General features: G+C 46.3%; 1 protein-coding gene across 1 annotated transcript; it reads left to right on the top strand.

The window, feature by feature from the left end:
* The first annotated feature begins 17,911 nt into the window (after positions 1 to 17,911).
* On the top strand, positions 17,912 to 96,275 carry ak7b (adenylate kinase 7b). The gene is made up of 18 exons (XM_070879613.1): positions 17,912 to 18,189; positions 19,946 to 20,125; positions 24,401 to 24,509; positions 34,829 to 34,923; positions 37,644 to 37,754; positions 39,745 to 39,828; positions 41,531 to 41,619; positions 42,515 to 42,605; positions 45,450 to 45,524; positions 61,784 to 61,933; positions 63,087 to 63,215; positions 64,763 to 64,892; positions 79,518 to 79,646; positions 82,641 to 82,709; positions 83,741 to 83,938; positions 93,231 to 93,451; positions 94,836 to 94,994; positions 95,975 to 96,275. The coding sequence occupies exons 1-18, from the start codon at positions 18,091 to 18,093 to the stop codon at positions 96,011 to 96,013; spliced, it is 2,157 nt and encodes a 718-aa protein (XP_070735714.1). The 5' UTR covers positions 17,912 to 18,090; the 3' UTR covers positions 96,014 to 96,275.
* Positions 96,276 to 116,123: the final 19,848 nt, after the last annotated feature.

Genomic DNA, 116,123 nt, shown 5'->3' on the forward strand with positions numbered 1-116,123 from the left:
TGACTCTCCCACTGTGTGGGGCTTCGCCGGGGCAGAAGGGCTAAGATTAGTAACTTGAAGTGCCGGCTACGTGGACTGAACCCAAGTTCGACAACAACTCCGTTTCTCAGCATGTTGCCATTTTGATTACAGACCCTGATCTTCAAATCTGCACTGGCACAAACCCGTCTTCCACATTTTCTCCCGGATTGCCAACAGTAGTTGTCGATTGCGGGAGACTCCTGGACATTCTGGGAAGGCTGGCAAGTGGCAACTGAGAATGGGGCAAAGTGGAGCGAGCACTCAGCTTTACTTTGGAGAAGTTTGAGCTTTGATGCCCAATTTACGCTCCACAAGTTGAATCAAAGGAAGATCATCATCATCATAGGCAGTCCCTCGGAATTGAGGAAGACTTGCTTCCACTCTTAACATGAGTCTTTAGGTGGCTGAACAGTCCAATAAGAGAACCACAGTCTCTGTCGCAGGTGGGACAGACAGTCGTTGAGTGAAGGGGTGGGTGGCACAGATTTGCCGCACGCTCTTTCCGCTGCCTGAGCTTGATTTCTGCATTCTCTTGGCGACGAGACTCGAGACTCGAGGTGCTCAGCGCCCTCCCGGATGCACTTCCTCCACTTAGGGCGATCTTTGACCAGGGACTCCCAGGTGTCGGTGGGGATGTTGCACTTTATAAGGGAGGCTTTGAGGGTGTCCTTGTAACGTTTCTGCTACCCACCTTTGGCTCATTTGCCGTGAAGGAGTTCCGAGTAGAGTGCTTGCTTTGGGAGTCTCGTATCTGGCATGCGAACTGTGTGGCCTGCCCAGCGGAGCTGATCAAGTGTGATCAGTGCTGGGGGTGTTGGCCTGGTCAAGGACGCTAACGTTTTTGCGTCTGTCACCCCAGGGTATTTGTAGGATCTTGCGGAGACATCGTTGGTGGTATTTCTCCAGCGACTTGAGGTGTCTACTGTACATGGTCCATGTTTCTGAGCCATACAGGAGGGCGGCTATTACTACAGCTCTGCAGACCATGAGCTTGGTAGCAGTTTTGAGGGCCTGGTTTTCCTCAGGCGGCCGAAGGCGGTACTGGTGCACTGGAGGCGGGGTTGGATCTCATCGTCAATGCCTGCTCTTGTTGCTGTGATCCTTACCAACGGATCCATCACAGACCCAATCCACGTCAAGCAGGGCTGCGTCATCGGCCCAACCCTCTTGGTCTTCCTCGCTGCCATGCTCCACCACACAGTCAACAAGCTCCCCGCTGGAGTGGGACTAAATTACAGAACCAGTGGGAACCTGTTCAACCTTCACCATCTCCAGGCCAGGTCCAAGACCACCCCAACCTCTGTCGTCGAGCTACAGTACGTGGATGACGCCTGCGTCTGCGCACATACAGAGGCTGAACTCCAGGACATAGTCGACGTATTTACTGAGGCATACGAAAGCATAGGACTTACGCTAAACATCAGTAAGACAAAGGTCCTCCACCAGTCTGTCCTCACCGCACAGCACTGCCCCCCCCAGTCATCAAGATCCACAGTGCTGTCCTCGACAACGTGGACCGCTTCCCAAAGGAAGATAACAGGGCTATGGATAGACGGCAGGATTAGTTCGGGATTGATCCAGCTCTGCTACACCCTTTGGTTCCATCATTACAACAGTGACTACACTTCCAAGTTTCCTACAATACAACAGTGACTAAACTTGGCACCCCATCCACTACCTTAAATATTCACTCTCTCCACCACCGGTGCACCATGGCTGCACTGTGTACCCACTACAACATGCATTGCAGCAACTCGCTGTCATATCTTCAGAAAGCACACAACCTGTAAGATGGCTGCAGGTTGTGGAATCTTCTGACCTACTGGTCAGACCCAGAACTTAAAGAAGGGTAACTTTGAAGGTATGAGGCGTGAATTGGCTAGGATAGATTGGCGAATGATACTTAGGGGGTTGACTGTGGATGGGCAATGGCAGACATTTAGAGACCGCATGGATGAACTACAACAATTGTACATTCCTGTCTGGCGTAAAAATAGAAAAGGGAAGGTGGCTCAACCGTGGCTATCTAGGGAAATCAGGGATAGTATTAAAGCCAAGGAAGTGGCATACAAATTGGCCAGAAATAGCAGCGAACCTGGGGACTGAGAGAAATTTAGAACTCAGCAGAGGAGGACAAAGGGTTTGATTAGGGCAGGGAAAATGGAGTACGAGAAGAAGCTTGCAGGGAACATTAAGGCGGATTGCAAAAGTTTCTATAGGTATGTAAAGAGAAAAAGGTTGGTGAAGATAAACGTAGGTCCCCTGCAGTCAGAATCAGGGGAAGTCATAACGGGGAACAAAGAAATGGCAGACCAATTGAACAAGTACTTTGGTTCGGTATTCACTAAGGAGGATACAAACAACCTTCCGGATATAAAAGGGGTCAGAGGGTCTAGTAAGGAGGGGGAACTGAGGGAAATCTTTATTAGTCGGGAAATTGTGTTGGGGAAATTGATGGGATTGAAGGCCGATAAATCCCCAGGGCCTGATGGACTGCATCCTAGAGTACTTAAGGAGGTGGCCTTGGAAATAGCGGATGCATTGACAGTCATTTTCCAACATTCATTGACTCTGGATCAGTTCCTATGGAGTGGAGGGTAGCCAATGTAACCCCACTTTTTAAAAAAGGAGGGAGAGAGAAAACAGGGAATTATAGACCGGTCAGCCTGACCTCAGTAGTGGGTAAAATGATGGAATCAATTATTAAGGATGTCATAGCAGTGCATCTGGAAAATGGTGACATGATAGGTCCAAGTCAGCATGGATTTGTGAAAGGGAAATCATGCTTGACAAATCTTCTGGAATTTTTTGAGGATGTTTCCAGTAAAGTGGACAAAGGAGAACCAGTTGATGTGGTATATTTGGACTTTCAGAAGGCTTTCGACAAGGTCCCACACAAGAGATTAATGTGCAAAGTTAAAGCACATGGGATTGGGGGTAGTGTGCTGACGTGGATTGAGAACTGGTTGTCAGACAGGAAGCAAAGAGTAGGAGTAAACGGGTACTTTTCAGAATGGCAGGCAGTGACTAGTGGAGTGCCGCAAGGTTCTGTGCTGGGGCCCCAGCTGTTTACATTGTACATTAATGATTTAGACGAGGGGATTAAATGCAGTATCTCCAAATTTGCGGATGATACTAAGTTGGGTGGCAGTGTGAGCTGCGAGGAGGATGCTATTAGGCTGCAGAGTGACTTGGATAGGTTAGGTGAGTGGGCAAATGCATGGCAGATGAAGTATAATGTGGATAAATGTGAGGTTATCCACTTTGGTGGTAAAAACAGAGAGACAGACTATTATCTGAATGGTGACAGATTAGGAAAAGGGAAGGTGCAACGAGACCTGGGTGTCATGGTACATCAGTCATTGAAGTTTAGCATGCAGGTACAGCAGGCGGTTAAGAAAGCAAATGGCATGTTGGCCTTCATAGCGAGGGGATTTGAATACAGGGGCAGGGAGGTGTTGCTACAGTTGTACAGGGCCTTGGTGAGGCCACACCTGGAGTATTGTGTACAGTTTTGGTCTCCTAACTTGAGGAAGGACATTCTTGCTATTGAGGGAGTGCAGCGAAGGTTCACCAGACTGATTCCCGGGATGGCGGGACTGACCTATCAAGAAAGATTGGATCAACTGGGCTTGTATTCATTGGAGTTCAGAAGAATGAGAGGGGACCTCATAGAAACGTTTAAAATTCTGACGGGTTTAGACAGGTTAGATGCAGAAAGAATGTTCCCAATGTTGGGGAAGTCCAGAACCAGGGGTCACAGTCTGAGGATAAGGGGTAAGCCATTTAGGACCGAGATGAGGAGAAACTTCTTCACCCAGAGAGTGGTGAACCTGTGGAATTCTCTACCACAGAAAGTAGTTGAGGCCAATTCACTAAATATATTCAAAAGGGAGTTAGATGAAGTCCTTACTACTCGGGGGATCAAGGGTTATGGCGAGAAAGCAGGAAGGGGGTACTGAAGTTTCATGTTCAGCCATGAACTCATTGAATGGCGGTGCAGGCTAGAAGGGCTGAATGGCCTGCTCCTGCACCTATTTTCTATGTTTCTATGTATTTTCTATGACCTGCTCTTTAACAGCACTAGCTGTAGTAACACAGGCGTCCACAGTGTGGAGCTACAGACATTACACTTCTCCCTCCTTAATGAAGAAGTTATTATAATAATCATCATACATAACTTGCATGGGTATACATAACAAAGGATACGGACTTATTTTGCCATATTTGCAAATCAAGCTTAACCATTTTTCTGTTTCAAAGAGGATACTTTTGGCTCTCGAACAGAACCTTGCAAACATGGTGTTGAATTTAAACTCATTCGAGGCTGATCCTGAGGGAAGTTTTCCTCCAAGGGATGCCCTTGATTTCCATTTGAAAACTCTCTAACTTCAGACTGATTGTTTTCCTGATTCGGACTCGGACTTAAATTCTGACTTTCTCTTGGATTTATTTCCAGTACATTGGATGTAGGATATGCTACTGGTATATCAAAACTATCTGATGAGTCAGAACTAATTGAATCACTCCCACTCTCAATTACTTCCATGTCTGTGGGTAAAAGCTGATCAATGTGAACAAACCTAACCTGTCCATTATCAAATATCTTGACTAAATATGTGCGAGGACCACATACCTTCACCACTTTACCCATTTATGGTAATGGTTCTTCACTCTCACCACCTGATTTAATTTCACACTTCTCTCTTTTACTCTACCTCTATCATGGTTCTCTTTCTGTCTTAATTGTGTCTCTTCTACGGGCTGTGCCAAGTTTGGTTTTAACAATGAAAATCTGGTTCGTGGCTGTCGTTTGAGAAACAACTGTGCTGGTGTTCTGCCAGTAGTTGTGTGAGGAGTATTATGATAAGTTATTAGAAAATTAGCCAATTTGTGGTCCAATGTCAACTGTCGTTTCTTTGGATTTAGATCCAATATTTGTTTGATGAGGACACATTTTACAATTTGTACAGTGTGCTCTGCTGCACCATTCGAAGCTGGGTGGTACGGTGGAACCTTGGAATGTTTCATAGAAACATAGAAACATAGAAAATAGGTGCAGGAGTAGGCCATTCGGCCCTTCTAGCCTGCACCGCCATTCAATGAGTTCATGGCTGAACATTCAACTTCAGTACCCCATTCCTGCTTTCACGCCATACCCCTTGATCCCCCGAGTAGTAAGGACATCATCTAACTCCCTTTTGAATATATTTAGTGAATTGGCCTCAACTACTTTCTGTGGTAGAGAATTCCACAGGTTCACCACTCTCTGGGTGAAGAAGTTCCTCCGCATCTCGGTCCTAAATGGCTTACCCCTTATCCTTAGACTGTGACCTCTGGTTCTGGACTTCCCCAACATTGGGAACATTCTTCCTGCATCTAACCTGTCTAACCCCGTCAGAATTTTAAACGTTTCTATGAGGTCCCCTCTCATTCTTCTGAACTCCAGTGAATACAAGCCCAGTTGATCCAGTCTTTCTTGATAGGTCAGTCCCGCCATCCCGGGAATCAGTCTGGTGAACCTTCGCTGCACTCCCTCAATAGCAAGAATGTCCTTCCTCAGGTTAGGAGACCAAAACTGTACACAATACTCCAGGTGTGGCCTCACCAATGCCCTGTACAACTGTAGCAACACCTACCTGCCCCTGTACTCAAATCCCCTTGCTATGAAGGCCAACATGCCATTTGCTTTCTTAACCGCCTGCTGCACCTGCATGCCAACCTTCAATGACTGATGTACCATGACACCCAGGTCTCTTTGCACCTCCCCTTTTCCTAATCTGTCACCATTCAGATAATAGTCTGTCTCTCTGTTTTTACCACCAAAGTGGATAACCTCACATTTATCCACATTATACTTCATCTGCCATGCATTTGCCCACTCACCTAACCTATCCAAGTCGCTCTGCAGCCTCACAGCATCCTCCTCGCAGCTCACACTGCCACCCAACTTAGTGTCATCCGCAAATTTGGAGATACTACATTTAATCCCCTAATCTAAATCATTAATGTACAGTGTAAACAGCTGGGGCCCCAGCACAGAACCTTGCGGTACCCCACTAGTCACTGCCTGCCATTCTGAAAAGTACCCATTTACTCCTACTCTTTGCTTCCTGTCTGACAACCAGTTCTCAATCCATGTCAGCACACTACCCCCAATCCCATGTGCTCTAACTTTGCACATCAATCTCTTGTGTGGGACCTTGTCGAACGCCTTCTGAAAGTCCAAATATACCACATCAACTGGTTCTCCCTTATCCACTCTACTGGAAACATCCTCAAAAAATTCCAGAAGATTTGTCAAGCATGATTTCCCTTTCACAAATCCATGCTGACTTGGACCTATCATATCACCTCTTTCCAAATGCACTGCTATGACATCCTTAATAATTGATTCCATCATTTTACCCACTACCGATGTCAGGCTGACCGGTCTATAATTCCCTGTTTTCTCTCTCCCTCCTTTTTTAAAAAGTGGGGTTACATTGGCTACCCTCCACTCCATAGGAACTGATCCAGAGTCAATGGAATGTTGGAAAATGACTGTCAACGCATCCACTATTTCCAAGGCCACCTCCTTAAGTACTCTGGGATGCAGTCCATCAGGCCCTGGGGATTTATCGGCCTTCAATCCCATCAATTTCCCCAACACAATTTCCCGGCTAATAAAGATTTCCCTCGGTTCCCCCTCCTTACTAGACCCCCCGACCCCTTTTATAACCGGAAGGTTGTTCGTGTCCTCCTTCGTGAATACCGAACCAAAGTACTTGTTCAATTGGTCCGCCATTTCTTTGTTCCCCGTTATGACTTCCCCTGATTCTGACTGCAGGGGACCTACGTTTGTCTTTACTAACCTTTTTCTCTTTACATATCTATAGAAACTTTTGCAATCCGTCTTAATGTTCCCTGCAAGCTTCTTCTCATACTCCATTTTCCCTGCCCTAATCAAACCCTTTGTCCTCCTCTGCTGAGTTCTAAATTTCTCCCAGTCCCCAGGTTCGCTGCTATTTCTGGCCAATTTGTATGCCACTTCCTTGGCTTTAATACTATCCCTGATTTCCCTTGATAGCCACGGTTGAGCCACCTTCCCTCTTTTATTTTTATGCCAGACAGGAATGTACAATTGTTGTAGTTCATCCATGCGGTCTCTAAATGTCTGCCATTGCCCATCCACAGTCAACGCCTTAAGTATCATTCGCCAATCCATCCCAGCCAATTCACGCCTCATACCTTCAAAGTTAGCCTTCTTTAAGTTCTGGACCATGGTCTCTGAATTAACTGTTTCATTCTCCATCCCAATGCAGAATTCCACCATATTATGGTCACTCTTCCCCAAGGGGCCTCGCACAACGAGATTGCTAATTAATCCTCTCTCATTACATAACACCCAGTCTAAGATGGCCTCCCCCCTAGTTGGTTCCTCGACATATTGGTCTAAAAAACCATCCCTTATGCACTCCAGAAAATCCTCCTCCACCGTATTGCTTCCAGTTTGGTTAGCCCAATCTATGTGCATATTAAAGTCACCCATTATAACTTCTGCACCTTTATTGCACGCACCCCTAATTTCATGTTTGATGCCCTCCCCAACATCACTACTACTGTTTGGAGGTCTGTACACAACTCCCACTAACGTTTTTTGCCCTTTGGTGTTCTGCAGCTCTACCCATATAGATTCCACATCATCCAAGCTAATGTCCTTCCTAACTATTGCCTTAATCTCCTCCTTAACCAGCAATGCTACCCCACCTCCTTTTCCTTTTATTCTATCCTTCCTGAATGTTGAAAATCCCTGGATGTTGAGTTCCCAGCCCTGATCATCCTGGAGCCACGTCTCCGTAATCCCAATCACATCATATTTGTTAACATCTATTTGCACAGTTAATTCATCCACCTTATTGCGGATACTCCTTGCATTAAGACACAAAGCCTTTAGGCTTGTTTTTTTAACACCCTCTGTCCTTTTAGAATTTTGCTGTACAGTGGCCCTTTTTGTTCTTTGCCTTGGGTTTCTCTGCCCTCCACTTTTCCTCATCTCCTTTCTGTCTTTTGTTTTTGCCTCCTTTTTGTTTCCCTCTATCTCCCTGCATTGGTTCCCATCCCCCTGCCATATTAGTTTAACTCCTCCCCAACAGCACTAGCAAACACTCCCCCGAGGACATTGGTTCCGATTCTGCCCAGGTGCAGACCGTCCAGTTTGTACTGGTCCCACCTCCCCCAGAACCGGTTCCAATGCCTCAGGAATTTGAATCCCTCCCTGCTGCACCATTGCTCAAGCCACGTATTCATCTGAGCTATCCTGCGATTCCTACTCTGACTAGCACGTGGCACTGGTAGCAATCCCGAGATTACTACTTTTGAGGTCCTACTTTTTAATTTAGCTCCTAGCTCCTTAAATTCATTTCGTAGGAACTCATCCCTTTTTTTACCTATGTCATTGGCACCAACGTGCACCACGACAACTGGCTGTTCTCCCTCCCTTTTTAGAATGTCCTGCACCCGCTCCGAGACATCCTTGACCCTTGCACCAGGGAGGCAACATACCATCCTGGAGTCTCGGTTGCGGCCGCAGAAACGCCTATCTATTCCCCTTACAATTGAATCCCCTATCACTATCGCTCGCCCACTCTTTTTCCTGCCCTCCTGTGCAACAGAGCCAGCCACGGTGCCATGAACTTGGCTGCTGCTGCCCGCTCCTGATGAGTCATCCCCCTCAACAGCACTCAAAGCAGTGTATCTGTTTTGCAGTGGGACGACCACAGGGGACCCCTGCACTACCTTCCTTGCACTACTCTTCCTGCTGGTCTTCCATTCCCTCGCTGGCTATGGACCCTTCTCCTGCGGTAAGACCAACTCGCTACACGTGATACTCACGTCATTCTCAGCATCGTGGATGCTCCAGAGTGAATCCACCTTCAGCTCCAACTCCGCAACGCGGACCGTCAGTAGCCGGAGGTGGACACACCTCCCGCACATGTAGTCGTCAGGGACACTGGTATTGTCCCCGTGTTCCCACATGGTACAGGAGGAGCATATCACATGACCGAGCTGTCCTGCCATGACTTAACCCTTAGATACACTTAAATTGCCGACAACAATGTTAAAAGTTACTGACTAATAAAGAAAAAGAAAAACTACTCACCAATCAGCAGCCAATCACTTACCACGTTGGCTGTGATGTCACCTTTTGATTTCTTTCTACTTCTTTTTTGACTTCTCTCAGCTGGAGCTGCACAAGTACGCCTCTCTCGACTCCCGCCTCTCTCGACGCTCCCCGGACTGCTGAGCCTTTTATAGGCCGCTGCCTCTCTCGACTCCCGCCTCTCTCGACGCTCCCCGGACTGCTGAGCCTTTTATAGGCCGCTGCCTCTCTCGACTCCCGCCTCTCTCGACTCTCCCGGACTGCTGAGCCTTTCATAGGCCGCTGCCTCTCTCGACTCCCGCCTCTCTCGACGCTCCCCGGACTGCTGAGCCTTTTATAGGCCGCTGCCTCTCTCGACTCCCGCCTCTCTCGACGCTCCCCGCACTGCTGAGCCTTTTATAGGCCGCTGCCTCTCTCGACTCCCGCCTCTCTCGACGCTCCCCGGACTGCTGAGCCTTTTATAGGCCGCTGCCTCTCTCGACTCCCGCCGCACTGCTGAGCCTTTTATAGGCCGCTGCCTCTCTCGACTCCCGCCTCTCTCTCACAGGACAGGAGAGTGGAGAGCACCAGCTCCAACTGTCACAGGACGGGACATTTTTGCTCGTGAACTGTGCAAATTCTTCTGAAATTGTGGTCCTCATCCGAAACAATTTCTTCTGGGAAGCCAAATGAACAAAATAATGTCTAATGTTTTACTGAAAATACCTCAACCCACTTCGAATGGCTATCAATCACAATGAACAATTGTTGTCCTTCTAACCCAGCAAAATCTACATGTAACCTTTGCCACACCCTGGAAGGCCATTTCCATGGCTGTAGTGATACTGATGGTGATTGCTTGCTTACCGATTGACTTGTTATACACTGACTTACGATGTACTCTATATCTTTATGGATGATACTGTGGATGATCAATGGCAGACATTTAGAGACCGCATGGATGAACTACAACAATTGTACATTCCTGTCTGTCGTAAAAATAAAAAAGGGAAGGTGGCTCAACCGTGGCTATCAAGGGAAATCAGGGATAGTATTAAAGCCAAGAAAGTGGCATAAAAATTGACCAGAAATAGCAGTGAACCCGGAGACTGGGAGAAATTTAGAACTCAGCAGAGGAGGACAAAGGGTTTGATTAGGGCAGGGAAAATGGAGTACGAGAAGAAGCTTGCAGGGAACATTAAGACAGATTGCAAAAGTTTCTATAGATATGTAAAGAGAAAAAGGTTAGTAAAAACAAACGTAGGTCCCCTGCAGTCAGAATCAGGGGAAGTCATAATGGGGAACAAAGAAATGGCGGACCAATTAAACAAGTACTTTGGTTCGGTATTCACTAAGGAGGACATTAACAACCTTCCGGATATAAGAGGGGTCAGAGGGTCTAGTAAGGAGGAGGAACTGAGGGAAATCCTTATTAGTCGGGAAATTGTGTTGGGGAAATTGATGGGATTGAAGGCCGATAAATGCCGAGGGCCTGATGGACAGCATCCCAGAGTACTTAAGGAGGTGGTCTTGGAAATAGCGGATGCATTGACAGTCATTTTCCAACATTCCATTGACTCTGGATCAGTTTCTATCGAGTGGAGGGTAGCCAATGTAACCCCACTTTTTAAAAAAGGAGGGAGAGAGAAAACAGGGAATTATAGACCGGTCAGCCTGACATCGGTAGTGGGTAAGATGATGGAATCAATTATTAAGGATGTCATAGCAGCGCATTTGGAAAGAGGTGACATGATAGGTCCAAGTCAGCATGGATTTGTGAAATCATGCTTGACAAATCTTCTAGAATTTTTTGAGGATGTTTCCAGTAGAGTGGACAAGGGAGAACGAGTTGATGTGGTATATTTGGACTTTCAGAGAGCTTTCAACAAGGTCCCACACAAGAGATTAATGTGCAAAATTAAAGCACATGGGATTGGGGGTAGTGTGCTGACATGGATTGAGAGCTGGTTGTCAGACAGGAAGCAAAGAGTAGGAGTAAATGGGTACTTTTCAGAATGGCGGGCGGTGACTAGTGGGGTACTGCAGGGTTCTGTGCTGGGGCCCCAGCTGTTTACACTGTACATTAATGATTTAGACGAGGGGATTAAATGTAGTATCTCCAAATTTGCGGATGACACTAAGTTGGGTGGCAGTGTGAGCTGCAAGGAGGATGCTATGAGGCTGCAGAGCGACTTGGATAGGTTAGGTGAGTGGGCAAATGCATGGCAGATGAAGTATAATGTGGATAAATGTGAGGTTATCCACTTTGGTGGTAAAAACAGAGAGACAGACTATTATCTGAATGGTGACAGATTAGGAAAAGGGAAGGTGCAACGAGACCTGGGTGTCATGGTACATCAGTCATTGAAGTTTAGCATGCAGGTACAGCAGGCGGTTAAGAAAGCAAATGGCATGTTGGCCTTCATAGCGAGGGGATTTGAGTACAGGGTCAGAGAGGTGTTGCTACAGTTGTACAGGGCATTGGTGAGGCCACACCTGGAGTATTGTGTAAAGTTTTTGGGCTCCTAACCTGAGGAAGGACATTCTTGCTATTGAGGGAGTGCAGCGAAGGTTCACCAGACTGATTCCCGGGATGGCGGGACTGACCTATCAAGAAAGACTGGATCAACTGGGCTTGTATTCACTGGAGTTCAGAAGAATGAGAGGGGACCTCATAGAAACATTTAAAATTCTGATGGGTTTAGACAGGTTAGATGCAGGAAGAATGTTCCCAATGTTGGGGAAGTCCAGAACGAGGGGTCACAGTCTAAGGCTAAGGGGTAAGCCATTTAGGACCGAGATGAGGAGAAATTTCTTCACCCAGAGAGTGGTGAACCTGTGGAATTCTCTACCACAGAAAGTTGTTGAGGCCAATTCACTAAATATATTCAAAAAGGAGTTAGATGTAGTCCTTACTACTAAGGGGATCAAGGGGTATGGTGAGAAAGCAGGAATGGAGTACTGAAGTTGCATGTTCAGCCATGAACTCATTGAATGGCAGTGCAGGCTAGAAGGGCCGAATGGCCTGCTCCTGCACCTATTTTCGATGTTTCTATGTTTATCAAGACCTGGCCACCATAAGTAACTGTGTGCAAAACTCTTGGTCAAGCACATTCCCAGGTGCTGGTCATGGAGGTCTCCTAATAATTTGGACCTGAATTTATTTGGTATAACCACTCTTGCACCTCACATGATACAATCTTTATCGACTGATAATTCATTCCTACGAATGAAGAATAGATGAATATCTGTCTCTTATCTGGTTTGGCAATCCGTTTGCAATAGAATCATGCACCTTTGACATAACTGGGTCACGTTTGGTTGCTTTACCAATCTCTTCAGCTGTGACTGGCAGTTCATCAATGTATGAAAAATAGAACACCTCTTCCCTATCGGGTGTAACTTGTGATGGGGAAGGCAATCTAGACATAGTATCAGCATTACTATGATCAGCTGATCGTCTGTATTCAATTCAGTGGCTCAACCGTGGCTAACAAGGATGGTGTTAAATCCAAGGAAGAGGCATATAAATTGGCCAGAAAAAGCAGCAAACCTGAGGACTGGGAGAATTTTATAATTCAGCAGAGGGGGACAAAGGGTTTAATTAGGAGGGGGAAAATAGAGTATGAGAGGAAGCTTGCTGGGAATATAAAAACTGACTGCAAAAGCTTCGATAGATATGTGAAGAGAAAAAGATTAGTGAAGACAAACATAGGTCCCTTGCAGTCAGATTCAGGTGAATTTATAATGGGGAACAAAGAAATGGCAGACCAGTTGAACAAATACTTTGGTTCTGTCTTCATGAAGGAAGACACAAATAACCTTCCAGAAATACTAGGGACCAAGTGTCTCGTGAGAAGGAGGAACTGAAGGAAATCCTTATTAGGTGGGAAATTGTGTTCGGGAAATTGATGGGATTGAAGGCCGATAAATCCCCGGGGCCTGATAGTCTGCATCCCAGAGTACTTAAGGAAGTAGCTCTAGAAATAGTGGATGCATTGGTGATCATTTTCCAACAGTCTTATCGACTCTGGATCAGTTCCTATGGACTGGCGGGTACCTAATGTAACACCACTTTTTAAGAAAGGAGGGAGAGAAAACGGGTAATTATAGACTGGTTAGCCTGACATCAGTAGTGGGGAAAATGTTGGAATCAATTATTAAAGATAAAATAGCAGTGCATTTGGAAAGCAGTGACAGGATCGGTCAAAGTCAGCATGGATTTATGAAAGGGAAATCATGCTTGACAAATCTTCTGGAATTTTTTGAGGATGTAACTGTTAGAGTGGACAAGGGAGAACCAGTGGATGTGGTGTATTTAGACTTTCAAAAGGCTTTTGACAAGGTCCTACACAAGAGATTGGTGTGCAAAATTAAAGCACATGGTATTGGGGGTAATGTACCGACGTGGATAGAGAACTGGTTGGCAAACAGGAAGCAGAGAGTCGGGATAAACGGGTCCTTTTCAGAATGGCTGGCAGTGAGTAGTGGGGTGCCACAGGGCTCAGTGCTGGGACCCCAGCTATTTACAATATACATTAATTATTTAGATGAAGGAATTAAGTGTAATATCTCCAAGTTTGCAGATGACACTAAGCTGGGTGGCGGTGTGAGCTGTGATGAGGACGCTAAGAGGCTGCAGGGTGATTTGGATAGGTTAGGTGAGTGGGCAAACGCATGGCAGATGCAGTATAATGTGGATAAATGTGAGGTTATCCACTTTGGTGGCAAAAACACGAAGGCAGAATATTATCTGAATGGCGGCAGATTAGGAAAAGAGGAGGTGCAACAAGACCCTGGTGTCATGGTACATCAGTCATTGCAGGTACAGCAGGCGGTGAAGAAGGCAAATGGTATGTTAGCCTTCATAGCTAGGGGATTTGAGTATAGGAGCAGGAAGGTCTTATTGCAGTTGTACAGGGCCTTGGTGAGGCCTCACCTGGAATATTGTGTTCAGTTTTGGTCTCCTAATCTGAGGAAGGACGTTCTTGCTATTGAGAGAGTGCAGCGAAGGTTCACCAGACTGATTCCCGGGATAGCAGGACTGACATATAAGGAGAGACTGGATCGACTGGGCCTGTATTCACTGGAGTTTAGAAGGATGAGAGGGGATTTCATAGAAACATATAAAATTCTGACGGGACTGGACAGGTTAGATGCAGGAAGAATGTTCCCAATGTTGGGGAAGTCCAGAACCAGAGGACATAGTCTAAGGATAAGGGGTAGGCCATTTAGGACTGAGATTAGGAGAAACTTCATCACTGAGAGAGTTGTTAACCTGTGGAATTCCCTACTGCAGAGACTTGTTGATGCCAGTTCATTGGATATATTCAAGAGAGTGTTAGATATGGCCCTTACGACTAAAGTGATCAAGGAGTATGGAGAGAAAGCAGGAAAGGGGTACTGAGATGAATGATCAGCCATGATCTTATTGAATGGCGGTGCAGACTCGAAGGACTGAATGGCCTACTCCTGCACCTATTTTCTATGTTTCTATGTTTTCTAATATCATAGGTATATGCTGACAAAATCAAAGCCCATCTCTGCATTCGGGCTGCAGCTAATGTTGGAACTGGGGACTTTGGATGGAGGATTGCTGTCAGGGGCTTATGGTCCGTAACGAGAGTAAACTTACGACCATACAAGTATTTGTGGAACTTCTTGACCCCAAAAATTAATGCCAAAGCTTCCCTTTCGATTTGCGCATAATTACACTCACTGGCACTGAGAGTGCATGAAGCAAAAGCAATTGGTCTCTCCTCCCCACTACGTAATACATGAGAGATTACTGCCCCAACTCCATACGGAGAGGCATCGCATGCTAGCTTGATCTCCTGAGATACGTCATAGTGAACTAACATGGTGCTCTCTATCAATTCGCTTTTACACTCCTTGAATGCTGTATCGCATTCTTCTGACCACCTCTAATTGACCTGTTTTTTCAATAGTTCATTTAGTGGATGTAATACTGTAGCCAAATTTGGTAGGAACTTCCCATAATAGTTCAAAAGACCCAAAAATGATCGACGTTCAGTGACATTCTTGGGAGTGGGTGCATTTCTGATTGCATCCAGTTTTTCCTTGGTTGGATGTAAACCATCTTTGTCTACTCTAAGTATGCCACTGAGTTTTGAAATAACTCACACTTGCGAGCAGACACTCGTACTCTGTGCTTCTCTAGCCGTTTGAGTACTTCATTCAATTTTATTATGAATTTGCCTATTTGGTGCTGAAATTAGTATGTCATCTAAATAACATACTACCCCTTCAATACCTTGCAAAATCTGGTTCATTACCCTTGGAAGACACTCCAAATGGTAGCCTATTAAATTGATATAGGCCTAGATGAGTATTTATAGTCAAACATGACTTGGACTCTCCTCATCTAGTTCAAGCTGTAAGTCGGCATTCATAAGATCCAACTTTGAGAAAATCTGACCCTCTTTCAATGTTGTGAATAAATCTGCTATATTTGGCAATGTATTGGGGACGTTACCCTCTAGAACCTGGTTTACGGTTACTTTATAATCACCACACAATCTTACCTTACTATCTGACTTAGGTACAACAACAATGGGTGTAGCCCAATTACATCGACCTATCTTAAAATTAATGTTCTCAGTCTCTAGTCTTTTGAATTCTTGCTCAACTTTCTCCTTGAATGCATAAGGTACGGACTGTGGCTTGCAGTAAACTGATCTAGCGTCCTTCTGTACCCTAACACTTGCCTTGAAGCCTTGGATCAGACTGCCCGTTTCGCAGAACACCTTCGGATAATTTTTGATGACATCATCCTTTGACGCAAATCTCATTTCAATACGAAAAATCTCACTCCAATCCAGCTTCAGTGATCCCAACCAATTTCTTCCTAGTAAGGCAGGCTTGTCTCTTGCCACTACTATTAGAGGCAAGCTCTGAACATGATCCTTGTATTTCACCGGTACGGTAATACGACCTACCACCGGAATGTTCTCTCCCGAGTAGCCTCGCAGCTCTATCTTGGCTATCTCCAATGGGAAATCCCGCAATTTGTCAAGGTATAGCGACTCCTGTACTACACTCACGGATGCAACCGTGTCGATTTCCATGGGTATCTTGAATCCTGCAACATCTATGTGGATTATAATACTTTTCGAATCGCCGTCCGTTAACCTCATGCTCCTGATGATGTTTAACTCTAACATCCCCTCGTCCTGTTGTTGTTCTTCCATGCTATGTAGTCTCTGGGTATTTCTACTCATAGCTTTGAAAACTGATTTACCCTTCAGTTGGCATGCTTTTGCAAGATGCCCAGTTTTCCTACAGACGAAACACCTTGCCTTCACATATGGATAACTTTGAGCAATGTGTTGTCCCATGCACCGATAGGAGGACGTCAATGCTCTGTTCCCATTTCCAGTTTCTGAGACTTTGGGGCCCCACCGCCTTTTACTTTGAACCTGCAGGCGATTCACCTCGGTTGTCTGATGACTCAAATTAGTATGAAATTCTTGGTAATATTGGTCGGCCATGCTCAGCGACCTAGCTGTCTGACAATCTAAATCAAAAGTCAAGTTAGGCATCGTCAATAACTTTATTAAACAGCACTAGCTGCAGTAACACAGGCATTCACAGTGTGGTGCTACAGACATTACACTCGCCAAGGCTTCTTTGACAACACCTCCTGAACCCATGACCTCTGCCATCTAGGGCAGCAGGCGCATGGGAATATCATCACCTCCAAGTTCCCTCTCCAAGTCACACACCATCCTGACTTGGAAACATATCGCTGTTCCTTCATCGTCGCTAGGTCAAAATCCTGGAACTCCCTTCTTAACAGCACTGTTGGGAGTACCTTCACCACACCGATTGCAGCTCACCACCACCTTCTCAAGGGTAATTAGGGATGGGCAATAAATCATCATCATCATAGGCAGTCCCTTGAAACAAGGATGACTTGCTTCCATGCCAAAAAGGGATGAGTTCACAGGTGTTTCAATGAAGGACCTAATATTCCAGATCCCGAACTACATCGTGAAGGGTGGAAGATTCCTGTGCTTGAATTTTTTTTAATGTGTGGTGACCGTTGCACACCAGCCACCACACGGGCTTGACAGAGCTAGGTCTTGGTCCAGTGGCAAGGATTACTCAAGAATAACTGGAGACCAGCTCTGCTGCACAGACCGAGCGCCCACATATTGCAGTGTGAGCAGGCCCGTGCTGCCCCTGGTCCCTCGCCTCTTCTGGATCCCAGATTCACGCCTCTCCTGGGCCCCGATCACTTCCCTCTATGGACTCTTGCCGCTCCTTCGCCCTTCCTGCTGTGCCTGCCCGTATTGCAATCAGCGACCTGGCTTTGTAGCCGTCGCCCTCCTGAAGCAGCACGCGCTGTTCCCTGCAGTGGTATGCCGCCGCACGCTGCTCCCTCCAAGGCCTTGCTGGCCTTGCCAACGACGCCCAGATCCCAGGAATACATTTTTTTAAACTCCCAAGTTTCCTACATTACAACAGTGACGACACTTCAAAAAAAACTTAATTGTTTGTAAAGTGTTTTGGGATGTTCTGAGGTTACGAAAGGCGCTATATAAATGTAAGTGTTTTTTCATTATGGGAGGCTGAGAATGCTTCCAGCAGCACTAGCCCTGCAGGGTGAATGATTGACACTTTGCTGTGGGCCCTGGGCTGCAGAGCAGGGACTACAACTCCCACAACACACTGCGCCACGCCGTGGCCAACTGCATGCCCTCATTTCCCTTCGGTACAAGCTTCACGACCAGCCCCGGAGGGAACACATTCCCCGGGAACCCGCTGCCAGGCACCCCCGCCACATTCTGCACGGCGAGCGGCCGGCTGTGTGGGCCTGGCCCGAGCGTCAGCTTTAGCCGGCCTGCTCACTGCCTGACCGGCCCGCCGAAGGACCCTCCCTAGCAACGCGTGCGGCGGCGGCGTATCCAAGGAGCCGGGCGGCGATGGCGGATGAAGAGCATATGGTGACGCCGGAGAAGATCCGCAGCAAGCGGATCTTCTTCAACCACTTAGACTCGTTCGTGGGGACTCACGCAGGGAGAGTTAGTGAAGTCTGCAACTGGTTACTGAGTGGCTGTGTGTGTGTGAGCAAATGAGCATGTGTGTAAGTGTGCGTGTGTGTTCATGTATGTGTATGCAAGTGTTTATGTAAGTGTTCATGTATGTGTATATGTGTTCATGTGTATGTGTTTGTAAGTGTTCATATGTGTAAGTGTTCATGTAAGTGTTCATGTATATGTTTATGTACAAGTGTTTATGTATGCAATTATTCTTGTATGTATGTAAGTGTTCATGTATGTGAGTGAACACTTCTACACACATACACACCTGAACACATAGCTATGCATGGTATCTGCAGAAAAGTATGCCTGTTTCTTACTTACTGATCAGGCTTGTCTATCACACTTATTCTGTACACGAGTGTGGTTCTCTGCGCAGGTAGGAGCTTCAATGTACTTCAAAATAATTGAGTTTTATCTTAGGGCAGTGGTGGCAACACAGTTGGAATTAGTTTGAGAAACATTTGGATGCTATGTTGTGCAGTTTGTTGTGTCTTTCTGAATGGATGAACTAAAATGGGACGAATGGTATTCCTTATCTGTACCTATCTTGTGATTTGTGAACTTCATCTTCATGTATTACAGTGCTCTTCCACCATTTTGCGAACTTGTTCCTATATTTTTATGAATGAGAACACTGGAAACACATTTAAAAAATGGTCGTATATATTTGTACTGCCAAAATGGCCAACATGCTCCACTCTTTGTTTCTGATTGGTCCCCTTGGAGGATAAGCCACACCCTGAAGTTTCACAGGAATGTGTCACTGGAACCACCCAGCCCAAGGTCTCACTGACTTTGCAAATTGTAACTCGATCCACTTTGACTTCCTGAAGTGACAGAGGACAGAGCTCCCCAGAAGACAGCAAGGGCCAGCCAAAGTGCCTTACCCCAGTCCAAGTTCATCCCTCCCCCAGCCAAAGTACCTTACCCCAGTCCAAGCGCATGCCTCCCCCAACCGAAGTGCCTTACCCCAGTCCTACATCCCTCCCGCAGCCAAAGTGCCTTACCCCAGTCCAGGTGCATGCCTCCCCCAGCCGAAGTGCCTTACCCCAGTCCTACATCCCTTCCCCAGCCAAAGTGCCTTACCCCAGTCCAAGTGCATGCCTCCCCCATCTGAAGTTCAGTATGGGCAGGGGGTGTGGGGCTGGACAGACAACTGTCTGTCAAAAAAAGTGCAGTACAAATAGTTAGTCCCTTAAAAAATTGGCTGATAAACAGGACTGATGTTCAGACAATAGGGACTGATTTCAGCTTGACCTGATCACATCATGAAAGGAACAGATTAAACTCCCAACACATTTTTCCAGGCATATAAGTAGAAGGAACACAGTTCGGGATGATGACTTCGTAGTCCAGGAGCATGACTTAATCAAAGCAAGGAGTGAAACTTTCAACTTCGAAGGGGATGTAAAGTTGGTGGTATCAAATCAGCCGAAAATCAGGCTGGGTGTATAACGGGCGGACAACCTGACTAGTTTTATTCCCCTGCTGAAATTAAAAGTTTCATCCAAGGCGTCTCATCGGCAGCGGTTAAATCAGAGTACGGAAAATTCACTTTTCCATCATGAAACACCTATCAAACTGACCTCTTCTAAGATTGCCACTGCTGAAAGTTATTAACACTATTGGAAAACTGTACAAAAAAGCCTTAATTTCTTTGTAATATGATGCAGATTGCACCCAGAAGATTTTGATTTGTAACTCAAAGAGTTAAATTCTGATACTTAATTTCCAGTACCTATCTAATAGTATGGTTGGAGCATCGCTGGAGGAACCGGTAGATGCTGAAGAACAAAATGAGGAAGAGGCTGAAACAGAGAAAAGTATGACACCGACCAAAGGGACGTACCAGGTGGTGGGAACACTGAGCAAACCTGATGCCAAGGAACCTGATTTTGCTTTTGAAATCTTCTCTGTATGTTCTCAAATTTACTTTTTGAAGCTAAGATTTAAGATCATTTTAAAATTTACTAACAGGACTGATGTCTCACTATAGGATTGCAGGTTTTTTTTATTGTTAGTTTGATGGGCAAAGGTAAATCTTTAAGTTCGTGGAGCTGGATTTTATGGGTGATTTTTCCGTTTTCGGGGTGGAAGTGGAGGCGGTGCGGCCGGGAATAGTTTGCGCTTTAATAAGGAAGTTTGGGCACCTTGGCCCTGTGCCAGGTCGCGCAGCACTAAGGGAGGCGTTGTACAAAGTTTGTGGCACAAGGATGGGAAACTCGCAAACTAAAGTGCCTGGGCCGTGTGCACTCCCAAGAGAGGCCTGAAGAGGGGTAGGGGGTGGGGTGGAAAAAACCTTCCATGTGTATTCCCAAGAGAAGACTTGAGCGGGGGCGGGGGTTGTGTAAAAAAACATTTTATTAAAAAAAACCCACAAAAACATTGCCCACGCCACCACAACACAAATTGCGGGAAAAAAAATTAAAAGAACAAGTACTCGCACTTACCTTTACCGCACTTTACCCTCCTCACCGCCGCCGGCATGGCCAACTGCTCTGGTTTCCCAGGCGGTCATTGCGAGGCGCAATTCGAGACGTACGGGTCGGGTTCGAGTCAAAACTCGGACGGTGTCGCAACAAGAAACGTTGTACACCCGGAGCAGCTGAGCGCCGTCACAAAACCAGACCCGAGGATCGCGACTGGACGCAAGAGACCTCGACGCCCCATTTCACGCTGCTCCAGGGCGAAACCCGGAGCGCAAAGGACCGGAAAATCCAGCCCATGGTTCCTTACCCTGTCATTAACTGCTTAGCACAAAGCAAAACTGAGTGTTAAAGCAACTCATGTCAACACACAAACTGTCACAAGAAAAACAAAAATGACTGCATCTGTACAGCAGGCCAATCAGAATCTGAAAGAGATCGATAGTGTAAGGTTTCAAGTGTAACCTTCATCAGAACTGCCACAGTCTTAACGTTAACTGGAAGAACTTCAGAGTTGGAAAACAACATGCTGGAAATACGCAGTAGGTCAGGCAGCAGTTCTGACGAAAGGGGATCGACCTGACATGTTAACTCTGTTTCTCGCTCCACAGATGCTGCTTGACCTGCTGAGTATTTCCATCATTTTCTGTTGTTATTTCAGATTTAGGGTATAACATTGTGAGGGGTCTAGGTAGAGTGAATAGGAAGGACCTATTTCCCTCAGCAGAGGGGTCAATAACCAGGGAGCGTAGATTTACAGTAATTGGTAGAAGGATTAGAGGGGAGCTGAGGAGAACTTTTTTCACCCAGAGGATGATGGGGGTCTGGAACTCACTGCCTGAAAGTGTGATAGAGACATAAAACCTCATCGTATTTAAAAAGTGCTTGGATACGCACTTGAAGTGTTGTAACGTACAAGGCTACGGACCAAGAGCTAGAAAGTGGGATTAGGCTGGATAGCTCTTTTTCAGCTAGCACAGACACAATGGGCCAAATGGCCTCCTTCTGTACCATAAATGATTCTATGATTTCCAGCATCCACAGTATTTTGCTTTTGTATTAACTTCAGAGTTTAGCTGTCTTCCCCCATTATCGGACTGGATTTCCCCCAGTAGGTGTCATTCACATTCTGCTGTTTTCCTTTCCATTTTGGAAACCTGCAGACACATTCTCTTGTCTTTCTTGTCTGTGGCTTGCCTGCTTTACATGCTGCTGTTCTCCCCTTCCCTGTTTGTTTTCTTAGAGCTGTCCTGATATGGCCTCATCAATTGAATGAGGGGTTTCACCAGCCTGATTTTTCCAATGGCCTCCTCATTGGCCTCGCTACCTCTACCCAATATTCTTCTCAATCTTCCTCACAGCAATGCTCCACCTCGCACTGAACAAGCTCTCCGCTGGAGTGGAACTAAACTACAGAACCAATGGGAACCTGTTCAACCTATGTCACCTCCAGGCCAGATCCAAGAACGTCCCATCCTCTGTCGTCGAGCTACAGTACACGGGCGCGATTGCGTCTGCGCACATTCAGAGTCCGAACTTCAAGTCATAGTCAACACCTTCGCTGAGGCGTACGAAAGCATGGGCCTTACACTAAACAACCGTAAGACAAAGGTCCTCCACCAACCTGACCCCGCCACATAACACTGCCCCCCAGTCATCAAGGTCCACGGCGTGGCCCTGGACAACGTGGACCATTTTCCATATCTCGGGAGCCTATTATCAACAAGGGCAGACATCGACGATGAGATTCAACATTGCCTCAGTGCGCCAATGCAGCCTTCGGCCGCCTGAGGAAAGAAGTGTTTGAAGATCAGGCCCTCAAATCTGCCACCAAGCTCATGGTCTACAGGGCTGTTGTGATACCTGCCCTCCTGTATAGCTCAAAGACGTGGACCATATACAGTAGACACTTCAAATCGCTGGAGAAATACCACCAACAATGTCTCCGCAAGATCCTGCAAATCCCCTGGGAGGACAGACGCACCAATGTCAGTATCCTCGACCAGGCTAACATCCCCAGCATTGAGGCACTGACCACACTTGACCAGCTCTGCTGGGCAGGCCACATTGTTTGCATGCCTGACACAAGACTCCCAAAGCAAGCGCTCTACTCGGAACTCCTACACCGCAAGCGAGCCCAAGTTGGGCAGAGGAAATGTTTCAAGGACACCCTAAAAGCCTCCTTGATAAAATGCAACATCCCCACCGACCACCTGGGAGTCCCTAGCCGCTCTAAGTGGAGGAAGTACATCCGGGAGGGCGCTGAGCACCTCGAGTCTCATTGCCGAGAACATGCAGAAACCAAGCGCAGGCAGCGGAAGGAGCGTGCGGCAAACCAGTCCCACCCACCCTTTCCTTCAACGACTGTCTGTCCCACCTGTGACTGAGACTGTAATTCACGTATTGGACTGTACAGTCACCAGAGAACTCACTTTTAGAGTGGAAGGATTTCGAGGGACTGCCTATGTTGATGATGACCCAATATTAACTCCAATTCATCCAAAACTCTGCTACTTGGATCCTATTCCGTAGACTGTCTGCTCACCTTTCACTCCTATCCTTGCCAACATCTCTTAACATGTCTTCAGAATCTTCATCTTCTATAAATGTCTGCTTGCATCCTTTGCTCTTCCAACTCTGGTCTACTGTGTGTTCCTTCTTCCCCTGCTGTACCATTGGCAGCAGAACCTTTTACCTCTCACCCTCTGGAAGTCTACCAACTGTGAGAGACCTTGCTTCATCTGTCCCCACTTTTAAAAGCCTCCTTAAAACCTACCTCCTCCACAATACCTTTAACTACCTCTCTTAATTCCCCTCCTACTCCTACTTCTTTCGGATGTTTGATCCAAAACTTTGGTGTCTTGGGATATTATACTACTTTAAAGGCACTATATAAATATACCTTGTTGTTGATTGTCCCAGTTTCTGATGCCTTAACCTGCCTTTCTCTTTTAGATACCGATCAAGCTGCGTGCATTGCCTTCAACCACCAGCTTTATCTCAGATTTCTCGTCTTTGCAGTTTTCCTTTTATCACTCAAATTGTCAAATTCGCTGTTCCCATTAGATAATGAGATTTTTGAATTTTGCTACTGGAGCAACGATGAAGTAAGATCATTAAATTTAATAGGTTGAATCTCCCCTGATAGATAGCTGATACCAATTGGGGTGTCAGTTGGCATGCTACAACTGGCCTTCGTGTCCCTGAGCTAGGGAGGGGAAAACCAGCCAGGGGTCCCGATCCTGATTACTATTCTAGTGACCCTGGCTGGAAAGTCTGCCTGTGTTGACACTGAGCGAGGGTAGGACTGAGCTCAACTACGAATCCCTCCCCACAGTCTGGGGATACACCATCTATCACGCACCAAGAATAGCCACTTGGGCGTGGTACTGGAGGGGTTCAGCAAGATCTGAGCAGAAGAGGCGAGAAAATTGAGTTGAATTGAAAGTCAGTAATATAGCGAGCCAATGTGCATATGTCTAAAGATCCGAAAAAGAACACAGTAGCTTTAAATCTCCATTGGAACAGTTTGATGTGCTCAAAGTATGGCAAAAGTAAACTGCAAACGTATGTACCCAAGAAAGTGGCTGTTCTCTTTAGACATAAATTATAAACAGGGATTTGAAAGTTGCCAGCTTATACATTTTGTAGCAAATATCTTTTTTAAAGGTGAAATTATGTTCGTAGCAGGGAATTATTTCACTGGATTTCATGCAGGCATCTGGATAAAGGTAGTTTTCTTTATTTTTCACATCTTATTTCAGTTTGATTCACGTGAGCAGCTATTGGAATATCTTATGGACTGCGACATCATCATCTATAACATCACAGAAACAACTGAGCAAGTTGATGAAGCCACTTGGGCTGTTTCAGGTTCTAATTTACCATTTTATTTTTCTGCTTTTCCTTTTGCTTCTTTAACAATAATTACGTATCACCTGCTTAATTTCTTTGACCATGTTTGTTTCACAAGTTGATCAACATTTCCATCATGAACAAAAAAAATCCTTGCCTTAATTACGTGTCAGAGAAGCTGCAAAGATTTGATTTGTTAAAGAAGTGGTGTGCTGAATGTCATTAAAACTGTAACGGGCGGGCTTGTACTTTCGTCAGCTAATATAGAGCGGAGATCCCTCTGAGTTTTCCTCTCCATAGAAAACTGAGACACACAAGTGGACAATCGTAATGCGGAGATATGCAACTTATCTCTTGTCCATGGGATTTAAGCTGCGGGGTCGCTGATAAAAATACGCATTACAGCGGTGTTTATGTTAAAGTGTAAGTAATGGCATCGATATAGTACATCATCTTCGGCACCAGCTTCACTTTCTTGTGGTTTGTATGGATGTCTATCCCCTTATCCCCTGGGGTAACTTGCATTCCTCTTGAAATAGCATTGATAGCAGAAGGAATACCCTGCACTTAGTCCTTTAATTTTTTTTTAACATAGGAAATGAAAACAAAATAATTTTAATTGGGCAATTTTTTTATTGGTATAACGGTGTTATTGCCCATTGTGGAATGTAAGAAACAGTTCTATCATTAACAGACTGTTGGTAAGTGCAGGGAAACATCTTCAACAGTTTTATTACTGGAATATTAATCCTAACCTACTGAAAAAACACCAACAACACAAATTTATAAAAATAAAAGTGTAACCACTCTATCTGTGCTCTCTCTCTTCATTTTACATAGGATTACATCAGATATACGGCACAGAAACAGGCCATTCAGCCCAACCAGTCCATGCCGGCGTTTATGTTCCACTCGAGCCTCCTCCCATCTTTCCTCATCTAACTCTTATCAGCATTACCCTCTATTCCCTTCTCCTTCATATGCTTGTCCAGCATATGCATCTGTACTATTTGCTTCAACCACTCCCTGTGGCAGCAAGTTCCAAATTGTCACCACTCTTTTGAATTTTCTATTTGATTTCGTGGCGACTATCTTATATTGTTGGCCTCTAGTTATGCTCTTCCCCACAAGTGGAAACATTATCTCTGTATCTGTCATGTATCTCACACTACTGTATATAACTGTATCTTACCGTGCTATACATGACTGTAACTAGATATGACCTGTAACCACAAGCATACTTTACCACCAGGGGTGCACTTACAGGAGACACTGCATACCTGTTCCACACAGGTATATAAAGACAGGTCTCAGGCAAGGGTGGGACTCGAGAGCTATGAAATAAAGGTGCAGGTCCAGAGTGACCTTGACTTCAGCATGTGCCTCGTGTAAGTCTGTACTGCAGGGTCAGGACTTTACAGTGGCGACGAGTTACGGGATCACAGAATCCACAGAATGGCTACCATTGGCTCAGATGAGAAATACAATGCTGGGGACAATTGGGAGGACTTTATAGAAAGGCTCCAGCAAAGCTTTGTAACCAAAGACTGGTTGGGCGACGATAAGGCAGACAAGAGAAGAGCCTATCTCTTTACCAGCTGTGGCTCGAAAACATACGCCTTAATGAAGGACCTGCTGGCACCCAAGAAACCAGCAAGCAAGTTGTTTGAGGAGTTGAGCACACTGGTGAGAGACCACCTGAAGCCAGCGAGCAGCCGACACATGGCCAGACACAGGTTCTTTGTGGCGGAACTTCGGAGGCTGGCTAGTTTATGTGAGTTCTCCGATGAACTAAGGAAAGAAGTACTGAGAGACTTTTTTATTGAAGGAATAGGCCACGCAGGCATATTCCAAAAGCTCATAGAGACCAAGAACTTGACCCTAGAGGCAGCAGCACTGGTCGCACAGACATTCTTGGCAGGAGAAGTAGAAACATGGTTGATCTATACTGCGGGTACGACAACTAACGAAACATCAGAACAAGGGGTTCACAGCGTGAAACAAGCCGATACCCCCACACACAGACAAAGGCAGGAGAGCAGGTCTTCAACAGCAGGCAGTGGCGCCAGAAGCCACCAAGGGCCACATGAACGGCCGTTCACACCTCATCAACCCACAATGCGAGCAATCAACTACAGACTGAGAGAAGCTCAAGAGAGATCAGCCAGATGCAGCTCATCCTTCAGAAACAATGGAAGCGGTCTGTGCTGGAGATGTGGGGGAAGACACTCAACAAGGGGTGTCGATTTCAGCATGCTGTTTGCAGAAACTGCAACTATACAGGGCATCTGGCTCACATGTGCAGAAAAACAGCAGCTCGGCTGGTATACGAATCGGAAGGGTCGGAAAGCGGACCAGAAGACGGTGGGGACAGTGCCCGGGACGCCGAGGTACAGCGGGTCAACACAATAAATGTCCACTGTTCTTACAACAAGATGCCTCCAATAATGATGAGGGTCCTACTCAACGGGATACCCGTCAACATGGAACTGGACACGGGAGCTCGTCAATCTCTCATGAGCGTCCAACAATTTGAACAGCTGTGGCCGCACAAAAGCAACAGACCAAAACTCACAAGGATTGACACCAAACTAAGGACCTATACCAAAGAAATCGTCCCAGTCCTTGGCAGCGCCATGCTCTCAGTCACACACAAAGGGATGGTGAACCGACTTCCCCTGTGGATTGTCCCCGGAGATCTCCCAGCACTGTTGGGGAGAAACTGGCTGGCAAAACTAAATTGGAAATGGGATGATGTTCACACCATGTTGTCAGAGGAACGGACCTCCTGCTCAACAGTTCTAAATCGTATTGAACATCTCTTTCAGCCAGGTGTAGGTACCTTCAAAGGGGTTAAAGTTAAAATCTACATCACACAGGATGCCAGACCGGTCCATCACAAGGCTAGAGCTGTGCCTTACGTGATGAGGGAAAAGATTGAACACGAACTGGACCAGCTTCTGCGGGAAGGCATTATCTCAGCCATGGTATTTAACGACTGGGCAAGTCCCATCGTCCCCGTCATGAAGCCTGATGGATCCGTACGAATCTGTGGGGATTACAAGTCTACCATAAACAGAGTCTCCCTACAAGACCAATACCCACTGCCCAAAGCGGAGGACCTATTTTCCACGTTGGCTGGAAGAAAACTTTTCTCGAAACTAGATCTCACATCTGCGTATATGACGCAAGAACTGACCGAAGAGTCTAAGCTACTCACCACCATCAATACACATCGAGGCCTTTTTATGTACAATCGATGCCCATTCGGCATCAGGTCGGCAACTGCTATATTCCAGCGCAACATGGAGAGTCTGCTCAAGTCAATCCCGGGGACGGTTGTGTTTCAAGATGACATACTCATCACGGGCAGGGACACCGACGCCCATCTCCGCAATTTGGAGGAAGTACTAAGTTGATTGGATCGGGTAGGCCTAAGAGTTAAGAAATCCAAGTGTCTGTTTCTCGCACCCGAGGTTGGATTTTTGGGCAGAAGGATTGCCGCTGATGGAATCCGTCCAACAGAATCCAAAACCGAAGCAATTCGTCTGGCACCCAGGCCCCGGAATGTCTCGGAACTGCGCGCCTTTCTCAGGCTACTCAATTACTTTGGGAACTTTATGCAGAACTTGAGCACACTGCTGGAGCCTCTCCATGTGCTACTCAGAAAGGGGTGCGATTGGTTTTGGGGGGACTCCCAAGAACGCGCCCTCTATGTTCCAACAGTGTTTTAGCCTTTTTTGACCCAGGTAAAAAGCTAGTTCTTACATGTGATGCATCAGCGTATGGGGTCGGGTGCGTTTTACAGCATGTCAATGATGCGGGTAAATTACAACCCATTGCTTATGCCTCCAGGTCACTTTCGCGGGCGGAGCGCGAGTACGGTATGGTTGAGAAGGAGGCGCTCGCGTGCGTGTACGGTGTCAAAAAGATGCACCAATACCTTTTCGGGGCCAAGTTCACATTAGAAACCGATCACAAACCCCTCACGTCCCTGCTATCCGAGTGCAAGGCAATAAACGCCAACGCCTCGGCGCGCATTCAGCGGTGGGCACTCATGCTGGCGCCTTACAATTACACAATAAGGCACAGACCAGGCACGACGCGCTTAGCAGGCTACCCCTGCCGACCACGGAAGGGTCCGACGAACTGGACTGTGAGATGTTCATGGCAATCGATGCCTTTGAATCCACAGGTTCGCCCATGACGGCTCGCCAAATCAGAGCCTGGACGACCAGCGACCGCACGTTATCCTTAGTCAAAAGATGTGTTTTAACTGGTGACTGGGCAGAGGCTCGCGATGCCTGCCCCGAGGAGATCAAACCTTTCCATAGGCGCATGCATGAACTATCACTACAGGCAGACTGCCTGATGTGGGGCAGCCGAGTAGTTATGCCCTTGCGAGGCAGAGAGGCGTTTGTCCAGGTGCTCCACCGCGAGCATCCGGGGATCGTCCTTATGAAGGCCATAGCCAGATCCCATGTCGGTGATAATGGTCCGTGCTTCACCAGCGCAGAATTTCAAGATTTTGTAGTTGACCACGGCATAAATCACGTTAAGACGGCACCGTACAAGCCAGCCTCCAATGGCCAGGCGGAGCGAGCAGTGCAAATCGTTAAACAAGGCATGCTAAAAATCCAAGGTCCCACACTGCAGAGCTGCCTGTCGCGACTGCTGCTGGCATACAGATCTCGTCCGCATTCGTTGACTGGGGTTCCCCCCGCGCAACTATTGATGAAACGGATCTTAAAGACTAGGCTCTCGTTAATCCTCCCAGACATGCATGAAATTGTTGAGGCAAAGCGCCGGAAGCTAACTGAGTACCATGACCGAAATTCGAGGGGGAGGTGGAATGAGATAGGGGACAAAGTGTTTGTGCTAAACTATGGCAGTGGTCCCAAATGGCTTGCAGGGACAGTAACTGGCAAGGAAGGAAACAGGCTACTGGTGGTACAAATGGACAATGGCCAAACCTGCCGGAGGCATGTAGACCAAATAAAAAGTAGATTCACCAACAACACTGCAGAACCAGAGGCAGACTACAATGTGGAACTCACACCACACCTGGTGGACAGACAGAGGGAACAACCTGAGGAAAGGGCAGTCTCAATAGACAGCCCAGGCGAGATACCAGCAATCATACTGAACGAAACAGACAGCCCAGGCAAGATACCAGCAATCACACCGAAAGAAAAACAGGCACCAAGGCAAACAACTGAACCACAACTAAGACGCTCCACGCGAGAGCGTAGACCACCTGAGAGACTGAATCTATAAAGACAATAAGACCTTGGGGGAGGGTGATGTCATGTATCTCACACTACTGTATATAACTGTATCTTATGCTATACATGACTGTAACTAGATATGACCTGTAACCACAAACATACCTTACCACCAGGGGTGCACTTGCGGGAGACACTGCATACCTGTTCCACACAGATATATAAAGGCAGGTCTCAGGCAAGTTGGGACTCGAGAGCTGTGAAATAAAGGTGCAGGTTCAGAGTGACCTTGACTTCAGCATGTGCCTCGTGTAAGTCTGTACTGCAGGGTCAGGACTTTACAGTATCCACTCCATCAAAACCTTTCATAATTTTAAAGACCTCCATTAGATCATCCCTCAGCCTTTTTTCAAGAGAAAAGTGACCCAGTCTATTCATTCTTTCCTGATATGTATACTCTCGCATTTCTGGTATCATCCTCGTAAATCTTCTCTGCACCCTCTCCAGTACCTCTCTGTATTCTTTTTTAATAATATGGCGACCAGAACTGTATGCAGTGCGCCAAGTGTGATCTAACCAAGGTTCGACACAGGTTTAGCATAACCTCTCTACTTTTCAATTCTATGCCTCTGGAAATAAACCCTTGTGCCTGGTTTGATTTTTTGCAGCATTGCTAACCTGTGTCGCAAGGTTTAGCGATTTGTATATTTGTACTCCGAGATCCCTTTGTTCCTCTACCCCACCTAGACTCGCACCCTACAAGTAATAAGTGACCTCCCTATTCTTCCTACCAAAATGTAATACCTCAGATTTATCTGTGTTGAACTTCATTTGCCAATTATATGCCCATTCTGCAAGTTTATTAATGCCCTCCTGTAATTTGTTGCAGTCCTCCTCAATATTGATTATCGCCCAACGCCCCCCCCCACCCCCCATTTGGTGTCATCCACAAATTAAAAAATTGTGTTTTGGATTCCAAAGTCTAATTAGTTAATATAAATTGTGAACAATAGTGGTCCCAGCACTGATCCTTGTGGAACACTACTACCCACCTTCTGCCACTGTGAATAGCTCCCTTTACCCCTACTCTCTGCTTTCTGTCTTGAAGCCAGCTAGCTATCCTTTCTGCTACTTGTCCCGACTCCACATTCTCTGACCTTGTTCATCAGTCTATTATGGGGTACCTTAACTCAGTCCCCTGACTCAGTATTCTCTGACCGCATTCATCAGTCTATTATGGGGTACCTTAGCGAAAGCCTTTGGAAAATGTAGATAAATTACATCTACTGCATTTTGGTAAGAAAAATAAGGAGATCGCATATTGCTTGGAAATAAGAATCTAAATGGAGCAGAGGGGCAAAGGGATCTCAGAGTACAAATACACAAATCGCTAAAAGTTGCAACACAGGTCAATAAGGCCATAACAAAAGCAAACCAAGCACTAGGGTTTATTTCTGGAGAGATAGAATTGAAAAGTAGAGAAGTTATGCTAAACTTTTATAGAACCTTGGTTAGACCACACTTGGAGTACAATTTTGGTCTCCATATTACAAAAAGGATATAGAGGCACTGGAGTGGTTGCAAAAAAGATTTACAAGGATGATACCAGAACTGCGAGGTTATACTATAGAGGCAGGAAAGGATGAACAGACTGGGTCTCCTTCCTCTTGAAAAGAGAAAGCTGAGGGGTGACCTAATAGAGGTATTTCAAATTATGAAAGGTTTTTATTGATGTGACAGAGAGAGTTTCCACTTGTGCAGAAGAGCAAAACTAGAGGCCATCAATATAAGATAGTCACCAAGAAATCAAATAGGGAATTCAGAAAAAACGTTTTTAGACTTCTGAGATTGTGGAACCCATTACCACAGGAAATGATTGAGGTGAATATTATAGATGCACATAAGGGGAGTGACATAAGGAGATATTAAGACAGATAACCAAAAGCTTGGTCAAAGAGGTAGGTTTTAAGGAACGTCTTAAAGGAGAAGAGAGAGATAGAGACACGCAGAGATTTAGGGAGGAAATTCCAGAGCTTAGAAAGCAGGTAGCTAAAGGCACGGCCACCAATGGTGGAACAATTACAATCAGGGATGTGCAAAAGGCCAGAATTGAAAGAGCGCAGAGATCTCGAAGGGTTTGAAGTGTTGGAGGAGGTTAAACAGATAGGGAGGTGCGAGGCTATGCATCAGTCTGCAGGCGTGTGATGGTGCAGCCATGACCACAATCAGCCGTTTGATAACCGTGAAGTGGAATTTATGCTGTATGAGGTAGAAGTGGAGAAGGTGACCCTATTTGCTGCACCATGCTTTCAATCTCATAGGCCAGCATTGCAGCATGCCTGGAAGGAGCTGAATGCAGATTGGAGACCTCACCTGACTGGTACTGTCACTGGCTGCAGTGCATGTTAGCTGCAGGTGTCCCAGCTCCAGATGGAAGAGCTCTGCATCTGGCTCTCTGCTGGCCAGAACCCTGTGAAGACAGTTTCTCATGGTTGTTGAGAAGTGGGTGCGTCAATGTCTGCAGATATAGTTGGTGATATTCTGGTGGATGTGGGCAGTGAGGCTGTGTTGGGTAACAGGCCTTCTTTCATGCAGCACAATTGACAGCACTACAGACTGTGATTAAGGATGCTCACGGCGATACAATTAGCCAGGTGTTCACGTCATAATTATGTTATTGACTCTGCTTTCACAGCCTCTCTTAGGAATTGGAGGCTTTGCATGCATTGAACATCTGCCAAAGTAAGGTGTGCCTACCTGCTTTAAAAATCATCGTGAAATGCATTTTTATTTGGTAGAATTGTGATATTTCTTCAGGATGTTTTATTATTTAAGTGAAGCTCTGCTGCTTCAGGTGGGCATTTGCTGCTCCCTGTTTAATCATCTTCCGTAAATGCACAAAGTGGGTAGAGAGCCAATGGGGTCGAAATTCCCCTGTTGTGTTTCTCCTGTTAGCAGCTCCGGGGGGTGCTAACAGGCGCAAAGTGTTTTCGGCGGGGGTGGGGGGCTCTACCGGCTCCTACGAAATTGCATGGGAGTTAGCGAAGGCACGAATCCCGTAGTGCCGCGCCCCGCTGGTAGCGCCCCGGGCCGCCGTGCCTCCGACGATGATGTCATCACTGTGCGCGGTGACCGCTTTTCGCTCTGCGGCGGAAATTGGGCAGCGCCTCGAGAGGCTGCCGTGGGCGATGTCAGCGCCGGCCTCACAGGTTGCGAACCGGGCCGCACTTCACTCATGGGGCGAAAGTTAAAGGGGAGGTGCACTGTGCCCCGCGCTACCATTTGTTTTCTCCAACTCACCAGTCGGGCCGATGTCGCGGGGTCCAGGCCGCAATTGTGTAGCCCGGCGCTCCGTTTTGGTGCCGGACTGAGGCCACGGCACCCCGTATCCCTGGTGGCCGAGGGGAGGCCCATTAAATGGTCCTGCAGAGCTCGCAGCGTCCCTCCTCTTTAACGGAAGGGGAGGGGCATTGAAACGCGTCAGCGCTATGCAGAGAGGCTGCATAACGCTCCGCGATGCGCCCGCGTAACGCCCCCGATCCCGCCCCGAGAGAAAGTGGAGTGTGGGACATTGCTCTCCACTTCCTTTGAGGAGCGGTAATCCCAATTTCGCTTCCAGGGTGGGACATCTGCGCCCCCAACCAGGGCAATACGCAATTTTGGCCCCAATATCTCTGGCTACTTTTCTGATCAGCTGTGCTTGATTTACATAGGGTCAATCTGAGAGGAAATCTTAATTTTAATGTAACATTTTAGGGAATCTTGGGAGTCTTGCTGAGTTGAAGTTCAAAATGTTTCACATTCAGGTGGTCTCAACAGTTTAAAGATATTGCACCTGTATGTTGTGCTGTGAGCTTAACGATACAGGACTTCAATTTATCATAGGGTCACCTAACAGAATAATAGCAACTCACTTGTGGATCAACATGGCAGGGAAAGAAATATTTTTCAAAAAGAAATGTAAGAAACACAGGAAACCATTAGAGAAACAGCAAACAGCAGAACCTCAGAAACCAATTCAGATACTTAATGAAATAAAAGGAATCTCCTTTTTTGGCCCTGGCTTTCCCCTTCCCTTCCTCCCTCCTTCTCTCCCCTCTCTTTCTCCCCTTCCTCTTTTCTCCTTCCACTCCTCTCCTTTCTCCTCCAATTCCTCTCCCTTTCTCCTCACCATCCCTCTACCTCTCCACTTCTCTCCTCTTTACCCCTCATCTTCTGTTTCTCCTCTCCCTCTTCCCTCCCTTTTCCTTTTGCTCTTTTCTCCTACTTCTCTTGCTCCTCTTCCCTCCCCTTCTCTTCTCCCCCTTCCTCTTCTCTCCTCCCCTCTGCCCTGCTCATTAACTCCACCCTCCCTACCCCTCCTTTTCTCCTTGTCACCTAGAATTGTAGAATAGTACAGGATAGAAGGAGGCCATTCGGCCCATCGACTCTCTGCCCTCTTCCCCGCTCTTTCCCCATATCCCTGCAATTTTTTCTTCTTCAAGTATCCAATTCCCCTCTTATCCTCCACTCTCTTTTGATTCGTGCTCGGGGTCATAAATGGTTACTAAAAAATCCAATTCAGGAGAAACTTTTTCAGAGAGTGGTTAGAATGTGGCACCTGCTACCACAAGGAGTAGTTGAGGCAAGTAGCATAGCTGCATTTGAGGGAGAAAGGAATAGAAGGATATGCTGATAGGGTTAGATGAAGTAGGGTGGGAGGAGGCTTGTGTGGAGCATAAACACCAGCATAGACCAGTTGGGCCGAATAGCTTGTTTATGTGCTGTACGTTCTATGTAAAGTTAATTATAAGTAGATAAGCATTTTGTGTGGGAAGTGCAGTTGAATATTGCCATCCAACTGCAGCCTGATCCCATTCCCCAAGGAGTGACAAATACAATGAACCTATTGGAGCAGCTATCATTCAAAGTTACCTGGAAGTATGACACAGAAGGAGAGGACTGACCAAGTAATGAATCACTTCCCAAACCCAGGGGAATGCAAGTATATTAAATAAATCAACTGTGTATAACTGTTGTACGTTTCCTTGGCTTATTCTGGACCAGATAAGTTAACAATGAAAGCATGCTAAAGGGTAATGTTTATTTTGGTTTTCCTTTTTCTATTTGCAGCGCTACATTCAGAATTAGAAAATTTCGAGAGCCCAAAGATATTCATTCTGTTGTCAACAATAATGACGTGGGCCCTCACCAAACCTGCAGATCCTGTAAGGAAAATTCAAAATGCTTTTGCTATTGCCGTTTAATCATTAGAGAGTCAAATTGAATAGTAGCTGGCTTTAAGCATGTTGCAAAGTTAAGTGTTTATTGAGTTTACATGACACTAAGATAGAGCTGATATTCAGTCTCAAAACCCAGTGACCATGGGTAGTTTATGAGTTAATCTGTACCCACTGAAGATTTTATAGATGTGCAGAAAGTGACTGAACAAACCGTGCACATTTATAGGATTTACAGTTTAAAGTGTAAATTATTTCTCAATAAATTTCGTAATGTCATATTTATTATCCCTGCTTTAAGAACGTCGTTGTGCATGAATCTCACCATAGATTGTGTTGACAGATGCCGCTGACTCAAAAACGGATTCGGAGCTGAGCAAACTCCCCACACGACTTTAAAAATATATATATTGCTAAAGAAAATTGATGCAATGGAGTGATTTTTAGCCTGCCATCCAATCTTTGGGTTCAGATGCTGGTTATAAAGCACTCACGCTTACCTCTATATGGTAACCTGAAGCACTTGATTGGATAACTGCATTGTACAGTAAATAAACTGAGCCAGTTTGATACATAAGCAATGCTGGATGCTGGAATCTGGAATAAAAACAGAAAATACTGGAAATCTCAGTGGGTCCGGCAGCATCTGTGTCGAGAAAGCAGAGTTAACGTTTGTCAGAACTTGGGAGTGTCCGGAAAGAACAGATTCGTAACAAGCACTGAAAGGGAGAGGGGAAGAAAGAACAAAAGAGAAGGTCTGTGATAGGATGGAAGGCAGGAGAGATTAGAGAGACAAAAGGGATGATGGTCCGAATTAAAATGTAATGCCAGGAGTTAGAAAAACATTAATCAAAATAGGGTGTGAATGGCGGAATAATAACCAGCTGCCATTGGAGACAAGGAGAAAACAAAACAGGCTTGGCAATTGGTGGGGGCGGGGAAAGGGAGCCAGTTGGCCATTCACACCCTATCTTGACTAATGTTTTTCTAACTCCTGGCATTACCATTTCAATTCGGCCCATCATCCCTTTTATCTCTCTAATCTCTCCTGCCTTCCACCCTATCACAGACCTTTCCTTTTGTTCTTTCTTCCCCTCCCCCATTCAATGCTTGTTAAGAATCTGTTCTTTCCGAACACTCTCCAGTTCTGACAAAGGGTCGTCAACCCGAAACGTTAACTCTGCAATCTCTCCACAGATCCAGTTTGATACATGGTCTTTGCTGAGTTAGGTGGCATCACCCAGGTTGACAATAGGGGTGCTGCATTTGGCCTTAGTGCCCCTGAATTAGGTAAAGGAAATCCCACCAGGGTTACGGCTACTGATTGCCATCTAGTGCTAGTAAATGCACTTGTGTTGACACCTAGGTCTAGATTTTCCAGATATGGGCACAGTTTAGACCTGAATGACGAGAAGGTTTCAGACATATTCAAATAGAAGCGTGCTGTTTGCACCTAATTTTCACAATTTAGATCCAGATGCAGATTTGTATGGGTGCAGCAAGCAAATAATGTGCATTGGTGAAATTTAAAGGACCGGGGACCATTAAAAGGAAAGGGCAGTGTGGGGTGACAAACATTCTGAAATGGAAAGGACCAGAAAAGCACCTTAACATTAGGAGCCTTTGCCAAAGCTCAAGCATGAGTGGGGTAAGAAATAACGAGCAAACGTGAAGGGAAAGGAAACCCAAGGTCACTGCATCACTCTACAGTCTAGCTATGGTGCAGCCCAGCAACTGACTCCTTGTTTGATGATTGCTGAAGTAGAGGTGGTGCTGCATGAGCTGGCTGCGCAGAGGATGGCCCTCTTTGTCACTGCAGGGCAACGTCCCGTAAGGAGTTGATAAGTTTGAAGCTTCACCTGACAGCTACTATGCTGCATGATAACTGTCGGTGTCCGAGCAGCAGCTGACATAGCTTTGCACGTGACCTTTTGCCAATGTGGATCCTGTGAAGATAGTTTCCTGCTTTTGTTGCAAGGTAGATGCAACAATGCTGCAGATATGGTTGGCCATATCTTTGCAGGCGTGCTGTATGTCAATAACCATGGCTTGCCTTCTTTCATGCAATATCACTGAAAGCATTACATACTGTGATTGGGGTTCTTCCGAGGAAGTGTCCAACAATATGGTTAGTCAGGTATTCCTGTATCTTAATGATGCCATCGGGTCTACTGTCCTAGTCTCCATTGGGAAACCATCACTCCTCCACTTTTCCGATTGGGTTCCCCTGATTTATGCCCATAAATGAGGCAGAACAGAGTGGAAACCTCCAGACTCCGGTGAGGGCAGGATCGGGTTCAGCTGTGATGCCACTAATGGTTGAATAGCTGACCATTCTCACTGTGTGTGCTGAAACCTGAAGTTTAGGCTCTTGGGCAAGGTAATGGAGAGCTGCCGAATCTGTGGAGGCATGCATGGCTGGAGTTGGCGCCTTCAGATCAGCCATGATCTTATTGAATGGCGGAGCAGGCTCGAGGGCCCATATGGCCTACTCCTGCTCCGATTTCTTATGTTCTTATGTTCAAGAGAAGGGAGATTAGGAGAAAAATAATCATCTCAATTCCTTAATTGCTGCTTTGTAGTCTTTCCAGGCATCCATTATTGTATATATTCTACATAAAACTGAAAAAAGTTAAATCATAAAATATGCTGTTTTAATGCGTTTAATTCACATGAAAATAAAGTCGACTGCTAATTTCTTTTTGCAGGAGGATCCAGTGGTTTCCTTAACGGAAGATGACTATCGTAAAAGAAAGGCTCATCCAAACTTTAAGGACCACATCAACCTTGAGAAACTGGTTATCAAACTTGGAAAAACTGTATGTAACCACAGAAGATAATTTGAATCTTAGAAAAGTAAATCTTCTGTGTACAGCTGTAATGGCTTGAAGTATGACATCAGTGTAGTCTAAATCCAATAGAGAATTCAGGAGAAACTTCTTTACCCAAACAGTGGTTAGAATGTGGAACGTGCTACCACATGGAGTGGTTGAGGCAAATAGCATAGATTATTTAAGGGGAAGCTCGATAAGCACATGAGGAAGAAAGGAATAGATGGATATGTTGCTAGATGAAGTGGGGCGGGAGGAGGTTCATGTAGAGCATAAACGCTGTTGGGACAAATGGCCTGTTTCTGTGCTGTCATCACAGGCAGTCCCTCGGAACAAGGATGACTTGCTTCCATGCCAAAAAAGGATGAGTTCACAGGTGTTTCAATGACAGACCTAATATTCCAGGTCCTGAACTACATCCTGAAGGGTGGAAGCTGCCTGTGCGTGGATTTTTTTAACGTGTGGGGTGGCCATTGCACACCAGCCACCACATGGGCTTGACAGAGCTAGGTCTTGGTCCAGTGGCAAGGGTTATCCAAGATGACTGGAGACCTGCTCTGCTGCACGGACCTAGTGCGCGCACACATCGTAGTGTGGGCTGGCCCGTGCTGCCCCTGGGCCACTAGCCCCGAACTCAGACCTCTCCTGGGCCCAGATCACATTCCTCCACAGTCTCTTGCTGCTCCTGCTGTATCTGCCCACGCTCCAATCACCGACCTGGACCTTGATGACGTCACTCTTCGCTGCCGTCGCCCTCCTGCACCAGCTCACACTGCTCCCTGAAGTGGAATGCCTCCACGCTGCTCCCGGGAGTCGCACCTCCGCTCCTTTTATGGCCCTGACCTGCCGCTGGTGTTCTCACGCAGGCCGGGGCCTGGACTTCCAGATAAAGCAGGGGAGCCAAATACCCTGCAATAATTTCTGTGCTGTAGGTCTACTGTGCATACTGTACTGTATGTAAGGTCTCTTTTATCTTACTGTTTTGGGTGTTCAGTTCCGAAATTTGGGATAAATCTCTAAGACTATAAATATCCTATTTCATTATATGTAACAAGCCGTGAGTGACAAAAACAAGTTACATTTCGACACAATCTCAATTTTTTTATCTGCTTTGAGAAATGTTATTTTCAGAGGATGTAAGGGGGAAAATTGTAGTAATTCAAGTTTAAGAAATAATGTGTTGCATTTATTGTACAGTTTCACATTCCAACAGCATTTTGTTGTCAAGAGAAAGTGAAATGTATTATGAACGACTTAATTATTCAGGTGATACCATGTAATCGTTTTTACAGGGTAGATTATCAACTTGCTCCCCGTGCCGTTGTGGATCAGCATCCTGGTACAGAATCCGCCCAATTTTCATTTCCAAAATAAAAACCAGGCAGTTTCTATAACAACCAGTTGATCCACAATGCCAATTTTCTCTCCGACAAAACGTTGTTGAGGATAGGGGTCAATTGAAAATGTAAAAACTGAAGTTGATAGCTTTTTATTAGGTAAGGGTGTTAAAGGTTGCAGAGCCAAGGCGGGTAAATGGAGTTAAGATACAGATCAGTCATGATCTAATTAAATGGTGTAACAGGCCTACTCTTGTTCCTATGTACCCCTAAATATTTGATGTAGACAGTAAGAACATCAAGTAAATAAATGGATTTTTGCAGACTGATCATGTAAAGATTATTTAATGAAAACAATACCATTTTTTCTTGGTGGAGGGGGAAGGGGTGGGTTACTGTAGGGCAAGGTCTGTGCCGTGGATTTCTCTACATGGTTAATTACTGAACTCAGCAATCCTTGTAAGGTGCCAGGCGAAGGCCAGGCACCAGAAGGAGTGTACATGGGTGCTGATGGCAGTGTGGGAATGGTGGCTGCATGAGGGGGGAAGACTGCATGTTGACAGGAGTGTGAAGATAGAGCCTGGCTACTGATGATCATTTTATTTGTAAAGAAAATATTTTATATCTCTGTTTAATTTTAGAAGAAGCGCAAGTTTACTACATACGTTATTGCTTCTGGGATTGTTTATGGAAGGGGCGAATCTATATTTCACTACTTTTTCAAGGTAAAGAATATGGGAAAATTATATTTTTCACCGTGACAGTCTTGAGTATACACAATCCATACCTCGATTCACAGCATCAGTTCTTTTGTGTTATGCAATATATTCCAAATGTTATTACCACGAGTTTGTTGTTTTACTTATTGAAAAGAAGCATCAAATTTTCAGGGCGATTGGGGAAAGAGTAGGGGAGTGGAACTAATTGGATAGCTCTTTCAAAGAGCTGGCACAGGCACGATGGGCCGAATGGCCTCCTGCTGTGCTGGAAGATCCTATGGCTGTTTACGCAACCCTTTAGTGAACAGTGTGCAAACAACTTTTCGACTGGGCGCGGCGCTGCTAATGACTCCCGCTAAATTCTGCAGGAGTTTAGCGGCGGCGGTAACTCGTAGCACCCCGTTCCGCTGCGCCAGCGATGACAACATCATCGCCGTGCGCAGCGCCCCATTAATGTCCCAGACCCTAAATTGGGTATCGCCCCCTGAAGCTGCGCCAGGTGATGCCAACGACAGCTTCAGGGGGCGCGTACAGGGCAGGGCGCAAGTTAAAGGGGCGGCATGGGCCATTACAAAAAAAATTCAGCCGATTTTACCGAGCGCCCCGTTGGCACTTTGAATGCAGGGTCCGTGTCGCGATTGGTCAGCCAGGCACTCTGCTTCAGTTCCGGGCTGTTGGCATCCCCGCTCCCCGGTGGTCCAGGTAGGCCCCTCATTACTACAGAATTTCACCTTGAGCCCATCCCATTAATTAAGGGAAGTGCCCCCCTATGTGGCAGCGCTACGTTGCCCAGTGTGTAGCGCTGTGCCCCGCTCCCGATGCGTCCATCCCAATTCCGCCCCAGAAAGAAAGTGGAGCGTGTTAATTGGCGCTCCACTTCCTTTCGGGGGCAGTAACCCGAATTTAGCGAGCGGGGCGGAACTTCTGCACTTGCCGCAAAATGTCCCGCATCCCAGATGTTACTGCCCCCAAACAGACGCAACAGAAATTTTCCCCCGATGATTCTAACAGCTGTCTTCATCAGTTGTTCCTTCTGATGCTTTGCCAAAGGTGTTTTATAACTTCTGTGAATCCTCCTTTCCGCCAGTTTTCCTTTCTGATAGTGCAGTTGCAGTTGCTGACTTTTGTTGTACTGACTGACCTCATCACGGGGAATTTTCTCAGGGGTTCTCCCGATCAGCTCGGCGAAATGAGGGTTTCCTGGCGCATCTCTTTTACTCTTTTCCGTGTTGGCGGTGAACCGTCTCATGGGCCTCAGCCCTTCACTGTGGCTTCTCAATTTTAGAAAACAAACATATTGCAGCACCTGTGTAAATTTGCAGGTGGGCAAGTGTGCCACTAGAGATCTTCACCTCATTTCTTTCACCACATCCCCTTGAGTCTCTTCATCCTAGTCTCCTTAATTCATTTCAACTTCCCTTAATTGCTGCTTTTATTGGATCGTCCCTGTTCAGCAACCATACAGAAACTCAACCAATTTTACTGTGACCAGGACTGCATTATTTGACTAATGGCAAAGATGACTATGTAGTTCCACACCTCTGTTGTGTCAAAAGTGGATGTTGCCTTGGTCTGCTAGTACTGATGACCTTATATGTGATTGTTGTGTTTAATGCAGTGATGTGATTCTCATGGGGTTGCTGTACTTTATACAGTATCCCAGTATATGCAATTCTAATCTCATGTGACTGTTTCTTTCTGTGTTCAGGAAGCCTGGCTTGGGCTGAGTCCAGCAATACCATGCTTCGGAAATGGGCAAAATATTGTTCCAGCCATTCATGTCAATGACTTAGCTTCGTAAGTATAGAACAAAGGGGAGTAGGAGAACTTAACTATCAAGCCAAGGATATCAGCAGTAGCATTCCTTGCTTAACTTATCAGGAAGTACAGTTTAGTAAACTGTCCCAAGTACAACATTCTGTTGAGTTCAGCAATCTAATGCTGCAGTTACCAAACCATACTGTATTAATTTAACCTCCATCACAATTATGGACAGTCTTGCATCTCTGTTGGCTCTTGACCAGTCTTTCTGGTCCAGGCTTATTGGATCTCCATGGAACTGGCTGTGGCTTGTTCTATGCTGTCCTCAACCTGAGGTGAAAGCAGTGTCTCATATGGGCAATTTCTAAATCTGGCTTTTCTGATGCCTTCCCGGGTCTGTAGAAACTCCGTACGGGCCCGGGGAGGCCGGGATTTCTGGGCCATTGTTTTAAAACAAGTGCAAGGGGTGATTCCTCACTCCCAGTGGGGAGCTGTGCTCAATGGAAATACAGGTCAGAGAATATGTTAACACAAAAGCAAAATACTGTGGATGCTGGCAATCTAAAATAAAAACAGAAAATGCTGGAAATACTCAACAGGTCTGGCAGCATCTGTGGAGAGAGAAACAGGGTTAACGTTTCACGTCGATGATCCTTTGTCAAAACGGAATATAATGTTGTAGCTGTACAGTATCTCCTTGCAATCCCTTCACGTGTGAGATCAGAGAATCACCCCTTAGTTTTTTACTTGCTGAAATATCACATTCATTTTGAATTGATTATTTCTATTTATTACATTTTCTGAAATTTTCCAGACAGGATGAAAGTGAAGGACAACGGGTGGGTTGTTCCCAGGACCAGTGAATATGTGGATCAGTGAATTTAGGGGTTTGTGTTTAAAAATAATTAATTTTTTTGGTCTTATCTTGCAGAGTGTTGCAAAATGTAGCAGAACATAAACCAAAATCGTATTACATTCTTGCATTGGATGAGGCAAAGCACACGCTGAAAAAGATAGTCAAGGTAAACACTTAGAGATCATTCCTGAAGATAAATATCAGTCTTTTTTTGATAGTGCCATTTAATCTTATAAAATATATATATCATAAAACAGTATATAAATGCTTCCAGTGCAAGATCATTTTCTTGCATTAACTTAATTTTGACGCGTGGGAAGTGTCTGAGCAACCCTGCCTACACCTCCATCTCCACCTAACCCTGCCAGTAGAAAATGAGGTCATGTTTGGAATAAGATGGCCTTGAACCCATTCCTCCTAAAATAATCCATGAAACTTCACTTTCATGTCAGCTTGACCATCCTGCAATAAGGGTTTGCTGAGGTGCTTGTGAGGATGGAACAGCAATCCTGGTTGATTTGTTTCCCCTCCCTAGACTGGGCAACGTTTTGAGATTTTTGCCTGTTTGTCTTCGAAGGGGTTTTGGGTTAATCTATAGCAAGGTGTTGCTATCAAGTTAATACAAAAAGCAAAATACTGCGGATGCTGGAATCTCAGCGGGTCAGGCAGCATCCGTGGAGAGAAACAGAGTCAACGTTTCGGGTCTGTGACCCTTCGTCAGAACCGGAAAAGTTGGAAATGTAGCAGATTATTAAGGAAGTGCAGTGGCACTGAAAGGGGAGGGGAGGAAAGAACAAGAGGGAAGGTCTGTGATAGGATGGATGGCAGGAGTGATTTAAAAGGCAACAGGGATGATGGGCAAAAATTAGATGGTAATGTCACAAGTTAGGAAACAAAAGATGAGTCTCGATGGGGTGTGAATGGCAGAATAATCACCAGCTGCCTTGGGAAAGAGAAAAGAAAAGGAAAATAAAAAGGGAGGGGGGTGGGGACAGAAAGGGAGGAAAGGGAACAATATATGGGCAGAGGTTATGGTCTGAAATTGTTGAACTCACTGTTGAGTCCCGAAGGCTATAAAGTCCCTAAACGAAAGATGAGGTGTTGTTCCTCGAGCTTGCGTTGAGCTTCATTGGAACAGTGTAGGAGGCCGAGGACGGAGAGGTCAGAGTGGGAATGGAGCGGAGAATTAAAATGACAGGCAACCGGAAGCTCAGGGCCATGGTCAGAACGAAGGTGTTTAGCACACAAGGGGTTAACTTCCCACAAAAATTTCAAAATAAAAGAAAGCAAGCTGACATCTGTAAAAGTGACCATGTTGGATTGTTGTTAAACCCCAAATGGTTCACTAATGTCCTTTCGGGTCAGAAACCTGCCATCCTTACCCAGTCTAGGCCTATATGTGACTCCAGTCCCACAATGACGTGGTTATTTCTTAACTTATGACGTGGCTCAGCAAGCCACTCAGTTCTTTCAAACTGCTCCATTTAGGACTGAGGTGAGGAGAAATTTCTTCGCTTAAAGGGTTGTGAATCTTTGGAATTCTCTACCCTAGAGATCTGCAGATGCTCAGTCGTCGAGTATATTCAAAACTGAGATTGATAGATTTTTGGAATCTAGGGGAACCAAGGGATATGGAGATCGGGTGGGAAAGTGGAGGTGAGGTAGAAGATCAGCCATGATCTTATTGAATGGTGGAAGAGGCTCAAAGGGCCGAACGGCCCACTCCTGCTCCTATTTCTTATGTTCAAAGAAAATCAGCACAAGAAGAAGGCCCACCATCACCTTCTAAGGTCAACTAGGACAATAAATGCCAGCCTTGCTAGCAATGTCCACAACCCAAGAATAAACTAAAAACAACCACCAGCGACCTGGAAAAGAAAGACTTGAATTTACATAGCGCCTTTCACGACCACCGGACGTCTCAAAGCGCTTTACAGCCAATGAAGTACTTTTTGGAGTGTAGTCACTGTTGTACTTTGGGAATGTAGATTAGATCAAGTAGTTGGGACAAGATGAAGTGACTAACAGAATTGTGCTTCTTACATACTATATCAGTTTGAGACATTTGTGTTAATTAGTACATTATAGAGACATTTGCAATATAACAGTGCAACAGCTTCCTTTTATTGAACACAGCGGGAGTCCTAGCTGGTCAGACAATGTGTTGCCATGACACACATCAATGTGAGGTTGCGGGGGGGGGCGTCTGCAGTGGTAATTTTGATTGACAGTGCAATGAGCCAATCCTTGATGCAGACAGGTGAGGGAAGGAGTCAGAGGTCAAGGTTTTGGCTTTCTTTCTGGCTGGAAAAGAAGGCAATCTGCTCAAGTTTGAATTTGAAACCATCTGAGATGCAGATAACTCTCTTTTACGGTTAGAGCCATACTGACTTGTAAAGTGAAGATGGGCTTATATTGAAGGCTAAAGTTCCATAATTAATAATTTTTGATATTAAGAGAAGCTTTTGGCATTAGATTCAATTTCACTGAAAACTCTGTTCTGTTCAGTCAGTTTCTTGTTTCTTGCACTGTTGGACATCTCGTTCTTCAACAGACACGTTAGGCGCCAATCTGTTCCGGTGCTTCAGCTGGGTGTTAAAGATGCTGTGGCAATTTTCAAAAAAAAACAGAGTTTTCATGGTGTCCTGGTCAACATTGCTCCCCAACCAATACCACAGATTGGCTGGTCATTTACTTAATTTCTGTTCGTGGGATGTTATTAATGCTGTATGTTTATTTATATAGCAGTCAATGGACTTCAAAAGTGATTCATTGCTTTGAGACATTTAGACATTATAATTCGCTATACAGATGTTCCCCTTTATTATAGGATCAACTATATTAGTATAGGAAATTAAACCATATAACTTCTGGTCTGTATTCCTTAGTTCTGTCTTAAACAATGCCTTCAACTACTAAGCAATTGGGAGATTTCAAAAGAACAGTTGAATCTAGAATCCAGTGCCTATTATTTTGAGAGACCTGGTAAATATAGTAATTATCTTTACAGATGATCAGCAAACTTGGACCTGGCAAGATCCAGCTCGTTCCACAAGAAAATGCCCTGCTCAACAATGAGTTGACAGTTAGTATGCCATTTGTTTCTCATTTTAACCTGTGCTTATGTTAACTTTTTGGGTTTCAATTCTATCAAAGTAACAAATAAGTGGCTTTATATGGCCACTGCAGTCTTGCAGTGTTTCCCACATCCTGAGAACATTGTTGCTGCAGCAGGTACCTTCTTCTATAGTTGATTGAAAGGAAGAAATGAGGCTGGAGAAAGTGGGAAGGAAGACTAGGAGAGAAATTAGACACAATGACAAGTTGGCAGGCAGACTTAAGACAGGGACCAGAGTGAAACTGGACAGATTATCGGAAGAGAAGGCATAAGGCAGGAACAGCTGCTAAACATGCTGTGAGTGCTGACTACGGTAAGGAGCAGATGTGGGAGGCGGCTCCAGCAAATTTTTTACAGTCATTCTAAGTAATGAATATTATAAACTATAATATACAAGAGTACACTGGTGCTCCTTCAGCATCTGAAAGAAAAAAGGCAGGTTAAAGTTGATAAGTCCTTACTATACAGTATAAATGCACACGAGGCCCATACTTGAGAGAAGGTCATTCTGTGACCAGTTGCCTTTATTACCAAGACCTCAAGTGAGGAAGATGGGTGGAGCTTTCCCTTTTATACCTGAAAGTCCAGGTTAGGAGTGTCTCCCACAAGTTCGCCCCTTGTGGTCAATGTTCTCAAGGTGTACAACTTAGGTCAGCCAATACATGGGTTACAATGATAGTTGAATACATGACATTACCTCCCCCCCAAAGTCTTATTGGGATCACAGGTTAAGTCTCTCTGGTGGTTTACGCTCACTTGTAAAGCGCCTGAGTTGGGGCTCCGGTTGTTGGGCGCTGGCCTGAGTGTCTGCTGTTTGCGGTGCCTCAGGCCTGTCCGGACTGCCCACAGTGACTGGGCTCTCCTCCACTTGGTTCCGGTCACCTGTGGTGGAGTAACCTCTACGTCATGTTCTTCCTCTGCTTCTTCTATGGGGTTGCTGAACCTCCTTTTAGTTTGATCCACATGTTTGCGGCAGATTTGTCCATTGGTAAGTTAACTACCAAAACCCTATTCCCCTCTTTGGCAATCACAGTGCCTGAAAGCCATTTGGACCCTGCAGCGTAATTATGGACAAAAACAGAGTCATTGATATCAATATATTGCGCCCTCGCATTCCTGTCATGGTAGTCACATTGTGACTGACGCCTGCTCTCAACAATTTCTTTCATAGTAGGGTGTATAAGGGATAACCTGGTTTTGAGCGTCCTTTTCATTAGCAGCTCTGTGGGTGGAGCCCCTGTGAGCGAGTGTGGTCGGGATCTAGTGGCCAACAGGAGGCTTGATAAGCGGCTTTGTAGGGAACCCCCTTGGATTCTGAGCATCCCCTGTTTGATTATCTGCACTGCTCGTTCTGCCTGGCCGTTTGAGGCCGGCTTGAACGGTGCCATTCTGACATGGTTGATTCATAGCAGTTAACATAACATAGCAGTTAACGGATACGATGTGATTAGCATCACGGAGACATGGCTCCAGGTTAACCAGGGCTGGGAACTCAACATCCAAGGGTATTCGGCATTTAGGAGGGATAGACGGAAAGGAAAAGGAGGCGGGGTGGCGTTGCTGGTTAAAGAGAAAATCAATGTAAGGAAGGACATTAGCCTGGATGATGTGGAATTGGTATGGGTGGAGCTGCGGAATTCCAAGGGGCAGAAAATGCTGGTGGGAGTTGTGTATAGACCACCAAATAGTAGTAATGAGGTTGGGGACAGCATCAAACAAGAAATAAGGGATATGTGCAATAAAGGTACAGCAGTAATCATGGGCGACTTTAATCTACATATAGATTGGGCTAACCTAACTGGTAGCAATGCGGTGGAGGAGGATTTCCTGGAGTGTATTAGGGAATGGTTTTCTCGACCAATATGTCGAGGAACCAACCAGGGAGCTGGCCATCCTGGACTGGGTGATGTGTAATGAGAAGGGACTAATTAGCAATCTTGTTGTGCGAGGCCCTTTGGGAAAAAGTGACCATAATATGGTAGAATTCCTGAATAAGATGGAGAGTGACAAAGTTAATTTGGAAACTAGGGTCCTGAACTTAAGGAAAGGTAACTTCGACGGTATGAGGTGTGAATTGGCTAGAATAGACTGGCAGAGGATACTTAAAGGGTTGACGGTGGATAAGCAATGGCAAATATTTAAAGATCACATGGATGAACTTCAGCAATTGTACATCCCTGTCTGGAGTAAAATTAAAACTGAGAAGGTGGCTCAACCATGGCTAACAAGGAAAATTAAGGATAGTGTTAAAACCAAGGAAGAGGCATATAAATTGGCTAGAAAAAGCAACAAACCTGAGGACTGGGAGAAATTTAGAATTCAACAGAGGAGGATTAAGGGTTTAATTAAGAAGGGGAAAATAGAGTACGAGAGGAAGCTTGCAGGAAACATAAAAACTGACTGCAAAAGCTTCTATAAATATGTGAAGAGAAAAAGATTAGTAAAGACAAACGTAGGTCCCTTGCAGTCGGATTCAGGTGAATTTATAATGGTGAACAAAGAAATGGCAGACCAATTGACTCAATACTTCGGTTCTGTCTTCACAAAGGAAGATACAAATAACCTTCCGAATGTACTAGGGGCAGTGGGTCGAGTGAGAATGAGGAACTGAAAGATATCCTTATTAGGCGGGAAATTGTGTTAGGGAAATTGATGGGATTAAAGGCCGATAAATCCCCAGGGCCTGATAGTCTGCATCCCAGAGTACTTAAGGAAGTGGCCCTCGAAATAGTGGATGCATTGGTGATCATTTTCCAACAATCTATTGACTCTGGATCAGTTCCTATGGACTGGAGGGTAGCTAATGTAACGCCACTTTTTAAAAAAGGAGGGAGAGAGAAAGCGGGTAATTACAAACCGGTTAGCCTGACATCAGTAGTGGGGAAAATGTTGGAATCAATCATTAAGGATGAAATAACAGCCCGTTTGGAAAGCAGTGACAGGATCGGACCGAGTCAGCATGGATTTAGGAAAGGGAAATCATGCTTGACAAATCTTCTGGAATTTTTTGAGGATGTAACTAGCAGCGTGGACAAGTGGATGTGGTGTATTTGGACTTTCAAAAGGCTTTTGACAAGGTCCCGCACAAGAGATTGGTGTACAAAATAAAAGCACATGGTATTGGGGGGTAATGTACTGACATGGATAGAGAACTGGTTGGCAGACAGGAAGCAGAGAGTCGGGATAAACGGGTCCTTTTCAGAATGGCAGGCAGTTACTAGTGGGGTGCCGCAGAGCTCAGTGCTGGGACCCCAGCTCTTTACAATATACTTTAACGATTTGGATGAAGGAATAGAATGTAATATCTCCAAGTTTGCGGATGACACTAAACTGGATGGCGGTGTGAGCTGTGAGGAGGACGCTAAGAGGCTGAGGCTGCAGGGTGACTTGGACAGATTAGGTGAGTGGGCAAATACATGGCAGATGCAGTATAATGTGGATAAATGTGAGGTTATCCATTTTGGGGCAAAAACACGAAGGCATAATATTATCTGAATGGCGGCAGACTAGAAAAGGGGGAGGTGCAACGAGACCTGGGTGTCATGGTTCATCAGTCACTGAAAGTGGGCACGCAGGTACAGCAGACGGTAAAGAAGGCAAATGGTATGTTGGCCTTCATAGCTAGGGGATTTGAATATAGGAGCAGGGAGGTCTTACAGTAGTTGTACAGGGCCTTAGTGAGGCATCACCTGGAATATTGTGTTCAGTTTTGGTCTCCTAGTCTGAGGAAGGAAGTTCTTGCTATTGAGGGAGTGCAGCGAAGGTTCACCAGACTGATTCCAGGGCTGGCTGGACTGTCATATGAGGAGAGAGTGGATCGACTGGGCCTTTATTCACTGGCGTTTAGAAGGATGAGAGGGGATCTCATAGAAACATATAAGATTCTGGCGGGACTGGACAGGTTAGATGCGGGAAGAATGTTCTCGATGTTGGGGAAGTCCAGAACCAGGGGACATAGTCTTAGGATAAGGGGAGGCCATTTAGGACTGAGATGAGGAGAAACTTCTTCACTCAGAGAGTTGTTAACCTGTGGAATTCCTTGCCGCAGAGAGTTGTTGATGCCAGTTCATTGGATATGTTCAAGAGGGAGTTAGATATGGCCCTTACGGCTAAAGGGATCAAGGGGTATGGAGAGAAAGCAGGAAAGGGGTACTGAAGGAATGATCAGCCATGATCTTATTGAATGGCGGTGCAGGCTCAAAGGGCCGAATGGCCTACTCCTGCACCTATTTTCTATGTTTCTATTCCATTGCCTGCCATGATGTCCTGGAATTCAGTGCTTGTGAAGCACGGGCCATTGTCGCTGACCAAGACATCCGGTAGGACATGGGCGGCGAACATTGCCCGTAGACTTTCTACCGTGGCAGAGGATGTGCTTGAATTTAAAATGGCAGACTCAATTCATTTGGAGTAGGCGTCTACTACAACCAAAAATATTTTTCCCATGAAAGGACCTGCGTAGTCCACATGGATGCATAACCATGGCTTGGCGGGCCAGGACCAGGGCTAAGGGGGGCTTTCCTGGGTGCGTTGCCCAGCTGAGCACACGTGTTGCACCTGCGAACACAAAGTTCCAGGTTTGCATCTATCCCTGGCCACCAAACGTGTGACCTGGCAATTGCCTTCATCATGACAATGCCCGGGTGCTCATTGTGAAGTTCTCTGACAAACACCTCTCTGATAAACACATCGGTTTCCCCATAGTAGGCAATCGGCCTGAATCGAGAGTTCATCTATGAAACAGTTTAAATTCCTCAGGGCATGCCCCTCCATTCAGGACACATTTCTTAACTAAAGACAGTAGCGGTTCTTTATTTGTCCAGACTTTAATCTGACAGGCTGTCACAGGTGAGCCTTCGCTTTCGAAAGCTTCAACAGCCATGACCATCTCAGCATCGTGCTCAGTGGTGGCTAGTGGGAGCCTGCTGAGTGCATCGGCGCAGTTTTCAGTGCCCAGTCTGTGCCGAATTGTGTAGTTATAGGCGGCTAACGTGAGTGGCCACATCTGTATGCGGGCCGATGCATTCGCATTTATGGCCTTGTTGTCGGCCAAAAGGGACGTTAGTGGTCTGTCTCCAGCTCAAATTTCCTGCCAAACAGGTACTGGTGCATTTTTTTTACTGCATGTACACATGCTAGCGCTTCCTTTTCTACCATCCCGTAGCCCCTTTCTTCCTGGGACAGATTTATGGAGGCATAAGCTACCGGCTGTAACTGACCATTGGCATTCACATGCTGCAACACACACCTGACCCCATAGGACGACGCATCGCATGTTAAAACAAGGTTCTTACACGGGTCATATAACGTTAACAGTTTGCTGGAGCATAACAAATTGCGTTCTCTATCAAAAGCTCTTTCTGGCTGTCCCCCCAGATCCAATCGCGACCTTTGCGTAGGAGCACGTGTAGCGGCTCTAACAGCGTGCTCAATTTGGAAAGAAAGTTAGCAAAATAGTTCAGGAGCCCCAGGAATGAACGCAGCGCCGTCGTGTTACGGGGTCTGGGTACTCTCTGGATCGCTTCCATTTTGGATGCAGTAGGTCTGATCCCGTCTGCTGCTACCCTCCCCAGGAATTCTACCTCTAGAGCTAAGAAAACGCACTTCGCCTTTTTCAGTTGCAGCCCTACCTGGTCCAGTCTGCGTAGCACCTCCTCCAGGTTATGGAGGTGTTCTTCAGTATCGTGACCCGTGATGAGGATGTCGTCTTGAAATACCATCGTCCTTGGAATCGACTTGAGGAGGCTTTCCATATTTCGCTGAAAGATCGCGGCAGCCGAACTAATCCCGAATGGACATCTGTTATACTCAAACAACCCCTTGTGTGTCATGATGGTGGTCAGCTTCTTCGACTCACTCGCCAGCTCCTGGATCATGTCCAATTTTGAAAAAGGTTTGCCACCGGATAACGTCGCAAAGAGGTCCTCCGCTCTTCGTAGCGGGTACTGGTCTTGGAGTGACACCCGATTAATGATGGCCTTGTAATTGCTACATATCCTGACCGACCCATCCGCCTTGAGCACCGGCACGATCAGGCTCGCCCAGTCACTGAATCCGCAGGCGGTCCAATTCGCATTCTATCTTTTCCCGCATCACGTACGGCCTTGTGGTGTGCTGGCCTGGCGTCCGGGTTTATGTGAATCACTACCTTGGCCCCCATGAAATAATGAGTCAAATTTGTTCAGGACCTCTGAGCATGATATTCGCTCCACAGAAGAAATTGCATTGACATCGCCCCATTTCCAGTTCATGACAGCAAGCCAACTCCTCCCCAGTAGTGCGGGACTGCCCCCCGGGACAATCTAGAGTGGCAACCTGTTCTCCGAATCTTTGTGGGTGACGACTACTGTGGCGCTGCCTAGCACCGGAATGATCTCCTTTGTGTATGCCCGTAGCTGTGCGTCAATCGACAATAATTTTGGCCTCTTGGCCTTGGACGGCCACAACTTGTCGAACTGTTTGATACTCATCAGGGACTGGCTGGCCCCCGTGTCTAGCTCCATTAATACTGGGATGCCATTGAGGAGCACTTTAATCATTAACGGTGGCGTCCTGGCATATGAACTGTATATATGCTCCACATGAACTCGCTGAACTTTAGCTTCCAGCGATTTCCCCCAGTATTCATTTGGCCTCGCAGGGCTTACATCGGGCCCGTCCTCCTCGTACGTCAACCTGGCTGCAGGCTTCCTGCACATATGTGCCAAGTGACCGCTGACGTTGCAGTTTCTGCAGGTATATTTGTTTGCCTCCACACCTCCAGCATGAGCTGGAGGCCCCGTTGTTGGAAACAAAAGGTCCATTACCAGTCGATCGTCTCTGACTGTCTCTGTAACTGTCCTTAAGCGCACCATTAACAGGTGTTGATGGCTCCATTACTGGCCGCATTGTCCATTACGATGGCATGAATCGCCGTTCAGCTAGCCATTGTCTTTGTTGAATTCCCCCTTTGGGTTCGACTACATGCTGGAGCATGTCCGATTGCCCTTGTCTGCCTAGAGAACTGTGTGCCGCATTAACAATGTTGACTCCCTGGTCGTTTGCCGGATTTGAGCCAAGATTTTTGTCATACCAAGATTCTGGTCTCTTCCTCCCCTGAGATAAATGTCTGGGCTATCAGAGCCGCCGCTTCCAAGGTCAAGTCTTTGGTCTCAATCAGTTTCCTGAAAACCCCAGTGTGTCCGATGCCCTCAATAAAAAAAGTCTCCCAGCACCTCCGCTCTGCATGCATCTGGGAACTTACATAGGCTCGCCAGTCGCCGGAGATCTGCCACGAAGTCTGGAACGCTTTGCCCTGCTCGCCACCAGTGCATGTAAAACCGCTGTCTCGCCATGTGCATGCTGCTCGCCGGTTTAAAGTGTTCCCCGATCAACTTACTGAGCTCTTCGAACGTCTTGTCTGCTGGCTTCTCTGGCGCTAGAAGGTCCTTCATCAGGGAGTACGTTCTGGATCCACAAACCGTCAGGAGATGAGCCCTGCATTTGTCGGCCGAATCCTGTCCCAACCATTCCTTAGTGACAAAACTTTGCTGTAGTCCCTCAATAAAGTTGTCCCAATCATCACCAACACAGTACCTCTCTTCTGTGCTGCTAGTGGCCATGCTCGCGTGCTTTAAATCCTAGTTTCTCGTCGCCAATGATATGTCCTTACTATACAGTATAAATGCACATGAGGCTCATACTTGAGAGAAGGTCACTCTGTGACCAGTTGCCTTCATTACCAAGACCTCAAGTGATGAAGGTGGGCGGAGCTTCCCCTTTTATACCTGAAAGTCCAGGTTAGGAGTGTCTCCAACAAGTTCGCCCCTTGTGGTCAATGTTCTCAAGGTGTACAACTTAGGTCAGCTTATACATGGGTTACAATGATAAGTTGAATACATGACAAAAGTTTTAAATGGACTTGTTTCATTGGAATCTTTCACAGTGCACACCTGGGAGGCCGCAAGTGTGATATAATCTTCACCTGCAAGGCATACCTTCCATGAGCCATTTATTTCATTAAATTTCACTTTTATAAATACATTAAGAACAAGAGGATGCGATAAAGGCAAAGCGGGCGACAAACTGGACGTCACAGCATTCCAGGTAGCGGATTGATTAGAGTCCATTGGTGCGAGGTCGAGTCCAGCAGCGGGGTCGGGGCCCAGAACAGGTCGGAGTTCAGCGGAAGATCGGAGGACATCGAGTGTCCAGAGGTCGGAGGACAGCGAGTGTACAGAGGTCGGAGGACAGTGGGAGGTTGGAGGATAGCGAGAGATCAGAGGTTGGAGGACAGCAGGAGGTCGGAGGACAGCGAGAGTCCAGAGGTCGGAGGACAGCGGGAGGTCGGAGGACAGCGAGTGTCCAGAGGTCGGAGGACAGCGGGAGGTCGGAGGACAGTGAGTATCAGAGGTCGGAGGACAGTGGGAGGTCGGAGGACAGTGAGTGTCAGAGGTCGGAGGACAGCGGGAGGTCGGAGGACAGCGAGTGTCCAGAGGTCGGAGGACAATGGGAGGTCGGAGTTCAGCGAGAGATCGGAGGTCGGAGGACAGCGAGAGTCCAGAGGTTGTAGGACAGCGGGAAGTCGGGGGACATTCGGAAGCAGCGAGTAGCAGGGCTGTGTCCCAGGAGCGGCACAGCACAGACCAGCAGCGGGGTCATGGCCCAGGAGCAGCGCAGCATAAACCAGCAGCGGGGTCATGGCCCAGAAGCGGTGCAACGTGAACCAGCAGCAGGGTCGTGGCCCAGGAGCAGCGCAGCGTAGATCTACAGCGAGATTGTGATCCAGGAGCAGAGCAGCACGGGCCAACAGTGCGAGACCGCCACTGCGCCCTACAAAACTCAGGCCCTGTGGGAAGGAGGCAGGAGGACAGTTGGAGTATGTGTGTGTGTATGAACCAGGCCCATACAGCAGAGCCTGGCCTCCAGTTGTCTTGAATCCCCTTGCCACTGGACCAAGCCCTTGCTCTGTCAAGCCCGTGTGGTAGCCGGTGTGCAACGGCCACCCCACGTTAAAATAATTCAGGCACAGGCATCTTCCACACTTTAAGATGATGTTCGGGACCTGGAACGTCAGGACCCTAATGGATAACCTTAACTTCAACAGACCGGAACACCGCAGCGCTATCGTTGCCGGGGAACTCGGGCACTTTGACATTGACATCACCGCCTTAAGCTCGACCCAGCAGGCAGGGGAAGGCCAGTTCAAAGAACAAGATGGTGGCTACACCTTTTGGAAAGGCAAAGAAGCAGAACGCCGCCTCCATGGGGCTTGCTTCGCCGTAAAAAACGAGCTAGTGGGCTGTCTCAGTGACTCCCCCTGCGGGATAAATGAACGCCTCATGACTCCTCAGCTCACCCTAGCCCGGAACCAGTGCGCTACAGCCTTCAGTGCATACGGCCCCGACACTGGAAGCTACAGGCAAGACCAAAGAGGAATTCTATTCCGGCCTCAAACAATCCCTGTCCCGAGTCCCAACGAGCGACAAGCTGATCCTCCTAAGCAACTTCAACGCCAGAGTTGGAAAAGACACTGACCTCTGGGGAGGCGTGATTGTCAGAGAGGGGGTAGGGAAAGCCAAATCCAATAGCACCTTCCTCCTGATGAAATGCTTAGAACACGGCCTCATCATAACCGATACCCTGTTCCATCAGAAGCACAAATATAAAGCCTCATGGCACCACCCTCGCTCCAAGCACTCGCATCTGCTAGACTATGTCATCGTCCAAGCAAGGGACCGCAAAGATGTGCGCATCACCCATGCCATGACAGGAGCTGATGACTGCTGGATCGACCACCACCTAATTCAATGTGATCACTATCAACACTGCCCCAAAACAGCGATGGTAACAGAAACAATGCCGCATGAAAATCAACGCTGGAGCTCTCAAAGATCCTGCCAAGAAAGCCCTATTCAGCCAGCGCTTCACTGCCAACCTGACGACTCCCAGTGACCCAGAGATACAGAGTGTCCACAGTGCCTGGTCTGCCCCAAGGCTTCCATAATCAACACTTATGAAGAGACGCTCGGTCACTCGACCAGGAAACCAGGTCCCAAGACTTGTTCAACAAGAACGACCAAAAGATCCAGGAACTAATCTGCCACAAGTGCAAGGCATTTTTGGACTGGAAGCAGCAACACAACTCGAGGACAGGAAAGCAGCTCTACTGACGACTGAAGGCCGAGACCTTCAACAGAAAACCCGCGACCTAAAGAACAGATGGTGGGTGGAGAAAACTCAAGGAATCCAGCAGCTAGCTGTCAACCACGACGTGCGAGGATTCTTCAGCGCAGTCAAAGATGACCTATGGCTCAAGCACCCAGGCCCTACTCCACTACTGACCAAGAATGGAGAGGTGCTCATCAAGAGGTAGTCAGTGCCCGCTGGAAGGAACACTTTGAGGATCTCCTCAACCAAGACTCTGTCTTCGAAGTGAGTGTCCTCGACTCCATCCCACAGCATGCCACCCGCCACCATCTCAGCACAACCCCAGCCTGGCACGAGGTTGAAAAAGCCATCCGACAACTGAAGAACAAGTATTCAAGTGCAGATGGAGTCCACGCTGAAGCACGAAAACATGGCAGAGAAGCACTACTAGCACAGATTCATGATCTCATCTCTCTTATCTGGAAGGAGGAGATCATGCCAGGTAATCTCAGAGATGCTGTAATCGTGACCATCTTGAAGAAAGGTGACAAGTCCGACTCCGGTAACTACAGAGGAATCTCCCTGCTATCGACCACTGGGAAAGTCATCGCAAGAATCCTCTTGAATCGCCTTATCCCTGTGGCAGAAGAGCTCCTCCCAGGGTTGCAGTGCAGATTCCACCCAATGGACATGATCTTCACCGCGTGGCAGATACAAGAGAAATGCAGGGAACAGCACCAAACCTTGTAGATAGCCTTTTTTGACCTCACAAAAGTCTTCGACACTGTCAACCATGAGGGATTATGGAGCGTCCTCCTCAGATTCGGCTACCCTCAAAAGTTTGTCACCTTCCTCCGCCTGCTCCACGATGACATGCAAGCCGCGATTCTGACCAATGGATCCACCACAGACCCATTCCATGTTCGGACCGAGGTCAAGCAAGGCTGTGTCATCGCACCAATGCTCTTCTCGATCTTCCTTGCTGCAATGCTCAATCTCACCCTCAGCAAACTCCCCGCTGGAGTGGAGCTAAATTACAGGACAAATGGAAATCTGCTCAACCTCCGCCACCTCCAGACCAGGTCCAAGGTCGTCTCATCCTCCGTTATCAAATTACAGTACACAGATGATGCTTGCCCCTGCGCACACTCGGAGGCCGAACTCCAAGCCATCGTCAACACCTTCACCGAAGCATACGAGAGTATAGGCTTCACACTAAACATCCGTAAGACAAAGGTCCTCTACCAACCTGCTCCTGCCACACAGCACTGCCTCCTGGTTATCAAAATCCACGACGAAGCCTTGGACAACGTGGACTATTTTCCAGACCTCGGGTGTCTATTGTCAACAAGGACAGACATCGACAACGAGGTCCAACACTGACTTCAGTGTGCCAGTGCAGCCTTCAGTCGCCTGAGAAAGAGAGTGTTTGAAGACCAAGACCTCAAAACCGGCACCAGACTCTGGTTTACAGAGCAGTTGTGATACCCGCCCTCCTATATGGCTCAGAGATATGGACTATGTACAGCAGCCACCTCAAAACACTGAATAAGTACTTGCCTTTGCAAGATCCTGCAAATCTATTGGCAGGATAGGCGCACCAATGTCAGCGTCCTTGCTCAGGCCAACATCCCCAGCATCGAAGCACTGACCACGCTCAATCAGCTCCGTTGGGCGAGCCACATCGTCCGCATGCCTGACATGAGACTCCCAAAACAAGCGCTCTACTCAGAGCTCTGATACGGCAAACGAGCCTCAGGTGGGCAGAGGAAATGCTTCAAGGACACCCTCAAAGCCTCCTTGAAGAAATTCCCACCAACACCTGGAAATCACTGGTCCAAGACCGCCCAAAGTTGAGGAAAAGCATCCGGGAAGTCGCTGAATACCTCGAGTCTCTTCATCGAGAGCAAGTTGAAGCCAAGCGTCGACAGCGGAAGGAGCGCACGGCAACCGAGGCCCCCCACCTACCCATTCCTTCAACCACCGTCTGCTCTACCTGTGACAGTAACTGTAGGTCCCACATCGGACTCTTCGGTCACCTGAGAACTCATTTTCAGTGTGGAAGCAAATCATCCTCAACTCCAAAGGACTGCCTATGATGATGATCATCATCAATGAAAACTGCATATGATGATACAAAAATTGGCTGTGTGGTTGATAATGAAGAAAAGAGCTGTAGACTGCAGGAAGCTATCAATCAACTGATCAGGTGGGCAGAACAGTGGCAAATGGAATTCAATCTGGAGAAGTGTGAGGTAATGTATTTGGGGAGGGCTAACAAGGCAAGGGAATACACATTAAATGGTAGGACACTGAGAAATATAGAGGAACAAAGGGACCTTGGAGTGCAGGTCCACAGATCCCTGAAGGTAGATAAGGTGGTGTAGAAGGCATACGGAATACTTGCCTTTATTAATCGAGGCATAGAATACAAGAGCAGGGAGGTTATGCTTCAACTCTATAAAACACTCGTAAGACCACAGCTAGAGTACTGTGTGCAGTTCTGGTCACCTTATTACAGGAAAGATGTGATTGCACTGGAGAGGGTATAGAAGAGATTTATGAGGATGTTGCCTGGTCTGGAAAATTTTATGAGGAAAGATTAAATAGGCTGGGTTTGTTTTCCTTGGAACAGAGGAGTCTGAGGGGTGACCTTATTGAGGTGTATAAAATTATGAGGGGCCTAGATAGAGTGGATAGGAAGGACCTATTTCTCTTGGCAGCGGGGTCAACAACCAGGGGACATCGATTTAAAGTAATTGGTAAGAGGTTCAGAGGCGATATGAGGGGGAATTTCTTCACCCAGAGGGTGGTGGGAGTCTGGAACTCACTGCCTGAAAGGGTGGTAGAGGCAGAAACCCTCACCACATTTAAGGAGTGCTTGGATATACACTTGAATTGCTGTAATATGCAGGGTATGGACCAAGAGCTGGAAAGTGGGATTAGGCTGGATAGCTGTTTGTCGGCCGGCGTGGACACGATGGGCTGAAATGGCCCCGTATGATTCTATGGGGCCGAAATTGGTAGAAATGCCGCCTACAGCCGCCGAGGTTCCGCCGGAAATAAAAAAATTTTTAGCGATTCCTCCGGTGCCGCCCATTTGCCGCCTAGCGGGAGATTGGTCACGGAGGTTCTGCCAGAGCGATGTGTTGCTGCCCGGCCATGCTGGAGGCGGGAAAACCGGCATTTTCCTCAGTCGCGATCCACTAAGATCGCCCTGCGGTCCGCCAGAAGGACCGCCGGCAAAAAGCTGGGCTGAGCTGGCTGTGAGTCAGGCGGCAAGGAGAAACGCTGAGAGTCCTGCAGCGCTCCACATCCCGGGTATTGTGCAGATGCTGGAGAATTATAAGTGGTTCTGAAATCTTAACGGGATAGACCTTAACCCCGCACACAGACAGTTGAGAAATGTAAATCTATATGACTCTGTTGAAGGGAAGGTGTGGCAGGGGAAGCGGCAATAAGTATCGAGAGATGTTAAAGGCTCAATGGCGATGCCCTACAAGAGTGTTGACACCATTTCAGGCGGACCATATGTAGTGACAGATTGTGACTGCGCAGATAGCATGAGCTTATGTCAGTGTGAATAAGCGACAGTTAGAAAATGTAAAGCTCTGGCAGCACACTGCAAGTGATAGTGAGAACAGCATGACATGAGGTATGGAAGACCGAAAAATATATACAACGTCACTGATGACCATGTCATTTCAGGGGTAGCACTCCGCGATATATGTCATAATAAAAAGTGGGTTGAAGTGCAAGCCTTAATGTGTGCCCTGCAAGTAGTTCAATTGACTGGCAGCCTTCCAGCATCGGTAACCCTTACTTGTCATTTCGCTATGGCCTGACGACCGGACCCATTATACAGTGCAGTCATATGTGTAGGGCAAAATATTCCTCTTAGAGCAGAATACCTGAGGGAGAGCTGTGTTTTTCTTAGAAGGCACCACACATTATATAAAAATGAGACACTGACCAAGAGAGAGTGAATAATATGACTCTATTGAAAATCCCAGCAAACCAAAAGTGACATAACATGAAGACCATTTGCACCACCAATACCCATCCCTCTACCCGCTACCACCACCTCTCTTTCCCCCCCCCCCCTCGATATGAGGCCCATGGTCCTCTTCTTCACCCTGCCTTCAACACGGCATGCCACGCCCCTGCCCCTCAGTGCCTCTGTTTGAGCAGGTTGTGCAGATGGGCAGCCGGATCTCTGCAGACATGTCCGTCTTGGCGAGAAGGTAGAGGCGTGATTGAAGGCCCTCTCCAGCTCTTTGAGATCCATCTGCCTTGAGGGTGTGGGCTCGAGGGCTTGCACGACCTGGCCAGAAGCCATCGCTTGCTTCAATGTCTTAAAAGACTCGCTGGTGCACTTCACTGCACTCATGAACCGCTCCATCCTGTCAGTATGCTGCTGAGCAAAGGTTTCGACGGTGGCAGCTACCCCAGCCGTTATCTGCTGCTGGTCACCACCTATCTCCATGCTCGTCCTCGATAGCTGCACCATCTTATGAATAGCTGTGGGCCGTCCTGCATCCTCAGGTGGTTGTTGGGTGTTTGTGGGTTCACGCACCTTGACTGATTTAGAACCACAGCCTCTGTGCCTGCCAGCACTTGTTCCTGGTTCTCCCGGTTCGAAGCCCATGAATTCGGATCACGACGCCGAGGATCTCCGGACAGGTGGCACACATGTCAGGAGGCTGCTGTCCCCCTGTTCCAGCTCCTCTACCTCAATTGGCTCGACTACGGGCTCTTCTCCTTCATCTCTCTGCTCTGTTCTTCCGGACTCTGGGTGGCGGAGTCGGGTGTGGTGGATATGGGTGATCTTGGGGGGGGTGGTGGGGTATGGGGGGTGGTGGAAGGAGCCGCTGTCTTGGGCTGGTGACAACGTCGGGGTGGGAAAAGTTGGGACCACACTTCTCCTTTGTGTGCCAGAGGTGGATGGTGTGCATTGGTCGATGCTGTCCGAATCGCCATCTGCAAGTCCAGGTCAACATTTCAGTGTGGTGGGGGGGGGGGGGGTCAGGGGGGAAATTGGTGACGCTGACATGTGAGGCGTCCCATCTCATATTGTGCCTTCAAGGAGTTCCATCTCTACATGGGCACACCAATAATGACCGACAAAATGTGCGAGAAATCCCATTTGACTTAACATTGCATGAGCTTTCATGCCATCAGCGTTACACACAGCGGAGATTAATATAACCTTACCATGCTCTAGCACGGGATCTGCATCACCCTTTGTGGTTGCATGGCGGTGGTCACCCACCAATGCCGCTCCCGTGGCACTCAGGCTTGCTGCCTTGGATGTATTTTTCTTCTGCAGAAAGAAAAGTGCCAGCCTTGGCCTCTTTTGCTCATGCGGCACACTCAAACACACAGACACATCTGGCACAGAATCTTTTGGTATTCTATGGGAGGCCTCCAATAAATGGTTACTCACTCTTGTTGATGCCACCACATCGTTCCAACATCTCCATCCCGCACAATGTTGGCCATTGAGAAAACGGCTTTACCAATCTCACTCCAAATCCATCTGTATTGTGGTGGTGGAGGCTTGCCACGACCATCCCGGGTGAGGTCTTTATACCTGCACTCGACCTCTGATACAAGCCCCTCCAGTTCTTCATCATTAAACCAGGGAACTCTGGCCTTGGTTTTAACCATCTTCTTTGAAGCCTTTTGTCCACTCATTTTAATGCCCACGATGGATGGCTAATGATAAATTTGGTCCTCTCTGTCCAACACTCTCCCCTCCAATTGGCAGTTGCAAGGGAGTGAGCAGAATTTAAGCGTATGTGCAGATGTCCCAGTAGGCCCAATCGCAAATCTGGCGTCAGCTGCTTAATAAAACGACAAAAAAAAACAAGTCTCGTGCATGTGTGGTGCATGGCCTCCGAAGTTTTCCGATTCGTGAGGCCTGCACCTGCCGCCCACTGCTGATGCCGCTCGTTGACACCCCCCCTGCAGGCCTCAAAAAAGTAGGTGCTGTCCGGGGACCGCCAAAAAATGGGCGGGCCTTACAGCAATTTCGAGGCCTATGATTTTCAAAATTTGAAATTTTTAGTGTTTAAATTTCCTTTCTGTTCCAACAGCAATCAGACATTGATCACTTGCTCGTGAACTTGAATATGGAGGCTTTCTACATCAAGGAAAACTTCAACATCAACTGGACGTCTGAAGCTGGTATTGCTGACAGCATGCATGGCCTTATCAAAGAATACAAGCAAGCCCGAGGACTTCTGGTAAAGCTGTTCATTATCACAATGATTGATCGTTTCTTCAGGAAATCCTTTTACACTCTATCACACTTGGATATTTAAATATCTGGTATTTTATATTCCTCTTCATTCTCAATTCCTTCATATATAGAAAGAAACAACCAAGAGGAAAGCACAAGCAACTGCATTCTTACAAGGTGGTTTGACGCCATCCACCCTCCTGTGCCTGATTGGAACCATTCCTTTTTCCCTATAATTGACAGTGAGAAATCCCACTGTTATTTTTTGCACTAGATACTTATTGAAAGTTGGAGAAGTGTTGTGTTTATTTCTATTATTGCCCCTCCCCCCCCCCCCCAATTTTTCTCCCATCCTGTTCTGAAGACCTTGATTCAGGCTGGAGTGCTTCTCCCTATTCTCTCACCCAAGTGACCATTCTTCATAGGTGGGTCTAGACGAGGGATGTTCATCAAACCTACAGCCAGTGCCACATGCAGGTCCCAAGCACTGGTAATCTGGCCGTCAAAGTAACTCAGTCCATATTTAATTGTATATTTCTGCTTTACCTTGTTTGAATTTTGTGAGCCTGAAGGTTTGAAAAGGGCTGTATTAGCACCTCTGCCGCATTGGTGGATAAATTCCAAATCTGAATACCAAGCAGGAGTGCTCCTCTGGGCCCCACAAGGAAAGATGAGGCCTCCCCTGATCCAGACTCCCCGCTCTTTCCCTCCTGAGAGACCCTCCTGAAATGCACCCCCCCCCCACCCCCGCCACCTTTCCAACACCTTCCATGCCGGAGGCTAGTAGCCGCTTCCTACATGTATCTTATTCTTCATCCATCATTGTTGTTACTAACTGTGTCAGTTTTGATTTATTGTTAAAATACTATTATTTATTGTGGAGACCCAAACTGAGCCTCTATCGAATGGGAAGTGGACCGGCAGCATGTTAATGAGGCCCGAGAGTTAAAATGCTCACCCTGCCCAAACGCCGTGCCTGGAGTTAAAATCGGGACCTTGTCTGTTTGCTAAATTTGCTAAATTCAGCCCTGCTACGTTGGTATTTGTTTTCTGCCTTCCCGCCAAAGGATTTTTGTTATTTTCCAAAAGGAATGTTTCGCTGTTCAGGCATATGTAGCCAGCGGGTTTTTGGTAATGAGCTATTCTGTTTTTCACAGCCACTAAAAATCGCTATTCTGGGACCACCTGCAGTGGGGAAAACCTCGGTGGCAGAAAAGCTGGCCAAGCACTACAAGCTGCACCATATCAAAATAAAAGATGTGATTGCAGAAGCTATAGAAAATCTGGTATGTTTGCTCTACCGGGACACAAGAAAAGTCAGGAGAAAAGGCCACTTGACCCATCCAAGCTCATCCCTCCAGTACTCTCTAATCAGACCATCCAATTGTATGTTAAACAATCCCAATGTTCTTGCTTCTTCTTCCCTGCCTGGTAGATTGTTCCAAACATGTGTCACTCTTTGAGTAAACAATTTATTCCTGAACTCGATTTTAAGTTTTCTGTTTAGTAACGTCCTCTGCTTAAATTTTCCTGGCTTACTTTGAAATAATAATCAATGCTATTTATTATTTTCTATGTTTCCATGTGATCCACCTTAACTGCCTACTTTTCCCAAGTGTGTAAAGCTTAAGGGGCCAAAATTGCACCTTTGCGCAGGACCAGTTAGCGCTGCCAGCTGGCGTTAACGGAGCGCTAAGGAGTTGGCATGCTGGCACGGCAGCCACAGCGACCCGCACAGAATTGTTTCCGGGGCTCTGCTGGTGAAAAGTGGTTTGCGTGCAACCCACGATTAGCGCAGCGCACGCACACCGATGATGTCATCGTCACACGCGCAGACACCTTATCGCACCGCTTCAACCCCTTTGCGCCCCTCGGGGGAAAGCTTCTCGGCTGTGGCGCCCCGGTCGCCATTAAAGCGGGCGCCATATTTTGTCTGTCAGCATACTTTTCAGTCTTGGATGCTAGGCTGCCGGCCCGCCCGACACACTCCCTGGTGATGCAGTGGGCACCACTAAAGAGGCTGCAGAGCTCGCAGCGGCCCTCCCCTTTGAAAGAAGGGGAGTGACGTCGTGACATGTCAGCGTGACGCGGCACGTCCACGTCGCGCTGACGTCATCAACGCGGCGCTGATATTCTGAGCTTTGCGCCCTGCGATCGCCGCATGAACGCTCTGTTGACACAACAAGCATTTTTTTCCTGAAAGAGGATAATTCCGCGCAGGGGTCTCCGCTTCCTGCGCCGGTGCAAAATAACCATCCAATTTAATTATGCGCTCCAAACCCAGCATGGGGTAGTTTTGGCCCCTAAGTTTCTCTAATCTTTCCTAATACCTGTAGCTCATTCCTTTTACACGTGGGATCAGTGTTATATTTCTGTCGTCACTTATCACTGTGCAGTCTTCATTGATTTGCTTCTCCAGAAAACATGCAGTTATTTTTGCATGTGTTCTTTTTTGTTGGTAGTTTTCTCTGCTGGATGCACTGACTTCTGCCAGTGTACAGTTCCATGGGTACCAACTGCCCTACGGCACCTCATCAAAGTGACTGTTCTTCGTGGATAAGCCGAGATAACAATAGGCAGCCGGTGATTTAACCACGTCCTGTTGTCTACTGATGTCCACACACGTCACATTCTTTCCAGCAGAGGGGTTAGTGGACTCCTTCCACCTTGGCTGAGACATGTAACTCAGCACAGACCAGTGATGACAGTTGTCCACACTGACTTTAACAACTGAGCCATTGGGGCAAACTGAGGCCTCCATTTTTTCCCAAAAAGAAAATGGTGTTACTTTTGACAGCTTTATTTCAAACTGAACATTTGTCATTTATTTTAGGAATTAAAGTGCTCACAGCCTGAAGCTGAGGAAGCTGAAGAAGGTGAAGAAGAACAAGATTATGAATTTGGAATCGCAGAAGCCCAGGAACTCCTCGATCAAGTCAAAGAAAATATGGACCAATCTGCAGGTATTGGGTGTTGTTAGATTATTTTTTGCAGTAATTTATACAACAACAATCAATTTTTATTTATATAGCGCCTTTAACATAGCAAAACATTCCAAGGTGCTTCAGAGAGTGATAAAAGAAAAAACAGGTAAATTTGACACCGAGCCGCAGAAGAAGAAATTACAGCAGATGACCAAAAGTTTGGTTAAAGAAGTAAGTATTAAGGAGCGTCTTAAAGGAGGAAAGAGAGGTAGAGAGGCGGAGAGGTTTAGGGATGGAGTTCCAGAGCTTAGGGCCCAGGCAACTGAAGGCATGGCCACCGATGGTTGAGTAGTTATAATCAGGGATACCCGAGGTCAGAATTTGAGGAGCACAGACATCTCGTAGGGTTGTGAGGCTGAAAGAGATTACAGAGATAAGGACGGGCGAGGCCATCGCGGGATTTGTAAACAAGGATAAGAATTTTGAAATCGAGGTGTTCACATAGGATATACAGCACAGAAACAGGTCATTCGGCCGAACCAGTCCATGCCGGTATTTATGCTCCACTCATGTCTACTCCCGTCATTTCTCATCTAAATCTATCAGCATAACTCTCTATTCCCTTTTCCCTCATCCCCTTAAATGCATCTATAATATTCGCATCAACCACTCCCTGTGGTAGCGAGTTCCACATTCTCACCACTCTTTGCGTAAAGAAGTTTCTTCTGAATTCCCTATTTGATTTCTTGGTGACTATCTTATATTGATGGCCTCTAGTTATGCTCTTCCTCACAAGTAGAAACATTCTCTCTCCATCTACTCCATCAAAACCTTTCATAATTTCAAAAACATCTATTCAGTCACCCCTCAGCCTTCTTTTTTCAAGAGAAAAGAGACCTAGCCTGTTCATCCTTTCCTGATATGTATAACCCTCCCATTTTTTATTTTTTATTCATTCATGGGATGTGGGCATTACTGGTAAGGCCACCATTTATTGCCCAACCCTACTTGCCCTTGAGAAGGTGGTGGTGAGCCGCCTTCTTGAACCGCTGCAGTCCCTGTGGTGAAGGTACTCCCACAGTGCTGTTAGGGAGCGAGTTCCAGGATTTTTACTCAGCGACGATGTAGGAATGGTGATATATTTCCAAATCAGGATGATGTGTGACTTGGAGGGGAACCTGGAGGTGGTGGTGTTCCCACACGCCCGCTGCCCTTGTTCTTCTAGGTGGTCGAAGTTGCGAGTTTGCCAAAGAAGCCTTGGCGAGTTGCTGCAGTGCATCTTGTAGATGGTACATACTGCAGCTGCGGTGCACCAGTGGTGGAGGGAGTGAATGTTTAAGATGGTGGATGAGGTACCATCAAGTGGGCTGCTTTGTCCTGGATGGCGTCGAGCTTCTTGAGTGTTGTTGGAGCTGCACTCATCCAGGCAAGTGGAGAGTATTCCATCACAATCCTGACTTGTGCCTTGTAGAAGGTGGGAATGCTTTGGCGAGTCAGGAGGTGAGACACTTGCTGCAGGATACCCAGCCTCAGACCTGCTCTTGTAGCCACAGTATTTATGTGGCTGGTCCAGTTAAATTTCTGGTCAATAGTGAGTCCTAGGATGTTGATGGCGGGGGATTCGGTGATGGTAATGCCGTTGAATGACAAGGGACGCTAGTTAGATTCTTGCTTGTTGGAGATAGTCATTGCCTGGCACTTGTGGGGTGTGAATGTTCTTGCCACTAATTAACCCAAGCCTGAAAGTCATCCAAGTCATTCGATCATGGATTGCTGCATTCGGCCATGGTAGTAATCTCCGGATTACTCCCAGTGCCATGAGCTAGTGAGTACAGAAATAGGAGGATAGAGCAGATGAATATGTGGCTGGAGAGATGGTTCAGGCGGAAGGGCTTTAGTTTCCTGAGGCATTGGGACCGCTTCTGGGGGAGGTGGGACCTGTACAAGCCGGACTGGTTGCACCTCAACAGAGCCGGGACCAATATCCTCACGGGGGATTTGCTAGTGCTGTTGGGGAGGGTTTAAACTAGCTTGGCAGGGGGATCAGAACCTGAAAATAGATTCAGTAGGGAGGGGAGTAAAGCTGGAATTAGAAAGCAAAAATAAAGAAAGTGAGTTTGAAGGAGAGAGGAAACAAGCAGGAAAAAAGGGTAAAAGAACAAATTTAAAGGCACTTTGTCTAAGTGCACGTAGTATTTGTAACAAAATAGATGAGTTGACGGCACAAATAGAGACAAATGGGTATGATCTGATGTGGTTGCAAGGTGACCAGGACTGGGAATTAAATATTCAGGAGTATTTGACAATCCGGAAGGACAGACAGAAAGGAAAAGGAGGTGTGGTAGCTCTATTGATAAAGGGTGGGATCACTGCAACAGTGAGAAACGATATTGGCTCAAATGATCAGGATGTTGAAACAGTTTGCGTGAAGATAAAGGAATAATAAGGGGAGAAAATCACTGATGGGCATAGTCCAAAGGCCCCCGAACAGTAGCAACTCTGTTGGTCGGAGCATAAACCAGGAAATAGTGGGGGCTTGTTAAAAGGGAACAGCAATAATCATGGGTGATTTTAACCTCCATATTGATTGGACAAATCAAATTGGTCAGGGTAGTCTTAAGGAAGAGTTCATAGAGTGCATAAGGGACGCGTTCCTTGAGTAGTATGTAACGGAACCAACCAGGGGGCAGGCTATCTTCGATCTGGTCCTGTGTAATGAGACAGGATTAATAAACAGTCTCCTCGTAAAGGATCCCCTTGGAATGAGTGATCATAGCATGATTGAATTTCAAATTCAGATGAAGGGTGAGAAAGTTGGATCTCTAACTAACGTACTAAGCTTAAATAAAGGAGTCTATGAAGGTATGAGGGCAGAGTTGGCTGAAGTGGACTGGGAAGATAGATTAAAGTGTAAGACGGTTGATGAACAGTGGTGTACATTTAAGGAGATATTTCACAACTCCCAACAAAAATATATTCCAGTGAGGAGGAAAGGGTGTAAGAGAAAAGATAGCCATCCTTGGCTAACTAAAGAAATAAAGGATGGTATCCAATTAAAAACAAGGGCATACAAAGTGGCCAAAACTAGTGGGAGGACAGAAGATTGGGAAGCTTTTAAAAGCCAGCAAAGAACAACTAAAAAAATGATTAAGAAAGGGAAGATAGACTATGAAAGTAAACTAGCACAAAATATAAAAACAGATAGCAAGAGTTTCTATAGGTATATAAAAAGGAAAAGAGTGGCTAAAGTAAATGTTGGTCCCTTAGAGGACAAGACCGGGAAATTAATAATGAGGAACATGAAGATGGCAGAAACTCTGAACAAATATTTTGTATCAGTCTTTACAGTAGAGGACACTAACAATATCCCAACAGTGGATAGTCAAGGGCTATGGGGGGAGGAACTTAACACAATCACAATCATTAACGAGGTGGTACTCAGTAAGATAACGGGACTAAAGGCAGATAAATCCCCTGGACCTGATGGCTTGCATCCTAGGGTCTTAAGAGAAGTAGCGACAGGAATAGTGGATGCACTGGTTGTAATTTACCAAAATTCCCTGGATTCTGGGGAGGTCCTAGCAGATTGGAATATTTCAAATGTAACACCCCTATTTAAAAAAGGAGGCAGACAAAAAGCAGGAAACTATAGACCAGTTAGCCTAACATCTGTGGTTGGGAAAATGTTGGAGTCCATTATTAAAGAAGTAGTAGCAGGACATTTGGAAAAACATAATTCGGTCAGTCAGAATCAGCATGGATTTATGAAAGGGAAGTCATGTTTGACAAATTTGCTGGGATTCTTTGAGGATGTAACAAACAGGGTGGATAAAGGGGAACCAGTGGATGTGATGTATTTGGACTTCCAGAAGGCATTTGACAAGGTGCCACATAAAAGGTTACAGCACAAGATAAAAGTTCACGGGGTTGAGGCTAATATATTAGCATGGATAGAGGATTGGCTAACGAACAGAAAACAGAGAGTCGGGATAAATGGTTCACTCTCGTGTTGGCAATCAGTAACTAGTGGGGTGCCACAGGGATCAGTGCTGGGACCCCAATCATTTATAATCTATATTGACGACTTGGAAGAAGGGACCGAGTGTAAAGTAGCCTAGTTTGCCGATGATACAAAGATCGGAGGAAAAACAATGTGTGAGGAGGACACAAAAAATCTGCAAAAGGACATAGACAGGCTAAGTGAGTGGCACAAATTTGGCAGATGGAGTATAATGTTGGAAAGTGTGAGGTCACTTTGACAGAAAAAATCAAAGAGAAAGATTGCAAAATGCTGCAGTACAGCGGGACCTGGGGGTACTTGTTGTTGAAACACAAAAGGTTAGTATGCAAGTGATCAGGAAGGCCAATGGAATCTTGGCCTTTATTGCAAAGGCGATGGAGTATAAAAGCAGGGAAGTCTATAGCTATATAAGGTATTGGTGAGACCACACCTGGAATACTGCGTGCAGTTTTGGTTTCCATATTTACGAAAGGATATACTTGCCTTGAAGGCAGTGCAGAGAAGGTTCACTAGGTTGATTCCGGGGATGAGGGGGTTGACTTATGAGAAAAGGTTGAGGTTGGGCCTCTACTCATTGGAATTCAGAAGAATGAGAGGTGATCTTATCGAAACGTATAAGATTATGAGGGGGCTTGACAAGGTGGATGCAGAGAGAATGTTTCCACTGATGGGGGAGACTAGAATTAGGGGGCATAATCTTAGAATAAGGGGTCGCCCATTTAAAACTGAGATAAGGAGAAATTTCTTCTCTGAGGTTTGTATATCTGTGGAATTCACTGCCTCAGAAAGCTTTGGAAGCTGAGACATTGAATAAATTTAAGACAGAGATAGACAGTTTCTTAACCGATAAGGGAATAAGGGGTTATGGGGAGCGGGCAGGGAAGTGGACCTGAGTCCGTGATCAGATGAGCCAAGGCCGTATAAAATGGTGGAGCAGACTCGAGGGGCCGTATGGCGTACTCTGTTCCTATTTCTATGTTCTTATGTTCATTATCTGAGGATTTGCAAATGGCACTGAACACAGTGCAGTCATCAGCGAACATCCCCACTTCTGACCTTATGATGGAGGGAAGGTCATTGATGAAGCAGCTGAAGATGGTTGGGCCTAGGACACTGCCCTGAGGAACTCCTGCCGCGATGTCTTGGGGCTGTGATGATTGAACTCCAAACATCACAACTATCTTCCTTTGTGGTAGTTTTGACTCCAGCCAGTGGAGAGTTTACCCCATGATTCCCATTGACTTCAGTTTTACTAGGGCTCCTTGATGCCACACTTGGTCAAATGCTGCCTTGATGTCAAGGGCAGTCACTCTCGCCTCATGTCTGGAATTCAGATCTTTTGTCCATGTTTGGACCAAGGCTGTAATGAGGTCTGGAGCCGAGTGGTTCTGACGGATCCCAAACTGGGCTTCGGTGAGCAGGTTATTGGTGAGTAAGTGATGCGATAGCACTGTCGACGACACCTTCCATCATTTTGCTGATGATTTAGAGTATACTAATGGGGCTGTAATTGGCCAGATTGGATTTGTCCTGCTTTTTATGGACAGGACATACCTGACCAGTTTACCACATTGTCAGATAGATGCCAGTGTTGTAGCTGTACTTGAACAGCTAGGCTAGAGACACGGCTACATCTGGAGCACACATCTTCAGCACGACAGCCGGGATGTTGTCGGGGCCCATAGCCTTTGTTGTATCCAGTGTGTGCAGCCATTTCTTGATATCACCATGAAGAAACTTCTTCACTCAGAATTGTGAACCTGTGGAATTCTCTACCACAGAAAGTTGCTGAGCCCAGTTCGTTAGATACATTCAAAAGGGAGTTAGATGTGGCCCTTTTGGCTAAAGGGATCAAGGGGTATGGAGAGAAAGCAGGAATGGAGTACTAAAGTTGCATGATCAGCCATGATCATATTGAATGGTGATGCATACTCGAAGGGCTGAATGGCCTACTCCTGCACCTATTTTCTATGAATGAATCGAATTAGCTGAAGACTGGCTTCTGTGTTAGAGGGGACCTCAGGAGGAGGCCGATATGGATCATCTACTCGGCATTTCTGGTTGAAGATTGTTGCCAACGCCGAATCTTTTGCACTCGCGTGCTGGACTCCACTATCATTGAGAATGGGGATATTCATGGAGCCTCCTATTCCCGTTAGTTGTTCAATGGTCCACCACCATTCACGACTGGATGTGGCAGGACTGCAGAGCTTTGATCTGATCTGTTGATTGCGGGATCACTTAGCCCTGTCTATAGCATGCTGCTTCCACTATTTAGCATGCATGTAGTCCTGTGTTGCAGCTTCCCCAGGTTAGCACTTCATTTTTAGGTGCTGCTCCTGGCATGCCCTTCTACACTCCTCATTGAACCAGGATTTGTCCCCTGGCTTGATGGTAATGGTAGAATGAGGCATATGCCAGGCCATGAGGTGACAGATTGTGTACAATTCTGCTGCTGCTAATGGCCCACAGTGCTTCATAGATGCCCAGTTTTGAACTGCCAGATCTGTTCTGAATCTATCCCATTTAGCACGTAGGTAGTGCCACACAACATGATGGAGGGTGTCCGCCATGTGAAGATGGAACTTCATCTCCACAATGACTGCGCAATGGCCACTGCTACCAATGTTGTCATGGACAGATGCATCTGCAACAGGTAGATTGGTGAAGACGAGGTCAAATAGGTTTTTCCCTCATATTGTTTCTCTCACCACCTGTCTCAGGCCCAGTCTGGCAGCTATGTCCTTCAGGACTCGGCCAGCTCGGTCAGTAGTGGTGCTACCAAGCCACTCTTGGTGATGGACATTGAAGTCCCCCACCTAGAGTACATTCTGTGCCCTTGCTACTCTTCCAAGTGATGTTCAACATGGAGGAGTACTGATTCATCAGCTGAAGGAGGGCGGTAGGTGGTAATCAACAGGAGGTTTCCTTGCCACCTGTGGTGAGTCTGTCCTGCGGTGGGGCAGGACATACCCAGTGATGGTGATGGAGGAGTCTGGGACATTGGCTGAAAGCTATGATTCTGTGAATATAACTATGTCAGGTTGTTGTGTGACTAGTCTGTAGGACAGCTCTCCCAATTTTGACACAAGTCCCCAGATGTTGATGAGGAGGATTGTGTAGCATCGACTGGGATGGGTGTGCCGTTGTCGTGTCCGTATCCGGTGCCAAGGTCAATGCCGGGTGGTCCATCCGGTTTTATTCTCATTATTTTTTCATGTAGTGTTTTTTTTACAACTGAGTGGCTTGCTAGGCCATTTCAGAGGGCAGTTAAGAGTCAACCATATTGCTGTGGGTCTGATATCATCCTTGTAAATCTTCTCTGCAACCTCTCCAGTGCCTCCATATACTTTCTATAACATGGTGATCAGAACTACACGCATATATTTACTAATCAAGATAAGAGTTACAAAACCTTTTAAATGTTGAATCAAGTTTTAAGGCCATGTATGACAAAGTAGATGCAATACATAGTCTAATCTAATAGTTACTATTTTTGATTCTTTCTCCATAGTCTGTGTCAGTAATACTGATTAATACCTAATGTCAGGACTCATTTGCATTGCGAATTGCTGCCCATTAAGAACTTGATTAACTTTAAACAAAATTAAGAATAGAACTTAGGAAAATAAATGGTCAATAGTATTGACAAACAGTAATGTAGAACGGAAATGGGAAATATTTAAAATAGTGTTCAACAGAGTTCCGCTAAAAAGCAAGAACAAGCTAAACACTAATGAGACACCATGGATGATTAAAGACAAAAGGGAAAAATTTGGGGTAATGAAAGAGGCATTCACTAAGTACATGAACAGCAGGGGAGAGCATGACAAGAGAGAAGACAAAGAGATTAGGAGAGAAGTCAAAGAAACAATTAGAAAGGCAGAAAGGAACTATGAAATTACATTATCAGGGAACAGAAAATGAAATAGTAAAATACTTTACAGGCACATGAATAACAAGGAAAGTTGGGATGGGAATAGAACCACTCAGGGATGGACAGGATAATATCACAGACAGCAATAGAGAGATGGCAGAAATATGAAATAATGACTGTGCTTCAGTATTTACCACGGAGACAGAACAGGTGGACATTGTAAAGTCCTGTCCCCTCAGTACAGATTCACACGAGGCATGTAGTGAAGTCAAGGTCACTCTGGACCTGCACCTTTATTTCACAGCTCTGGAATGCTGCACTTGCCTGAGACCTGTCCTTATATACCTGTCTCTTGCAAGTGCACCCCTGGTGGTAAGGTATGCTGGTGGTTACAGGTCATATCTTATTACAGTCATGTATAGCATGTTAGGATACAATTATATATAATAATGTAAGATACATGACATCCATGATATCGGATGATGATATTAGAAGAGATAGCTGCATTTAAAATAAAAAGAGGAGAAATATTAAATAAACTGATCAAACTCAAAGAGGATAAAACCCTTGGTCCGGACGGATTACATCCGTGCATTTTAAAAGAATCTAGGGAAGAGGTAGCAGAGGCATGACCACACATATTTAATAATTTGTTAGAATAAGGTGTAGTGCCAGAGCTAAAAACAGAAAATGCTGGAAATACTCAGCAAATCAGGCAGCATCTGTGGAGAGAGAAATGGAGTTAATGTTTCAGGTCGATGACTTTTCGTCAGAACTGGAAAACGTTAGAGATGTAACAGATTTTAAACAAGTGCAGGTAAAGGGGGAGGGGAGGAAAAAACAAGAGGGAGGGTCTGTGATAGGTTGGAAGGCAGGAGTGATTAAATGACAAAAGATATGATGGTACAAAGCAAAAGGAGATGGTAATGGGACTAGTAAGGAACCAAAATGAGTCAAGAAGAGGTGTAAATGGGAATGGCAGCCATGTGAAAAAATGAGGGCAGAGGTTATGGTCTGAAATTGTTGAACTCAGTGTTGAGTCCGGAAGGCTGTAAAGTGCCTCATCGAAAGATAAGGTGCTGTTCCTCAAGCTTACTTCGTTGGAACAGTATAAGAGGCCGAGGACTGAGAGGTCAGAGTGGGACTGGAGCGGAGAATGAAAGTGACTGGTGACTGGAAGCTTACGGACTGAAAGGAGGTGTTCCACAAAGCGGTCAACCAATCTGTGTTTGGTCTCCCCCATGTAGAAGAGACCGCAACGTGAGCAGTGAATACAGTATACTAAATTGCAAGAAGTACACGTAAATCGCTGTTTCACCTGGAAGAGGCCCTGGACAGTGGAAAGGGAGGAGGTAAAAAGGCAGGTGTTGCATCTTCTGCGCTTGCATGGGAAGGTGCCATGGGAAAGGGAGGGGGTATTGAGGGTGATTGAGGAGAGGACCAAGGTGTCGCGGAGGGAACGGTCTCTCTTCCGAATGTTGGGAGGGGAGGGGAAGGGAAGATGCATTTGGTGTTGCGATCATGGTGGCGGAAATGGCAGAGGACGATCCATTGAATATGGAGGCTGATGGGGTGAAAGATGAGGACAGGAGGAACCCTATTGTTCTGGCAGGGAGGGGAAGGGGCGAGAGCAGAAGTGTGGGAAATGGAACGGACACGGTCGAGGGCCATGTCAGCCATGGTAGAGAGGAATCCTCGGTTGAGGAAAAAGGAAGACATATCGGAAGCACTAGTGCCAGAGGACTAGTGGATAGCTAACATAAAACCTATATTTAAGAGGGGATAGAATTTGTCCAGGGAACTATAGACCAGTCAGCTTAACATTGGTGGTCGGAAAAATAATGGAGAAAATAGAAGAACTTCTGGAAACCAAAAATATAATGATGAATAGTCAGCATGGATTTCAAAAAAAGAAAGTCTTGCTTGACCAACCTCATTGACTTTTTTGAACAGATAACAGAGAGAGTGGACAAGGGTAATGTAGTAGATGTAATTTATCTAGATTTTCAAAAGGCCTTCGATAAAGTACCACATAATATACTAATGAACAAGATTAGTGCATGCAGATTCAGAGGACAAGTAGCAGAATGGATAACTAGCTGGCTTCAAGACAGAAAGCAGAGAGTAAGGGTAAAGGGTAGCTATCCAGAGTGGCACAAGGCAGGACGTGATGTTTCAAAAGGATAAGTGCTGGGGGACCACTGTTGTTCACAATTTATACCAACGATTTAGCCTTTGGAATCAAAAACTCAATTTCTAAATTTGCAGATCACACCAAATTGGGAGAGGGGGGATAGTCAATACTGAGGAGGACTGTAACAAATTACAAGAAGACATTAATAAGCTTGAATAATGGGTATGTAATTGGCAAATGAAAATCAACACAGATAAGTGTGAGGAATTACATTTTGGTAAGAAAAATAGGGATGTCACATATTACTTGAAAAATACGAATCTAAGTGGGGTAGAAGAGCAAAGGGATCCCGGAGTACAAGCACACAAATCACTGAAAGGAGCGACACAAGTTAACAAGGCCATAAAAAAACAAAGCAAGCACTAGGGTTTATTTCTAAAACGATTGAATTGAAAAGTAGAGAAGTTATGCTAAACTTGTATCAAACCTTGGTTAGACCACACTTGGAGTACTGCGTATAATTCTGTTCGCCATATTATAAAAAGGATTTAGAGGCACTGGAGAGGGTGCAGGGAAAATTACAAGGATGATACCAGAAATGCGAGTGTATATCAGGTAAGGATGAACAGGCTGGGTCTCTTTTCTCTTGAAAAAAGAAGGCTGAGGAGTGACCTAATAGAAGTCTTTAAAATTATGACAGGTTTTGATAGAGTAGACGCAGAGAGAGTGTTCCCACTTGTGGGGGAGAGCAAAACTGGAGGCTATCAATATAAGATGGTCACCAAGAAGAAGCTTCTTTACCCTGAAAGTGGTGAGAATGTGGAACTCACAGGGAGTGGTTAAATAATATAGATGCATTTAAGGGGAGGCTAGATAAGCATATGAGGGAGAAGGGAATAGAGGGTTATGCTCATAGAGGTAGATGAGGAAAGATGGGAGGAGGCTCGAGTGGAGCATTAACACTGGCATGGACTGGTTGGGCCGAATGGCCTGTTTCTGTGCTGTATATCCTATGGATGATGTATAGAAGGCACCTCAAGTCACTGGAGATATATCACCAACGATGTCTCTGCAAATCCCCTGGGAGGACAGGCGCACCAACATCAGTGTCCTCGACCAGGCTAACATCCCCAGTATTGAAGCACTGACCACACTCGATTAGCTTCGCTGGGCAGGCCACATAGTACACATGCCAGATACGAGACTCCCTAAGCAAATGTTTTATGTGGAGCTCCTTCATGGTAAATGAGCCAAAGGAGGACAGCGGAAACGTTATAAGGACACCCTCAAAGCCTCCCTGGTAAAGTGCGACATCACCACTGACACCTGGGCGATCCTGGCCGAAGACTGCCCTAGGTGGAGAATGTCCATCCAGGAGGGCATTGAGTTCTTCGAGTCTCAACGCAAAGAGCGTGAAGAGGCCAAGCGCAGGCAGCGGAAGGAGCGCACAGCAAACCAGCCCCACTCACCCCCTCCCTCGACAAATGTCTGTCCCACCTGTAACAGGGTCTGTGGCTCTCATATCAGACTGTTCAGCCATCAAAGAACTTACTTTGGGAGTGGAAGCAAGTCCTCCTCGATTCCGAGGGACTGCCTATGATGATGATCCTATGTAATTTCCCTTACAGCTTGTAATCTTACTGCACTGAAGTGACTGACAACTGTCCCGAGTTCTGTTACATTGTTTGTAATGTGTGGCTTAATCCTTTTCTGCACTGCAGCACTAGACCCCTATGTAGTATATAGTTATACTGAATGTGGTACAAAGCTTAAGTAATGTGAGACATTTGGGCTTACACTGACTTCAGTATCAAGTTATGAACCATGTTTTTTTTAGTAATGCGGAGCTGAAGTGCAGTGTAAGTGGCTCATAAATTAATTGGTGTCAAGTGTATAAGTCATCCTGCATAGCAAGTTCAAGAGCTGTTACTAGTTATGCTATTAATATTTTATATGCAATTTCAAATTGCAACATGTTTATAGTCTGCAATTTGAATCTGAATAAAACAAAGACAATGGCCGGAATTTTAATCTGGCGCGGGTCGATAGGAGGGGTGCTAAGAGGCGGTTGAGAAACCCGGGACAACGGGTTTCCTGCAGGCCCTGCGAATTTAATGACAGGGCCTGAATAACACTTCAAAGCTCTGTTTCCTACCCGCAGCCAGCCAGATGGAGAGGCTGGCTGGTTGCGGGCAGGTAGGCCACAGAGAGGAGGGAGAGGGATCAGAGGGGGGAGGTGGTGATTCGGGCCGGAGGATGATTGTGGGAGGGGTGGGGGAGGGGGGTGGTCAAGGCTGAAGGAGCATCGGGAGTGTGAATCGGGGCGGGGGGAGGATCAGCGGGTGGTCCGGGGCCGGAGGAGCGTCGGGGCCAGAGGGAAAAGGCTAGCAAGTAATCGTGAGCCAGAGGGGGGCGGTCAGAGGCCAGAGTGGACATCGGAGACCTTGTGGGGAGGAGTGAGAGATTGGTGGGGGGCCTGAATCGGAGGCTTCACGGTGGGGTTGTCTGATCGAAGGGGTTGGGTGTGGCACAGACGCTGGATCTAGCAGGTAAGTGGAAAGGCACTTAACTCCTGGATCCAGCAGTGTTGCCTTACTGTAGCTGCCGGGTTCTCCGAGCCTTTTGAAACCAGCCAGAGTTAAATTTGTAATAGTGGATCACCATGAGGCATGCCAGCCTCATTATAATATTTAAATGGGTGACCCACCTCCTGGCAGCGGGTTGGCTGCCCACCCCACTTCCCGTTTTCGTTTAAACCAGAAGTAGGTGGGTTGAGGTCAGAATTCAGCATCTGACCCCAACCCACCTGTTTCTTGGGGTTAAAATTCCCTCTATCCATTCAAGAGGCTCAAAGTTAATTGTTACATTTCAATCTATCACTAAAACGTCTTCATAGAATATAAATCTAGAAATTACTGTGCTATTGTAAACACAGAATGACCTCAATAATAACCCCACCCTCCCCACCGCCCCGCACAATGGGCAGGAGGGTAAATATTTTAAAACGAGGATCATGTCGCCAAACAGTTGCTACGTGCCTTAGCTCACCTCAAAACAGGCATGGGAGGGCCACCTGCATCAGGCAAATGAGGGCCTACTTTACATTAAAAATGAAATGGTGGATGCCGTTTTGACTAATAGATTTGCGATGGCCACACACGGCCAAACCCACTGGAGTGAGTCAGCGGAGTGGTCCGAAGAAATCATGGTACATACATAAATGTAACTTTTCAGAGCATTCTCTGTCAGCCAGTAGGAGCAGGAGGGCTTCTTCCTCAGGCCCTACAAGGGCTTCTTGAGCCTTCTCGGTCTTGGCATTGTCTCTCCTTGTAAACGCGAGCATCTGCAGTCAAAACCCCTCCCCATGGCACTAACTTCATGCCGGTGACCATTACCTTTGTGCTTCGGGCTCCCCTTTCGATTTATGCTCCCGCTTCTCGACCCCGACATCACTCCTACTGGCTTCAGGCGGGATATATTGCTGCATTATAAAATGACCCGGAACTCGCACTAATCCCTCCCGCCCAACCCCTCCCGCCCTGAACATGCCCCAAGTTAAAATCGCCATCTATGTGACAATTCCAAAATTTTATCACTTCATTGGTATACAAGATTAATTGTTTTTGGAAGTCACAGTGGGCCATACTTTGCTTGGCAGGGTATCTAACAGAGCCTGCCGTTAGTTAGACTTGCCCGTACACGTTTAGATTTTTTTATTTTTTGCGTGGCAAGTTGCTGAAAGTGTGAGCTGATAACGTCGCAGCGAGGGAAACTGGGCCTGACCTGAATGAACAGGGCAAGTAACTGTATATCTCCTTAACCAATCAGATTGAGGGATTGGGAAATAAACAGTGCAAGGACTGAGAAGGAATTGGAAATTAGAGAGCATGAATTCAATGCCAAATCAGGTACAGAAAGAGAAATAAAGGGAGAAAAAGGAAGATTGGATTAAGAAAGAAAAAAAGAGATAGGAAAAGTTTTTTAAAAATTAATTTAAAATGTTACATTTTTAAAATCTCCAACTATAATTAAAACCTCATGGAACATAAGAAATAGAAGCAGGAGTGAGCCATTTAATAAGATCATGGCTGATCTCCAAGAAATTCCACACTTGTAATACCCTGTAGTTAATTTTCAGTGCCAGAGAGGTTGACTGGCAGTAATTAACACTTATTACGTTGTTAAAAGTGTACTTATACTGAAGTGGACAAGACTTCGCTTTCTGTGGCAAGTTTAGTTTGTATCTACCACGGAAATACAGCAACTTCCACGCCATTCAGTGCATGTCAATGGTGAGGCAGGAAGTGAGATGCCTTTTTCATGAAGCTAAAGGCAGAGCGATGCAATGTTTGGATATTTGAGTTTAACCGCGCATCTGCCCCTTGCCTGAAGTTGCTGCAGCATTTGCGCATAAATAATGGCAAGTGCCTTAGCCTTACACCGTCATTCTGACAACAAATTTTGACCCAATGATTTACAGTCAATTTGCATAGCTGGGAAAAATATTGCATTCTTTACCACGACTATCCCTTACCTTGCAGCAACCTATTGATCTTGAATGTGCTTGTTTGGAGAAAAGTAAACTTCCTTCTACAATCTAACTGATGGACTCTTTGGATATTGACTCTGCAGGTCGTCTGGATGACTCCTTCGTCATCAAGTTTATAAGAGAGAAGCTATCATCTATGCCTTGCCAGAACCAGGGTTTTATTCTTGATGGCTTTCCTGAGACCTATTTACAAACCAAGGACCTCTTCAGTTGTAAGCTATGTACATTTTGCTATTATAGTTTCACAGTTGTCATCTTGAATTGCAGTTAGTCCCAGTGCAGCATGACACTCCAGCCCAAAGGCACACATTGGTGCTGATTAGAATGAGGTTAGGAACATATTGCAAGTAAAAGAACATTCCATGATAACATACATTTTTTGTTCAAATCTATTTTTAACAAAAATCAAGTCCCGTTCGTTGCCATTTTTCAGTCAGCCTGTCATGGGTTGCAGAAAACAGCAGAAGTTCAAACATACTACAGAAAAATGACAAAGTGAATCCAATGCTGGATGAAGTCCATTCTAGATGATGCTAATGCACCTGTCCCTGATTCACACTTGCTGTCTGTCCTGGTTTTTAAAAAGGATGTGTTAATTTGCAACACCTAAAGCTCTGATTGAGTCTCCTTGATCACAAGGCCTGATTGCTGATTGGTCGCCTTGGAGACTAAGACATGCCCAGCAATTTCTCTGGAATGTGTAATTAGAACCACCCTGCCTTCTTAATCGGTGTAATTCAAGCCATTCTGACTGCTGACTCCAGACAGAACAGAGCTAATTTTGAACAGATAGTGCTCACTCATAGGGGTTAAGATCTCTCACCCCCCCAAATAAGTTCCTGCCCCCACCCCCAAGTTCGTGACCTCCTCCCCTCAGCCCAAGATTGTGAGTTCCACCCCCCCGCCCAAGTTCCTGCCCTACTCACCCCGCCATCCCAAGTTCCTGACCTCCCCCCATGTTCCTGCCCTCACCACCCAAGTTTCTGACATTTTCCCCCCACCCACTCAAGTGCCTGATATTTCCCCTCCCCACCCCCCCCCCACCCAAGTTCCTGACCTTCCCCCATTGCTCCCCCCCCTCCCCCCTCTGGTTCCTGACCTTCTTCCCCTGCCCACGTTCCTTCTTTTCCCACTGCCTCCCCCTCCTCTCGGGTACCTGACCTATTTCCCTGGCCAAAGTTCCTCCCCCACAGATTCATGACCCCACAACAAGCTCATGACCTCCCCCCACCTCCCGCTATAGATGGGGCGTTGTATGTGGGTCATGGATTGTTAACAGGCTTATTGGGTATGAAGTGAATGGAGACAATGTCATGACTTCCATATTTCACCCCATCTTACCATCTAGACCACGTTCTCGCTCTCAACTCCCCCTTTAGAACTGGATCACATTCTTCCCCCATTCCCACTGTGCTCTCCATACTCTTTAGCCGCCCCCCCCGCCCCCACCCCTCATTGAGTTTCTGACCACCACTCTCTCCAATTGCCCCACTCTCTCTCCAATCTCACCCCCTCTCTGATCTCTCCCTCCCTCTTTCTCCAATCACTCCGCTCTCTCTCGCTCCAATCTCTCCCCACTCTCCGATATCTCCCCCATCTCTCCGATCTCTACCCCCCTCTCTCTCTGATCACTCCCCCCTCTCTCTCTCGCTCCAATCTCTCCCCCCTCTCTCCCCACTTGCTCTCTCCGATCTCTCTCCCCTCTCTCCCCCTCGCTCTCTCCGATCTCTCCCCTCACTCTCTCTCCAATCTCTACCCCCCCTCTCTCTCTGATCACTCCCCCCTCTCTCGCTCCGATCTCTCCCCCCCTCTCTCTCCGATCTCTCCCCTCTCTCCAATCTCTCCCCCTCTCTCCGATCTCTCTCCCCCCTCCAATCTCTACCCACTCTCTCCAATCCCTACTCCCTCTCTCCCTCTCTCCGATCTCTCCTACCCTCTCTCTCCTCCCCCCTCCTCTCTTTCCGATCTCTACCACCCTCTCCTCCCTCTCTCGCCCCCTCTCTCCGATCTCTCCCCCTTCCCCCCTCTCTCTCCGATCTCTACCCCCTCTCTCTCCGATCTCTCCCTCCAATCTCTGCCCCCTCTCTCTGATCTCCCCCCCCTTAGAGCTCTCACCCCCTCTCTGTGATCTGTTCCCCCCTTCTCCGATCTCTCCCCCTCTCCAATCTCTCCCCCCCCTCCAATCTCTCCCCCCCCTCTCTCCAATCTCTCTCCCCCTCTCTCCAATCTCTCTCCCCCTCTCTCCAATCTCTCTCCCCCTCTCTCCAATCTCTCTCCCCCTCTCTCCAATCTCTACGCCCTCCGATCTCTCCCCACTCTCTTCGATCTCTCCCCCCCTCTCTCCGATCTCTCCCCTCCCCCAATCTCTCCGATCTCTCCCCTCCTCTCTCTCCCCAATCTCTCTCCCCTCTCTCCTCCCTGTCTCTTCGATCTCTCCCCCTTTCTCTCTCCCCCCTCTCTCTTTGATCTGCCCCACCTCCCTCTCTCTCTCTCTTATCTCTTCCGATCTCTCCCCCTTCTCTCTCTTCGATCACCTCCCCTCTCTCTCCCCCTCTCTCTCCAATCTCTCCAAACTCTCTCTCTCCGATCTCTCCCCACCACCTCTCCCCACCACCCCTCCCCTGTGGTGCTCTCATATGCTTCCCACGAGCCATCCACAGAACCAAAGTGGCTGAGAGCAGAAACGTCCTGGTCAGGAAATGGGGGTGGAAAGGGAAACCTGAAGAGGGGGGGAAAAACATGAGGGCGGGAGTCAAAGAAAATTTTGGGTTTACCAGATTAAAACCTTTAACTGTATTATTCAAACATTTATAGATTAAAGATCTTTGAGAGTTACTTAGAGATCTGGATATATGAGCATAGTCAAGGGTAGAATTAAAGAAAGCCTTTCATGCCATTGAGCACAACTCTTCCAACAGAACTGATGAGATTGAAATATCATGGGCTGTTCTCACTATGCTTAGTCTCCTGAGGGAGCTCAATAGCCACACAAAACTTCCAAAATGATAAGTCAATGTGAAATGTCTCCTTGACTCGCAAACCACAAGCATATATGTCTAACATTACTGTCTATTTCATTCAATCCTGATCAGTTATATTCCACACGTTTCTGCGATGCCAGCAGCGCAGACATGGCCATGTTCTTCAGAACCTGTATTTATCCGTGTCTATACTCATCCTTATTTTTGTCTTGTCTTGTAATGCAGCTGAAGAGGACGAGGAAGAAGAAAGTGGCACCAGCAAAATATCACTATATGAAAGGGCAATTATTCCTGGTTAGTGATCTTTCATTGTATTTATAACTTTTAAAACTATTTCAATAATATCAGTCACACTTTATTATTTGTCACGGCCATGCTGCAAATACTTGTGAAATCTACTGTCTTCACATATAGAATCTCTGCTTCTTCTCCTTAGGCTGTCCCCTGGAATCGAGGATGACTTGCTTCCACACTAAAATGAGTTCTAAGGTGACTGATGAGATCAATGCATCCAGGCCCCAAACTTCATTTTAAAAGGTGGAAGATGCCTGTGAATTCTTTTAACGTGGGATGGCCGTTGCACACCAGCTACCACATGGGCTTCACAGAGCAAGGTCTTGGTCCAATGGCAAGGGGATCCAAGAATCTATCTGTTGATGGTTCAACTTAACAGAATTAAGGGACTTCAGAAAGTCATAAGATCAAATGAAAAGCATGGAATGAGAAAAGATCATCAAGCTTGCCCTCTCCACATGCATAATCTACCCTGTCATTGGAATTTATTCTACCTCTTTGCCTCCTAAGGGAAACATTTGTTTGAAACTCCCTGATCCTCAAAGGTAATCAAGGAAAACTCCAGAATATCTACATGTCGCTGCAGTTTAAACCTGGTGTGAGTGACTCCGCAACCTTGTTTAATTCATCTACACCTGAACTCCCCAACCCCTTCTCCTCCGACTTCCCTACACGCCCTCCCTCGCCCAATCTCACCGTACACGGAAACTCTCAAATCCACACCCATCGCCGTTCCATCAACATCGCCTTTTCTCTGCTCCTGAAGTCCCAATCATCAACAAAGCTTCCTTTGAACACTTCCCTGCCTCCCTTACCACCCACATCCCCCCAACTCCTTACCATCTACCCTTAAAAAAAACCCTCACTAATTCACTTAAAAAAAAACTCCCATGCTCTTGCAGAGAGCCGACACGGGCTCAATGGGCCAAATGGTCTCCTTCTGTGCTGCAACTATTCTATGATTCCTCTGACCCTGCACCTGTAACAACTTCTGTCGATAATTCAAGTCTCTGTATGCTTTCTCTCTACAGAATACATCTTTTCTTTGGAAGCCTCCGATGAGTTCCTGAAAAATCGCGCCTTGAACCTGCCAGAGAGCGTTGTCATGGGAACCCATTATACACAAGAAAGGTTCTTGCATCATCTTGCCCGATACAGGGAACAAAACACAGAAGATGAGACTCTCCTTAATTATTTTGATGAGATTGAGATTCATCCTGTGCACATTGGTAAGCTTTACTGATGTCTATGAAATGGCTGACTGTAGTGTTGTCACTAGAATTTCAGTCTATGCAAATTTTCATATTATATCCATTTGAACTGAAAATAACATGTAGCACAATTCTAGCTTTTGTCCATCCAACTTTAGGTTAGAGAGAGTATTTTGCGCTGTATAACATTGGGGTGTAATACCGAAAATGGTCTTTTCCAGTACAGTCTTTAAGGACATTGCGAGATATTGGGAGTGGGGTGGAGATAGCTAAGTATGCCGAGTGATACTTCTTGAATAACCATGGCCTCTTCAAAATTATTTTATTGCCTTAGTGAGTCAGGGAGGAATTTCCCAGAAATTAGCCGCAAGTAGTTTTCTTTGTTTTTTTTCTTTTGTCTCTGGCAGAAGTTAGCATTATTTCTCCTTCACCATCCCTGAGTATGTCCTGTGCCATCGACCCACCAGAGATGGCACCACAGTGGCATATGGGAGGGAGTGGCCCTGGAAGTCCTCAACCTTGACTCTGCACCCCATGACTTCAGGTCATGGTTTCAGGTCAAGCATGGGCACCACCTACCGCCCTCCCTCAGCTGATGAATCAGTACTCCTCCACGTTGAAGGCCACTTGGAAGAAGCACTGGGGATAGCAAGGGCACAGAATGTAGTTTGTGTGGGGGCTTCAATGTCCATCACCAAGAGTGACAATGTCCAGTGCCATTACTGACCGAGCTATCCGAGTCCTGAAGGACATAGCTACCAGACTAGAACTGAAGTAGGTGGTGAGAGAACCAACACAAAGGAAAAACCTACTTGACCTCATCCTCACCAGTCTACCTGTCACAGATGCATCCGTCCATGACAGCATTGGTAGCAGCGACCACCGTACAAAGCCTTGTGGAGACGAAATCCCATCTTCACACTGAGGTCACCATCCGTCGTGTTGTGTGGCTCACCGTGCTAAATGGGATAGATTCAGAACAGATCTAGCAGCTCAAAACTGGGCATCCATGAGCCGCTGTGGGCCATCAGCAGCAGCAGAATTGTATTCCACCACAATCTGTAACCTCATGGCCCGGCATATCCCTCACTCTACCATTACCATCAAGTCAGGGGACCAACCCTGGTTCAATGAGGAATGCAGAAGAGCATACCAGGAGCAGCACCAGGTGTACCTAAAAATGAATTGCCAACCTGAGGAAGCTGCAACACAGGACTACATGCATGCTCAACAACGGAAGCAGCATGCTATAGACAGAGCTAAGCGATCGCACAATCAACAGATCTGATCAAAGCTCTGCAGTTCTGTCACATCCAGTCATGATTGGGAGTGGACAATTAAACAACCAATGGGAGGAGGAGGCTCCATGAATATCCCCATCCTCAATGATAACGGAGCTCAGCATGCGAATGCAAAAGACAAGGCTGAAGCATTTGCAACCATCGTCAGCCAGAAGTGCCGAGTGGATGATCCATATGGGCCTCCTCCTGACGTCGCCAACATCACAGAAGCCACTCTTCAGCCAATTCAATTCATTCCACGTGATATCAAGAAACGGCTGAGCGCATTGGATACAGTAAACGCTATGAGCCCTGACAACATCCCGGTTGTCGTGCTGAAGACTTGTGCCGCGCCTCTAGCCAAGCTGTTCCAGTACAGCTACAACACTGGCATATATCCGACAATGTGGAAAACTATCCAGGTATGTCCTGTCCACAAAAAAACAGGACATATCCAATTTGGCCAATTACCGCCCCATCAGTCTACTCTCAATCATCAGCAAAGTGATAGAAGGTGTCGTCGACAGTGCTATCAAGCGGCACTTACTCACCAATAACCTGCTCGCTGATGCTCAGTTTGTGTTCCGCCAGGACCACTTGGCTCCAGACCTCATTACAGTCATGGCCCAAACGTGGACATAAGAGCTGAATTCTGGAGGTGAGGTGAGAGTGACTGCCCTTGACATCAAGGCAGCATTTGACCCGAGTGTGGCATCAAGGAGCCCTAGTAATATTGAAGTCAATGGGAATCAGGGGAAAAACTCTCCACTGGCTGAAGTCATACCGAGCACAAAGGAAGATGGTTGTAGTTGTTGGAGGACAATCACCTCAGCCCCAGGACATTGCTGCAAGAGTTCCTCAGGGCAGTGTCCTAGGCCCAACTGTTATATATTGATGTGTGTATCGTCCTGGTACCTTAAATGTAATATAAGCACAATGGTACACCACAGAGGGCGCTGTGGTGGGAAACCTGGAAGTACCTGCAACAGGCAATATAAAAGGCTGACCACCACCCTTAGAGGCACTCTGGAGCTGAACAATAAAGGACGAAGGTCACAGCAATTAGATTAACACCAGACCGTGTGGAGTCAGTGATTTGTGTGCTACATACACCACATTGGCGACAAGGAAGCGGACGAACTCCATGCAACCATGGCTACTCTGGGCTCATTAAAGGACTTTACCGTGGGCAATGATTGGGAGGCCTTTACGGAAAGGCTCGAGTACTACTTCACAGCAAACGACCTGACGGAGGACACGGACACAATGAGAGAGAAGCATAAGGCGATATTGCTCTCCAGTTGTGGAGATGAGGTTTACAGTCTCGTCAGGGATTTGCTGGCACCCGGGAGAGCCAGGGACAAGTCATACGAGGAGCTGACTGAACTCATTCGTGACCAGTTGAAACCGAAGGAGAGCATCCTCACGGCCAGATACAAATTTTACCATCACTGCAGACCCGAGGGCCAGGATGTCACCAAATATGCTGCGGACCTCAGGAGACTCGCGGCGCCGTGTGATTTTGGCGCACACCTTGTCGAGGCATTATGGGACGTTTTCGTTACGGGGATTGGCCACGAGGGCCTCCTTCACAAGCTGTTAGCCACGGAACCCACAGTCACTCTGACAAAGGTCATCACCATCAGCCGGGCACATATGACCTCGACTTGCAGCACCAAGCAAATAATCCACACAGTCTTGAACCCGGCAGGCACTGTCCACAGATAGCGCCCACCACGGACAAAACTGCAGAACGTGGCTCTGCCCGGGGCAGAGAGCACGGACCTCAGGGTCCTGGAACTCAGAGTCCGCTGAGAGGGGCCAATCAAGCAGCACCATGTTGGCGCTGTGGAGGAAGCCATGGGGCTCACCAGTGCAGGTTTGCGGAGTACAAATGCAATACCTGCCACACGAAAGGCCACCTTCAGCGTCTGTGTAAAAGAAATCGGACTCACCATGTAGCTGAGGAGATGGGGGATGATCCACCATCCAGCGAGGAGCAGGCAGAAGATGATGAAGTGTTGGGACTGTACACGTGTACCGACGATTCGCCCCCAGTGATAAGGGAAGTAAAAATCAACGGAGTCCCTGTGAGTATGGAAGTGGACATGGGCTCAGTTCCGTCGTTGATGAGTCGGAGAACTTTTGATAAACTGTGGATTAACCCAGCTGCACGACCCAAGCTGGTCCCGGTCACGGCGAAGCTGCGTACCTACACCAGGGAACTAATACCTGTTCTTGGCAGAGCGATGGTGCAGGTATCCCATGGTTTACCTCTGTGGGTCATTGCAGGCGATGGGCCGACACTCCTCGGCCGGAGGTGGGAACTGGGAAGACTTCACCACTCCACAGACTGCTGCTCCCCGGGGTGCTGCCGTGCCCCGGGTTCCCAGAGAGCAGTGCCGACCGAGCTGGAGCTGCAGCCTCAATCCACCCACAGGCAAGCAGAGCAAGTCCCAGGCCTGGACCTTACACAGAGATCCTGCAGCCTCAGCCCCCACAGGCAAGCAGCCCTGCAGAGAGGGGTCTCGTGGGGGGGGTGAGCCGGCGGGGCGCAGCGGGCGGGGTGCAAAGGGATCCAGGATGTCCAGGATGGCCGGCGGATCGGAGGGACCCACGCAGAGGGAGAGTCGGGCGGCGGCAGCAGCTGGAGGTCAGCGGCCACGGCGGCCACAGGGGAGGCTGCTACGGAGGCCGCGGGGGAGGCGGCAAGTGCGGCCGCTGGAGAGGCCACGACGGCCGTAGGGGAGGTGGTTACGGTGGCCGCCGGAGAAGCGACGACGATGGCCGCAGGAGAGGCGGCAAGTCAGGTGGCAGCGGAGGGGAGCGGAGGCTGCGGCGGTGGAGGGCATCCGGAGCGGCGGAGAGCACGATGGTGGCAGCCTCGGTCCAGAGCAGCAGAGCATCAAAGATGGCGGCGCCCAAGGAGAAGCCTCATGGAATCCTCCTGCATCAAAGATGGCGCCTTAAAAAGGAAATGCACCCGGGAGTCTTAAAAGGGCCTTACCATGTGGTGGTCCCCACAAAGGATTTCTGTAAAGCAGAGCGAGTCTAAAATGAGCTATGTTAATGTGAGATGGCGAATTTATCATAAGAATTAATATTTTAATGCTGAATGGCCATTGTATTTGTGTAAAATAATGGATGTGAAGTACAATTAATGATAAGAGCTAACAAGGAAATCAGGGATCCGTTACCAGTCAATAACTAGTTAATGTACCAGATAACATGTACCATACTAATGCACTGTATATGCCTACCTGCCTTCCGTTGGACTAGTGTGATGTTATGTATTGATGTGTGTATCGTCGTCCTGAGTCCTGGTGGGGGGGAAGTGTGATGTTATGTTTTGATGTGTGTATCGTCCTGGTACCTTAAATGTAATATAAGCACAATGGTACACCACAGAGGGCGCTGTGGTGGGAAACCTGGAAGTACCTGCAACAGGCAAAATAAAAGGCTGACCACCACACCTGAGAGGCACTCTGGAGCTGAACAATAAAGGACGAAGGTCACAGCAGTTAGATTAACACCAGACTGTGTGGAGTCAGTGATTTCTGTGCTACATACACCACACCAACCATCTTCAAGCTGCTTCATCAATGACCTTCCCTCCATCATAAGGTCAGAAGTGAGGATGTTTGCTGATGATTGCAGTGTTCAATTTCATTTGCAACTCCTCAGACGATGAAGAAGTCTGTGCCCGCATGCAGCAAGACCGGGATGACATGAAGGCTTGGGCTGATAAGTGGCAAGCAGCATTCGTGCCACACAAGTGCCAGGCAATGACTATCTCCAACAAGAGAGAGTCTTAACCATTGCCCCATGACATTCAATGGCATTACCATTGCCAAATCCCCCACTATCAACATCCTGGGGGTCACCATTGATCAGAAACTTAACTGGACCAGCCACATAAATACTGTGGCTACAAGAGCAGGTCAGGGGCTGGTTATTTTGTGGCGAATGTCTCACCACCTGACTCCCCAAAGCCTTTCCACCATCTACAAGGATTGTGACAAAATACTCTCCTTGTGAGGGTACGGTGACATAGTGGTTATGTTACTGGACTAGTAACTAGATGTCTAGGCTAATGATCTAGGGACATGAGTTCAAACCCCACACGAAAACTAGGGAATTTAAATTCAATTAATGACATTTTTAAAATCTGGAATTTAAAGCTAGTATCAGTAATGGTGACCATGAAACTACCAGGTTGTCATAAAACCCGTCCCTAATGTCCTTTAGGGAAGGAAATCTGCCATCCTTACCCGGTCTGGCCTATGTGACTCTAGACCCACACAATGTGGTTGTCTCTTAACTGCCCTCAGAAATGGCGTAACAAGTCACTCAGTTGTATAAGGCGGCTCACTGCCATCTTCTCAAAAGCAATTAGGGATGGGCAATAAATGTTGGCCTTGCCAGCGACACCCAAATCCCATGAACGAATAAATGTTTTTTTTAATTGCTTGGATGAGTGCAGTTCCACATCACCCGCTGGATCGGCACCCCATCCACCACCTTAAACATTCACTCCCTCAACCACTGGCGCACTGTGGCTGCAGTGCGTACCAAGTACAAGATGCACTGCAGCAACTCACCAAAGCTTCTTCGGCAGCACCTCCCAAACCAGCGACGCCCACATCACATGAACGAATATAATAAAAACTATTATACTTGTCTCTGAGCCCTCCAAAGGAGATGGTGCTGCTCTCCACAGTTCCACCCACTCAAGGTCTGCAAAGTATAATGGGGACATGGAAAATGTTCATATTTTGTCCACTTAAAACACCCAATAATACAATTATAGATTTTGTTCTTCTACCCTCCTGCCCTTTCTCCGTTAGCTTCTGCCATCTCCGGCTTTTGATTCTTCAAGCTTTGATGGACTTCCCCCACACACTGCCGCCCCCGCCAGCTTGCGGCTCCCTCGTCTCAGCTCCCCACCCGCACATTCTGCCACGGTCTGCTGCCTGGTGTCCACTGTTATCGGACATCTTACCAGATCTGACTTGTCACCTTTCCCAGTATTGGCCCGGCAATGGATGCTAATTGTTTAAAGTGCTTGGTGTGGTTCTATCATACTTATCAGCAATATTTCACACAGAAAAGAATGTTTCTTGCATGTATTTTTAATTCATACCAGAGGGCCTCCTGTGGCATCGCTCACATTGAGTTCGAGGTTGTGGTTTACAGCAACAGGAGTAGGCCATTCAGTACCTCAAGCCTATTCCACCATTCAATTAGATCATGCCTTATGCTATGAAAAGTATATTATTATAATTACAATAAGTATATTAAAAGTATATATACTTAGTGTGAGCGATGCCACAGGAGGCCCTCTGGTATGAATTAAAACTATATGCAAGAAACATTCTTTTCTGTGTGAAATATTGTTGATAAGTATGATAGAACCACACCAAGCACTTTAAACAATTAGCATCCATTGCCGGGCCAGTACTGGGAAAGGTGACAAGTCAGATCTGGTAAGATGTCCGATAACAGTGGACACCAGGCAGCAGACCGTGGCAGAATGTGCGGGTGGGAAACTGAGACGAGGGAGCCGCAAACTGGTGGGGGCGGGGGGGAGGGGGGGGTGGTGGGGGGGGTGGCAGTGTGTGGGGCAAGTCCATCAAAGCTTGAAGAATCAAAAGCCGGAGATGGCAGAAGCTAACGGAGAAAGGGCAGGTGGGTAGAAGAACACAATCTATAAATGTATTATTGGGTGTTTTAAGTGGACAAAATATGAACATTTTCCATGTCCCCATTATATATAGTAATATATTACAATAAGTATATTAAAGTATTATAGTTACAATAAGTATATTAAAAGTATATTATTATAATTACAATATATTGTAATGTATGCACCTGTGAGTATGCTTACAGTTGCATACATTACAATTATCAGGGTCATTAATTGAACAAGTCAATGCAGCAGGGGGTGGCTGGCTCAGAGGCCTCTCTAATTGTCTTCACTCAAACCAACCACTATGAGATATGTTGAACTGCAGGTCTAGCTGACTTTCCCTCTGATTTTCCTTCTCTCGCTCTCCCCATGGGGAAGTTTCTCAGCTGTGTTCAGCCCTATCCCCTGGTGGCACAGTGTGTATGGAAAATCTTGGGTGCTCACGCATTTATTTCTTAAATATAGATAGCTATTTTAATATATGGTTTACTTTTAGCTGTTGACAGAATCATTATTTCTGTGGCTAATAATAAAAGATATAACTCATTAGAATGTGATGTGGATTAAAAGAAAACACATGCTGAAAATCTGAAATAAAAGCATAAAATGTGGGAATACATAGTTGGCCCATCAGTATCTTAAAGAGAAAGATAAGTAGGTTAATGGTCTGGGTTCATTAGAACTGCCATGGTCAAGAGGAAAGCCCATTGATGGGACTGACCAAAACAAGGGTAAGGGGAGAATAACGGGTGGAGATCAAGAATACAGATTGTTAAGTAGTCAACCTCCTTTCTCCTCTGGTTCACAGCAACACGTTTCGAGTAAACACGAGATTTCATAGTGGAGTATACGGAATAGACTTTATTGATACACAGAAAGATAATCAGCCTTTAACTGTGCAGAGAGTGACTTTACCGGTTTCTGTATCTTTCGAGTACACTCTGACAAACTGTTAAAAACCATGATCCTTTATGCACCATATTTTGACGACATCAAAGGAAAATGTCAAAATAACGTATCTATTTCCAAAATTCTTTGAAATCAGACTGGGGCCGAAATTCAACCCTCAGCTCTTTGTCATTTTTTTTCCGAGCGGGGCGGAAGTCGGACATACTGGGGCGGGACAACTGTGTCCATCATAATGGGGAGGAAGTGGAGGCGGGACAGACTCTCCGCCGCTGTCAGTCATCAACTGGTGATGTCATCGTGCTTGTGCGTCAACACGTCTCTCCCCTTCAGTTAAAGGGGAGAGCCATTGCGAGCTCTGCAGCTTTTTAAGTTAATTCCACTGGTCCACCAGGGAGGGTTTCAGCCGGGCCAGTGGCCTGGCATCTAAGGGGGGGTGCCAGGCTGCCTGCTGGCGGCCTGGCCAAACCCGGGGGCATAATTGTCGGACCGACCTGGCAGTTGGCCGACAAAAAAAAAAATAAGATGGCAGCTGCGGCAGTGCACCCTTCCCTTTAATGGAGGCCACACCGCCATTTTACACACACTGCAAACACAGTGCACCAACAGGAAAAAACCGTCGGGAGCACCGAGCGGCGAACAGAAGATTTTCTCAGGTGTATTTTGCTTGCGGGGCAGGACATCGGCCGTGCGCGCTTTGTTGACACACCTAGGAGGGTTCCCGGCAGCAGTGGGGCGGATATGGTGACCACCGGAAAAACCACCGGGGAGAACAGGTCTTATTGGAAGGTTGAATTTCGGCCCCACTATCTATGTAAACTATGTAATCTATGCAATTGTTTACCTCAGAACCACTTCTCTTAAAAAAGACTTACTTTACCTACTGTTATCTTTAGCAAATGGACTCGCTACCCCTGTTTTATTACCCTACACTTATTTCTTTACATAAGCACTTTCCATATAAGAAGACAAGCCATGCTTTCTGCTCACAACACTTCAATGTCATCCTGTTTATATCTTGGAAAGCCTGTTGCTTTAAGATAAAAAGAAGTTTGACTGTTAACCCGTATCTCCCCAAGATGTCCAACATACATCTCTCCAATATGTCTAATGCTACCTGGCATTACAAAGAGGCAGCCAGAGGGTTTAATAGCATGTAGTAACAACTTAAAATGAAGGAAAGAGGTGTAAATCGCAGTATACGATGCAACGGTCATTTTGGTCAGCTATATGCCTCAGAAAGACAAAGTTAAATGTGACTTTGTGATACTAGTACAGTAGAATTGTCTATCTCCATAAATAATCAGGTGCCATTGGTGGGGAAACCTCAAAATATTGTGATACTGTGGTCAACGGTTGATTTTTCCAGTGTATTGAAGATTGCAACGGGTTTTTAAAAAAACTTGATAATGCAGCCTGTAACTGTTCCTCTCAGATGTTTCGCTTGACAATGACGCTGAAAACACCCCAGTGGTTGAAGAAATTATTAAAATTGTGGGACTGGCCAAAAATTTTGGGCCCACATCCGAAGAATTGAAAGAGTTGCAGCGCAAAGAGGCAGATGAGCGTCTGGCCAGAGAGGCCACTGAACATGCAGAGCGGGAACGCAGGGAGGCAGAAGAAGCTGCAGAAAGATTAGCACGCTGGGAGGTGTGGGTAAGTGAAGGAAACGTGCTTGAACTTTCTGCCAGTTAGGATAACATCCTGCACCCATGTGGCCCATGATGTTTGTTAAAATTATAACTGGACACCAAAAGAAAATTGTTGGAAATAATCGAGTTAGGTATCAGGTCCATGCTTTTAAGGGTCACTTTTGACACTTGCTTTGATCACCATAAATATTTTGATTATTTGCCACCTAATCATTATTAGAAGCTTTTTTTTAGTGTTTTGCTTTCCTCCCACCATGAATGTAACTTGATGATCTGTAATGAGATCTCTTTAATAAAGCACAGAAAATCTCAATAGGCCTGATATTTTTGACAGGAATAGTTATGTTACCTGAGTACAATTTCTCTTAAGTCTTTGTGCTCCTAGCAACCACCAGGCTGAAATCCTTGCGTACTGTCCTTGTTCCATTTCTCTCTACCACCAGCCCGTAGTTATTCTACCTAATGTTTAAACAAACAAATCTCTTGGTTCTTGGAATCCGATCCGTTAATAACAACATGGATAATTGGTAACCTCCAAATTACCAGGTACATTATATCTGCTGGTCCTGTTACATAACTTACTGGTGCCTTCCTTGCAAATTTTACCTTGTAACACTTAGCTCAGTTTTCGTTATTTGAAAATGCTGGAGCTTAAATATTATTTAATTTCTCCTATACTCTTCACCATATAATTTCCCAAGATACTATTACTGTAGTACTATCTTCAACTGGTATCCCATTAGAATTGATGTCCAATCTCTACTGCCAGTGTTTCACAATCAAATACAGACTTGTAGATGCTGTTTAAAACAGCCTCTGCATTTGTTAATAAATTGTTCTGAGACATAACCAGAATGTCACAGCCTGTCCACATTCTTTATGGATTCTGATGTCGTGTATTTCCAGTATTTTTGCTCTTATTTCAGATTTCTAGTATTTGACATTTTCCTTTTTATTGTACTAATGATTTTGTTGCTTTGTGAGCAAATGTAGCTGTTTTAAGTATTTTAATTTTATTTTATATTGTTTTTTTATATCTGTAATCCTCAATAAAACACAAATACTATGTCCTTCATGCTTGAGTGAAATCTGGATTTAGTAAATATTAGCAATTCTGAGAACTTCATTTTCAGAGTTAAAATCCTTTCCCCCTGTAAATCTTTCTTGTTGTTTTGCCTTTCTGAGGATTCCTGTGTAATATTCAAAAATGTGGCTATTCCCTGATCATTTCTAATCTACGTCAGGTTGATGGAATTGACAGTCAGTTCCTGAGAAAATAACTGTTTGACATTCTTATTACAGCTGCATTTGCATGCAATTTACAGAAGTGTGTGTTTGCATTTCTGTGTGTAAGCCGAAATGTTACTGTCCCTGGGTTTTTCATGCAGAACAAGCGCCTGGAAGAGGTAAAGAGACAAGAACAGGAATTTCTTGAAGCTCATTCGGTCCCGCTACGAAATTATTTAATGCACAACGTCATGCCTACTCTGACCCAGGGGCTGATTGAGTGCTGCAAAATCAGACCTGATGACCCAGTGGACTTTCTGGTAAGGGAATTAAAATATTGATTTCACCCCCGCCCCCGCCCCCCCCCCCCCCCCCATTCCTTCTAACTTTTTAATTATCCTCCCTTCCCTCCTTCCCCAGGACACAAGCCAACAGGGACTCATCTCTATACAACAATATTTAGCTGTGAGAACATTGCGCTCGATGATAATCAATACTGGTGCCAGGTCATGATCAGTGTCGGGTGAAATGACCAGTTTTCCATCCCAATCAGCAGTCTAGGCTGGCCTTCCACAACTGTGACTGGCCCGCCGGCTGTGAAGGGAATACTTGCTGTGAAGCGGGTGAACTACATTTGATTTAGTACCAAACATCTTTATTCCCATACACTTAACATGACAGCAACTTTTCCCTCTCCTTGAGAGTTGGCATGGCTGGCTTCACAAGTGCCAGCTGTACTCTGTTGATTCATCTTAGAAAAATGTAGACAATATATATATTTGCATATAAATATACAGTGAATGCATCACAATCCATATTTTGGAAACTACACTGAAGTCACTGGATAGCAATCACGAACAGCAGTCCCGGATGATGTCCCCCATCCCTAGCCCAGGTTGCAGTTCTACATCTGAGGCAAATTGTAGCTTCTCTATGCACCCCACCCCATCTCCCCATCACCGCTGAGATCAGCTAATGCAGCAAATTCACAAATCTGCAGTTTTTAAAGATCACACAGCTGAAAATTCCACTTATTTTCCCTGTTCCTCCTGTGACATTAAGTAAAAATATGAAGGTATGCTGAAACACAAAGGTATAGCTGGCTCCTCCCTCAAAGTTTCGATTCCTAGTCGATGTTCTCTAAAGCCAGTGATCAGATGATCATAAAACAAGAAAAGGTTTATCATCACCTACTTCAATTACACCTCCCCCAAATATCCCTACATACGCTCATGCACTCTACCTCACCCGGAACTGACCAACCATGCTAACATGTATTATATATGTCTATATTTTTAAGGCTGAGTACCTGTTCAAGAACAATCCACAAATTGAATGAAGAGAACGGAGAAGAAGTTGATATACTTCCAGACATCAAATAAATATTAAAACCAGTTCCACTGAAACGCATTAATTAGAACTATGTCTTTTAAAATTGTATATTAACAAAAGAAATTGGAGTGGAAATGTACTTTGTGGTATTAAAATCAATCCTGCTTATATATTTGAATAAGGAGACATCTATTCATTTGTACTCTTAAAAGTGCAACATCTTTGTACTATTCTGACTTTAGAAATAAATCCTATTCCTCTATTGAAAAGTCCAGCATTGGTCTATTATTTTTTTCAAAAGACTATGATTAATCTGAAGCTCAGGTCAGAAAAGTCTTATGAAACCAGCTGTGAGCAATGATGTGCTTTTTCAGGTCAAAAACAAAACCAGATGTCCATAAAATAGAAAACTTTAGGTTTAATCAGCAAAACAATTTCAGAAAGAACAAATAAAGTACAGTACTTTCCAAACGCCTGCATAAAGTGTAATGCCAAAAAGGGGCTGATGTGCGTCTTGGGCTGAGATGTCTCCTCAGCATCTCTCCCACACTGAACCTTGATCTGCAGTCTGTACAAGATGCAGGCGATTGAAAGGACCGCTGTTTGTCGATGCTGTTGATTGGTGTGGAGAAACCACTCCCTACATCAAACAGGGTAAGTAGTTGCATGTGTCACACCGGAACTGCGATCTGCTGATGTTGCTGGATTTTATTGTGCTAAATCCTAACTTTGGGATTTGTTTTTTAGGAGCTGTTAAATTCTAGTACAATTCTGACACACAGATAGAGTGACACATGTGAGCCACATAACTAATGCGTGCACTTTAAAGCAGCTAACCTTGTTTTGTTTCTTCAGTTTGAAGTACATACATTTTATTTATTCATATACCTCTATATCGTAACTTTATTTTTTTATGTAGTACAGGTTGAACTTCCCTTATCCAGAACTCCCCTTATCTGGAACTACCCCTCATCCAGAACCGTTCCCGACCACCGGGTGACACATGTGCAGAACTCCGACATGAACAAAATTGAAGTCCTTCCTCGCTGCCAACTCCCGCAATCGCTGACCTGACCCCGCAATCCTCTCCCCCCCCCCCACCCCCGCCACCGTGATCTCTTTGCCGCACTCCCAGCCCCAAGTCAGCCAGCCCGATATCCCCTTGCTCAGTACCTGTACCATCCAATTTAATGTGACCACCCCTCGTCCGGAAAAATTCCTTAACCAGAACAGGCCAGGTCTGAGAGTTCCGGAGTAAGGGAGGTTGAACCTGTATTCCAGTTTCTCGTCATTCCCTCTGAGTGACCTTCTGCATTAGGAACCACTCCTAGGTGACAAATTTGACGTGACCTGTTACCAAGCCTCTGTCACTCAATGACCAATCACTGGCCGGTGTCTGATTGTGGCTGCAGCAATTCTTTCCTTCTATATTGCTGTGCTTTCACACAGGGACAGCGATTGCCTTCGGATGGCACCTGTCCATGATGGGATGTGTTACCTGTGGGAAATTGTGTCCCATCGGTGGTCCAGCATATCTGAGCTCTAGTATGTGGTGCTACCATGTCCATACGGTTTTTAACTTGTATTTTAAATGTAATTTTTAAAATATTTATAGCAGCGCAGTCAATTTGGGTGGCTTATACACTCACCCTGGTCCTGACATACTATTACGAACTGAAGAACATAAGAAACAGGAGCAAGAGTAGACCATACGCCCCTCGAGCCTGCTCCGCCATTCAATAAGATTCCACTTTCCTGTCCGATCCCCATATGCCTTAATTCCCCTAGAGTCCAAAATGTCTATCTATCTCGGCCTTGAACATACTCATCATCATCATAGGCAGTCCCCCGAAATTGAGGAAGACTTGCTTCCACTCTAAAAGTGAGTTCTTAGGTGACTTAAACAGTCCAATACGGGAATTAAAGTCTCTGTCACAGGTGGGACAGACAGTCGTTGAAGGAAAGGGTGGGTGGGGAGTCTGGTTTGCCGCACACTCCTTCCGCTGCCTGCGCTTGCTTTCTGCATGCTCTCGGCGACGAGACTCGAGGTGCTCAGCGCCCTCCCGGATGCTCTTCCTCCACTTAGGGCGATCTTTGGCCAGGGACTCGCAGGTGTCGGTGGGGATGTTGCATTTTATCAAGGAGGCTTTGAGGGTGTCCTTGAAACGTTTTCCCACCTGGGGCTCGCTTGGCCGTGTAGGAGTTCTGAGTAAAGCGCTTGCTTTGGGAGTCCTGTGTCAGGCATGTGAACAATGTGGCTCACCCAACAGAGCTGGTCGAGTGTGGTCAGTACTTCAATGCTGGGGATGTTGATCTGATTGAGGATGCTAACGTTGGTGCTTCTATCCTCCCAGTGGATTTGCAGGAGACATTGTTGATGGTAGTTCTCCAGCGATTTGAGGTGTATATTGTATATGGTCCACGTCTCTGAGCCACACAGGAGGGCGGGTATCACTACAGCCCTGTCGACCATGAGCTTGGTGCCATATTTGTGGACCTGATCTTATTGAATGGCGGAGCAGGCTCGAGGGGCTAGCTGGCCTTCTCCTGTTCCTAATTCTTATGTTCTTATGTTCTTATCTCTCTTTGTCCAGATTTTGATCTGGCGGGCTGTGATGGGGAAGCCTGTGCTGTCAAAGGCATCGACAGCCATGACCATCTCGGCGCTTTGCTCCGCTGCCCCCTCAGTGGTGGCCAGTGGAAGCCTGCTGAGCGCGTCAGTGCAATTTTCAGTGTCGGGCCGGTGCCGGATGGAGTATTCATAAGCAGCCAGCATGAGAGCCCATCGCTGTATGTGAGCTGATGCGTTGGCATTGATAGCCTTGCCGTCTGACAACAGGGATGTGAGTGGCTTGTGGTCCGTCTCTAATTCAAACTTCCTACCAAAGAGTTACTGATGCATTTCTTTTACACCATAGACACATGCAAGCGCTTCCTTCTCGACCATTCTATATCCCCGTTCTGCTTGAGAGAGCGACCTGGAGGCATAAGCCACAGGTTGTAGTTGACCCTCAGCATTGTCCTGCTGCAACACGCACCCAACCCCATAGGACGATGCATCACATGTCAGAACCAATTTTTTTACAGAGGTCATACAGGGTCAACAACTTGTTTGAACAAAGTAGGTTTCGCGCCCAATCAAAAGCCCGTTCCTGACAGTCCCCCCAAAACCAATCGCAAACCCTTACGCAGGAGCACGTGTAGCGGCTCCAACAACGTGCTCAAGTTCGGCAGAAAGCTCCCGAAATAGTTCAACAGTCCCAGGAATGAACGCAACTCCGATGTGTTGCAGGGCCTGGGTGCTCGTCGAATCGCCTCTGTTTTGGATTCAGTGGGCCAAATCCCATCTGCAGGAACCCTCCTGCCCAGAAACTCAACCTCAGGAGCTAAGAACACACATGCCCTCGATAAAGAAGTCCCTTAGCATTTCCCCCCTGCAGGCGCCTGTGAACTTACAGAGGCTGGCCAAACGCCGGAGGTTCACTACGAAGTCCGGTATGCTCTGTCCTTCACGACGTCGGTGGGTGTAGAATCTGTGTCGGGCCATGTGTATGCTACTCGCCGGTTTGAGGTGCTCCCCAATCAATTTGCTAAGTTCTTCAAAGGTTTTGTCCGCCGGCTTTTTGGGTGCTAGTAAGTCCTTCATGAGCGCGTAAGTCTTTGGTCCGCAGCTGGTCAAAAGGTGAGCCCTTCGCTTGTCGGCCGCTGCATCCCCCAGCCATTCTTTCGTAACGAAGCTTTGCTGAAGCCTCTCGACAAAATCGTCCCAGTCTTCCCCAACACAGTACCATTCCTCTGTGCTATCGGTGGCCATTCTCGTGGGTCGTGAATTCCCGTTTCTCGTCGCCAATGTAAAGTCCTTACTCTACAGTATGAAACCACACGAGGCACATTCTGGGGACAAGGTCACTCTGTGACCTTAACTCTTTATTCACAGGACTCCAAAGATGATGACCCTGCGTGGGACCTCCCTTTTTATACCTGTGTGATCAGGTAAGGAGTATCTCCCACAAGTTCACCCCTTGTGGTCAAAGTGTGCATCTAGGTTGAGTGTATACAGTAATACAGTGGTGTTACATTGTGGTTACATACATGACAGGGACAGACTTGGATCTGGCCTGGAGACGACGAAGGTTGAACAGGTTCCCACTGGTTCTATAGTTTAGTTCCACTCCAGCGGGGAGCTTGTTGAGTGTGAGGTGGAGCATTGCAGCGAGGAAGATCGAGAAGGGGGTTGGTGCACTGGCGCAGCCCTGCTTGACCCCAGATTGGGTCTGTGATGGATGCATTGGTCAAGATCATGGTTTGCATGTCGTCGTGGAGCAGGCAGAGGATGGCGACAAACATTTGGGGGCATCCAAAATGGAGGAGGACGCTCCATAGTCCCTCACAGTTATGCGTGTCAAAGAACTTTGTATGGTCAAAGAAGACCATGTACAAGGGTTGGTGCTGTTCCCTGCATTTGTCTTGCAGTTGTCGCGCCATAAAGATCATGTCCGTTGTACCCCGTAGTACTCCAGGAGGAGCTCCTCAGCCACAGTGAGAAGACGGTTGAGGAGGATTCTAGCGATGACTTTCCCAGTGGCTAATAACAGGGAGAGTCCTCTGTAGTTGCCTAAGTCGGACTTGTCCCCTTTTTTAAAAATGGTCACAATTACTGCATCTCTGAGTAATCGATTACTACGCACTCACCCTGGTCCTGACATACTATTACGAACTTAAGAACATAAGAAACAGGAGCAAGAGTAGGCCATACGGCCCCTTGAGCCTGCTCCACCATTCAATAAGATCATGGCTGATCTTCAACCTCAACTCCACTTTCCCATCTGATCCCCATATGCCTTAATTCCCCTAGAGTCCAAAAGTCTATCTATCTCGGCCTTGAACATACTCAACGCCCTCTGGGGTAAGGAATTCCAAAGATTCATATCCTGCTGTGAAGAAATTCCTCCTCATCTCAATCTTAAATGGCCGACCCCTTATCCTGAGATAATGCCTCCTAGTTCTAGACTCTCCAGCCAGGGGAAACAACCTCTCAGCATTTACCCTGTCAAGCTCCCTCTGAATCTAAACTCCAGAGTTTATGGGCCCATTCCACTCAATCTCTCATAGGACAACCCTTACAGCCCAGAAATCAATCTAGTTAACCTTTGTTGCACCGCCTCCAAGGAGTGATGGCTGCTATTTAATTGGTTGCCATAAGTGATGGTTGCCATAAACTTGAGCTTATCCAAAACTGACCTACATTGGTTCCCAGTCCAGCAAGGGCATCAAATGCCTCATTTTTTAAATTCTCATCCTCGTCTTTAAATTCCTCCATAGTCTCGTCCCCTCCCTATCTCTGTAACCTCCTCCAGCCTTACAACCCTCCGAGAACTCTGTGTTCCTCTAACTCTGGCCTCTTGTACAACCCCCCGCTCCCTTTGCCCTACCATTGACGGCTGTGCCTTCATCCGTCTAAGGTCTGGAATTCCTTCCCTAAACCTCTCTACCTCACCTCCTGTCTCTTCCATTAGGACGCTGCTTAAAAGCAACTTGTTTGACCAAGCTTTTGATCCCCTATCCTAATATCGTCTTCTTTATTCAGTGTCAATTTTTGTCTGATAACGCTCCTGTGAAGCACCTTGGGACCTTTAGAGGACACTAACAATATTCCGACAGTGGATAGTCAAGGGGCTATGGGGGGGAGGAACTTAACACAATCACAATCATTAAGGAGGTGGTACTCAGTAAGATAATGGAACTAAAGGCAGATAAATCCCCTGAACCTGATGGCTTGCATCCTCGGGTCTTAAGAGAAGTAGCGGCAGGGATTGTGGATGCACTGGTTGTAATTTATCAAAATTCCCTAGATTCTGGGTAGATCCCAGCAGATTGGAAAACTGCAAATGTAACGCCCCTATTTTAAAAAAGGAGGCAGACAAAAAACAGGAAACTATAGATTAGTTAGTCTAACATCTGTGGTTGGGAAAATGTTGGAGTCCATTATTAAAGAAGCAGTAGCAGGACATTTGGAAAAGCAAAATTTGGTCAGGCAGAGTCAGCATGGATTTACGAAGGGGAAGTCATGTTTGACAAATTTTCTGGAGTTCTTTGAGGATGTAACGAACAGGAAGGATAATGGGGAACCAGTGGATGTGGTGTATTTGGACTTCCAGAAGGCATTTGACAAGGTGACACATAAAAGGTTACTGCACAAGATAAAAGTTCACGGGGTTGGGGTTAATATATTAGCATGGATAGAGGATTGGCTAACTAACCGAGAACAGAGAGTCAGAATAAATGGTTCATTCTCTGGTTGGCAACCAGTAACTAGTGGGGTGCCGCAGGGATCAGTGCTGGGACCCCAACTATTTACAATCTATATTAACGACTTGGAAGAAGGAACTGAGTGTAAAGTAGCCAAGTTTGCTGATGATACAAAGATGGGAGGAAAAGCAATGTGTGAGGAGGACACAAAAATCTGCAAAAGGACATAGGCAGGCTAAGTGAGTGGGCAAAAATTTGGCAGATGGACTATAATGTTGGAAAGTGTGAGGTCATGCACTTTGGCAGAAAAAAAATCAAAGAGCAAGTTATTATTTAAATGAAGAAAGATTGCAAAGTGTTGTAGTACAGCGGGACCTGAGGGTATTTATGCATGAAACACAAAAGGATAGTATGCAGGTACAGCAAGTGATCAGGAAAGCCAATGGAATCTTGGCCTTTATTGCAAAGGGGATGTAGTATAAATGCAGGGAAGTCTTGCTACAGCTATATAAGGTATTGGTGAGGCCACACCTGGAATACTGCGTGCAGTTTTGGTTTCCATTGTTACGAAAGGATATACTTGCTTTGGAAGCAGTTCAGAAAAGGTTCACTAGGTTGAATCCGGGGATGAGGGTGTTGACTTATGAGGAAAGATTGAGTAGGTTGGGCCTCTACTCATTGGAATTCAGAAGAATGGGAGGTGATCTTATCGAAACGTATAAGATTATGAGGGGTTGCAGAGATGATGTTTCCACTGATGGGGGAGACTAGAACTAGGGGGCATAATTTTAGAATAAGGGGCCGTCCATTTAAAACAGAGATGAGGAGAAATTTCTTCTCTCAGAGGGTTGTAAATCTGTGAAATTTGCTGCCTCAGAGAGCTATGGTAGCTGGGACATTGAATAAATTTAAGACAGACATAGACAGTTTCTTAAACGATAAGGGGATAAGGGGTTATGGGGAGTGGGCAGGGAAGTGGAGCTGAGTCCATGATCAGATCAGCCATGATCTTATTGAATGGCGGAGCAGGCTCGTGGGACCGTATGGCCTACTCCTGTTCCTATTTCTTATGTTCTTATGTTTCACTACACTAAAGATGCTATATAAAGTCAAATTGTTGCTTTCCATTGTTTGTTATTTTTGTCTTTTAAATAAAAAGTAGACTTCTTCTTCATTTGTTGAATCTGGCATATGCAAATAGCAACTGTTGCCATCCGACTGAGTAAAAAGAAATCACTTCAAGAAATGTTTATGACAAGCAGTCAGTTAAACTTTCTCTTCTCTGCCATATATCGGGCCCGAGTTTGTTCGATTTACTGTCGGGTCTCGATGTTTTCTGGGTGCTCTCCCCTCTGAGCGAGTTTGGTCTGGTCCTCATTGCCGGCGGGGAGAGAAGACCGCTGGGTACCGTCCGCTGGCATGCGCCGGCGTGCAACGCCCACAAGAGTCCTCCCACCCGCTGCGTCCCCAGTTTGGTCCGGGCGGTCCTCCGCTCCAGCAGCGGAAAAGACCGGCGCTTGGAGGCAGGTTTTACCTGAACGGTAAGTATGAAGACCTGCAAAAAAAGGTGAGGGCACTTCTTTTCTTTATTTCTTTTGCAGGGATTTAGGTGGATGGGTTCCTCTGAAGGATTTCTGGTGATTTTTAAAAAATTGTTTTGAAAACATTTTATTTTTCCCGTTCCCCCCCCTCCCTGGGCCCGACTCTATCCTTGCGGTACTTTGCCGAGGATCTCATTTGCCGGCCACAATGGGACCTACTGCCCGTTGCCGCTCAGAATCGGCGTGCAAGGCCCATTTTTGCCGCCGGGCGATCTTTCCCATTTTTTCATGAAACTTCCGCCCAAAGTACCGTCAGGATCTTAGTGGTCCTTTGGACGGTACTTGGGTGGAACTCAGGTTTCACCAAACTCAGCTAATAAAATAAAATATTAATAAGAAAAAAAGATTTGCATTTCTATAGCACCTTTCACGACTTCAGAACATCCCAAAACGCTTTACAGCCAATGAAGTTGTCATGAATGTACTTTTGGGATCACTAGCCACTGGATGGTGTCACTGTTGGAGGCCACATGTGTGCAGCCCAAGTATAAAAGTCCAGCCATTTTGTATATTCGTCACTTTGGGCCTTAATAAAGCAGAGCCAAGGTCATACCTCTTGGAGTTAAACAGTATTCAGTCTCACAGTTATTGCATACACAACATTTTGCGACGAGGCAACAAGAACCTTTACATGCAAAAATGAGCACAATTGGATTGTTGGAGTGATTTGTGGAAGGAGAAGATTGGGCAGACTTTGTGAGCCGTTTGAGCCAGTTCTTCGTGGCCAACAAAATGGAGGAGGTCGGCGACGCAGATCGGCACCGGGCGGTGTTTCTCACGGTTTGCGGTCCAAAAATTTATGTCTGATAAAGAATCTACTCCTGCCTGTGAGTCCAACAGAGAAGATGTATGAAGAATTGTGTATACTGGTACAGGACCACCTTAAGCCAGATGAAGGCATCATCATCTCGAGATACAGATTTTACACGCACGTTCGCTCAGAGGGCCAGGATGCGCGGAATTTGTTGCCGACCTGAGACGTCTAGCGGGACCGTGTAAGTTCGGGGCTGTGTTGGCAGACATGCTGCGGGACTTCTTTGTAATCGGCATCAACCACGAGGTGATCCTGCGTAAGCTACTGGCGGTGGGGACGTTGGACTTGAACAGGGCCATCACAATCGCTCAGTCATGCATGCCGACGGATAGAAGTCTAAAGCAGATATCAGTGAAAAATTGAAACTCGGCAAGTACTGTAAATATGATTGATTCGGCGTTCGGCAGAACGGCATATGGCAGGGCCTACCCGACTGCGTACGCGAAACCTGTGGCTGTCCAAAGTCTGTCAGCGGGAATGCATCCGATTTCTCCATGTTGGCGTTGTGGGGGAAATCACCGGCACCAGCAGTGCAGATTTAAGCAATATAGTTGCAAAGGCTGTCTGAGAGTGGTGCATCTCCAGGGCAAGTGTCTGCAGATGAGCAAGCGTGCTGCGACACACAATGTGGAGGATGATGGTCAGACTAATGCGGAACCGGATACGCAATCTGAGATACCAGAGGAGGAAGTGTATGGACTGTACTCATTCCTAACTAAGAGCAAACCGATAATGATCAACGTGAAATTTAATGGGGTGCCGGTATCGATGGAACCGGACACGGGGGCGAGTCAATCGATAATGAGCCAGAGGTCATTCGACAAACTGTGGGATACTAAGGGGATACTAAGGCTTTGAGGCCCAGGCTGAGTCCAGTCAATGCCAAGTTGCGCACGTACACCAAAGAACTCATAATGGTGATTGGCAGTGCCACAATTAAAGTGTCATATGACGGTGCGGTTCATGAGTTACCACTGTGGATTGTCCCAGGCAATGGCCCAATGCTGTTCGGCAGGAACTGGCTTGAAAAAATCAGATGCGATTGGAACAACATCAAGGCGTTGTCTTCGGAGAAAGGTACATGAGCCCATGTACTGAGCAAGTTCCCCTCGCTGTTCGAACCAGGCATCGGCATCTTCACGGGAGCAAAGGTGCAGATCCACGTGGACTCGGATGCAAGACCCGTCCATCATAAAGCTCGGGCAGTTCTGTATATGATGAGGGAGAAGGTCGAAATTGAACTGGACAGATTCCAGCATGAAGGGATCATATCACCAGTTGAATTTAATGAATGGGCCAGCCCCATTGTTCCTGTGCTGAAAAGTGATGGCATAGTCAACAGGGTTTCGAAACAGGATCAGTACCCGTTACCGAAGGCTGATGACTTGTTTACAACACTAGCTGGGGGTAAGTCGTTCACCAAACTGGACTTGATGTCAGCCTACATGACACAGGAGCTGGTCGAGACGTCGAAGAGACTTACGTGCATTAACATTCATAAAGGACTGTTTATTTAGAATTCGCTCGGCTGCAGCAATATTTCAGAGGAAGTGGAGAGTCTACTGAAGTCCGTCCCCAGAACCGTCGTGTTCGAAGATGACATCCTGATCACAGGTCATGACTCCAAGGAACATCTGAACAACCTGGAAGAGGTCCTACATTGTCTGGACAAAGTGGGACTCAGACTGAAACGCTCGATGTGCATCTTCATAGCACCAGAGGTCATTTTCCTGGGGAGGAAAATTGCTGCTGATGGCATCAGGCCCTGAAGAATGCATCCAAGCCGCAGAATGTGACAGAGCTGCATTCGTTCCTGGGTCTACTCAACTACTTCGGTAACTTCCTACCTAAATTGAGCACCTTATTAGAACTACTGCACATGCTGCTAAGAAAAGGCGACAACTGGGTGTGGGGTGCGTCTCAAAACAGAGCTTTTGAGAAAGCCACTAATCTGCTTTGCTCTAACAAGCTGCTGATACATTATGACCCATGTAAACATTTAGTATTGGCCTGTGATGCTTCGTCATATGGAATTGGTTGCGTACTCCAACAAGCTAATGAGTCGGGTAAACTTCAACCAATCGCGTACGCTTCAAAAAGTTTGTCTAAAGCGAAAAGAACCTACAGCATGGTAGAGAAAGAAGCACTAGCCTGTGTGTATGGGGTTAAAAAGATGCATCAGTGCCTGTTCGGTCTTCAGTTTGAACTGGTGACAGATCACAAGCCGCTCATTTCACTGTTCTCTGAAAACAAAGGTATCAATACCAATGCTTCATCCCGCATCCAGAGGCGGGCGCTGACATTATCCGCTTATGATTATGTCATTCGCCATAGGCTGGCACCGAGAATTGAGCCGATGCTTTGAGCTGTCTGCCACTGCCCACACCAGAGGTGGAAACGCCACAACCAGCGGACCTATTGTTAGTTATAGATGCTTTTGAGAGTGAAGGAACACCTGTCACGGCTCAACAAGTTAAGACCTGGACCAGCCAGGACCCGATTTTATCGGTGGTGAAGAGTTGCATCCTCAAAGGTGATTGGTCTGCCATAACCAAGCAAATGTGCGAGGAGACCAAACTTTACATTCATCGCAAAGATGAACTGTCCATTCAGTTGGATTGTATACTGTGGGGCAATCGTGTTATTATGCCCAAGGGAGAGAGAAATGTGTATGTGAGCTACATAGCACACATCTTGGCATTGTAACGATGAAAGCCAGCACCAGGTCTCATGTATGGTGACCGGGAATTGACTCTGAGCTGGAATCATGTGTGCATCAGTGTAACATTTGCATGCAGCTCAGCAAAGCAGCAGCGGAATCGCCGCTGAGTCATGGCCGTCCAAACCATGGTCCAGGATCCACATAGACTTTGCAGGTCCCTTCCTGGGAAGATGTTTTTAGTTGTGGTGTTGCATATTTGAAATGGATAGAGTGTATAATCATGTCATCCAGCATATCCACAGCTACCATTGAGAATCTCAGTATCATGTTCGCGACACATGGTCAGCCTGACATTGTTGTTAGCGACAACGGATCGTGCTTCACCAGTCAGGAGTTTCAAGAGTTCATGAAACTCAATGGTATCAAACATGTAAGGTCAAACCTGCATCCAATGGGCAAGCAGAATGTGTTGTCCAAATCATAAAGCAGAGTATGAAGCGAGTAACCCAAGGGTCACTGCAGACCCGCCTGTCATGAATACTGCTGAGTTACAGGACAAGACCATACATGCTTACCGGGGTCATAGAAACATAGAAACATAGAAAATACGTGCAGGAGTAGGCCATTCGGCCCTTTGAGCCTGCACCACCATTCAATGAGTTCATGACTGAACATGCAGCTTCAGTACCCCATTCCTGCTTTCTCGCCATACCCCTTGATCCCCCTAGTAGTAAGGACTACATCTAACTCCTTTTTGAATATATTTAGTGAATTGGCCTCAACAACTTTCTGTGGTAGAGAATTCCACAGGTTCACCACTCTCTGGGTGAAGAAGTTTCTCCTCATCTCAGTCCTAAATGGCTTACCCCTTATCCTTAGACTGTGACCCCTGGTTCTGGACTTCCCCAACATTGGGAACATTCTTCCTGCATCTAATCTGTCTAAACCTGTCAGAATTTTAAACGGTTCTATGAGATCCACTCTCATTCTTCTGAACTCCAGTGAATACAAGCCCAGTTGATCCAGTCTTTCTTGATATGTCAGTCCCGCCATCCCGGGAATCAGTCTGGTGAACCTTCACTGCACTCCCTCAATAGCAAGAATGCCCTTCCTCAAGTTAGGAGACCAAAACTGTACACAATACTCCAGGTGTGGCATCGCCAAGGCCCTGTACAACTGTAGTAACACCTCCCTGCCCCTGTACTCAAATCCCCTCGCTAGGAAGGCCAACATGCCATTTGCTTTCTTAACCGCCTGCTGTACCTGCATGCCAACCTTCAATGACTGATGTACCATGACACCCAGGTCTCGTTGCACCTCCCCTTTTCCTAATCTGTCACCATTCAGATAATAGTCTGTCTCTCTGTTTTTACCACCAAAGTGGATAACCTCACATTTATCCACATTATACTTCATCTGCCATGCATTTGCCCACTCACCTAACCTATCCAAGTCACTCTGCAGCCTCATAGCATCCTCCTCGCAGCTCACACTGCCACCCAACTTAGTGTCATCCGCAAATTTGGAGATACTACATTTAATCCCCTCGTCTAAATCATTAATGTACAATGTAAACAGCTGGGGCCCCAGCACAGAACCTTGCAGTACCCCACTAGTCACTGCCTGCCATTCTGAAAAATACCCATTTACTCCTACTCTTTGCTTCCTGTCTGACAACCAGTTCTCAATCCATGTCAGCACATTACTCCCAATCCCATGTGCTTTAACTTTGCACATTAATCTCTTGTGTGGGACCTTGTCGAAAGCCTTCTGAAAGTCCAAATACACCACATCAACTGGTTCTCCCTTGTCCACTCTACTGGGAACATCCTCAAAAAATTCCAGAAGATTTGTCAAGCATGATTTCCCTTTCACAAATCCATGCTGACTTGGACCTATCATGTCATCTCTTTCCAAATGCGCTGCTATGACATCTTTAATAATTGATTCCATCATTTTACCCACTACTGATGTCAGGCTGACCGGTCTATAATTCCCTGTTTTCTCTCCCTCCTTTTTTTAAAAAGTGGGGTTATATTGGCTACCCTCCACTCCATAGGAACTGATCCAGAGTCAATGGAATGTTGGAAAATGACTGTCAATGCATCCGCTATTTCCAAGGCCACCTCCTTAAGTACTCTGGGATGCAGTCCATCAGGCCCTGGGGATTTATCGGCCTTCAATCCCATCAATTTCCCCAACACAATTTCCCGACTAATAAGGATTTCCCTCAATTCCTCCTTCTTACTAGACCCTCTGACCCCTTTTATATCCGGAAGGTTGTTTGTGTCCTCCTTAGTGAATACCGAACCTAAGTACTTGTTCAATTGGTCTTCCATTTCTTTGTTCCCCGTTATGACTTCCCCTGATTCTGACTGCAGGGGACCTACGTTTGTCTTTACTAACCTTTTTCTCTTTATATATCTATAGATCTCGCCTGCTGAACTAATGATGAAGAGAGGTCTTAAGACCAAGCTATCTCTTGTACACCCTGACTTGAATAATCATGTTGACTATAGAATACAAAGTCAGCAAGGGTATCACGATCGCGCAGCTGTGTCATGCGATATTTCTGTAAATGATCCTGTATATGTTCTGAATTATGGTCAGGGTCCCAAGTGGATCGCTGGTCCTATCATGGTCAAGGAGGGCAATAGAGTATTTATTGTCAAACTCAAAAATGGGCAAACATGCAGGAAACATATGGATCAGGCAAAGTGCGGCACACAGACGAACCGGAACACTTGGAGGAAGAGACAATCGACGACCAACCAACCTACCCCCAGTCATCAGAGGACTCAGTGGTCATCAGTGAATCGGGACTTTCAATCACTGACATGTTCAATGAAAATGGACTTTCAATCCCTGACATGGCCATTGCCACTTCCACCAGGTCAGCCACCCAGCCACCAGTCACAACAGACCCTGAACACTCGCCCAAGGCTGGAGTTAAATTGAGACGGTCAACCCTGGAGCGTAAAACACCGGACTGTCTCAATTTGTAAAAGACTGTGTTAATATCTCAGAGGGGGGTAATGTCATGTATGCACTTTTGGGATCACTAGCCACTAGATGGCGTCACTGTTGGAGGCCATTGGGCTGCACGCACGTGTGTGCAGCCCAAGTATAAAATGTCAGCCATTTTGTATATTAGTCACTTTGGGCCTTAATAAAGCAGAGCCATGGTCATAGCTCTTGGAGTTAAACAGTATTCAGTCTAACAGTTATTGCATACACAACAGAAGTGTAGTCACTGTTGTAATGTAGTGTTATATTTGCAGATTATAGATATACTCTCTGCGTAGTCACTGCCTAGTTGCATAAGATGGAGACCTGATGTACTATCAATAAGGTTTACACTGTGTATATACTATATTGGCACCACTAGAGGGTGCAACTTGGAGACCGGGGTTTCCTGCCCTGGTGGCAGGTGCTGTATAAAAAGGTAGCCACCATGCGGCTGCCTCACTCTGGAATTACGAATAAAGGACCAAGGTCACTACAGTTTGAGTACAACACATTGCCTCGTGGAGTCATTCATAAGTACATTACAGACATAACATGTAGAAACGCCGCAGCCAATTTGTGCCCAGCAAGCTCTCACAAACAGCAATGTGATAATGACCAAATTATCTGTTTTTTGTGGTGTTGATTGAGGGATAAATATTTGCCAGGAATTCGGGGAAAACTCTCCAGCTCTTTTTCAAAATAGTACCTTGGGATCTTTTACGTCCACCTGAGAGAGCAGGCGGGGCCTTGTTTAAACATCTCATCCGAAAGACGGCTCCTCTGACAGTGCAGCGCTCCCTCGGTACTGCACTGGAGTGTCAGCCTAGATTTTTATGCTCAAGTCTCTGGAGTTGTCTGAAGGACAACAACTCTCTTTTAGGTATCAGCCTTGGCTCAGCGGTAGCACTTTGGGATGTCCTGAACTTGTGAAAGGTGCTATATAAAATGCAAGTCCTCCCTTTCTTTCTGTTATTTAAGAAAGGAATTATTTTAAGTACGCCATTTTAGATAAAACCAACATCGCAATGTCAGTAGCAGCCAAAAATGTGATTTGAAGAGGCAGTACACAAATGGAGTGACCACAGGTCAGCCGCTATGTAAACTATCTGGCTGTACACATTTAATAGTTCCCACAAACTGAAGATATTACATTGTTCACCATTATTGTCACACACGAGCAGCGGTTGAAGAAGACAAGGTCTCCTCAAATCCAGCCCTAGTAGACGTGTGCAAACAAATAAAAGACACCCTGGAAAGAGCTTCTGTTCCTGACTGCAGCCACACAATCTTTACAGGACAAAAAAACCCGTCCACGTTTTCACTTCATTCTTTCAAAATAACGTTTGAGATTAGCCCAATGGAGGCTTGCTAAGATCAGACCACATTGAAATACCTGAGGTTAAACATTTAAGACTGAATTAAAATCTCTGGATAAAATCTTCAGCAAACAACTTCTGCTTTTGTAAACATTCCCCAGTAAACAGAATTATCTGCAGAACAAATCGTGATTATACAGGCACTAAACCACTCATCAGCAACTCTGACTTTCCTGTGCAAGCGCAAGGTTCTGTTCTCATACATCACAAGATACTTCAAGGTGAGGAAGGCGATTCGGCCAACTTAATTCATCCATCCAGAACTACCTTACCCTCACGGCATTGCTGCATGCATGCAGTGGCCCGGAAATCGGCCTGGTCCCGGCCTGCAAGACCATCAGCAGGCTGGGGCCATTGGAGGGAGCAGCGTGCGGTGGCATGCCACTGCAGGGAGCAGCGTGTGCTGCTGCAGGAGGGCGACGGCTGTGAAGCTAGGTCGCTGATTGCAGTGCGGCCAGGCACAGCATGAGGGGCGAAGGAGCAGCAAGAGGGCCCAGGGGCAGCACGGGCCAGCCCACACTGCGATATGTGTGCGCACTAGGTCCGTGCAGCAGAGCTGGTCTCCAGTCGTCGTGGGTAATCCTTGCCACTGGACCAAGACCGAGCTCTGTCAAGCCCGTGTGGTGGCTGGTGTGCAACGGCCACCACGCGTTAAAAAAATCCACGCACAGGCATCTTCTACCCTTCAAGATGTAATTCGGGACCTGGAATATTAGATCCTTTGAAACACCTGTGAACTCATCCCTTTTTGGTGTGGAAGCAAGTCATCCTCACTTTGAGGATTGCCTATGATGATGATGATGCTGCATTATTAAAGAAGCAGTAGCAGGACATTTGGAAAAGCAAAATTCGGTCAGTCAGAGTCAGCATGGACTTATGAAGGGGAAGTCATCTTTGACAAATTTGCTGGAATTCTTTGAGGATGTAATGAACAGGGTGGATAAAGGGGAAACCAGTGGATGTGGTATTTGGACTTCCAGAAGGCAGTTGACAAGGTGCCACATAAAAGGTTACTGCACAAAGTTCATGGGGTTGGGGGTAATATATGAGCATTGATGGAGGATTGGCTATCGAATAGAAAACAGAATAAATGGTTTATTCTCGGGTTGGCAATCAGTAACCAGTGGGGTGCCGCAGGGATCAGTGTTGGGACCCCAGCTATTTACAAACTATATTAACGACTTGGAGGAAGAGACCGAATGTAACGTTGCCAAGTTTGCTGACGAGGCAAAGATGGGAGGAAAAACAATGTGTGAGGACACAAAAAATCTGCAAAAGGACATTGACAGGTTAAGTGAGTCGGCAAAAATTTGTCAGATGGAGTATAATGTTGGAAAGTGTGAGGTCATGCACTTTGGCAGAAAAAAAATCAAAGAGCAAGTTATTATTTAAATGGAGAAAGATTGCAAAGTGCTGCAGTACAGCGGGGCCTGGGGGTACTTGTGCATGAAACACAAAAGGTTAGTATGCATGTACAGCAAGTGATCAGGAGGGCCAATAGTATCTTGGCCTTTATTGCAAAGGGAATGGAGTATAAAAGCAGGGAAGTCTTACTACAGCTATATAAGGTATTGGTGAGGCCACACCTGGAATACTGCGTGCAGTTTTGGTTTCCATATTTAAGAAAGGATATACTTACTTTGCAAGCAGTTCGGAGAAGGTTCACAAGGTTGATTCCAAAGATGAGGGGGTTGACTTATGAGGAAAGGTTGAATAGGTTGGGCCTCTACTCATTGGAATTCAGAAGAATGAGAGGTGATCGTATCGAAACATATAAGATAATGAGGGGACTTGACAAAGTGGATGCAGAGAGGATGTTTCCACTGATAGGGGAGACTTGTAATGTTTGTAGTGCCACACTATGGATGTGGACATATTGTGTACTGCAATTGCACAGTTAATAATTAAACAGAACCAGGCAGATTTCCAGAGGCTTCTGACAGAGCTGCCTGCCATGTTAGGAAGCTGTGTGTTCTGTGAATATATCTCATTTGGCGATTGAGATGGGATTTTTCGGATGATTTAAAGCTTAAATTTTGTTGGGGAAGGATTCAGCCAGCCGACAGAGAGACTTTGGAAGTTTCTATCTTTGGAAAAAAGCTACAAAATCCGAGGTAAAATACAGCACACGGTGTGAACAGCTAGAGATTAAAATGGCAGGTGTAATTGGATATTTGGGGGAATATAGACACGACCGGGAATGTTTTAAAGCGTATGTGGATCGGCTAGAAATGTATTTCACTGCAAATAACATAATCAAAGTTCCAGACAATGCAGTCCAGAACCGGGCTGTGTTGGAATGTAAGAAAGCGATCTTCTTATCGGAGGAGGGTCCGGCATTATACGAAACCCTTGTAAATCTGCTTGTGCCTGATGAGCCAAAGGACACAGCGCTTAAAGAGATTTTAACGAAGCTGGAGCAGCACTATAACCCCAAACTGTTGGAAATTGCTGAAAGCTATCGTTTGGGGATTCGGAATCAAAAGGCTGATGAAAATATCAGTGATTACATCATAGCATTAAAAAAGCTATCGATGCACTGTAATTTTGGAAACTTTCAAAACCGCGCATTACGGGATCGTTTTGTTTGTGAGGTGAAAAATGATGCGATCAGAAGGAAGTTATTGACGATGGATGACTTGACTTTTGAGATTGCTTGTCAGACAGCGAGATCGATGGACATGGCCGAACAATATTCCCGAGAATTAAATAATAATTACAGTCGTCAGTCAACCGAGGTAAATCACCTGCAGGTTCAAAGTAAAAGACGGTGGGGGCCCAAAGTCTCAGAAACTGGAAATTCTAACAGAGCGTTGAAGTCGTGCTATATGTGCCTGGGACAATACATTGCTCAAAGTTGTCCATACGTGAAGGCAGAGTATTTCTTCTGCAGAAAGACTGGGCATCTTGTGAAGGCATGCCGACTGAAGGGTAAACCAGCTTTTAAAGCTATGAGTCCAGTGTTCAAAGCTATGAGTAGAAATCCCAAGAGACTACATAGCATTGAAGAACAACAACAGGACGAGGAGATGTTAGAGTTACATGTCATCAGGAGCATGAGGTTAACGGACAGCGATTCGGAAAGCATCAAAATCCACATAGATGTTGCGGGATTCAAGATACCAATGGAAATTGACACCGGTGCATCCATGAGTGTAGTACCGGAGTCACTATATCGCGACAAATTGCGTGATTTTCAACTGGAGAAATCCAAGATAGAGCTGTAAGGCTACTCGGGAGAGAAAATTCCTGTGGTAGGTTATATCACCGTACCGGTGAAATATAAAGATCAATTTCAGAACTTGCCTCTAATAGTAGTGAAAGGAGACAAGCCTGCCTTACTAGGAAGAAATTGGTTGAGCTCACTGAAGCTGGATTGGAGTAAGATTTTCTGTGTGGAAGCGAGATTGTCATCAACGGATGAGGTTATCAAGAAGTATCCGAAGGTGTTCTGCGAAATGGGCAGTCCGATCCAAGGCTTCAAGGCGAGTGTCAAGGTACAGAAGGACGCTAGATCGGTTTACTACAAGCCACGTTCCGTACCATATGCACTCAAGGAGAAAGTTGAGCAAGAACTCAAAAGACCAGAGACTGAGAACATTATTTGTAAGATAGATCGATAATTGGGCTACACCCATTGTTGTTGTACCTAAGTCCAATGGTAAGGTAAGATTGTGTGGTGATTATAAAGTAACCATAAACCAGGTTCTAGAGGGTAATGTCCCCAATACGTTGCCAAATATAGAAGATTTGTTCACAACACTGACAGGTGGTCAGATCTTCTCAAAACTGGATCTTACAAATGCCTACTTACAGCTTGAACTAGATGAGGGGTCCAAGTCATGTTTGACTATAAATACTCATCTAGGCCTATATCAATTTAATAGGCTACCGTTTGGAGTGTCTTCCGCCCCTGCCATATTCCAAGAGGCGATGAACCAGATTTTGCAAGGTATTGAAGGGGTAGTATATTATTTGGATGACATACTAATTTCAGCACCAAATAGGCAAATTCATAATAACATATTGAATTAAGTCCTCAAACGGCTAGAAAAGCACAGAGTACGAGTGTCTGCTCGTAAGTGTGAGTTATTTAAAAACTCAGTGGAGTACTAGGGTACAGAGCAGACAAAGGTGGTTTACATTCAACCATGGAAAATTGGATGCAATTAGAAATGCACCCACTCCCAGGAATGTCGCTGAACTTCGTTCATTCTTGGGTCTTTTGAACTATTATAGAAAGTTCCTACCAAATTTGGCTACAGTATTACATCCACTGAATGAACTTTTGAAAAAACAGGTCCTTTGGAAGTGGTCAAAAGAATGCGATATAGCATTCAAGGAGTGTAAAAGCAAATTGGTAAAGAGCACCATGTTAGTTCACTATGACATATCTAAGGAGATTA

The sequence above is a fragment of the Pristiophorus japonicus genome, chromosome 4 (assembly GCF_044704955.1).
Source record: "Pristiophorus japonicus isolate sPriJap1 chromosome 4, sPriJap1.hap1, whole genome shotgun sequence".
Taxonomy (NCBI): Eukaryota; Metazoa; Chordata; class Chondrichthyes; family Pristiophoridae; genus Pristiophorus; species Pristiophorus japonicus.

Excerpts from the sequence above, each read along its gene's own strand:
- ak7b (XM_070879613.1), top strand. The coding sequence starts at position 18,091 with ATGGCGGATGAAGAGCATATGGTGACGCCGGAGAAGATCCGCAGCAAG. Across the intron at positions 24,510-34,828 it reads AGCCACTTGGGCTGTTTCAG|CGCTACATTCAGAATTAGAA; the intron begins GTTCTAATTTAC and ends TTCTATTTGCAG. Across the intron at positions 45,525-61,783 it reads TGCTCAACAATGAGTTGACA|CAATCAGACATTGATCACTT; the intron begins GTTAGTATGCCA and ends CTGTTCCAACAG.